The sequence below is a fragment of the Triplophysa dalaica genome, chromosome 17 (genome assembly GCF_015846415.1).
Source record: "Triplophysa dalaica isolate WHDGS20190420 chromosome 17, ASM1584641v1, whole genome shotgun sequence".
Taxonomy (NCBI): domain Eukaryota; kingdom Metazoa; phylum Chordata; class Actinopteri; order Cypriniformes; family Nemacheilidae; genus Triplophysa; species Triplophysa dalaica.
This window is the reverse complement of record NC_079558.1, coordinates 4,951,665-5,095,843: the sequence shown is the minus strand read 5'-3', so window position 1 is coordinate 5,095,843 and position 144,179 is coordinate 4,951,665. Positions and strand designations below refer to the sequence as shown.

The window sequence follows — 144,179 nt, the reverse complement described above, 5'->3', positions numbered from 1 at the left end:
CAAATCTTTTTTTGTTAGGAAATGAAAAAAACACAGTCATTTTTAAATGATTATTAATGCTTGTTAATCATTAAATACTGTGTTGTCGAAGTTGACAAGCAATTTTTAATACTCTTTATTGGTTAGATGTTTGCAAAACAAACATAAAGGGTGATTTATAATAATGTTTTTTGGCCAAAAAATAAAATCACGAAATATGAAGATACAAGGTTTCAGAAGGAAAGCGGCGATGCATTTGATGTGTGCTTGTCTGAGTTTATAACTTTTTAAAGAGAACATCAGCCCTTCATAATCATTGTAATTGAGATAAACAGATGCTGGCATGTTTGTTTTATAAATCAGTGGGATGGAGGACTAATCTAAAGACTGAGCTGGATCATGGCACTTGCCTGCTGGCAGGATTATATCTAAATCTGTGGACACATTCCCTAACAAATATTTCCATAAATCTGCCGCAGAAACTTTTTTTACAGAAATTTTATTTTTCTGTACCTCTCGTAATACAGTCTGGCCTTCACTGACATTTTAGATGTTCGGTAATGAGAAAGTATTAAGACACTACTGTGGCTGTTTTATGGGTTTCAGTTATTATTACATCCAGGTGTGGTTTCTAAATCATATTCAGTTTAAATGATGATATTGGATATCGATGGCCATTCATTGTCCACATTTCTGCCCATGTCATTCTTTTTTTTTTGTCATGAATACTTTTGCTTGTAAAGGAAGCATGTGCTTTCGTATGTTTTGCTTGTGTGTATACACGTTAATGCGATGCATGTGGTTGTGTAGATGTTTGTTGAATGTATGTGACTTCGCCTTTTGTTCAAATGGGTATCAGATGATTGCTCACAGTAAATTATTTCCAGATGATCCATTGTATGGGCCATTCTAGTAACGTGGGTTTTCTGGGTATTGTGTGGCTCTAGATGGAAATGTATGTTGTATGTTTTGAAAAGTTAAAGATGGATGACTTGAAAGGGGAAATTGTTCATCTGCAATGATATGAATAGACTGTTTCATGTTTGTGCTCATGGCATGGAACCAGTACAGCTAGGAAATACATCTAACCAATGAATCATTTACAAACAGTTGAAGAGAGAGAGAGAGAGAGTTGCGTTAAATTCGTTGGGTCCAATGGAACAGTTTTTTCACAGCAATGGAGCCTCTCAATAGTTCCCGGAAGTTACTAGTAACGCACGAAGCTGCAGCAAAACAGACCAATTTTAGCACATTTAAAGACGTAAAGTCATTTATTGAATAAAAATGAAAGTAATAAAGCTTTTAATGAGAAAATATTACTTCCTTGAACTATCTGAAGGCTCCATGAATCATGCGACACGCGAACATTTTGAACTTCCGTTGATGCTACTCTCTCTCAATGGCTCTGATTCAAATGCAGTGCTGCTCTGGCAGGCATCACTATATTTAAAGAGATAATTCCCCCAAAATGAAAATTCTTTCATCATTTACTCACCCTCATGTTATTCTGAACCTTTTATACTGTGGCTCTTCTGCACAACACAACATTTTATTTTTTTAAGAATTTTTTTAAAGGAAAGATTTGACCCCCATTGACTTCCATTAATTAGATATAAAACCAGTGAGACATTTCTCAAAATAACTTGTTATTTGTTTGTGTGTTTAACAGAAGAAAGAGTCATATACAAGTTTTCTCATTTAAGATGTTTGAAACTCGTTGACGACAACATAGATTCATATTGAATTCTATGTTTCACATACATCTGTCGGAAAGCTCTCTGCATTTACAGATACATGGCCGAATATTAATGCCAATGTTCTATGTAGTCTCATAGGTTTGGCTTACTTTTTAATCCGTTCTCTCATTTGGTGACAAAAGATTCAGTTGTCTTTTAATATCGTGGGCTTTATATTCCCCTCTTATTCAACACCTGCTGTCTGTGGCTGCCTCTCGCTCAAACCCTCTCTCTTTTTGTCTCGCACCCTTTATCTAAAATTAACCTTTAATAATTGTAACCCTTACACGTTCAAATCCAGACCTTTATCTCTGAGTCGTATATAAAATGAAAAGGAAACTGTATATACCTAACTTTAACTTAGAATTGAGAACACCAAGGCTTCTGGGTAATTTGTCAGAGCAGCCCCATTCTCTCAGCGCTCCGTTGCCCCTAGTGACGCCACTGCACCAGTGTGAATATTAATAACGCCTCTCATTAAACTCCCAAAATTCAATTGTCGGCCTCGTAATCCTATAATCTACTGCCATGACGTGTGGATAGTCCGTAATGAGACTCGCTTATCCCTAACTTCGTCTCGTTTCACATACCACGTCTGGAGTTTGTCGGGAAAGTCCAGTCCTGGTCGGATCAATGATAGTGAGTTATTTTCCTGCAAATTCCTCATTGTAATGTGGCACAGAGACATCACGCCGCAGTGAGAGGCTGAAGTAAACACAGCTAATCAGAGCATGTGATGAACAATGGTATAGACGGTGTTTGTGTAGGAGAGAGAGAGAGAGAGAGCAGGAAAGATTATAAATGTGCAGGATGTAAAATGTGCCACATGTCCCCTCCATTTCTGTTGAAAGAATTTAAGGTGGTGTCTAGGACTCGAGGATTATAGCTATGGAATCTGCATTTGTCACACAGCAGCTGCAACCTGGTTATTTCAGAACGACGAGGGCAGAGTCCACAAGCGCGCACACACACAGTATGCCTGTGTATGAGGAGGGGGGGGCTGCTTGAGACACGAAGACCAAGCCAGCAGTTGCTGAGCGGCTGCCTAGTTTGAGAGAGTGTCTGCCTGTTCTTCTGCTCTCGTCTCGCTTTTCTGTTGCCTCGCTCTCTCTCTCTCCTATCTCTCGCCGTACCCTCCTTACGTTTGGATCCAGCGGGGGAATAAAGCAGGGAAGGAAGGCAGGAAGAAGCTTCGCTCTCCCTGATCCTCCTCATCAGAGCACCGGCAGAGCAGTGAGGAACCAATGGTCATGGTGAAGGAGAAAGGTAGCGTGGATTCGCTTCTGGGTGGGGACCAGAGCTTACACGGGGAGAAAATCAGCGTGTGGGAGATTGTGTTCAGCGGTTTGTGAAATAGAATACTGTGGTTTTAAGAAACATAGTTGTGTTTGTGGTCGACCGATATATCGGCCAGGCTTATTGTTACGGATGACGTTTGATCATTTTAAGATTTGGCATTGACAGATAACTGATTATCAGAAGCAACTTGTGTCAGTTACGCAATCTCAATGGCATTGTTTGGAGTTTTAAATTAATGTTGTGTTCAAGTGTTAAACGTATCAACGTTGTGTATTTGCAGTTGGGAAAGTAGTAGCATAGGCCATCATGTTATTCTTGATGTCCGTGTTGGCATCACCTATTGCAAAATCAATAGTTGGTTGAACACTAAGTGGTACTTGTGGCACAGTGTTTTTCGTCTTTGTTTTGTGTTCTGTAGCTTGCGATTTATATAATTTAGATCATAAATTGTAATCGGTGTGTGTGTGTGTGTCTCTTTCAGTCTCTATGTAAGATTTCAGATAAGGATTATTTCACCACCCAGCATGTGGCTTTGACATTATGCTATACAATTGACAATTGCATACAATTCTATGTATGGTTGATGAAAAGTTTGTTTGAGGGTTCTTTTTTTCTGTGTGTGATTTTTCCATTAAAAATACAATTAATTCATTATTGACGTGTTTGTTTACACAAGTGCATCCAAATGCATGATATTTTTTTGTGTGAATATGCATCACTCTTTCATCTTTTTTTGTGGAGCACGAGTGTGTCTGTATGTTCTGAGTTCTTCAAAGATAGTAGGTATCGATAAAGTTTCAGTGTTATCTGATAAAGGAAGCTGCATTAGAACAAGAACATCTACTGAATCTTAAACACATCATTATCATCTTCACAGGCCTCAGGACCACAGCACCTGATTCAAACAATACTTGTTTTCACTGAACGACTCCTGATATCAATTTTGCTGTCATTGTTCCACAAAAAGAAACTGTCCCTCATACCGGCACAGTTTTGAGCAGAAATGTTGTGTAATACTATGCAGGAATTTAAAGAGCTAATGAATTATTGAAAAAAATGCGCACGGTGTGTTCCTGTCGAAGATGCGCTGTTTGGGAATCCTCTCAGGAAAGATGAATGTTTCTGGAAGAAGACTCTTGTCACAACTTGGAGGCATGTTACAGAGCACTGATATATGTGTGATTTGAAAAGTAGATAATGGTTTAGTAAAGGTAACAGTGGTCTGTTCAAAATGTGGTAGAGGCTGAGAGAGAAAGAGAGAGAGAATGAACTCAATAATGCTTTTATTGCTGTAGCCATGGCAACCGAGCGATGACTGGTCTGTTGCCGAGGCCGTATCCCATGTGAAACAGATCCCAGAAAACACTGCAGACCTCACACACATGTATTCACATGCGACACACATGTTAATGCTGTCATAAGTATGTGTGCTTCATTATTTAATTTATGTATATGTATAGTCTCTTCATCATTTATTCAACATTCAGAAGCATCATTGTAATACTTTACAATAAAGCTGTATGTAGTAATATTAATTAAAACGATAATTTAGCTGACTAATAATTTATAATGCTTTTACAGCATTTAGTCAACTAATTTACTTACTATAAAAGTGAGTTTGAGTAAATGATGACAGAATTTTCATCCTGTTTACTGTCGGAGCCCTACTATCGGAACACATAAAAACACATGTTGGAACTAAAATGGCGGTAACTCATGAATTCTTTGGAATACAGACTTACGTTTGGTCTCGTTTGAAAAAAGAAAAGTAGCTGATTATTGCAACAACAAAAAAAATCACACAAACATACAAAAAATATTTAAAGGTATGTTTTTAGGTTTATTGTAAAAAATAAATAAAAGACGTTTATGTTTTTCTTTGATTAAAAATACTTTAAAAAAATACGGGTCGCTCAAGGATAACAAAAAATCTAAGCACACTCTTTACAAAAAAGAATCATCTACTCTCCCTACTTCAATTATTTAAAAACACGCCAAAGAAAACTGTATTCTAGCGTCTTAGACCTTTCCAATGATATATAGTTTGTCATGATTCAGTTAGAAATTACATGCACAAGATTGACGCAAACTTAGGTGTCCAGTATACGGAACGGGTTACAGTTAACAGGCTACGTCAGCTAACATGAACTAACTAAACATTCACTGCATCTTAAATAGTTTATAATATTGCATATTGCTGAGGTTTGTCCTCATATGTTACAATGCACGACCAGTGGCCAGGTGTTATTTTAGCCCCTTCTGACCCAAATGTACAGATTTGCCATTTCATGCAAGCAGCAAGTATCTAAGCCTGACTTAGTAAGATACAGATACACGCATATGTACACACATACGGGATATCGACTCCACTCAACACTTGCTGGAACAGCTTCTGGTCTATTAGTGGTAAAATGGGAACACTCAGTTGGACATACAGTAACTCTGATAACCTTTTCCATAATGTGCAGTTTAGATGATCAGAATGGGATCACTGGTTTGGAAAACGAGAATGTGCTATTCTAAAAAAAAGTACTGTAGACTTATGGTTACTGAATGGATATACTGTAGGTCACAGTAGTCTATTTTATCATTTACATATCAAAAGACGTTAATGCAGTTGATCAAATGCATTTTATAGACACCAATTCAAAGATGACATTTTGGGATCAGCTGACCTGAAATGATGCTTTAAGGGCATTTTAATGTGAGGGTAAGTTCAGAAGGATCAAGCTCATAAAACAATCTGTCTGACACTCTCAATTGGAGATAGAAGTCTGTGCGTTTCATACCTGTGGATTCATGACATCAGTGATAGAGATATGCTTATCACATTTGTCCTTTGGCCACCTGGTGAGTTGGCTTAACGTAATGTGCACTTCACGGAGCATTTCTAACTTTACTTTTTAATAAAATCTGAAATGCTACGATTTTTTGCAGTGATTTTATAATATAGTTTCACTTTAAAACCTTGACTTTGTATCCACGCACATTATTTATTTAAATAAAAAACTATAATTTCTTTGCTAAGCTTTGAGGACAAAGTGCACACGCACTTTGGAATCTATTTCACGTTCATACTACACATGATGCTGTGATGAATTTATAGCAGTTGGGGCGTGGTTTTCATTAGGTGCTAACAATGTTTGGTTTTCTGTCATTCTGTTCACCACGGGCACTGTTTGTAAGGGCTGGACGTTGGCCAACAATGTGAATGTCGGTGTGACAATGTCTGGATCGGGGCCAGATAGTCCATCACAATACGAATACGATATAAATGTAATAAAAATGATAAAGCAGAGTGGGTATATTGCACCACACATCCTGATGTACAGTTCAGTCTCATTAAGTGTGTGACTAAAAAAGCCCTTCCATTTATGTACAACTGTCACTGTTCTTCCAAGACTTGGCCAGACCTTTGAGGTCAGTGGTAGTCAGGTATTTAGGTGAGAGGTGCACTAATTCTTAGATTAGTATAGGGGTTGTTCTGAGTTTAAACTCCTACTAAAAGCAGCAGAGGTGAAACAGTTGCTTAGAAGAAAAGAGGTTTAGACCTTTGTCGTTTGGCTTATAGTGGGATGTATCATTGAGTTTTTTGAAAGGTGATTTGTTTTAGTATGCCTGCTGGAGGAAGCTGTGAAGTGGAAAACATTGACTCATGATGTTCACACATGCACACGCTTACTTTGAGTCAGAATGCCAGTTTAACCCGTGAAATGTTTTTGCCTCAGGTTGTTTAAAGGTGCAATGTATGATATTAACCCCTTGTGTGGTGTTCAAATCTGTAGGACGTCAAGATAAAAACGATTTTTTAACCCATTTTCTTTTTACTCACAATTTTGTACTAATTTTTTTTACCACAAAATAAATAGTCCCTTTTTCCTAAATATGATTTAAAAAAATGTTTATATAAAAAACAAAGTTGCTTGTAATTGGGATAAAGTAAACATCTTTCATATTTACTATAATAGTATTTACTATAAATTATGCATAATAACATTTGACTAATCCTCAACCACACTCTTATCCTGACCCTAACTAAAGTAAGTACAGTACATAGTTAATTATTATTATTCAGTACTTTAATGTAAAATTACACTGTAACAAGGGCACCTTAAGATAAAGTGTTACCAAAATGAATAATGCCGCGGGTAGACCTGTGAACATTTACAGAGTAATAAAAACATGAAAACCATACAAGATGAAAATCGTTCATACTGCTGTGATGAATAGAAAATAAACACCACCATCTTTCACAAATTAAATTACACCCAGATTGACCTTATTGTCTATTTAAATAGAGTACCTGTAAAACTGTGACTTTATATAAAATGCCATAGCAATATTCAGGTGCATGTTAAACAGAATTGTGAATAGCTAGTAAATAACATGTGGGTACATTCAGACTTCTTCTCCACCCGCCCACCCTTCCTCACATTTGCATCACCCGTGACAGAGGTGGCGTCCTCCTCATCCATGCTGTTTGGCAGGACGCAGAGACCACATATCTCATAAATGGACAGAATGTTCAAGTGTGTATCTTTTGTGTGCCTGCTCAATATAGTTGCAGTGAAAGCTCATGTTTGAGTGACAGCATATCACGAGAATCTGCGCCAGTTCAGCTTCTGCGTATGATTGAAGCGGTAATTCTTCCTCTGTGTTGTCTATCAATTCTGCAGCCTCACTCTTGGGTTCCACCGCATGAGCTCCTGGTGTCACACTGTTGCCGCTCCGCTAGAGCTGGTTGCCATAGCAACAGCTGTCTCGGGTGGAGGGGGCTGGTTGGAGACTAAATCCTCTGCTTTGGTGGCAAGGGCCGGTAGGAACATTCCTGAACATGCAACTTCTGCCAAAATCTTATCATTGCTACCTAGTGGTACTTCAGTAACCTCTTTGAGAAAAATTCCTGTCGCCCACAACAATTCATCATACTGGACACTCAGAGATTAAGGGGCTGTGTCCATGAAGGCGTTTCTGCCGGCGTACGGCATCACGTTTTTTCAACTGTTTCCAATGGAAACGGCACGTTTTTTGAAAACACAAGCAGCTGGCTTTTTTTCCGTGCTCATGCGCTGGTGCTATGCGTTTTCCCACGATCAGCACCGCCGTTTGACCAGGCACCCAGAGTTGAAAAATGCTCAACTTTGGGCAGAACACTGCGCCTGCAGCGGGCGTTTTCATGCCGAGTAAAGCGCCTCGGTGGATACAGCCCCAAGACTTTAATGGGCTAAGAAGGTACTGAGATTGTGTGAACAGGAAACAGACCTAATATAAACTCTCTGAGATGTTTTGCTAGTGACATGCTCTTTGGTGGTAATATTATGAGAGAATGTGACCTGATAAGGACTCAAGAGTGATATGGGAGGAAGATATTTTCCTGTTAATCTCACGCAAACCTGTCAAGTGGCATGCGATTAGATTAAAGAGGCATGTATTAACCCTCCAATAGGAGGAGCGAGAGGTAGAGAGTGAAGAAGTGTCATTCTGAGATGAAGTCTCATGTTTATATGAGCGGGCAAGAGAGAGTGATAGTAAATGTTGAGAGGATGGGAAGGCCGAGGGTAAAAGGAGAGCCGAAAGGTTTGAAACTCATTGCGTTTGAATTAACTTTAGCCTCAGTGCCGCACAGTTTTGTGAGGTCATCTTGGCCTGGTGACCTATGGCACAAGACATGGCACAATAAAGCCTTAAAAAGTAAGTAACACATGATTTTTAGGGTCCTACTTTGTTTTATTTTTGTCCAACAACACATTTATGTACATAGAAGGTGTAAACACAGTATTGTGCCTCAATATTACTCAGTTATTCTTAACTTACTTCTTGACTGACTCTCAAATGATTCGTTCCGCGATTCATCCGTCTAATCCCCTCCTATCCGCTAGCCTAGTGTCATGTGATTGGTCAGATGGTGTAGTCTGCTGTGATTGGTTAAACGCATTTAGCATGTGCCGCAAACGGAACGCCCATCATCATTACGGGAGTCTGCTGTGATTGGTCAAACGCGTTCATAATGTGTCGCAAATGGAACACCTACCATGATTACTGGATTACGTATTACAAGTTATATATTATATACGGCGGGGATTTTACCTTACCAGTTTGAGCCCGAGTCTGACGAAGAAACATCCGAAGACGATAGTAGATAATAGATAGACGATAATAGATTGAACATTTAAATTAGCAGAGTTCATAGCTAGATTAACAAACTGTAATACCCCAGAAATAACGGTGAATGTTAACGTTAGCGTTATATGCATTAGCTAAACACAGACATGAGGAACACAAATATTTCTTGAAGTTGAGACAAAAATAAATAGTCACACTTACAGGTTGTGATTCGGTGGAGCTAAAAGGTCCAAATGAAGTTCGTATTGCCCCCTCTTTTAAGGATAGTTGTTTCACATATCCTGCAGTGAACGCGCCAAGATTATTGAAGCAATCTTCGGTGAAATGATGCGCGCACATAAAACCCTGGGGTTATACTCCTTTGGTGTCGTTTGAAAAAGGAATTGTATCCATTGTTTCCTCAGAAGTTCTTCCTTTGGTAGTTTAAATAAGACGGACTTAGTTTCACAACGTAGAATACAGGTTCTAGACATGATGCACACGCATCACGAACGAGCGACAGTGTTTGGGGGAGGAGAGTGAAGTTTTCGCGGCAGTCTTAGCAAAACGTAGGCGGGGACTATTTCTAGTGACATAGATACGCGGAAGTTAGAGACTCGGACTAGTTCACGTCTTGTTGGCGTGATTCAGAGTCGACTCCCCTTTTTACAAGCCAATAACTTTGTTATTCATTCACCATCGGACTTACAACGTGGCAGACTGCTTACTTTCAAACACGGCAACATAACATACTGCATGAAACGTCATTTTCATGATTTAAAGTTACTTACTCTTTCATAGCATGGGAACACACAGATGGAGAGATAGAGAATGAGAAACTGATTGAACACATTGTTTATAAAGCTATAGTGTGTGCTTACATTTTAGTGGGAGTGAAACTCTGAGGTGTGTTGCTTTAAAAGTTGGGATCAGTGATATATTCTTATGTTGATTTTCACTTATATTTGCAATTATTTATGTTTACATTTATTAATTAAACAGTCTCTTTTATTGAATGTGATTTAAAAATGAAAAAGCGTTTTGTCAAAATGTTGTTGCTGGTATAAGAATAAACTATGCAAAATATTGATTTTATATCAGTTGAAGAGCTTTTGAGAATTTGTCATGTTATTTTTCCCATATTTTTTTGACAAACAAACTGTTACATAAAACTTTGTTTGCTTTGATAACTGTGTACACTGCTTCTACATTTAAAGGGATGGTTTAGCCAAAAAGGAAAATTCTGTCATCATTTACACTCATTTCAAACCTGTATGACTTTTTTGTCTTTTGCAGAACACAAGAAAAGATATTTTGAAGAATGTTCACTACCATTGAAAGTCAATGGGTAATCCCGTTGTTTGGTTCGAACATTCTTCAGAATATCTTCTTTTGTGTTCAGAAGGAAAACAAGGGTGAAAAAATTATGACAGAGTTAAATTTTTGGGTGAACTATCCAGTACAACTAACATTACAAAAATGGATTAAATTTAACCTGCAATCGCCTCAACCAGTTTGAATTACGTTATGCTCTCAAGCAAGCAGAAAGTGCTCAGCAGGCCAACACCAGCGATTCAGGTGTTATCACACCCTGTGTGGGTGACAGAGAAGTGTTAGTAGGTGTTTAGAGTTTTTTTAGAGTGATATGTTGGACTAGCTTGTAGTCATGCTGTGGAGAGGTGCTCATGCTAGCTTCAGTCTTTGTTGTTTACGTTCTTTTATGTGCAGTTGCATAACAAAGGTCAATAAGATATTTCTGCTCAGCTCGGTTTTTGTACATGTAGCTTGCAGACTTGAGTGATATAGCTGCCAGAAATTATTTTAGTAATTTATTAGTTTTTAATGCAATAAAATGGCTCAGAATATAAACCATATATATAAACCACTTTAACTACTGTAGTCAAAATACTGCTGACAGAAATGCTAAATCACAAATGTGTAGATGCCAGTATGCATATTGCAATTGTTTCTCAACTGAATGACTTTAATATTCCAAAAGGTTGTTTAGTTAGTTTTAGGTGGATTTAGATAACAGAGACTGGTGAAATTAAGAGAGTGATGCTTTCGTTTCCCTGAAAGAATGTGAAACATGTATGCTGCTTATAAAATTCAAATTTTTTAAATATATTTTAATATAATGATTTTAAAACATAAAGGATCATCATACTGAGTATAATATTATTTAGCAAGTTATTGCAAAACACATTGCACTTTTCTTCAATATTGTGCAACACTAGAATTATTTTTATATAACTCCGCAATGAACTGCAATATTGTGTCATATACAGTATATGCCTCGAGGTGACTTGAGGTTGAGCCTAATATTTTTAAGTGATCATGCAACTAGATTTTTTAAATAAATATTAATTCATTTCTAATAATTGAAAATAAAAAATACACCTTCCAATGTTTGTTATATTTGAAAATCAAGAGACAAAACAAAACATTAGTTATTGAAATACATTTACGATATACATCACATCACATAATATATTAAAGATTGTTGTTTTATTGTATTAAAATTCAATAGCTACACAGGAGTTTATTTTATCATATAATTTATCACATATTTAAAGGAGTAGTTCACTTTCAAAATAAATGTTCATGATCATTTACTCACCCCCATGTCATCAAAGATGTTTATGTATTTGTTTCTTTAGTTAAAAAGAAATTAAGGTTTTTGATGAAAATATTCCAGGATCTTTCTATATATAGTTGACTTCAATGGACTCCAAATGGTTGAAGTACAGATTCAGTGCTGTAATTTTGACCCTTAAGCGTAATTTTACATCACACCATGAGTGTATATTTGTATTGTTTGTTGTTTGATTTTGGCACTCATTGAGCATTTGGACTCGGGCGTGATGGCATGTGAGGTCAGACGTAACAAGTGGAATATCTTTAATTGTGTAACAGCTGCTTTATCCAATTTGGATACTTTTTCTGATCCTTCATCTCTGTTGCTTCACAGTGGCCCATCCACAGGACCCTCACCACCCCCCCGGAAAACTGGTCATCGAGTGCTATAAGTGTGGGGAGCCATGCAAAGGAGAGGTTCTTCGGGTTCAATCCAAACACTTCATATAAAATGTTTCACATGCAAAGGTAAATTCTTTAAGCTTGCTTATTCCATTATTTGCTGTTTGTCTCAGGTCATGAATGAAAAACTTACTGAATGGAGAACCAGATTCCTAAGCAAAGTCTGAGCTTTGCGGAATGTAATTTAACTTAGTCGTGGCCTCTTTCATGTCAAAATTTTGACCTCAAGATAAGGGAACAAAGACGGCTCTGATAAACCAGGAATAAGGAATTCAGAACTTTATTACCTGGTGAATGAAGTCTTGGGCTAGACGAAAGCTGGATCACGCCCTTCTGCATTACCAGGTTAATTGAAGTAAAGGGTCCACTGTGTTCTGTTTTCTCTGGTGGTCTACATGAATCTATTTTGCTTGTAGCTTGTTTCATTTGATAAGAATTTATAGTGTCCTGAACTGGATATCTCGGTGAGTCCTCTAAAATTAAATTGGTTTTGAGAAGTAGATTAAATTTGTTGGTAGAAAATAGCTTCAGTTGATCATTTTGGTCTGTTGTGGTTATTTTGCATGAGCTTGTGACCTTCTTCTTTATTGGGTGTGTTTGATTTTGTGTCTTCAAGCTTATTTACTTCCTTTTTCAGTCTTTTTGCTCTGTATGGTTTGACCAGCCGAGCCCCCAAGTCCTAGAATAAAATATGAGATTTATGTGGTGGGCCGTTGCCAATCACTAAGAGCAGACAACTCATTTTCTTCTTGAAGCCAGCAAGAGCTTTCAATATTTCGGTGTGTCTCTGTACAAGTTCATTAAATCGTTTTGTAAATACTTAAGAAAAATCTCAAAGCGTTTTCCGATACATAGACGGTAAGCTAATGCATTTCTGATAAATGTGCATCACTTGGAATGGGAAACAGGCATTTAAATGTCATCGCCATGGTAACCATAATAGCATGTGACTGCATCTGGCTGTAATAACTGTGTATGAAAAGTCTAGACATTAAATGTCAGTGTGTCCATAAGCTTCTGTTCTCTTCCTTAAAACGCCATGTGAAGCTGAGGTCTCCTAGGTTTACCTTCTAAATCTCACCTGAGCTAATCCCAGATGCTAAATTACAGGTCGGAACGGGGTCAGAAATGAAAGTGCCCTGTCATTACTGTGATGCCTATAACCCATCACGGGTTGCTTTGATATTCTTCATACAATGTTGGTAAGTAATTCTTTGTTTTGGCTGCAATGTGGCCTGAAATTTTGCTGAAAGCTGTTTGTGACAACAGCCTGCATTTGGCCCCTTGACAATAAGACCACTTTGCGAGATATAAAGACTGGTCCAGAAGTTTTTTATATCACACATACTGTACAATTTAATCTTAACGATATTTGTTTCAGATTTGAATTCAGTTATAAATGTTCTGTTGGTTGTATTTTGTTAAATGTTTGTGTAGTTTTAAAAACACAGAGACAGGAAGTTCTTCTGGACTTTGTTTACTTCTTCCGAATTGTTTTTTTTGTTAATATTACATATGTGCTAAAACCGTAAATAATTCAGCGCTCATATACAATTTTTCCTTATGATCCACAATGAATACAAACAAGTATGATTCATTGGTTAAAAAAAAACACACACACAAAAAAAAGAAGATTTTGACCTAAACCATTATTTATTCTTTTTTTTAAAAACATAGATGCCGTGAAAGTATTGGTGTGAACAATTCTTTTGGTCAAGATCTGATATTGTAACAGCCCTAGTGATGACTTTAAAGTCCAGTGAAATAAAAAATGAAATTATTATTTTTTCATGAAATATTATTGCAGCGTCTATAGTAAATAGCTTATCAATGTGGGTCATTTTCTTTTTAAAATTCATGTACCCTTCTAATCTTCAGTTAAAATCTGAAAAAACAACTTCCTCGCTGAAATGACTATCAATCTCATTTTACACATCCAGTCAATTCGCAGGGAGAAAAACACAAGCCACGCCCACTAATTGTCTCCTAATTCCTTTTCACTCTGAAATGTGTCAGAATTCGGAAGTAAAAACGATCGCAACTTCCTGTTCACGGGGACTTTAACTAACCTGTATTTGGCCTATCCCACTATATGATGACCACACCCAATCGGTATTTGGCACCTCCTACTCTGTTATGACTACACTAAACCTGTATTGGCCCATCCCACTCTGAGATGGGCCGTAAATATAGGACCATGCCTAAAAATCTTATTTGGTCTGATCTGAAGCTTGTTAAACAAGAATTGTCCGAATGGACAAACTAGGATAATGAATTGCATTAACTTCATCCTATAGTGACCGATTTTAAATAGAAAGGTTCAGATTTACTATATTCATCTTTACCAGGACTATAGTCCTTTTACATTAGTCAGCCACGTGTGGTTCACTCAGAGTACAAGCTAATCCTATACATCCTATATGTCCAATCTATACGCTCTATTCCTGGAACACAGGATTCAGAATCTTACATAATGTTACTTCCTCTGTTAAAACCTGGCGAGAGTGCTTATGCTGTGGTCACCTGCCAATACCTGAACTGCAGGAGAATATGCAGCGCTCTACAGCTCACTTGTAAGCTAATGAGTCTTGATCTGCTCTGTTAGTTCCATTTGTTCACTTTAAACAGCCTCACTTAAAAAGCTATAGTAAACAAGTGTAGTCATCTACTGCGCCATCCTCGCCTTCTCTGTAGCGATCGCTTAATATTCCTGTCCATACCTCACCCTGTGTTTCTGCACATTCTCTCTCTCTTTATCTCTCTCTCTCTCTCTCTCTCTGTGTGTGTGAATGCTGTGTCAGTCAGAGAGGCTGTGTGCGCTATTTCAGGTGTAGTCTCTATGAGCTGTTAAAGCGCCGCAATGCTGGAAATAGCTCTGCTGATCCCCATTGGGAAAATAAGAAGGCAGAGGAGGGGTCCGCACACCTCTGCAGAGACCGCCAGTCTGTCTGTGAACACGTGTGCTCGCTTTGCTTGTGTGTTCAGACGGTAATTAAAGTTGTCCCCGCAGCTGTGGGTTTACATTAATGAGGAGCGGCAGAGGCTCTGGGGGTCAGGGGTCGAGTGCCTAAAGATGTCGTTTTAATATGTCATTCTCGCAGCCTTCTGCAGAGATGATGTCACAGGGTCAAGGCCACACAACTGATTCGATTTGCACATCTTTAATGTTTGGAGCATTCCAATGATTTGTGAAGATACTGTATGCTTTGATAAAAGTTATTTTGGTCTTTATTGCTCTCAGTTTAATCGTTTTTCTTTATGGTAACCATATGCACATAAAATGGATCGAATGAAATAGGATCAAATTTGACCACAATTCCATGACTGGAATTAAAGGAATGTTCAATGTTAAATGCAATTTTATTAATATTAGGGCTGAAACGATGTCTCGAGTTACAAAAAATTGTCTCGAAGCTTCATTTAATCCATTTAAGTACAGTACACAGCGTTTCCCAACGGACCATTATTACTCACGCCCGTTAAACTCTATTCATGTTACAGGGCTCGCTCGAATCTCACGCATTCACCGTGAGACACACGCATTTTAGTCTGTTCACACGTATTTTCATGCTGATAAATAAGTGATACTTATTAAGTAAACTGCTATTTTGCAGTCTATTTTGCAAGTGAAACAAGGTAGTTGTATATTTACTATTGCTCTTTAATAAAGGAAAATTACTCATTATCCGAATACTCAACTAACCAGTGGAAAATTTAAAGAATACTCGGTTACTAAAATAATCGATAGCTGCAGCCCTAATTAATATCATTTGTGATACTGTGTATGTGCGTATACTGTGAACTTATGTCATGCAAAAATGCTTCACACAAAAAATACTGTAAAACACCTTTTTAAAGCAACTATTCACAATAAAAGAGTAGCTTTCCATGTTTAACACTGGACCGGACACGACACGACAACAGACAATGGAACCCATTTGAACCCATTATAATTTAAGATTTTGTCCTCCATGGATGCGTTGCGTTGTGACACGCAAAACCCATTAAGAACAATCCGTTTGTCGTGTCGCTGGTCACATTTGGTGTAGACACGATATTAGATTAACATTTTCGCATTAAAGCTTCCTGCATAATTGGCTTTTGAAAGCATTGACAAGTTTTTATTTCTTAATTTAGAACTCAAACATTTAATATTAAAAATAGTATATGTTTTAGGTGTGTCAATCTGAAGCTATCAACATAAGCTATCAATATAAGAAGGAAGAGGAGATCTACTTTTTTTCTGCCTGTCATGGTGAGCTCATCCTTGGTTTAGTTAGCACCAACAAAATGATTATACGTTTATGCCGGGAACCCCACATACTTTTAAGAATTAAGCGTATAGTTGATCGTGAAGAATTCTTCTTTTTCAAGGCGCTCCGTTAAAGAACGCGACACGTCTACTAGAAATCCTGTGAAGTTCAACCAATCAGATGACGACGTCGAACGTGTTGAAGTGTTTCCAAAAAAGTGTGCCTTATGCATCAGACGTTCAGCCATCCGAATGTGGGCGTGACGTCTGAGGTTATGACTGTTCTTGGTTTAAACATTAAACCGAAAAGAGTTTGATGTGTGTGTGTGTGTGAGAGAGAGAGAGAGATTCTATGTTTAGAGGTTAAGGGAGTTATTACTAAAATAGCAGAGAGGATTTTTGGCACCTGTGTAAGAGACTTAACGTTATCAACAATCCAAACACACGCACACACACGCGTTTCACCCGGCCCATTAGCCTGCCAGTTGTCGCAACCATACACACACACCCCAACATCTTCGGTCAGATTTCCTTCACATTATTTTAGTGTCTATCTTAAAAGTGGACGCTCATAAACCCGTTACAAACTAAATCATTATGAAAGCAACAAACTATTTACTGCTCTCACCAAACATCAACATGTTGCTTGGATACAAAACATCACCTGTTCTGCTGTGATGGGTGCCTTGAAATATAGATACCGAAGGCTGTAATATTCTGGCTTCAGAGTCCAACCAGAGGTCAGTCTAAGAATGTTTGTGGGCTAAATATTTGCCTTTATCTTTAGAAGTCTTTTGCTCTGTTTGTGAATGATTGATTTCCCATAGCAGCTCCTCAAACAGAGCGAAAATAAAGTTTGATAAAATGAATGATTTGGATTAGTGACTAAAAACCGATTGATATGTCCTCATACATTTTATACATTACGTTATACCTGTATGTTTGCTGAAAACATTTTTGATCATTGACTGTAGCCATAAACAGTCACATTTCACAGATCAAGAGTGGATTGCACACAATTTTTGGCTAGGATCCACCACTTACAATACATAAAAAGAAAAAACATTATTCATGAAACCATTACATATGGGTTGGCAGTAGCCCAGTTAATGTTTTCCCGTTACACACATTGTGGCTATTTTTATAGTGTGTACTCAAGCAAACAAACAAACAAAAAGTATTATTATCTTTCCTCTGTTCTGCAGCTTTGGCAGCTCTTCCAGCACCTGTAAACACAGGCGCCATAAATAATTTTGATTTTCTCCCTTTGGCAATGCAACCCGTCGAGTCATGGTCTCCACTCAGGACTTCCCGGCAATATATACAATACACCATCTTGGTGCATGCATTGTTTCTCTCCACAAAGATGACCAGGGTATAACTCGCTCCCACATATCCGGCCTTAGGCAGTTCTAGTAATGAGGTCGGACAGATTTGGCGTACACATACGATAGTCTTGCTTTGTGTTTGTAGTTTCACATTGATAATAAATGATCCCATTGTCAGTTCCAAGAGGCCCCTCATTCCAGGGCTTTTGTTTGGGAATTATTTAATATGCTCCGTTGGCTCATCTCAAAGTCCATCATTCATTTAACCGAGTAAATGCATTTGATTTAACTCATTTGGAGTTCTTTTAAATGACTCGGTTTTGTTCTTGTAACTTTGTGTGCAGCGTTTTACATTCTTGGTACCGAAGTTGCAGAAATACCAAAGTTTTAGTTTCTGTTTTCTAAATTAAGCTTTTCTTTTAGGTGTTTTGTGTGAATGTATGTGTATTACTTCAGCAAGCCTAAAGGGACAGCTCACCCAATAAGGAAAATGATGTCCTCATTTGTTCAACCTCGAGTTGTTTCAAATCTCTATACATTTCTTTGCTCTGAATGATGAACACACAGAAAGATATTTGAAAGCTTATAACCAAACAGTTCTTGGCCATCATTGACTACCATAGTAGGACAAATTACAATGGAAGTCAAAAGTGCCTCCAAATAGTTTTCTTCCAAATATCTTCTGGTTGTTCAACAGAACAAAGAAATTTATGAAGCAATTTTCCTACTATGGTAGTCACATGTGGCCAAGAACTGTTTGTTTGCAGCATTCTTCCAAATATCTTTCTCTGTGTTCATCAGAACAAATAAATGTATACAGATTTGGAGTAAATCAAGACAGAATTTTCATTTTGGGGTGAACTGTTCCTGTACCCTGTTAACTGTCACACGTCCCGTATACCTACGTTTGTGTCAATATTGTGCATGTAAGTTCAATCATGACAAACTATATATCGTTGAAAAGGTCTAAGACTCTAGAATAAAGATTTATTTGGTGTTTTTTAAAACAATTTATGTAGGGAGAGTAATTGATTCTTTTTTATAAAGAGTGCTTCGATTTTTTGTTATCCTTTTGCGACTCGTATTTTTTAAATGTATTTTTTTATCAAAGAAAAACATAAACATTTTTTATTTATTTTTACAATAAACCTAACAAAAGGGCTCAAAGAGGCTCAAAAAGGGCTCTGACAGTTAAGTGCTCACCATATAGATACCCATTGTTTTTGTCACTGATGATCTCTTTTAACTAAATCATACAATAAAACATCTAAGTTACAAACTGATGATGTTGCTGTAGTAGATCTACTTTAAATCATGAGTATTGTGTAGTTACAATTTTTATTTTTTTAATTCTACAACACTGATCTCATGTGTCCGTCATATTTATATTACACACACATATTGCCACAGAGAAACCTGCAGCAGTCTCAAACAGAGCGGGAAAGGAAACCCATGCTGAAACCACACTATTCACAGAAGTGCAGGTATAAAGCTGCATGCTGAAAAGCTTATTGAAATATTGATGAAGCCTTTGTGAGCTTGTTTGATGTCTCCATACAATATACTGTTTGGTATAACCTGGGATTTATTCATTCCGGCACATTAAACATATAGCAAAATGTGTTTTTATTATGAGGTTCTTTGTATGTGAACTGAAGCAAAGTTGAATCTGAATTATGTAAGTATCTGAGCTGAATCAAATTGTATTGCTTTTCTGAAATCCTTCTGTTTGTTCCTATGAAACTTTTAATCCATTCAGACGGAGGCAGCCAAAGAAGAATGTTGGGATGGAGGGGGTTGGCTCACTCAATTACATTTATATAGCGCTTTTCTGTCTACTCAAAGCGCTTTACATCATAGTGGGGAGTCTCCGCAACCTCCACCAATGTGCATCATCCACCTTGATGATGCGACGGCAGCCATTTTGCATCAGAACGCCCACTACACACCAGCTTATTGGTGGAGAGGAGACCGAGTTATGAAGCCAATTAGTACATATGGGAATGAATAGGAGGCCATGACTCAATGAGAGTGTTTGAGTGTTTGTTCAGGATGCTTTGTCGAGGAGGGACTCGAGCATCATAACACTTGCGTCAATGGACACGCATACATGGAAGGTTCAATTGCAAGTCAATCCATCCCCTGTAATTACTGCTTGTCTTTTGATGTTAAGAACACATACAGACACCGCTTTCAGCATTCCTAACACTGAAGGTCATACGTTTAACTCCTAGGAATGCATGCATTCATACAATGTAAAGATTTAATGTTTGGATTAAAACATCTGTCCATCCAAACCTCCCAACCCTCCACTCATCTGCAACTTTTCAGTTGCTAGAACAGTTCTTTGACTACTAAGCAAAACACAAATTGGTTTCGACAATAAATAATTTCAGGAGTCCCATGACAGAGTGAAGGGAACTGCAGTTGTATCACCCCCTCGTGCCCCCCCCGCATTCTGTGGTTACATGAATGTGTGTGGCTCAACAGTAATGGCTATGACATTTTCCAAACAGGCAGGGTGGCATTCTGTACCCTGTCAGAGAAGGTTACCAAAATGCCACACACAGAGAGGACACAGGCAGCGTTTCTTACGCAACTGTCTCTTGTCACACGGCCACCTGCCTGTCACATTTGTCGGACTGAATGGAGTAAAATGGGCCTAATCTTCCAGAACACAAGTGGAAGGTTTAAAGGAAAATGGCAGTGTTGATAGCTGTGAAGTTACAAGTGTAAGGCATTGGATTTATGGCAATGTGAGATAAAAACTTTAAGCTATTTATATTGAGTTCAAGTTATGTGATTAAAAGTTATTTTTGGGCAGCGAACAATTTTTTCAGCGCACATATTTTGTTTTGTATGCAATGATTCTAAATGTCTATATGATGTGGTGTTCATGTGGAAAACAAGGGTATGAATCTGGTCTGCATTACGGCTATGTCCTGTTTCCCTGTCATCTTATAATGTTTCTGTCAATAGTTGAGTTACACTATTAAAGGGGTCATGTGGCGCTATGAGAGAAAGACAGATAGAGAGAGAGAGAGAGAGAGAGAGAGAGAAGGCATCATGTGACGCTAAACAAGCTGTTAAATATCAGTGCCGGCCTGCCAAGGAGCTTTCAAGCAGTTCTGGCATGTGTGATGGCGGGATTAGAGGCAGACACTTGCAAAGAGGACACCGACCCAACACACCTTTACACGCACTCATATATACAAATGTCTGAAGTTATGCCAAACTCTTAAAAGCATTCTCTAGCACAGGAAATCTTAAGTTAACCAAACTCTCTGGTTAAATGCTTTTGTGCATTAGCAGACACACTGGCCAAGACCAGCATAAGCTCCCTGACCTTGTGTTTGCTGGCAGCCAAATTGTGTAACTCCCCGTGAACTAGTGTAACACACATCTAATGAGTCGTGTTACAACACTCATGGAAAAGCAGACGGAAGTGTTTGTTTGACTCTTGTTGAGTGTTGTTTATTTTGAAGAAGGTGGCGTCTGGTGTAACACATGTTTCAAAATGTTTCCTCTCAAGGATATTGATCACAGATGGCTCTTTTTTAACTCATGAGACTTTAAAGGATAGTTCACCCAAAAAAATGAAAAATCTGGGATCATTTACTCACATTCTTGTCATTTCAGACATGAATGACTTTCTTCCTTCTGTATGGAACAAAAGAAAATATTTTGAGAATGTTGGTAACCAAACAACGACGGTACCCATTCACTTCTTTTGTACAGACACAAAACCAATGCAAGTCAATGGGTAATGGTGTTGTTCGGTTACCAACATTCTTCAAATTATCTTCTTTTGTTTTCTGCCGAAGAAAGAATGACATTCATGAGTTTTATTGTGCTTTTTATTAATAATTTGAATTAGGTAAAAAAAAGAACTATTATTTTTGGAAATTTTTAATTGAATCTTCATTTTGTTGGCTTTGCTATTCTAATTTTATATTTTAAGGTGCTCTATAATTTTAATTCACTTTTAATACATTTATTTTTTTTATTTACTTTTAGTTAGTCATTAAAGTGCTTCACCTTAAACTTATAACAGTTTTGCTGAGGGAACATTTCAAATTTTCTAATAATTTGATTTTAACATAAATTTCATTTTTTTAGACTATAATAACCTTGGTTCTCAGTTATGGATCAAAGTATCAGTGTTGTCTCCAATGTTTCTTATTAAAGTCCTTTAGAGACATTATAATTAAAAGATTCCTTAGAAATTCCTTAGAAATAGAGAGCAATATAAATCAGCTCGTATAGAACAGATCAAATGATAAGAAATGTTACGTCTGTAGTGAAATCTCTGACATATCGTATTTTATGAGATAGAGGAAACACCTGTGGGACTGCTAGGGTGGTTTTCTTGATTTATTGTCCATATAAACTCATTTTTTAAACAATTTGTGAATTTCAAATGCTATAACATTTATACATTAGACTATTTGCAAAAAAAGATTTCTTTGCATGTTTTTGTTCAGTGTGCGGTTGTGACCTGGCCCAAGGCGGGTTCTTCATGAAGAACGGGGAGTACCTGTGCACGTTAGACTACCAGAGGCTTCACGGCACTCGCTGCAATGGATGCGGAGACTTCGTGGAGGGAGAGGTGGTCACGGCTCTGGGGAAGACCTACCACCCTGCGTGCTTTGTCTGCACCATTTGCAAGTAAGCGTTCCTTATAAATCTGAGTCCTCTTCAGAAAGTTCTCCATGAAACACAAGGTTCAACACATCTCACGGCCTTTGGTTTTTAGTTAATTCAATTAGTGTAGTACTCTTAGAGCCTCATAACAACACCATTTATCATGTTCACATCTATAATGCAGAATACCACAGGCTTTTCTAAAATTAGCATAGAAAAAAAATAGTGGGCCTGATCATAGGTGCTTTTGCATAAGATCTCATACCTGATTAGTAATGTCCAGAATACCAAAACATTGTTTTTAACAGATTTTTGCTGTAGAAATAGACATTAAGGCTAAACAATGGTAACAGTAGAGACAGATAATCTGTGTTTTTGAACTAGCATTACAAATGTTTACTTAAAAAAGGATTTAAGGATAAATGTCTCCAATAACTGTTCTGTTGCCAGACGACCGTTTCCTGCTGGCGACCGAGTCACTTTTAATGGAAAAGACTGTCTGTGCCAGTGCTGTGTCCAGCCAACATCCCCAACCCCCAAAGACGTCAGCACCACTAGCAGTGAGTCACAGATGCTACTTGTTTTGCTTGGTTATGTTTTAGTGTCCTACTCAGATTACATCTGGGCAAAATCGTCCTCTTTTTATAGATGTGTCAGCTTGTTTAGTGTTGTGTGTGTTGACAGATCTTATACCGATCAGATCTCAAGGTCATTGCTGATTGAAAGCTCACCGAGTCTCCATCCTACCAGAACACCCTGCTGTGTTAGCAAAGCGGTGCGCTAAATCCCATTCTCCTATTTCGGACTACAGCTTTCACAGACTTGTGCGGTAGTTTCGAAAACTGAGGATGCAACACATCTTGTGATATCAAATCGATACGTTGACATTATAAACGTTATTTAATTGAATCGTAAGACTAGTGGGCATTCGCAACCCTTATATCGTATACCGTAATGTTGTCACGGTTGGGCCGTGTATATAAAGCGCACAACGAAAGTCGCTTATTAGGACTAGTTGTTATAATCCTACTATTTCAACATAGCCTTTTACAGGGGGAAGTAGTCAAAAATATGAATAGATGTCTGAGGTTTCACTGGGTCGTCGGGTAGGCATCCTCTGTGTTTAGGGGATAAATGATTATAGAAATACATAGCATACTTACCTTTCCTTGCCATTATCAGAGAGACATCTCATTAATTGTAATGTCCCAATTTCATCACATTTTCCTGAGTGAAAGATGCCTTTTGGTGAGGTGCTGCTGATATGCCCATGGTTCCCATCAATGTGACACATCGTCAGTTGTGCACCTCAGCCTCATTGGGTGTTTCGGCCCTTTATCAGCAAGACACACTCAGCCAAGGGAGGCCCACCGCAGGTTGATCAGACCTGTCCGTTAATGCAAGCTCAGTGCCCCGGTCCCTTATGGCATCACATTACGAAATATAACCAAAAATGTCAACGCAACCATACGCGTCAACCCGTTGGTTGATGCTGCGTTCAGAACAAACGTGAATGAAGCGTTAAACGCATGTGATTTACATGTTAAGTCAATGCAAAGACCAATTGACCTCCTTGCGGGGCGAATGAGTACGCATGAATATCGCGATATTGCGTTTGGTATGAACACACAGTAAGGCTGTTATAGCCGCACTGGCTAAGTTGATGCAAGGTCGTCCTTCCGTTTCAAAGAGTAGAAATGGGGAGAACAGAAACAGGTGTCAACTAATGAAAAAACATGGCAACAAATGATGGAACAGGGAACACAGGGAAATCAAACAAAACCAAAATAGAACTTACACGTTACAAATGTCAGAAATATATAGAAAATACACAGAATAACACCTTGTCCTAACCAAATGCGACGCCACGATAGGTAATCAAAGGTATCTTTATATTTTACAAACGGTTTCAATTTCTGCGGCAAGCATCACTCACATTTTCTTCATGAAAGTAAAAAAAACTTGTTTGAAATAAAGATTTTATACATTTTCTCATTATAAGACTCCACTCTTACATACGCTGAAAAAGCTGAAAACCTTAACCTTTACTCGGATCAATTCCTGCACTGTCAACCAGAGTAAAACTGAACTCTTTATAAATCTCCTTCCGTATTTCTCTCTCTTTCTCCGTCTCTCTTTTATCTCACTTTGAGGAAGTTCTTCATCCTCCTCCGGTAGATTAAGGCTGCTGTTGGCGTAATTTAAGACGCAGGGCCCCAGGAGTCAAACAGACAGGCAGAGAGGAAAAAAGAGGCTCAGAGCCAACACAAAGCTCCTCTTCCTTCACAGATCTTCTGTGCCTGCCGCCCGCCCCAATCTCGCTCACCTTGCGGTTTCTGACAGAGTTTACATTGATGTACGCCGACAGGTCAGGCCTTCATAGTGTGGAATGTGCGGTGAGATTTCTCCAAGATTTCCCAAGGCTAGGGGTAAAAGGCTTCAATGATTAGAATGGAGTTGTTTTAATGAGGGGAATTGTTATTGTTACATAACAACATCAGGTAATAAAGAATTAGATGAGAAATTTTGGATTGAACAACTGCTCTGTTTGATAAGGGAGAATTAGTTTAATTGTAAACGCAGTGCAGGGATTGCAGTGAGTCGGAAAGCATCGCTGTGTACTGTAAATGCTCTTTGTTTTAAATAATAGCTTTGAAACAAGGAGTCATTTATAATTTGTAATTTTTGGGGGGTTTCTTACATAAATTATATGTACATAAATAAATAAATATTATGTTATATTATATTATGTTATGTTATGTTATGTTATGTTATGTTATGTTATGTTATGTTATGTTATGTTATGTTATTATATTATATTATATTGAAATATAGGTCACACTTTATTTTACGGTCCAATTATAGCTATTAATATACCATTAGCTACGACTTTTGCCTCAGTAAACTCCTAATTTGTTGCTTATTAAGAGGTTTAGGTATTGGGTATAGGGAAGTAGAATATGGTCATGTAGAATATGTGCTTTATAAGTACAAATAAGGCCAATATGCTTATAATATGCATGATAATAAGTAACTAGTTATCTGTGTGAATTTGTCCCTATAATATAAAGACTTGCCAAACTATATACTGTATAAATACATACTGTAAAAATGTTCTTTTATTGTATGAATTTATAAATATTTTCTAACCCACTTACATTCTATTTATTTAACTTTACCCACATTATTTAGATTATTATATATTACATTTACATTATTGACCCATTTACAATACAATCTTTAAAGGAATAAACTATTTCAGTTTTTTTTACAGAATTGTTTTTCTTCGTTTTTTGTAAGTTTTCAAATTATTTTGTCAGTCAACAATTTTGCCACTAATCAAGCCTTATAAATAAGAAAAATAAAAAAGGTTAAATGTAAATATCAACAATAATTCCCAATTACTGATAATTGGTGTGTATTAAGAATATATAAATGCTTTAGGGCCACAAGTGCCTGTATTTGCACACACACACTCTCTCTTTCTCATTAAAGAGCACAACTGAATGTCTCTTTGTGTCATGCTTGGCTGCTTTGTCATTCATGAGCTGCAGGAAATGATCTGAGGCCTTTAGCTCAGATAAGCTTTGTTTTTGGAAGGTGATTGTACGAGACATGTCTGTAATGGCTTGGCCAGCTCTACAAAATTTAACGACACTTCTAAAAAAAACTACCCCTGAGTTTGAGAGTTTAGATAAACCTCATGACAGGTGGATAAATCCCAGGTCCCTGTGAAAGTTCTTTCTCTATTTTCACACAGGAAAATGTTATTAAGTGGTTATTTTATAGTTCAGGATTTGAAATGTTATAAGTAAATATCTTACATTTATTATATTTCTGTGTTTTTAAGTATCTCTCCATCTATACAGGAGATGTAAGCAAAAGACTCCATTGGCTCTCCATTAAACTCACTGCTGTTTGTGAGAAATAACAGCTCAAAAATCTTAATTATGAATATTCTTCCCTATCCAAGTCTTTCTCTCTCTATGCACACAAACTCTCTCTCTTGTTCTCGAACAGAAAACTCTGAAGGCTCTCTCGGTGCAGAGAGAGGTTGAAGCTTAAATGATGCATCAGAGGGCGAAATGCAGCGCAATGCATCACATCTTCTCCTCACTGTCAGTGGTTGCATTCGCGCCCCGAGCAACATCAGCAGTGTCTGGGACCTCCCCGGCACTACTCATCCATCCTTGCTTTTAATAAAAGCTTCGGGATCACAGCGAAAGAACATAAATAGAAGATGACAGCCCTGAGCTATTTTTAGCACTGAACCTTTTACACACATTACACATGTATAAACTAAACTCCTGCACGTTCCTTCAGGAGGAAGCTCCATCTCGCGGAGGAAGGATGCTCGGAAAAGTCCTCCAGTAGCGTATCGGCACTGACTCATGATGCTCTGATTCATGCACTGTAATGCTTATTTACTTTTGATTGTTCACTGATGGGTTTTACAGTTACAGAGTGCATGAATAAGATGGAGCTTTGTTTAAAAATCATTTATGGGAGGCTGTAGTTGAAAAATCGGTGGGTGTTCATCAATAGGCCTCTGGTAAATGTAAGGAAGGTTTTGTGTTGCTTCATACTTCCATCTAGTGGATGGAGTTGTTTGTGCACACCTATGATTGTGTATCAAGCAGAAATTCTTTGTTTGAAGGTGCCAGTAATTGCAAAATGGCAAATTCTATGAAATTTAATTTTTTTGTTATTCAATGCAGAACATACATTTTTAGATTTTATGTTAGCTTAGATAGCATTTATATGCAAGTGTACAAAATATAATCAAAGATATTTTGTTTCCATATTCAATAGAAGTGAACGGTTACTGCCATAGTTTGGTTACGAGCATTCTTCAAAATATCTTCTTTTGTATTCTGCAGAGAAAGCCTTACAGGTTTGTAACTGATAAAAGAGTTTTTATGGGGGGTGAACTGTCCCCTTAAGGCACACGCCCTATGAATTGACACTCTTCCACTTTCTAGTTTTAACAGGAAATTAAACGGAATAATTTATCGGTACCTCTAGTGTCCAAATACTTTATAAGTGTATCATCTGGCTGATCAGCGTGTGTTCTCTTCGCAGACTGTGCAGGATGTGGCAGGGATATAAAGAACGGTCAGGCTCTTTTGGCCTTGGATAGTCAATGGCATCTCGGCTGCTTCAAGTGCAAAGCCTGCGGAAAGGTGCTGAGTGGAGAGTACATCAGCAAGTGAGCTATGCCGTCATTATCTTTTATCTCTTACCGTCTCATCCCTCTATATATTTCACTTTCTCTGAGTGCCTTACGTGTCCTCTTTTCTAATAACATTCAATTTATGCTCTTATCCTTATTTTATTGAGGTGAAATGCAATTAAAACATAAATCTCTCTTTCTCTAAATCTATTTTTATGTAGGGATGGTGCTCCGTACTGTGAGAAAGATTACCAGATCCATTTTGGCGTCCAGTGCGAGGCCTGTCATCAGTATATCACAGGGAAAGTTTTGGAGGTGAGTAAAAAAGTTATTTGAGTCTGTTCGAGGGGATTTGTGTTAATGATGGGTGATCCAAAAGCTGTTGCAACTGGTTCTTGACTCGAGAATGAGAAGCGGTCTAGCAGTGGCATGAATGAAATTTATGTCATCGTTTACTAACCCTCTTGTCATTTCAAGGCTGTATGACTTTTTTTCTTTTTGCAGAACACAGAAGAAGATGCTTTGAAGAATTGTGTTAACAGCCCCCCATACACTTGCATTGGTTACAATAGAAGTGAATGGAGGGCTGCACTGTTCTGTTACCAACATTTTTCAAAATATCTTCTTTCGTGTTTTGCAAAAGAAAGAAAGTCGTACAGGTTTGAAATGACAGGAGTTGGTGTAAATGATGACAGGATTTTCATTTCGAAGGTATTAAGGTATTTTTATGAGACAAACTAATGGAGTGGTAAATCAATGTACAGATATTCTCAAATAAGCCATTTTGAATTTAGCATTGAATAGAATTAAGTATCAGTAAACATTACTTCTTTATTTAATATATCAAACGTTTTGATAGATTTACAGAAAGTCTACTATTGTGTCATGACAATCTGTAAAGAATTTGTACAAACTTCTTAGTCTCAATTTTCTCTCCAATAAATCTCGCTGTCATAGAGAAATATTTAAAATACGAAATCCCCAAGCTGGTCCCTTTGGGATTTTTATGTTCACTATTTTATAGCCGTGTCAGCTTGTGTCCAGATTGTTCCAGAGTCGTGCACTTCCGCTCACACTGAACATCTGTGGCCGGATCCCCTGTGAGGGTCTCAGCAGTTTGACTGCATATACACATGCACACAAGTCTCAACATCTCATGTCATGGCTGAACTTAAATCTTAAAGAGCTGCACGCATGCTTCATTCATCAAACACATGAGAACAGACTCTGTCCCGGTGGGAACAGAGCAGAGACCCAGAACCATCAGCGTTGGAGCCATTCCAAGGTCTCGCCCCAGCTATTGTGCATGGGACGGCCCCGTTCAGGCCGGTCCCCTCTAATAGGCTGAGAGAACAGTGAGGTGGGTTGGGAGGGTGAAATTTAAGAAAGTTCTCAAGAAAGTCAGAGGGGAAGATTGAAGGAATTAGAGAAATACTTTCGTAAGAGAAGGAGAGTGTAAATTAAAGTGAAAAGGAGGATTTGTAATACAAGGCCGCAGGTCTGGGGTGCCATACGAGCAGCCTGCCAAAGGTAAAGTTATTTCAGCTGACTTCATAGAAGTGATTAGAAACATTCTTATCAGACGTGATGTTGTTTGAAAGCATTTGACTAACACGTTTGCATGTTCTGCAAACGTGTTTGCATGTTCAGTTCTGTCATGATGTTTGTTTTGGGAATATGGTATATTCAACTGTGTGTGATTCTGCGTAAGCGTGTAGATGATGTTTATCAACGAAGAATTTCTTGCCTGTTTAGGTGATGATGGTCACTCTTTGTCAACATGATAACACTGACCTGTCAACCGTTTATTAGTTAGTTGTCATATTTCTGCACACACACAATCTCTGTCTACACTTATGCACTCCAGCATACTACTTGTATTTATGGGGCTGTGTGCAGTCGCAGATGGCGAAGGGAAGTGCATTGGAATCTTATGTATGTGTGACCGCAGGACATCAAAGCTACAGGCCTATCTATATTAATCCAAGCAGATACGTGTAGAATTTTGTTCTGATGTTTAAAGCAACAGATGCCCTGAGCTGCAGATGGAATCTCACTCGTGCCAAAAAAAGCCAATCAGATTTAATGGTGCGGGAATGGAGCTTATTAATGCTGCTATGGAATGCTGGGATTTTTAGATTTTAGGTTTTGACAAGAATCACGACTTCAGTTAGAAGTTAGCTATTAGGGAAGGAGAGCACATATAGCGATGCAATAGCAGACACGTAGACTTATATTTAAAGAGATAGTTCACGCAAAATTGTTTATGCACTTTCATGTCTTCCCAAACCTGTGTGACTTCCTTTTTCTGAGGAAAACACAAAAGAAGATATTTTGAGAAATGTCTCAAAATATGGGTTGTGTGTCCACTGTCCATACAATGGAAGTCAGTGGCGGCCAATGATGTTCGGTAACCAACGATCTTCAATATATATTGCTGTGAGTTCTGCAGAAGAAAGAAAGTCATGCAGTTTTGGTAAGACACGCAAGCAAATGAGGATTTTTTTATCAATTGTAACGAACACACTAACTGAGTGTGCAATGTGTGTATTCTGTCCTGTCAGCTTCTATATGTCAAGCGTGAAAAAGTTATTTAACAAAGCGGTATTTTCCCTCCCATTAAATCTCACTGATGAGGTTTATCCCAAAATTACAAGTCTGTCAGAACAGCTGGCCATGCACTATCTCTCCACACACGCTCACAGATGCAGAATGCGCTCTTTCTGTTTTTCTGCTGGCTGATTTTGTTCTAACAATGCCCAAATATCTTAGCAAAATGCACCTTGTCAGGTTGTCTGGTTCTTCCTGATTTGTAGAGTTTATTAGTTTTCAAAGAATTGTATATTGTTACTGACTGCTGTGCCTGGTTTGATATATTTAGACACACTTGTTACTGTAGCTTGTTTGACCAGTCGCCTAGAAACGTGACCCAATGAAACACCCGCCTTAATCTCACAAAGTTGTCATTTCCCCTTGCTTCCTTTAGCTGTGATTCCTGCACGCTGTTTTCTCTTTCCCCATCTCCCTGGCCCCGTCTTCTGTCCACACCCCTCCATCTGGGCTGACGCACAGACGCGGACTGTTCTTGGCCCCCGTTCCTCGCAGTTATCTGGTCGCCCTTTGTTTATAGTGTTGGCTTGTCTGATGCAATAAGAAATAAAACGATGGCTGTCTGCTTCAGACTGCTAAAGAGAACATGTTGTAACTGGGGTTTGTGTACTGGAAAAGTTTTGCAGGATCTTGTTGCCATGGGGAGGGGGCCACGGGAGCCGAGGGGTCACATCTGTGTGAAATCATGCGTTTCAGCAGCATTGCCTCATAGTTCAAGACAGCGGTACACTATGGGATGTTTCCCCTGCGGAGGAGCCAAACGGGCGACTCCCTCCTCAATGCTCAGAGCTCCAGCTGATAAAGGAACAGCCAAACAATTGAACTGTGTGTTTGTGTGAGGCTCCACCTGAAAAAAGATAAACAAACACTTCGGTTTCTTTGATTTTTTTATTTTAAGGTAATTTTTTTGTATCATTTTCATTGATATACGCTAATATAACTATATAACCACAGCATTTACAACAAATATTTTTCTTTTATTTAAAAAACTGAATCAATGTAATGATGCAATTTTTCATGCAATTCTGAACCTGTATGACGTTCTTTATATATTTTGAAGAATGTTGGTAACCAAGCAACATTAGCCTCCATTGATTTCCATCGTATGTACAAAAAACCACTGAGACATTTTTGGTTTTGAACAGAATTGTTATTATTGGGAGAACTTTAACACTTTTATCCCTTGAACGACTTTATCAGCATTATTGAAGCAAAGTGTAAATCAGAGACGCTATTTAAAAATCTGTCTTAACATTCTAATACGTTAAATTTGTGAGACAGGGAAGGGTCCCCGGACAAGTCTAGTAACGCAAATATTTGTGTATCTAAAGAAAAAGTGTGTTAATGTCACCATATTTATTATAAATATTGTCATTATTTGATACATCACCCCGCACTGACAGCTAATGTAAATTTAAGAGGAAAACATATCATATTTTGGGCAAAATTGTGTTTAAGAAGGGGAGTTCATAGAGAGAAGTGAAAGAGGAGATGAAAGATACAAATCGAATATGTTTATGGAAACGAATAAAAAAGCTACGAAGACAAAGCATTGCCTGAAGGAAACACTGTTTTAATGAGATTTTGAAGGATGTCATCAATACTCCCACAGCTAGCTGAAACCAGCAGAAGGATGATGAAATATCAGATCAGCTGTGTGCTACCTGCCCAAATGTGTTGATCTCACACATACAATACCATATGTATATCATGTAGGACGTACATTGGTTCGACCTGTTATATGAGCTATATGTGAGCAAAAGTTGATCCATCAACATTTAATTCTCAGATTAACGTTGTATTTTTCTGCTTGTGGGTATGAATGACATGTAAACAAATGCACAAATGTTTCCCAGACCTCTCATATCAACATTGCAGCTCAAAGACTAATACTTGAGAGCCTATGATGTCAGAGCTGCGGTGTAGTGGTTAGCAAGCTGTTGACAAAAATATTGGTAACACTCTTAAAAATAAAGATGCTGAAGGGTTCTTCACGGCGATGCCATAGAACCATTTGTGGTTCCACACAGAACCATTCAATCAAAGGCTCTTTAAACATCCATCTCTTTCTTACCTTTTTCATAACCTTTTGTGTCTTCGAATGGTCAAGGCTCCTTATGGAAACATTTGGACAAAAAGGTTCTTCTATGTCATCGTGAAGCACCTTTATTTTTAAGAATGTATGTTGAGTCACATGTTCAACATGGATCTTAAGGCAAAACCAGGTAAAAATGACTGTGTTCGTGTCTGTGTGTGTACCTTTGCGCATTGCAGTTGTATTGTTGTCATGACCTTGAAACATCCCAAGGTTCTGTGGCCAGGCAAGAGGATAGTGTGCACTGGGGATCTTATCTTTGGTAGAATTCATTCACTAAAACCATGAAGTGATGCAGAACAGAAGACAGAAAATAAGGGACAAAATGAAGGACAGAGATTTAAAAGTGAAACCACAGCTGTTCTATTCACCAACAAGCCATTATACTTTGTCATAGCTGTTAACACATTTTTTCGGTCCGTTTTAGCCTCTTTGTGCTCTCGCCTCTTTGAAATGTATTTCTTCCTGTTCTTAAATAACGCTTGACCTTTGCCCCTCACAGGCAGGAGATAAGCACTACCATCCCAGCTGTGCACGATGCAGCAGGTGCAATCAGATGTTCACGGAGGGAGAGGAGATGTACCTGCAGGGTGAGTGTATATCCAAGCCTCCTTGAATGGACAGTTTACCCAAATTTGTATAAACTTCTTTGTTCTGAAAAAAGATATTTGGAAGAATGCTCTAAACCAAACAGTTCTTGGCCACCAATGACTACCATAGTAGAGAAAATAACAATGGTAGTCAGAAGTGACCTAGAACTGAATCCGAAAATCTTCAAAGTACCTTCTTTTGTGTTCAAACTTATGAAGCAATTTTTTGCGAGGGTGGCAAAAATCTGTTTGGTTACAAGCGTTCTTACAAATATCTTTTTCTATGCTTATCAGATCAAATACATTTTACAACTTCTCCTCAAAGCTGAACTTCAGTTGATTCTCTATGCAACATGCACACAAATGTTTAAATGTGTTAATAAATTATTTGTAAGGGACATCATGGACATAACTAATGTACTGTAGGCAACCCACTCTGTTTGTCTGTTTTCAGGTTCTACGGTATGGCATCCAGACTGTAAGAACAGCAGTAGAGTGGAAGAGAAGTACAGAGTGAGTGTCCATTTATTTTAACACTTCCTGTCTGTTACGACTCACATAGTCATAATCTTAGAAATACAAAACTCTTCCTTCCAAGAAAACAATATCAGCCTATTATAAGAGAACAACAGACATCCCTGAGAGACATCTTGAAAAATGCTCACAATCCCTTGTTATGTTTGTTGTACCCAAACGCCCCTAATGATTCCAGATTTGTTCTCTGAAGTTTAAATTCACAAAGAGAGAGTGTGTGTGTTTGTCCATTCTGTTGTGATTCTCCTCCTTAGGCAGCTTGGCAGCGTCCTAAAGGGAAACCCAGTCCGTTTGATATCTTTTACCCACACTCTCAGATAAAGACCCGGGGCCCAGGTGGCTCTCGGCCGGGCCGGCGTCCCCTGAGCGGGCGTGAGGTTTGGAGTCTTCTGCTCTGCACTCCCTCCAGATTGCAAAGCTTCCAGCTAATTCAACTTCCACCGACTGTCTTGCTTTTCTTTAAAGCAAGACCACGCTGCTGCGTTTTGATCTTAATTTTAGTTCAGTGGTTCTCACAGCACTGCACATTTGTATGTGTCTCCTACTATTTGAATCAGGTTTGTTAAAGGGGTCGTTCACCCCAAAATAAAAAACTCTGTCATAATTCACCCTCATGTCATTTAAAGCTGTAGTATATGACTATATTTTGTTGAACACACAAAAAAAGATATTTTGAGAAATTACTGTGGTTCTGTGGCCACACAATGGAGGTCAATGGGGGTCAGTTTTGTTTTGTTAGAAACGTTCTTCAAAATATCTTCTTTTGAGTTCTACAGAATTATAACAACGTGTCTACACATGATACGGTGCCATGCGACAAAAGACAATAGAACATATTAGAACCCATTATATATAAAAATTGATGCGGAGCCGGCGCACCGGTCCCGTCCGGTATGGACACATTGTGAAGGTCATACAGGTTTGAAATGACATGAGGGTAAATAAATGATGAAAGAATTTCCATTTTTAGGTGACATATTCCTTTAAATAAGGAAGACATGGAAAACGTGTAGTGTGCAGTTGAAAACAACTTTGTGAACTGATTTTCCCCTTCCCAGCACGCATACACGATAAGAATACGCTTGCTCCTCCTGCAAGTTACTTGACTATTCTTATAGAGATGTTATAACCACTAGAAATCATAACGTCATGTGCTGAAAAATAAATAAATCAAAATCTGACACGTATGTATGGGTTATTGTGCAGATGACTTTAGATGTAGCAAACAGTAGAGTTAGTTGAGCACTGGCTGAGTTTTGCTACGGTATGATGTCACAGTGTTTCTTTGTGTGTGATGTCATATCCTGCCTTTTCCTCCGTTTACAGCCCCTCCCAATCTCAGTAACCTCTCTGCACCAATCAGAAAGGCAGGTACTGTATTCTGCTTCTGGCAGCAGAGCGGGAACGCTGAGTGTTTTGCAACTTGTGTACTTATAGTCACCCACCAGCAGAGGACGGACCGCTCAGGCCCTTCCTTCTCCAACGTCCTCATAACAGCCTGTGTGTCATTGCGCTTTTAAGACATGTGGCCTAAACCTCTCACTGCTCCATTCACCATAAAGGAATGACGGTTGGCTGACTCTACACGCAGAAAGAACTCAGATATGAGCTCTTGTTGTAGAATTTTACACCTTTCATACACAATATTGATCCTAGAAGGTGTCCAATTTAGGTGTACACTAAACCAAGGGTCATATCTGAGGGGTTGGCTGCGATGGCTGCATTGGTTGTCTGACTTGAAAACTGCATTGTGGGAAGGCTTGCATATATGTGGTTGCATTGGAGGTGGCAGCAGTCCATAGGCAAAGGATACCATTTGGGACCAGACCTATGAGTGTGCGTATTTGTGCTAGATTATTTCTAACACAGCTTCTCGTTCTCCCGCAGCCCACAGGGTCATCGTCTGAGAGTATCTGTTCCAGACCTGGTTCGAGCATCCCTGGATCTCCAGGTCACACAATCTATGTGAGTCCCACCTATCGGCGCCCTCAGTCGTTTCCTGAGTCTATCACATCTTACCACTCGATGCGCAATGGATTCTGAGGCCGATACGTTTCAGAATCACTCTAGAAACAAACACCTGGACATTCAGGGAGAGACAGGATGATGTGTCATCTTTCGTCTACTGTCTGCACAAACCTGTTCTTATTTCTCAAACATCTGCCTTGTATTTGACACGCATTCTGCACCCATCTGCTGCAGCATCTTTAGCATTGCAAACAGTCACAAAGAACTTAAGGAATAGTTCACACAAAAATAAAAATTTAAAATAAAATTGTTTACATCATATCGTTCAAAACCTGAATTTGACTCTTTCTTCCGTGGAACACAAGAAGATATTTTGAGAAATGTTTTGTGTATATATAATGGATATCATTGATATCAGTTTGGTTACCAACATTCTTAAAAATATTTTTTTTGTGATCTGCAGAATTGAAATAGTCATACAGGTTTGGAATGACATGAGAGTGCAAATGTTGAAAGAATTTTTTGGTTTGGGTGAAATGTTCCTTTGTATGTTGTGGGCTCTTTATCGACACCTGTGATTTCAACATAAAATTGCAAGAACCTATTAAGAACATTTTCTTTGTCTTTGCTTACTGGGTTTATTTTTTGTAAACAGAAACCTAAACTTTCCTTCTAAATTATTTATTGAATTATATTGAATTAATAAAAAATAAGAATTGTAAGATTAAAAATATTACACGGTTCTACTTCAAATGTAACATTTTCAATGAGAAGTTAAAGTACCAAAATTAAAGGGATAGTCCATTAAAAAAATCTGAAATACTCCAGTCGATCCAAATTTATATAAATTTCTTTGTTCTAATAAACACAGAGAAAGATATTTGGAAGAATGCTTGTAACCAAACAGTTCTTGGCCACCATTGACTACCATCGTCAGAAAAGTCAAAAGTGGTAGTCAAAAGTGCCCAGAACTGTCTGTTTTTTACTGGGGTTCTTCCGATACCGATCAGAAATGCTACAGATAACACATAAAATTCTGGTATCGGTAACAGCGAGTACTTGAATCCAATTTCTCAAACAGGACCTGATTATGTCTGCTAGCTTTGCTTTGCGACTTGAGAAAATTAAATAGCATTACTGTCAGATAATAAAAATACTCTAGTTTACTGTATTTATTTGTTCATGTTTTATTAAGGGATAAGTCTGAATCACATCATAAAATGATTATATCAATTCATACAGGGCTAATAGTACAGTATATACTGCTGTGTACAGATACACACGGAGGTATTGGATCAGTACTTGGTATCGGTCGATACCCTGAGCCCATGTATCGGAATCGGTATCTGGAAGGGAAAAAGGGTATCGCAAGATCTCTATTTTCTACATTCTTCAAAATATCTTCTAAAAAACAGAACAAAGAAATAAAAAAATGCACTCCAAGTATGTTCCTTTATGTTCATCAGTAGAAAGAAATCTATACATATTTGGAAAAAGTTAAAACGGACAGAATCAATTAATGCTCAATTAACAACCAAGTGTTGAGTTGGTTTGGTGCTTGGAAAGTGTTCATTTTGAACCCTCTAATAGCAACATCTATAAGATGTAGTTCATCTTTCCCTACTGTATGTTCCACCCTTGTGGTGACCTGTGTAATGGGCTGTGCCTCTGATTGGATGTGATGTGGATGACCTTTGACCTGTGCCGTGACCTCTTCCTCATCGTCACATTTTTTCCTTTTGTGTGTCCACCTGTGTTTCCCCTCCCTCCTCGTCCTCTCTTTCCTCCAGGCAAAAGTAGACAATGAGATTATTGATTACAAGGACCTAGCAGCCATCCCCAGAGTAAAGGCCATTTATGACATAGAGCGTCCAGACATGATTTCATATGAGACCCTCCATTCCACCACCTCTACCCTGGACAGACAAGGAAAGCACACCCCAGGAGAGGTAACCGTTACCCATATGTAGTTGCTATCTCATAAACAAAAAATTTGCTATCATGACATAAATTGGTAGCTATAATGACAGTTAAAAATATATTTTTAAGACACATGCAAAAATATGGTGATGCTATATATGTTCAGTTTCTCTTTTGTACTAGAGTTGTCAGAGCAAAGCGTCAACTAACATCAAATCTGAAAGTGCAGATAGTCTGTCTAAAAATTGTGTAAGCAGTCCATTCCTTCACAAAACAGTACATATATGTGACCCTGGATCACAAAACCAGTCTTAAGTAGCACAGGAACATTTTAAGTAAAAGTCAAAAATACATTGTATGAAAATACAAATTTTCTCTTATGCCAAAAATCATTAGGATATTAAGTAAAGATCATGTTCCATGAAGATATTTTGTAAATTTCCTACCTTACATATATAAAAACTTTGTTCTGTGAGTGGATGTCCTTCCACAGTGCCCCTATCAACAACTTCGGCAATTTTATTCATATTTAGATATTTTTGCACTCTCAGATTCTTGAGATTTAGGCGGTTGTATCTCAGCCAGATATTGTCATATTCTTTCAACTTTATTTAGCTTTCAGATTATTTAAAAATCTTAAATCAGAAAAATTAACCCATAAAACTGGTTTTGTTGCCCATGGTCACATATAGCTGTGGGAAAAAATGTGACCATTCAAAATTATATTCAGTTTTCTGAATTTACTGTTTATAGGTATGTGTTTAGGTAAACTATCATTTTTGTTTCGTCCTGTGAACTACTAACACAATTTCTTTGAAATTTCAAATAAAAATATTGTTTCTATTTGAATTTATGTGCAGAAAATGAAAACAGGTCAATATAACAGAAAAGATGCTCTGTATTTTTTCACACCTCAAATACTGCAAAGAAAACTTTTAGCCAATACAACAGTAATATTTGTACATGTATTTGTGAAAAGTGCAAAAAACAAAATGTTCACGTGTCTTGTCCTTCTGTTAGTCTTTCACATTGCTGTTGGATGACTTTATGTCAACCATGAAGTTTGATTTTGCTGAGATTAAACAGACCACATTACATATAGAAATGCTGATTAAATAATAATTTGGAATGGTCTCTTAATTTTTTCCGCGGCTACCTTACAATGGCCCAAAAGTATTAGAATACATTAGCTGTACATATATACACGACGAATTTCTGTGTATTTGTGTCAGTCATGATGCTTTTTCTGCTACAATTTAGCATCCAAATACCTTAATCATACAAATGTATTTTGCAATCTGTATTTACATAAAAGTATAAAATGATGCAGAATTACATATAGGAGAATTGTAACTTCCGAATAATACAGTCTTCTTAACTAAACCTGCATGTATGGCTTTTCCCTTTAAGTCGGGCCTACACTGTGCGATTATAGCTAAATTCTATTTGTTTATTTGCCTGTTATTGCATAACAACTGTCAATGTATGAGTCAATCCCGTACAATGTGAAGCTGAAGCTTATCCAGTCCGATCATTGAGCTGCAACTGCTTTAACCAAGCGAAACCTTCAGAATGGCGACCAAAATTTCTGTTCGAAAATCACTCAACTGTCCAACTGCCATTCACCAGATGTTAATCGCTTTTTATTTCCATGATACACTGTACGAGAAACGACCCACAATTACAAGGCTGAAATTTGTCCAAAAACAGTTTAAATTCAGACAAAATATTACACTGTGCATGCCCGACATTCTCTCTACCAAACAAACGTCCATCGTTCTGATGCCCCTCAGTAGCTCTTTGACCCCATTAGTGTTCCCCCATTGGTTGAGTTTCCAAGGCTGTCTACAGATCGCATGTGAGATCATATTTAAAAGTACAGTGTTCACATTGTATATTGCATGTATTTGTGTGCCCATGTGAGCTGTATGTCCATGCATGAAAAGAATGTTTGAAGATGTGTTTTATTGACTGTGAATGCTCTTTGGGTTCCCTCTGTTACATTAAACTTTGCTCTGTTGTACATCACAATGCCTAAAAGCCTTCTCTGTGTAGAGATAGCAGTGTAACAGCAACAATTAAAATCTCACCCAGACTGTGGCGCTGAAGTTGCACAGGATTTTAACTGTCGGACAAGATCGAGTAACTGAAATCCTTTCCTCCTCCACAGCTTGGCACAGCATCAGGTGGCAGCCCCCTAAGAGGCCGAGCCACAGTAAGACCACTGACACAAATCATTTGTTTGTGGATTACCTCCAAACAAACTAACATGAACAGACTAACATAAATTTATCTTAATCCAATACGTGCCAACATCGAACTCTCACGTCTAGTTTCTGTCATCTCATTGGCCGCTTGTACTCTCATCTGATTTGCCGCATTGTGCATTACTTCAATGTCTCTAGATTTCCCAAGTGACTATGAAATGAAAAGTAAACTAAACCCACTGAACGTATTAAGCCAATGCTTAACAATGACATTAGACAGCCTCTAACTCTGCAAGTGCTTCTGTCAGTCGTCTTTCACCACTGAATTCATTACTTTAAAAGCATTATGTGTGCATGTTTGCTCACAGAAAACCAACTGACATAAAATCATTTATTTTTAGTGATTAAGTTTTGTGTCCACATTCCCAGACCCTGCCACAAGACCCCTCCACACTGTCCACCGAAACAGTAAGTGTCAGAGATCATGAACCATGCTGGTGTCAGGATACAGGAAAGCATTCACAAGCTGTTTCTAAGAAGCACATTTGTTGTGAGAATGTATGATTGTGTTCCTCTCTCTGGGTGAATCTCACCAAGAACTGTCTGGGACACATTAGAAAATTCCTGGGTTGTGTGACTGTTCAAAAAATAAGCTTGTTGCAAAATATTTTTTGTTCGATTTGTTTCCCAATTCGATCATCAGTTCAGTTTTGCTTTATTCACACAATGTGCTTCATAAACTAAGCAGGGCATTTGCACGTATACATACTCTACTGGTAAAGTATTGTCCACAATTGAACATAATCCCATTCTGAATGACTTTATCGTGCACATTATCTGGAGATGGAGATGGTGGTCTAGTGGGTTAAACCACTGAACTGATAAATCAAAGGTTGCTGGTTCGATCCCAGCAGCCACCACCAGTGTGTCCTTAAGCAAGACACTTTACTCCATGTCGCTCCAGGGGGATTGTCCCTGTAATAAGTGCACTGTAAGTCGCTTTGGATAAAAGCGTCTGCCAAATGACTAAATGTAAATGTAAATGTAAATCTAGCACACCGATTCTGATGCATACTTACAGTACTTGCTCCTCTTCTCTTCCAGTCTCCGAGGACGCTGTCTCCCACCCCTTCTGCTGAGGTCAGAGACTGTTTTATGATGCTTATAATCTGTATTCGTGTTACAGGAATGTAGACTGGACTTTACATAAATCACAAATTAGCTATTCAATCCAAAATTCAAGTACTTCAAAGAAAAATTCAGTAAATTCAAAGAATTTGTGCATTAGCCAACATGAACTAACAATATGAACAATACTTCTACAGCATTATATGAGCAGTTCATGATAATTTGAACATTTACAAATATATTTTTAAAGTCCAATTTTGTAACTGTTAACATTAGTTAATGCACCAGGAGCTTAGAGAATTAATTTTACTGACATAAACTTCCAGTCAATATATGAAAATTAGCAGCATCTAGGTGTGAGGTTGCGAATTGCAACCAACGGCTCACTCCACCCCTCCCCTTCGATGCACTACGGTGGCTGACACAGAACAAAAATGTTATCACGTTTTTCGTTTCTTTGCAGAAGGACAATAACGTATTTACAAAACGCGCTTTGTAGAGCAGTTTGTCCGTTTAGGGTTACTGTAGAAACAACATGACGGATTCCATGTAAGGGGACCTGAAGCGTATGTAGATAGAAATAGGTCATTCTGAGGTAATAAAAACATAAAGCTTCATTATTTAATGTCTTTATACACCTCTGAAAACTTAGTAATGTATATTATATTTCATTTCTGTCAATATATCCTCCAAAAATGACACACTGGACCTTTAACATGAACAAGGATTAATACATGCTGAAGAATTGAATTGCTTATTGTTAGTTGATGTTAGTTATTGCATTAACTATTGTTAACAAATACAACCTTATTGTGAAACGTAACCAATAACAAAAAAAATTCTCATTACATCATTATTTACTGCTGATATGCTGATATTTTATTGCTGAACAATTTTGAAGAATCTTGCATCTATAAATCCATATTTGTATACAACAATTTGCTGAAACTTCCCACTTCGTGTGTTTGTATGCGACAGGGCTGCTATGACACGAGGGAACGCATCATTCAGCGATCCACCAGTCAGGGCTCTATCGGCTCTCCGGTCTATCACCGGCACAACTACATACCGCCCATATCCAAATCTCCACAGCACTTTCACAGACCAGGTGAGTCAAACAAAACGATTCATTGAAATTCTCCCCCTATAGGATTTCAGAGGATGTGGCCTTAACCCAGCTAAACATGTCAGCCCACCTCGCCTTGCCTTTCCTTGCATTCGGTTTCCCTTCCTCCCTCCTCTGCTGCTTTTCATCTTCTCTTTTCTCCTCTTTTTCCTTCTTCCTCACCTGTTCCTACTCCTCTTCCCTGAGCGGCCGGCAGGAATGCTGAAGCTCTGTTCTTCCTTACGCTCCAGCCACAGCGATACGCGCCCCACCTCCCCTTTCCGACATCACTTCCTCCCCCACAACAAAGGTAAGGCCCCACCGACCCCGTCGCCACACCTGTTCGGGTCATTCTCAGTGTCAATTTGTAAAACACAAGACCACCCTTCATTCGGGTCAGTGATTGAGTCTAAAGCTTGTAAGGCTGTGCCTTTTTTGTGGCGACACTGTCTGAGAAAGTTCTGGACTTGCTTGAGTGGCACCAGGATCTGTATGAAAACTTTGACATTGAAGGCTGTGTTTGGTCTGTAAATGCAACTGAAGCATATGTGGAATGCAAACGCACATGACATGTTCCTTGTATAATATCCCTTTCCTCTCCACAGATTCTTTCTGCATAGGTATGTCTTGGCTTTATGGCTGTTTTTGACTATTTGTGGCAGGTGCATGCTGGTTCCATTAAAACCCCTTCCTTCATGCTTTCATTCTGCCCATTCAGTGACATTTAACCAAGTTACTGTGACATTACTAATAAGCCACAAACTTAGTGAGCTGTCACAGAAGACCTGACTCAAAACAGATTTCAATAGATCCATTATACTGACCCAATGCTACTAGTATTTAATAATTGATTTTATGATAATTAATAATTTACACAATATTATTATTGTGGGCATTCAAAAAACAATGAATCAGAGTTATTATAGTTTCGTTTTCAGTTTTATTTTAGTTTTATAAATTGAATTATATTTTATTTGTATTATTTAATTTGTATTTATAGTTTAGTTGATTTATAGTTTTAAAAATATTTTTAGTTTTCGTTAATTTTAGTTAAATAGTTTTGTAATTATGTTTATATAAATCTTTATTTTATGTTTAGTTCAATTTTTAGTTATTCATTTTAGTGGCAATTTCAGTCCACTCCTGAGGCAGCATTTCCAATGAATGTGTAATATTTCAACCAATATTTTGTTTGATTTTAATGAACATAAATGTTTAGTTTTAGTTTAAGTTAACAGTAATAGCCTTGTTATGAATAATTCTAGATAAAATATTAGATTTTTTTTTACATTTCTCGACAATTAAAGTACCTTACACATTAATAACGTAAAACTTTAAGAAAAGCAATAAAGATTTAATCTAATAATAATAAAAAGATATCTATTGCTTTTATTATGTTGTTTATTATTATGCTTTTATCATGGAATTATGAATTATTACCACGTAGGCCTATTTCATATAATTAATCCCAAAATATTGAAGCTATATTGCATTAAATGTTGCTTATATGGGCAGGTTTTGAAATGAAATGCATAAGTTGCATGCTTATTTAGTATGTTTTCATCACAGGCAAATGAATCCTTATCCAAAACTATCCCTTCATTGGCTATTATGTCATAATACCACAAAAAAACACTTTACTAACAAGTGACTCTACTTTGTATTTTAAAGCTGAACCTTTGACCTTTTGAGTGCCCCTGTGTTCATAATTGTGAAGCGTCCGCATGTTGTCTCTTTCCACTCTATCATACCTGTTTCTCTTGTGGGGTCGACACACACGGTCCAATCTGTCCCACCCTCATCTCCCTTTTCTGTTCGGCCATCTTTCCATCAGTGAAGATATATTCCAGCATTATTCTCTCTTTCTTTCATTCTTTTGCTCTTTCATTTTGCTTTTTGATTTCTTTTTGTTTCTCCCGCTTATTCTCTTGTTCTTGTTTGGAGGCACTGAGCCGTCCAGTGGCCGGAGTTCTCCCCTTTCCTCTCGGCCGGCCACCCCGACCCTCTCTCTGACCCCTAAACATTTCCACATCCCAGGTAGGAGCTGGAGCGTCCATGAGTACATGTGTCCTTCCCGCTAATTCTGCCTCTAACAGTTGATTTCTATTCCTTTAATCATCTTTCACCCTCCTCCTCTTTTGTTGATTTATGCATTTGTGCTTTTTCATTGGTTTTAACAGTGGATTCTGTTTTGCTAAATACATGTATTAATGCGTGTAATTCACATAGAGTTCTGGTTCATGTTATATGCATCAGTTTTTCCTGAATCATGATCGACAGACAGTGAATGGATGATTGAAGCATATTATTTGTGACTGGGTTTGTATTAAAAGTATATTTATATATTTTCAATCCACAGACCAAGGCATTAACATGTATAGAAAACCACCAATCTACAAACAGCATGGTAATGTTGCTTAAAGTCCTTGAGCGAGAATTTCTGATTAACATTGTACAGTATATTGAAATATGCAGTATTGTATGTTGTGTATCTATAATCTATGTTTCTGATCTACGGTAGATATATACATGCATTTACATATACATACAGTATAATATATCATACATTGTATATCCATAAAACATATTAATAATACTTTTTTCAATATACTCGTGGAACACATAATACATTTTGTGCCATGTTTGTATATATGCATACAATCACTGACTATTTATTTGATTTATATATGTTTATGTGTGTTGACTCCATCCATCTATTAATGTGTGGTTATGATGATTGTCACGTCACATCTTATGTTTACATGTAAGTATCATTTGACGTCGTAATCCTCTCTCATCTCAAAATTTTGGAGTTTTTACTTTCTCTCCTATTTTTTCATGACTGACTCGCACACCAGAATAATCTGAAATTCCTTCTTCTTTAACAATCGCCGTTAAATTTTTATTCTGCCTTGTAACTGCATGAATTTATAGCTTGACAGATCCCATAACAATTTCACTGAATCCTCAGATGACTTATTTTAGTTACTTAGATTACTTTGTTTTAGTTTCTTGCTTACTCAGAACTTCTATACACAAACTGAACAGCACACTTGAACAATAAGTCTTTGACTGGTTACAAATACACTTTACATATCTACATTTTCTTCTTGCTTGATAATATACAGCACTATAAATGTGCAAACACTTGCATGTGTGCCCGAAAAAATAAAACATTTTAAATTGTCATGTATCAAACATAGTGGTGGCCATTGACATATCATAGCATTTGGCAATATATTTTAATAAAAAATTATGTTTAAAGTAAACAATATGTGGCTAAAATATTAAAGCTTGTACATTAATATTATAAATATCAAGCTTTATTGTATCGTATTAATATTATTGTAAAACATGTCATGTTGAATTGTCATCGGCCAGCACTGTACTTACTGTCCGCCTATGAGATCCGGTCACTGATAGTATAGTTCCCCCAAAATACCGATTCAGATTCAGCTGCCCTGGCAGCCCAAAGCAAGTCTGCCGATGACATCATCAAATCATCCAAGTTCCCTGCTGCCCACGCCCCTCGACCGGAAGAAACCCCAAAGATTGAGACGGACTACTGGCCGTGCCCTCCATCCATCGCTGCTTTAGGTATGCCTCCGCCTCTGGCGCCTCCAGGCCAAGACCTGCATTACCAAACAGATGGAAGCCATTCGTGAACACTGATGTTTGAGACGATTGGATTGAATTCAGAGTTATCTTCTGTTCTACCTCAAGTCCTTTACACACTAATGTCTAAAAATCTGGGAGATGCTTTACTGTAGGATGCTATAGGTGGCTCCACAGACACATAAATCAAATACAGCCACTTGTCCAATCAAAAATCATTTCACGAGTCTTTTATTTCTTTGTTTATTTATGTTACCATTTTGTTCCATTTGATTTCCTTGTGCATAACAGCATTCATCCTCAGGTGGTCCATTGCAGGTTGCCATGGATACAGTGACATGGCATCATTTCAATCAGCTTAATCTTTTTCTTTCTATCTTTCTTTCTTTATGGTCACATTCCACAATGTTTTACTGGTCCTGGACTGGCAGGTTCAGATGGCCGGAGTCGCTCACAAAACGAAGAGGAGGAGGAGCATTTGAAACGCAGGCAACTTCAGGAAGAACATCTCAGCAAGGTACAGGGTGTCTGTTACCTATGTTGATCATTTTAGCTTATTTTTATATTCAGAATCAGAACCAGAAGAGCTTTGACGCTCACTGAAACATCATGTGCTGGTTGATAAACTAGTCCCTATGGATGCATAATATCAATGTGATGTCATGTGACTGAACCCCATGTTTAAATTGCAGATTCAGTCTGGTCTTGGGAAGCTCATTCTGAAGGAAGAAATGGAGAGGGAATTGACCAGAGAGAAATACACACGCAGTGTTGCCGCCCAACGCTTTGATTCCCAATACGCAAACTGTATCACAGGTACATTGACATCAGTGTGCGAAAACAAGCATGCGTACTTTGACAGGTACTTTTGACAAGTGATAATTTACCCGAAAATAGAAATTCTGTCAACACCCTCCTGTTATTTCAAGCCTTTAAGACTTTGTTTCGTCCGCAGAACACAAAAGATATTTTGAAGAAAGTTGGTAACCGAACAGCTCGGGCCCCATTCACTTCTATTGTTTGGACACAAAACCAATGCAAGTGAATGGGGTCCACTTAACAACATTTTACAAAATATCTTCTTTTCTGTTCTGGTTTAAAATGAGTTTTAATTTTGGGGTAAACTATCACTTTGATATAATAATATTTACGTCTGTTGTTGTAGACTCACAAAGCTCCAAAACATCATCTCTACCGGGATATGGACGCAATGGCCTTTATCGAGTAAGTCTCTACCACTCACCTGTATTTTATTAAATAGTTCACTGCTATAGGAAAGAGGAGAATTAAATGTAATTTATTGTGATTTATTTCTTATCTCTGTTCTTACAGCCGCAATCTACCGAACTTTCGCAGTATAACAGTTATGGGGATGTGTGTGGAGGACGAAGAGGTAATACAATGCTTCTAATCAGGGACGGATTATGACTTCAAAGGCCCCGGGGCCAGTTACCTTCAAGGGCCCCCTCCCACAATTTTTCTCTCATCTCTTAGCTGCGCATTCACAGTTATGAAAAGTGAAAGTTAAGATGATAATGAATATTAAAACCGTGAAACACACGCCTTTAATAAACTGTCAAAGATACACATATTTAATGCAACACATAAATACAAAAAGATTTCTCGCCATAAAATGCCCCTGTGACACATGTCTGTTAACATCAAATAATCAAGCAGAAGAAGTGCTGTAGTTTAATTAATAAGTTCAATTTAATTGAATTAGTTATAGTAACACAAATTGTTGGGTTTTCTATACCAAACTAGATAGCACAACCTTGAAGCCCTGGGCCCCCTCGGGCTCATGATAGTCAAGGGGCCCTAGGCACTGGCCCCATTGGCCCGGTCAGTAATCCATCCCTGCTTCTTATCCTCAAAATACCTCTGATAACTGGTGTCATTAAGTTTTAAGTAATTGAAATGTTCTTTTTTTTCTCTTTTTACAGATTTTAAGGTATGTGAAACCCACTTTAAGCACTGAGCATGTGCATCAGCTCTCATGCATATATATATAAATGAAACCATGCTACATGTAGCCTAACCGGAATGGCACTCATGCCCTCATTGCTATGCTTGCGTCTGAGCATTGAGCACAGTCAAAGATGTTTAACTTTGAAAAATCACCATCTCTCAGCACCGACGCTACATTACAAATCACATGGATGGTTGAGCTTCCAGCCTGTCTGGATCCACCTCCCTAGAGAGTATCGCACACAGGGCTATAGCTGTGAGGTCTAGACTGTTTCCCAAGACTCTGAATTCTTCTGAACAGTTTTTGCTTTCTTTTCTCATCATCTGCATCACGTGTATATGTTCTTGTCTGTAGCCCACCCAAGATGCCCAAGATTCCATTACAAGAATGGACAGGGGAATGTCCTATGCCTAATATGTTGGAATTTAAAGCAAGTATCCCAAATATTTTCTTTCATGAAAACTCAGTTTTTCTTCTTTTTCTTCCTGTAATACTCCTCTTGTCATCAGTTGGGATTGTAATTTTGGCTCCGATCTTAGACAATGGTCAGTGGGAGGAACAAGAGAAGCATATCTTGCATATCTTCTTAGTAGCTATAAAATCATTTAATCACATGACTGGTAAAGAGGGTTAACAACAACACAATAATATTTTGTTAAAGTGGTTGCTATAGTCACCAGAAGCCTGATTCTCTAAGAGCAAAAGTAAGATTCAGGTGTGCGCCCCAACTGGTAAGATTTAATAGCTTAAGTTTAATAGGCCTTCCCAGCAGCATAAAAGAGAGGAAGTCACTTCATTTATTTTTGACACTTAACTGTCCTCAGGAGTGCTAGCATTAAAAGCGCTATAATTCTTTCCTATGGATAAAGTTGGCAAATAAGCCCCCCCCCCATCCATTGGGGAAAACTAATTCCTATTGTTACCCAATCATTTTCTCCAGAAACACACATCTGAACACGCAACAAACGTTGCTTTGCATGTTAAGTACAAGTTAAATGAACAGTAAATTCCATCTGATGGAATATACTCGGTTACCTCTTGCTCTATTGATTCATCTGCACTGAATTAAATTAAATATTAGTCATTAATCCACAGATCAATACACAAAGCCTAGAAAATATTAACATATTTAAGTAGATATCATTTTCTGACTATTTATTGATTCACTTTATATGAATAGTAATGTGCTCCATAAGGTCTGCTGCTGACATATGTTCATTTTCCGTATCTATTATTATTAAATTCACTGAAATGCAAAAAAAAACGAATTTATATATTATTCTGAAAATTACTAAATGTAAATCTAAATGCAATATAAGTCGCTTTGGATAAAATGCCAAATGCATAAATGTAAATGTGACCTAGATCTATTTTTCATTTCCCCAATACAAAGTAACTCAAGTGACCTGGATTTGTTTTCTCGAATGCACAAATTATGACACATTGCCATCTACTGTTTATCGAATTAAAACCACTACATACTTCTATACTGCAGACCTTTACACATACTTTCCTACATTTGAGACACACGATTCGCTGCATGCTCACATCTTTTGCTCTGCTTCCACATGCTTTAGTATTGTGTATTCATTGTTAGAATGTCATGTCTGTGTGCATCATACCCTCATCCAGCTTCCAGCAATTCATTGTGTTTGGCAAATACCTCGCATAGCATTCTTCATAACAACACAATCCCTCCTTTTATAAAGGTGTACCCATGTGAAATGCTCACTGTCGCCAACAGAGGGCGTACTAAGCTCCCGAAGGACGTGGACAGGACGAGATTGGAGGTAACCTGAAGGAAGCTGATCAGTCGTCAATGGAAATGTCATAGCATCTATGAATAATTCGCTCTTGTTCTATTTCTCTTCTTATTTATAGCGCCACTTGACTCCCGAGACGTTCTTTGACACCTTTGGAATGGAAATCCACGAGTTTGACAGACTTCCGCTTTGGAAGCGCAATGATATGAAGAAGAAAGCGAAACTCTTCTAGATAACTGTGCATGTTTTAATTTATCAGTCACTCATATGATGTATAAGAGCTCTGATTTCCTTGTTTTTATTCTTTGTTGTTTTTTTTCGTATGCATTCAACATGCACAACAATTCTGCTTCACTAAGCCCACTCCTTATTTTTCCCGAATCGACAGTTTGATATGAACGTGAGGTTTCATTGAGCCGATGGTGTCCTTTGCACTCATTAAACCCGCTTCCATAGATTCCTCCTCCATGCACCTCTTATAAAACAGGACTGTGACTTTTTAGATGAGGGACCGGGGGCTGTCAGCGGGGCTCTCCCTCTAAACAGGCTGTTAAGGTGGTGAAGTTGAAGGCATCCCTGGAGACCCCTGCTGCTACAGACCTAACCAGAGCTTTCATGTGCGTTAAACTGGGGAAATGAGTTCTACTGAAGATGTTTCCACCTGCGGAGTCAAAGCCCCAAGGCTCATCCGAGTCCCGGCTCTGGAAAGCATTAGAAAGTGTTGAAAGTGAGGTCGGCGTTCGTTCCCATCAGACCTCTGCCGCCTGAACACAGTCTACAAAAACTAAACGTAAAGTAGCTCGCATGTTCTCGCCAAAGTCTAAAACAGTACCTGAGATAGATAAGTTCTTTATATACAATTCTTTTGTCTGATGATGTCATAAGAGGTTGTGGTGAATATTATGAATATTTAGAAAATGAAGCGTAAATAATTCCTTTTTAAAATGGTTATTGACGTCTTTCACCGCTAGAGGCCAGGCTCGAGTCACACTCGGATTGGTCCTCTTCTGCACAGTCCTCAGACAGTCTGTTTATTTTGACCACAGTTGGGTCCTTTCTGCAATATTTAATAGCATATCGTTTTGAATAAAGTAAAAAAAAGCTTTTGAAATGACTTCCTAGGAGGTTCCAATACTGCCACTGTGTTGCCATTGGGATTGACGGAGATGTAGCCATAGCATCTGTGCCGGGTGTTTATTCATACTGCTGCCGAATAATGCCGTTCCCATGGACTCTGTCTCGACTTGCAGACGTGCTATGGAATGCCGTCAGGTATTATTCCCGACAGCTTCCTGTATTCCTAACAGGGTTAATGACAGAGAGCTAGGACATATTACAGCATTGTGCTTTTATAGTCACAAAACACACAAGTACAAGGAGTGTGGTTACTAGAATCAGCCGTGTATGTCTCTTTAGAGTTGGTTTTGATACCCCTACTGTGTACCTCACCTTTTCTGTCTTTTTTGAGGGAAGGATTGGGTGTTAAAAGCTCTGCTGAGTAATAAAACTCTGCCTCAGAACGTATTCGTGTTTTTCTTTGACTGACATAATCGTTGCGGTGTGGGGCATGAAATATATGTCTCAAGAAATGGTCTCTGTGTGGATCGAGGGGCCCGTCTCACAAGTGGGAGGTCCGCCTGTTGAGTCACTTGGAAATCCCTGGGTGCTTTCCTTCCTTTTCTCTACGCCTGATAAATGGACCCTGCCGAATGACCCCTTTCCCACAATGCTCTCCGCCCAGGCTTCACAGTCAGTTAGACTCAAAACAAGACATGGCATCTTGATACACTCGAGCGCTTTCACTGCTAATTGTAGAACAGACATATTTCAGCAAAGTCAAAATTTGTTCAGCAAAATTTGTTACTGTTTCTAGTCATTTGTACCAATGTCTCCTAAGCAAGAACATTTGCCAAGTTCGACAGACTGTGAAAGAACACTCTTAAAAACAAAGGTGCTTAAAATGTTCTTCACAGCGATACCATAGAAGAACCTTTTTGGTTTCACAAAGAACCATTCGGTCAAAAGCACTTTAACAAACATCTTTTTTTTACTTTTTATAATCTGTAGAGCCTTATTTCGCCACAAAGAACCTTTGATGCCATAGAAGAACCTTTTGGTTCCATACAGAACCTTTAACATCTGAAGAACCTCTCTGTTTCAAAAAAGGTTATTTAGAATGCCATAGAATAACCTTTTGCTTCCACAAAGAACCTTTTTGGTTTCACAAAGAACCATTCGGTCAAAAGCACTTTAACAAACATCTTTTTTTACTTTTTTATAATCTGTAGAGCCTTATTTCGCCACAAAGAACCTGTGATGCCATAGAAGTACTTTTTGGTTCCATACAGAACCTTTAACATCTGAAGAACCTTTCTGTTTCAAAAAAGGTTCTTTAGAATGCCATAGAATAACCTTTTGTTTCCACAGAGAACCTTTTTGGTTTCACAAAGAACCATTCGGTCAAAAGCACTTTAACAAACATCTTTTTTTACTTTTTTATAATCTGTAGAACCTTATTTTGCCACAAAGAACCTTTGATGCAATAGAAGGACCTTTTGGTTCCATACAGAACCTTTATCATCTGAAGAACCTACCTATTTAAAAAAAAGTGTGCCAAAAAAGGTTCTTCTTCTGATTATAAAACAAGATCCTTCGGATTATAAAAAGTAAGAAAGAGATGGTTCTTTAAAGAACCTTTGACTGAATGGTTCTTTGTGGCACCAAAAATGGTTCTTTTATGGCATCGCTGTGAAGAACCTTTTAAGCACCATTATTTTTAAGAGTTTTTACCAGATCACAAACAAATGAAGTTCAAGAAATTGTTCCAGGACATCATGTGAGCTCATTGAAATGCAGGTTTGGATTAGGTTTTGTTATTATTTCATATATTTCTGAAGAACTCTGCAGACTTCTCATGTCTTTCCTGTTTTGGGTTGTGACATCATCATCCGATGAACATTTCAGACCCCACAAGCTCAGGAGTCTGATGAAATCGGATGAAAACGTAATGAGGGGCTTTGCAATCACACGGCAAACCCGATGTCTCCCATGTGTTCTCGGAACGTCTTGACGGTTCTTTCTCACACCGCTTTGACCAGAAATGTATTTTTCCTTATGGGCTAGACTGAACCTCACTTAGCGAAGGAGTGGCAGAATAATATTGTTTGATGACATAACACTCTCCTCTTGGGAGTCCAGGGTAGCGGAGAACATAGTTTGATCAGGTGCATTTCTTTTCCTGACCGTGTGAAAAGCTGCACCGACTTGACAAGGTGGAAAAAAGATTGGGAGGAATTTGGGATTATGGTCAATGGTCAGCAAGATAACACAGTTGGTCAGTGACTCAGAAGAAGATACAGAGTATATGCAAACCAGTCCTGAAGATTTTATTTGTAGAGCTCAGTGGTTGATGTATATATCTCATAAAAACCTTGAATTATGTTTTATGTATCAACTTTCCCAATGATGTCTTTCAGAAAAATGAAATAAAATGCAATAAAAAAAACTATACATGTAAATTAATATTTCAATCGCTTTTATATTTTTTGAAAGTTTCATATTAAAACCTCTTAAGACATTCATTTGTGGACTTGATGTGTGAGCAATCCTGAGCACTTTTTAAAGATGTGAAAACCTTTCTACACTCTCTATTTTTTAACTTTTTTTATAATCCTACATAATCTAAAGAACATTCTGTGACAACATAACCTTGATATTTAACTGACTTGGTCATATATTGGTCAGACTTGGTCATATATTTGAACCTCTAAAAGAAGACACGCATGAGATTACCAGGACTCATCACTTTCTAGGAAAGAGTGACACATTAAGGAGATTTCTGCTGTTTATTACTCTATCCTATGGGAGGTATTCCATTTTACATACGATCCAGAAATCCCTTGTTGTTTATGTGTTCCTTTTATCCGCCTGCTGTTTCACTTGTTGTGTTCAATTGGAGAGCATCTCATCGCCCCCGTGCAGTCTTTAGTCTCGGCACTGACTGATGTATCCTGAGCACCTCTCTGTGTACAAAGACTGTTTTTGTGAGTGTATATCTGTGTGTGTAACATGGGAAAGGTCCTCGAATCAAAAGGCCCCAGTGGTGGGATGAGGCTGATTCAGTGACCCCTGATCTGTGAGTCACAGCTGTGGAATGTTCTTTGTGCTCCAACCAGTGGCAGCCAGGAGGATCTGCCAATGTCTGCACCCACCCGATCCAGCTGATACACAGCATCCAAACAATTCCCATAATGCATCAGGAACCTTTTCAAACTCTCAACAAATCTCAACAGTATTCCACATTTCTTAATAAATCTGTATGTTCTGAAAGCCTTTGATGAGTGAACGAAGGCCTTATAAATTTGATGTAAATCACAGCAATATGCGTGTACAATAATGTTTTCCTTTTGTTTCTGCTAGTGTGTAAATGGTCTTTACGCTCTATGAGCATGAACAATATGACTTCCCTCATTTTTTTCTACAGACGAACCTTTGGGAGCCAGACCACCCTCCGTCAGGCCCATCACCGCACACGTCTCGCAGACGGTTTCTCATTCACACATCCACCTCTAAAGCCGCAGGATCAGCTGAGCTTGAATACTGACTGGAAACCCGGTAGATTAACTGCAGGCAGTTTTAGGGGCCACCTTAGTTGGGGGGATTACCATGTCACTCTGAAATGAGTAACTCAACCACTGTCACTCTTGGATTGCATTTAATTATCAAGTAGGTTATTGAAAAAAGTGCTTCAATGAGACCACCAAGTAGGCTATTAAGAAAGCATTTATGGTGGGTTTTTCATCAATGAGAGATTCGAAAACATATTACTTAGAAGGCATCCTTTCACTTATGTTACAAAAAAATGTCCATCTCAATTTTGAGTCAGCCATCAATAGGTTGATCTCTCCAAGAAGCAAAAGACACTGTGACATTTTCAAAACACTGATCTGTTTACATGACTTTCTTTTGATGTCTTTCAACATAATTTATTAGAGATTAGAGATGTCTATAAATAACCATCAGCATTGCACGTGGGAAATTAATGTGTTGTGTATACATCACCGTATTTGGGAATTGCATTATATATGTACTACATACATGATGGGAAAAAACAAATGCTGCATATTATGAATTATGATTTTTACACATCTAATCCCCTAGTTCACCGAAAAGGCATTGACAGCAAAGACTGGAGACGGAAACTTTTGGAACCCTTTGGGGTTTGTTACAGGGGTCAACTACTCAGAGCATGTAACTCTCAATGACCCAGATGATAGTTATACAGGAAAAGGTTCTCACAAATACTGAACAACTGACAAAAATATGATACGAAGTTCCTGATTGAGTAATTCTCCTTATCTGGAGCAAACAGGTTGGACTAGGCTACAGGTTTATGTGTGCAAGAGAAACAATAGATTTTTTGTGGATTATATAATAGTACGACTATTTTTCCTCCATCCTTTTCCTCCCAGGTTGACGCCAGAGATCATTTCAATGAAATATGATTGATTTTTATTCACGCTTGTGGCTACACAAGACACATGTCAATTTTAGTTTAACCTTAAATAAACAGACTTGGATGATCTTGACACCGTTTTAATCTGAGTTAATATTTGATCCTTTTTTGTGCATGTGTGACATCCCTACTTGCATATTTATGAGATAAATGACACTGATTGGTTAAACACTCAGTTGCATATTAATGAGGTCACAGTGTTGACAAATACAGCGAGCTTCTGTCGAAATTAGCCTACTTGGTGTAGTTGGGGTAGTTACTCTGAAAAAGTAATTAATTACTAGTTACTCATTACATATTCAATAGTGTAATTAGATTACTGTCCAAATTACTCTGTCTAAAAAGTATTTAGTTACTCATTACTAATTACTTTCTATATCCTACATCAACCTTGATTAGATAAGTGATTGAAGGATAGACATGAAACGGCTTATTGAATTCATTCAAAAAATATTATTAACTGACCAAAGTATTACAAATGTGAGAATTATACATTAAAGCACAGATTTTAAAGTAAGACTTTGAATTTTGATGTCAATTACACTATTGCACACGCATATATTTCACAAAGTATTTAGTTTAATTACATCAAAAGTAACTGTAATTAAATTACAGAAAGCATATGAGTAATCCCTTACTTTAGTTTTTCAAGGGAAAAGTAATTAAAATACAGTAACTAATTACTTAGTAACTAGTTACACCCAACACTGGTCACCATGCACGCGCAAAAACAAAGAATATGCTTCTGGATACAGAAGATAGGGAGTTTGCACCCTACAAACAGACGTTTTTTTCTCGGACACTAATAATTGCCTACTTACCCAGCGCGTGAAAGTGTTTCTTCGTTGCGCGTGAAAGTTTTCGAAAGCTCATCTGGGGTCTCATGTAAAAAGACTTGCGTTGAATTCATACTAAAACATTGCGTACGGACAAAGCTGTAAATGCACATTCTCACGTTAATTTCACTGTTAGTACATCCGAAAGTGAGCGCGAAAGCTGCCGTACGCAACGTTTCGTGCGTACGCAGCGTTGATACACGAGTCGCTGTGACGTAAGCACTGAACAGTTCATGACTACATTTACGCATTGGGCAGACGCTTATATCCAAAGCGACTTATATTCCATTAACCTTATACTTAGGTATTTGCAGTCCCCTGGGATCGAACCCACAACCTTGCGTCATTAACGCAATGCTCTTACCACTGAGCTACAGGAAAGCTTAGGACTAGATTTCTGTTGTTAAAATAACATGCTGTAAAAAAGGTGTCATTTCACACTTTTAAGATTTCAATTCGAGGCTATATTCGACTTCTCAACCCGGGCATAAAACAGGCCTGGATCGGGTAGACTATTTAGCAACGAATTTAGATTCATTTAGCAAACCTAAATGGTATATGCTTATTTTCTAGAATCTATTTGAAACTAAATATGCAGTTGACGTATTGAATCTACTTAAGTGTTTAAACATCACGTGAAAGTATACATACTTTGAATAGTTCTAGCTTTCCTTGTAGAGTGCATGTGAAGTATATATTAAACTTTGAAGTATACATTACTCGGAAGTGTATAGAACTATATACATATTTTAATAAATGTCAAAGTTTAATTTAAGTGCATTAAATTACAGCTTATTTAAGTAAATACTGTGCTGCAAAGTGACTGTGAGCTCGTGATTTGACGTCCAGCACTGGACAATGACGCGGTCCAGAGGGGGCGCGGCAGTCGCGCGACAGTTCGAGCGAGGCGCATCTGAAAGAGTTGTAGAAGAGGAGAGGATAACAGCACACCACCAACATTCTAGTGATCCACGACTGTCCTGAATCTGTCTTTAAAGCTGACGCGAACTGGTCTGGACCGATCTGCTTCTTATAAAGAGACCTGGCACACGGGAAGACTGTTACACGCGTGAAGAATGGAGAAGCACAAAGGTAAATGAAATTGTTAGGTGAACTTATTCCTCTTGAGTCTGTTTTCTGCATGTATCGCTATATTGTTTGTTTGCATTGTTTAGGGTCACGTCAAGTTTAGGGTCAAGTTTTAGATGAATTAAAGTAGACTTCTTAAGTCTTCTCAAGCAGTTGCGACGTACACTGTTCTCTCTGTTTCCATACTATATAGGATATCGGATCGTGGGAATCTCTCTACAGAGGGATGTGAGGATAATGAGTTTTCAGTCAAAGTTTACTTTTCCTTGCACTGATTTTCTGTCCTTTGTATAAACTTCAGATCCTTCCTTAGTATAAATGTGAGTTCTGGATAGATAAATAAACAAACATTTATTAGAGACGCTCACAGGAGATTCTATCCAGTAGCAACAATTGGTCTTCCCAAATTCTTTGGATTCCTGTGGTTTAAGCTTTTATTTGCATAGGAATTCAGACCTTTAATAATTCATGACAAAACTGATAAGGCTCTACGTTATGGGAGGAACGGCAGCGTAATGTTTTTCTTCCTTCTGGAAATGACTTGCACAGATATGTTTGAAATGTTTTAAAAACCATCACAGTGGCCATTCATCATGTGTGGCGGTAAGTGTTGACCACATTGTGTTGTCAAACTTACTTAAAGAAGCAATGAACCAAAGTCCATAGAGACTGTAAAAACAGCAGTGTTGGGACAGTAAAAATCTCTGTACCACAAATGACAACGGTTTTCACTTCATAATTCCACTTCCTTTGCTGGAGGCTTGAGCCTGTTGTGTAGTTTTACTTTGAAGTCGGGTTTCTGTTTAACTCAAAACACTTATTACTCATTGGATCTTGGGATTTGCATAACAGGTTCACATCGACATTTCTGCATATTTTTGAATAACTGGTTTTGCCGCTTTACTATAATGTGGTCTGTGGCGTAATGATGAGATTAGTTGATATTTGCATTGTATACCATTCTAGACATGAATGGTTCCTATACCCCCTGTTTGATCCAATAAATATTCAGCATTCTTACAAATTGTACAATTGTCAGCTGAGGGAGCTTAGCATGTGCGGTGACAATTGCACTGTACATTCAATTCATTTTGTTCAATTCAAAGGTACATTGGTTTTATTTTTATGGTATGCCAAGTCTAACTCTTGGAAGTGTAAATGTTGACAGTGACAGTGCTGTGGTTGTTGTGGTTAGACGTCAATGGGCCTCTTGAAGAGTCTTTGTGAATTTTGTTTTTGTGAGATAAGAGAAAAAGGAGGGAAGGAAGATATAGGGAGGGAAATGGATGGTGAGGCATGTTGAGGAGTATTGCATAATTCCTCCCATGATAAAACACTGAGGGGGTGGCATACTGTCCCATATTTTCCAGGGTCGTAAGTTGCTTTGTTTGCATCTAGCATAGCTCTATAAGATCATATAATTGATATACTTCCTGTATAATTATACTGGTGTACTTGACACGTTAAATCCTATGACTTAATCTTGTACCTGTTTGTGATCGTGCAGATTATTGCATCTAACAACGCAGCACATGTCAACCCAAAATGATGTTGTCTTTGAATGGTCTTGTGGTGGGAATAGACTCAAGGACTCTTGTTATAATGTGAAAGGTTCTTGTAATTCTGGAGACCGTTTGTATTGGGGTTTTTGACACACTACAGAGCCTCCGAGTTCACCCTTGCGGACTATCATTGTTGATTCTGGCCTATTCAGTTTCACTTTTACATCAAAATGTGCCTTTTGTGTTGAATCTTTGGTTGATATTTGAGCCAGGGCTCAGTTCAAACTCTCGTTCCCTTTTAATAGCAGTAATTATACTTTACGATGAGATGGAATGGAAGGGTGTTAATTAGAAAAGAAAAAAGGAAAACTCACAAATTCTAGTGGTACCTGAAACAGTGCAAAAGTAGGTCAAGGCATCAAGCATCTGAATCTGGTACAGTGATGTTTGGCATTGGCCAAGAAGGGTATTTAAATCCTTGACATACTCGTCCCACCAGTTTCCTTCTCTACCGCCCCAGTTTGTCTCTTCAAAGGTTGCCTGTGGAACCAGATCTCACCCCTGAGGTTCAGTATGATACGAGCGTGTTTCCTGACCCACCCATGGGCCCCTCTGCCTGGGCCGGCGTTTGAACCGTGTCAGCTTTCCAGAATGTTGCTGGAGACAGAGGGACGTCTCGTGCATCTTGTGCCGGCTGGATGCTGGAGGCAGCTCCAAAGCTGTTTGAGAATGAGAGCTCAGCACTTTTTTTGCGCCTCGGTTTCTGAGTTCATGCCCTAGTTACACTCGCTTCTAAAGAGAAGCAACAGGGAGGCAGCGCGCTTATTAGTATCCGCACAGCACAGCGGAGCCAGGAATCAGCACTTTCCCTGGAGCAGGTTTACAGAGAAAAGATCATATAGTCTTCCCTTTAGGGCTCAACTGCTCCCACTAGTAATTCGGCCACTTTGGCTCTTATCCTGATCAGAGCAACGTGTAAAGCTGGCAGAGAGCGATGGATAATCTGCTCAATAATGTTATCGGCACGACTGTGTTTACCAGTGGTTCATTCAGGCGTGGAGGTTGTGAGTTTGCGATGGCTTGATAACTCTGTGCTTATCTCTTAGGAGTGTCAGTACTGATTTTTCCACGGTTAAGATTACAACCTGGCGTCTTTAGCTATGACTATGACTAACCAGACTATGTACTCGTGTTGGTTGTTACTGTCAATTACTGTCAGCGTGATGTCACGGCTCTTTCAGATCCTGTCTTGGTCATAGCTTCATGATTTGGGAGTTCAGAAGCAGGAAGAATGACCCATTTGTTGTGACTGTTTTGATTTGCCGTTCATGTTTTGACTGTTGAGTGGCACAACCGGATTCTTAAAATTGTGTCGTGCACATTTCGCCAGCGTTATATATAATTTACATTTGTGAGAAGAGCTAATCTCTTTAGAGATCTAAAGAGACGCCACTGTTTCTGGACTCTTGTTTTTTTACTTAGGGCTTGAGTTGAACATCCATATCAAAGTTAGTGTCACGTTGTGGTTTGGAACAGCATTTTAGTGGCAAAAATGTTAAGAATAAGCAGCCCTTTTTAATCTCCTTTACCATGTCCTATTAATTCTCTAAGGAACAGTTGAGGTCAGAAGCTGCACGGTTGATTAAAACAGAGGTGAGACAATAGATAAAAGAGTTAAGTCAGGATGTGAGCAGTCAGTGTGTCACCTGTTTGGGCCATTAAGTGGACATGTAGACTTTGTACCTGCAAGTAAATATACTTATTTTGAAGGCTTTTAAAAATAAAAGTGCAATTATTATGCTTTGACATTTACATATATGCAGTACAGGGGTGTGACAGTTTGACATGGTTTGGTACTTTCTATAAAACATAGTTCTCAAATTTGTTCCATCATGGAGTGTTGTTGCAATGCAGTTCAGACATCTTAATCCCAAATGGTCTACAACAGAGTAAGTTTGTCATTGCATCATAAACATATCTTAAGATAGATACTATACAAGGCTAGGTATCACAATGTACTGTATGACCATAAAATTTGCCAGACCAAATTCATCATTAAGGCCAAATACACAAGACAATTCAAAGCAAAAAAAGCTGTGTATAAACTGGGGCCTGGTTAGACACATGTCTGTAAGAGATGTGTACGTGTCAGAGAAGCTTTGTGATTTGTATCTCGCTGTGCTGAGTGACTCATTCACACAACTTAGTCCATTTTAAGATGAACTGGAACCGGATCCAAAACTGTCACTGGCTATCCAAAATAGTTATTCATTATTATCATCTGTGCAGCAAATGTTGGTCAAAGAGAAGATGCATCTATGTGACCCTGTGTGCACAATTCTATTGCATGTCTGCATATCAAATAAACTAGTCCCATAAAGTAGCACAGCAGAAGTGTGAGAAACCGTCAGTCCAGACCAGAGTCATGTTTGTGGAGAGAAAGGGGAACAAGGAGAGGTCAAATAAAACAGTTTTTTTTAGTTAACAGATCTCGCTTTGCAAATGTTTTAAACGATAACACAATTACTTTGTTTAAGTAGCCTTCGTATATTTATTGTGTGCATTAATCTGTTCAATACAACCTTTTGAACCTTTCTAAAGTTTTGAAACACAACCGTCACGTTTGTAATGAATTTATATTGCTGTATATTGGCAGATAGCTCTTTATCATGGATTATTTGGTCATGCTTGCCAGAAGATCTCAACCATAACTAGTTCTCTGTCCAAACTTGTGATTGTAAATGGCCCAGACAAAAGAAAACATTTTTCCTCCATTCGATAAGAAGTAATTGTAGGAAATGGGATTTGTATTGCAGTTTTTCTGTGCAATCTGATTTTCTAAGGTCCTGATTGCTCAACTTAAATAAACTGAAACTGTACTAAAAAGTCAAACCCAGTGGGACGGACCATAATGCAACATTCCAAGGTTAAGACTGATGTATGTCGTATATTAAGGCACGTGTAGTTACATTTTAACAAGTTGGCCAACAGATGTATGTTTAAGTGTGGGTGTGACAAGCTTTTAGACATTACGCTGAAACGTAATGAAGTATGTTTTAATTTACAGTTTGTTTAAACTCTTTCGTTCCTTCTTTTAAGGACAGCAGTTATATTTAATTGATGCATTTATGTTGCATAATGTCTGCTGGGTGTGTAGTACATAAAGACTTGTTTTGGTAAATATTATGTGTTGCTGTCAAGAAGAAAAGAAGCCAGACTATTAGACAGTTTACATGATGAAACCATGAAATAATAACCTTATTACTTGTGGTGCTTGTGTGGTTTTGTGTGGTGGCAGTTCTGATTATTTAGTCATTTAGATAAGTGTACTTCAGGGTTTATATATGCAGATTAAAAACGGGGACAAAAGAGCACATTTTTGTCAGTGTGGATCTTTTGGGGTCAGTAAAATGATCAAGAAACACAACTGGAGGCCTTCAATTTTAAGCATTTTTAGGATTTTATTATTTTATTTAGGTTCTGATCAGAAGTTGGTAGATGCTTTCTAATTTGTTACACAGGTTCTTTCATGTTTTTTCACGCTTGTCTTTCAAAACCTGTATATACCATAACAAAGATATTTGGGGAAATAACAATGAAGGTCAATGGGGGCCAATTTGTTTGGTTACCAACGTTTTACAAATCTTCTTTAGTGTTCTGCAGAAGAAAAAAGGTCATACAAGTTTGAAATGAGATGAGGGTAAGTAAATGATGACAGAATTTTCATTTTTGGGTGAACTATTAGACTAGGTTTTTACACAACTCAAACTCACAACAAACTATTCAACTTGTTGTGCACAACCCTACACAACAGGTAAGTGGTTTCAGACTGCTTTTCTGTGGTCTTCGGATAGTCAGTGTCATCTTGTTTGCTGTAAAGAAGACAAGAGAATGCTATGAAATACCAAAAAGCATTCCACCACTCTGCCCACATGCCTGACAGCCTGTCATTTCAGAGATCGAGGGTTTGCCTTTAAAATCAAATAAATTATGTACTATGACTTGTTGCTTTGAGCTGTGCTGACTTTATGAGCCACAACTGCATTTTAAGTGTCAAGCAGAAGCTGCCTTTAAAATAAAACCGTAAAAGACACCAAAGCATCCAAAAGAAATCCAGTCAGACCAGTCCGATTTAAGCTCATGTTTATTATCTCTGCTCTGATACAGTAAACAGTTTGCGGCTTTGATTCCTGGAAAAGTGAAACCTTGCAATTTACAGTGCGCATGTGTCTAAAATCAGTTCAGTTAATGCTAAAGAGGAAGACAAACAAATACAGCAACAATGTGCAAAATACGAGACCGGGTTTATTGAGATGTTCCTCATTCCATCAAACACCTCACTTCCACATCAGCTAAAGGTATCAGCCAAAGAATTTCTTTGTGCCTCTGCGAACCAAAAGTCCCAAAATAGAGGAGGGGTTATAAAACGTAACAAACACTTTATATTCAAACGTTTGCACTGGAAGAAGGAAGTGGGTGGTTAGTAAGAATTACCCTGCAATTTTGACAAGCCAGGTTTATGAGCATTCTTTCTCCATCCTTATTCTTTAATTCTCTAATGTAGTATTTTAAGCTTCCAATTGACAAAAGTGTGCAGTCCACGAGTCACTGACAAACCCAGGTTTTATTATGGTGAAGTATTGTGAGCTGTTATAGTCTTTACAGGAATGTAACATAGCAGTTCTCATGCGATGAATGGGCTCGGGGCCAACTGTAACCAATGAAAACTCAGGCCTCTTCAGGCTGGAGTCAGCTGACTTTATATTCCCAGGGTCTCTCCAGAGAAGGGCATCGAAGTCAATTTCTAAAAACACACGGCAGAGAAAATGTTTGAATAGAGAAAACAGGATGAAAGAAACATAAATGACGTGCAGAAATAATTTCAGGTAAAATACAGTATGTATGTCCTATGGTGTGAAAGCAGCGATTTAGAAAACAAACAGTTAATAATAATTGTTGAATATTATTTATATATAATAAAATCAAATATTTGTATTTATTTATTTATGTCTTATCTAATAATCTAATATATATATATATATATATATATATATATATGTATAATACAAAAAACATATGATGGATTAATCTTCATTGTTGTCACACCATAGGACACATGTATAGGGTTTATTGGTGAGCTAAGCAAATGCATTTTTTTTAACTAAAATGCCATATGTCAACTGTAATACAGTATATAGAAAATAAAATATATAAATATATTTGTAGTATTTGATTTTTGACACAGGCATCTCTTAAAGTGTAAGAAACCAAAACAAATGTCAAATAAAATAACATGCACATAAAACACCATAGAAAAAACTGCTGTGAGCTTCTGAAAATAACTACTACAATTTTTAATTCTTTTTATATATACATAAAGGGTGCGTTCATATTTATAGTCCTGGTCCGCTTAGCGCTCAGACCGGCATTCTAACAGCAAACCTAAAGATATCGAACCTAACAGCTTACGTGTAATGTGGCAAAGTGATTGGACTGCTTTTATGATTTATATTTTAAAACAGAACTTACAGGACATTAAGAACAATACTCTGCTCTGGGTTAACATGCTCAGTGTATGCCTTCACATATGAGGGTATTTTAATCAAGCCGGTTACTGGCTAAGACCTCGTGAAGTGTTCAAAGCAGTCAAAACGGCGCCAGGAATTCCTCCATAACATGCAAAAGCACAGATCTATAAACACACCTTTTCAAGTACCAAATCACTTGATTTTCGGCCCCTATATTGTAGTCACTTCCTGTTTTTGTTTCAGTTCGATGCCTTTGGTCCATGTTGCGTTCATATTTCAATCGAACCGTGGCAGAGTTCGTTTGAAAATAACTGAAACCCATCTTTTCAGCGGTCTCGGTCCACTTGTTTGCTACGCACCAGGGTTCAGGTGGCAGCATTCATACTTACACAAATAAATCCCACTAACAGACTAATCGCACCAGAATTAATTTTAATCGAACCAAACATGGCATATGTGAATACCCTTACATTAAAAACATATTGAAAAAGACACTTTTTTTGTGGGAAAGAAACAAGCTGTTGATTCCTGAAAAAAATATGTTTGCACTAAAGCCCCCAGATGTAAATGTGCACTCAGTAATTTTCCCTTGTGGGCTTTACATGTTTGCCGCAAACATTTCATCCCTGTCCTTGCTTAATCACGGATGACCAAACAAACAGTTTTTCAGGAAATGGGAGAAACACTTTCCTTTTTATATTATCAAATACTGCGTTGTCAAAGTTGACTGGCATTTGTATACTTTTTATTGGTTAGATATTTACAAATCCCAGTGACAAACATAAATGGTGACTAATAATAATGATTTATGGTAAAAAAATGTAAACACAAAATATTGAGATACAATGTTTCGGAAGGACAACAGCGATATAGTATATTGAATTTGCTAGGTGTCAGTACGAGTCCAATATGACTGTGTGTCAAATCTACTAGTGCAACATAAACAAAATGACTCCTTTATGCTGTAAATGCCATTGAATGATTCTATCAGTGAAATGGAACAAGTTGGCCTGTTTGTTTGTTAGTTTGGCAACTTTTTCAGGATAAGGAGTGAATCCCAGGAGCTTTTTGTGCATGAAGTGAATACATAGATGTTATCTGCCTGTGGAGGCGGCCAAGAATCTCTACAACAGAGACTGACTCCCTAAGTTATGCCTTCCTATTGTCTTGCATGCCTTCACTTTGACATGTCTCGAAGCACATCATAGTTTCACAGTTATCGCAGAGAGAAGATTAATATTTGGTTTATTAATACCCTGTACCTTTGCATCCATGCTTTAACTTGACATCATTTTGAAATGTTAAACATTACAAGAATCTTCTGATCGTAACTTCCATAAAGCTTATGGTCCTTGTTTTGCACAAATATTTATATAGTAGGAGAGTGAACCCAACCACCAGCACTCACTCATATGTCATTAATTTGCCGAAACGAACACAAATAGCACATTTCTGAAATTAGAGATTTAAACTGTGGCTGTAGGAAGTTGTTTTGACTGGATTAGCTTACATGCACAAGCTTTATTGCGCTGTGTGGAGTTCACATAATAAGGATCTTTTGTTTCGTTTCTGTTTTGAATGCTTGTGCAATGAGCTCTGTTGTGATGCTGCTTTATTCATGAAATGGTAAGAACAAAGTCAGGCCCTTGTAGTCAAGTCTGGGCCAATTAGCTGCTGACCCCGGAGGGTGTGTGGTTCACGTTCATGTGTAGTGTGACAATGCGTATTCATTCACAACTATAGCTTTAAACAGACACGCCACGACAGATATAGAAGTATGGATGTTCACAAAAATAGCGTTTAACAACAAGCTAAGAGGGAATTTCGCATCATGTGTTTTGGTGTGAAGCCTCTGCCTTACTGTGTTGAAATAATTAAAATGTGTTTGAATTAAAACACATGTGTAATTGAAAATGAGATAAGAAAACAACATTTGAGATGAACAAGCACATTGTTTTATCAGGTATTTCATCAAGTACTTACGGACTGATTACACTGAGCATATCAAGTGCATGAATACTTCCCTTACAATTGAAAAGTGCTTATTTTGTTTATTGCACATGTTAAAATAAAGCTTTAAAATATGGGTTTTAAAGGGACAGTTCTCTCAAAAATGAATTTTTTAAAATTAGGCCGATTAACAGGCAGGTGCATCTGTGAGCAGCTTTAAACATTGTAGTGGAACGGGCGATGCTGCCTCATGCGGCATAACACTGTGACATCCCCTTCTGCCTGCGAACTGTTTAAAAGGGGTTATTCAACGGAAATATGTGTTTTTGTTTGTCTTTGGTGTGTTATAAGTTGCCCTTCCATGTATAAGACACATAAAATTGCAAAAATTTAAGTGTCGGAACAAAAGATGTATTTTGTTCTAGAAGCGAATGGTCACCCAGACCTGCCTGGACCGCCTCGTGTAATCACACCCCGGCGAATCTGTCAGTTCGTAACATGATTTCACTAAGACCGCCCTAATGTATACGTAAGTACGGTGGGCGTACCTGTCAGTACAATTGCTTTAGAACCTGATGTTACAAAAATTGAAGAGGCCATATGCCGTATTCGACCAATCACGCACGAGTGAACTGGCCAATCAAAGCACACCTCGCTTTTCAGAGCGATGAGCTTTGTAAAATATCAGCGCGTTTCAGAGAGGCGGAGCAAAGAGTAGATACAAACATGCACGGTATGTGGAAAATACAGCATTTTTTAACCTCAAATCGTGTATACACATTGTATTACATCTTAAGCAAAAAATTATATTCGTTTTAGCCGCGACAAATTACCCCTTAAATACCTGATAAACTCACAAGAAAACGGCAAGATTTAAATTATTAAGTTATTAGCCTTGTATATTTCATTGATTAAATATGATGCTTCACGAGAATCAATTTCACTTTTTGGAACTCTATTGTTAGCGAACCTTCATTTATTATACATGTTTGTGGTTGAAGGCTCGCTAACAATATAGATGTAGTCTAAACAATGTGGTTGAAGGCTCGCTAACAATAGAGTTCCAAAAAGTTACTTTCATTCTGTGCACGATTAACAAAACCTGGTGACGAGCCTGGTGGATAAATTATTACAGTTGTCCGCATTGTATAGCTAGATCAACTCTGACATTATCAATGCTGTTTTTGCAGAGCTCCTCTGAGGCTTCCTGTGAGATGGAGGAACTCACCTTCTGCAGCCATGCCTTGTTAAAAGACGAAACTTCTGTCTAAAACGTGCACCTTAACTTTCCTGCTTAAATGTGTCCATGGGTTGGACTCTGTTTATACTTGGTATTAAGATACGTTTGGTTGATCTTTCAAATGGAAGAAATAAGTGCACACAATTTAAAATGATCGCGACCGGGACAAATAAACATATAAAGAGAAGCAGGTTTTTTTCTGCTCTGACAGCCGCGAGACACACTGAACACTGTAAGTGTGTGTTAGAAATCTAAAATGGAGAGAAAACATTCTGCTTGTTTGGTTTTTCGTCATGTTTATATATATACTAAATATATAATATTTTGGGGAATTTGTGTTCAACAGAACAAAGAAATTTATGAAGCCATTTTTCCTACTATGGTGATCAGGAACTGTTTGGTTACAAGCATTCTTTCAAATATATAGGAAGTTAAAGTGAACCACAATAGATCATTTACAGGTTGGTCAGAAACTGTGTTTTCTCATGAACATGTTGACCTAAGGAGGTACAGTAACCATAGCAATAGTACAGTATGCCGCTTACAGTTTTCATTTAGATCATTTTTGGACTCAAACATTGTCAAAACATACTAGTGTGGGAAACCAAATGCACATGATTCTTCTTAGCAGTAACTTTGTTTGTGTGTGTGTGTTTGAGCAGTGCTGGAGCAGCTGTTGGAGCAGCTTCAGAGGTTTCTAAAGATTCTGGACGGAGAGAAGCTGAGTGGAAATGCCACAGTACAAAAGGGCCTTCTGACAGAGCTGCTGCAATCTTACAAGTCCTCCTCCGGTACGTACAATGAAAAACACAAGTGCATAAACACTCGTCATGTGAACTTTACACACAGTTACATGACATCTTTTATTAGGAACTCTGCCCTTAAAGCAAGCACATTTCAAATATGTTTAATAATGATGCTCATGTGATTAAAAGGATGAAAATGACAATTCTGTCAACATCTACTCGCCTTCAGATTGTTGCAAACCTGTATACATTTCTTTGTTCCGATGAACACAGGGAGAGCTATTTGAGAATGTCAGTAACCAAACAGATCTCATCCCCCATTGACTCCAGTAGTGGATGACATTCTTCCAAATATCTTACAAAAATCTTTCTTTGTGTTAAGCAGAACAAATTTTTTTTACGGGTTTGGAACAACCTGAGGGTGAGTAAATGATGAGAGAATTTTCATTTTGGGGTGTACTATTCCTTTAATCCAAGTTTGGGTTTGCATTAAGAGGACTTTAAAGCACAATTGTCTATATACGATCTGTGTGTTTAATTCTGTGCTGTTTTAAAATCTGTGTTCTGGTTTATTAAAAAGCCCGTTATTTTGGTTAACGCATTTGACTCTGTCTTCACAAGCATGGCTGTAGGTTTTTCATGTTCTGGTGTTGAGCTTGTGCACTTCCTCCCCTGGCTTCAAACTGTATCATTTTCCAGAGCTGTTTTTATTCTCTTGGGACGCTCACTTCCTTTGAGTAGCAGCTTATAAATAACTTTCATTTCCATCCTCAAAATCCCAATCTGTTTTCACTGTACTCTCGTGGCTTCATTGCAGTGTGTTGTTCCCCTTCTCAAACCCATGAAAATGGAATGACATTTTGACATTTGGATAGCTTCGCTAACTGACGTTTACCACCTGTTTGCCATGTAATCTAATTGAAAGTAGTTCTGTATGTAATCCGAATTGTGAAAATCCAAAACATTGCAGGACTAAAATGTTTTCTGTTGCCAAATGCTATAAAAGAGTCTTAAGCGGGCCAGGACTAAATCAGCAGTTTTATTATGATAGAATATGACCTCTCTGCGTCTGCCTCTCTTTGATGTGTACAAAAGAAGGGACTCTCAAAGGACCCCTTTTTCTGAGGAAGAAAAGTGTAGCACAAAACTCTCTTTGTTCCTCATTATAACAAATCAAATGCATGTTCTGTAAAATCTACACAAGATTAGGAGGAAAAGCCTTGAAAGAAATTCTTACAAATTCCGATTTAATCCTTTAAAATGCAATGCATTGGACGCAAAACGCATTTGGACACTTGAATAAATGTTATTGCATGGAATACCGGGACAAAACGACATATGATTGCAAATCTTAATTTCTCCCCCCCCTTTTCCATTTAACCCACCACGGAGTCCATAACAATAACAATGAACATACCAAGTCTAACAGCCTAGAGACCAACCTCTTAATTTTCATTTTCTATGTGTAAGGATATCTTTTTTTATGTGAGGTTGTTACATAAACAAAGTTTAGATTTCCACTCCAGCCTTTAATTGTGTTTTAATTGTTTTTGCAGCAGGAGATGAGGAATACATTTACATGAACAAGGTCATAGTCACATGTCAAAGCCCAGACAAAACAGACAAAGGTGAGTGCAATCTCTTAACACCTTCAAGAGACTTCTTCTCCTGCTCTGACCGTATCTCACACATATCGTTGTGGTTTACCGTGCTCTTTAACAGCCTGACTGAGAATTCATATGTGTCATGTTCAGGGGGGTGAATGGGTTATGGCTGAAGTGTTGCACCCCCCACACTTCCTGTCTGTTTCTCAGTAACTCCCGATCTTTCTCTGTCTGTCTGCCAGAGCCCCAACTGAGGCCGAGCTGCTTTGTTTAGATTTCACAGAAGAATGAGAGTAACAATAAAACTAGACTTAACATTCGGTTTTGCGAACTAAAGACACATGCATGACGAAACCGCCGTGGCGTTCTGTGATCAGATTCACCACTTCCATCCCCGTGCATTGCGACTCTTCTTTAGATAAACAAAAGGTTATGAAGAAAAGGATAATCAGGAGAATCAACCTTTGAAGTGCACGACCATGAAAAGGGACTTTTCACTCCTAAACCGTTTTCATCACTTCCTGCCCATATGTGAACACTTCAGTCTTATTTGATTAGCGTCTGATAAATCCGTCATCAACATGAACTATGGATCCGCAGCCAGTGAAATCTTTATGAAAAGCAGCGCTTGATGGTGTCCTGACTCCTCAGTGACTCTTTGCTCTCGCTGTGTGGATTTGGTATTCGTCTCGTGTTCCTACGGCAACCCAGATGTTACCGTTTGGAGAGGAAGTTGAAGGAATGTCTGATGGAACTGAATGTGGCCATCAGCTCGACAGGACCGCCACAGCCTATGCAAAATTACCACAGCTTATGCAATTATTACGTTCGCATCGGACTAAGAAAAGTGTTTTTAGTAACAGACACTGTTTTATGTTGAACTTATTGTGTCCCGCAGACCACAGACTAGATGAAGCCAATGGAGAGCAGGGCAAACACATTCCCATATCTGTGAAGAATCCACCTGAGCCCCCTCCTCCTAGATCAGTAAGTGACCATCAACATCATTTACATCGTAAAGATGTAAACATAACAAACACGTTGCTCGTGACAATAAATAAGGTATGCATCATTCTTTCTATGCAACACATTGTGGTTCTGCTGTTATCAGCTGTTATCATGAATTATGCTTTAGCTTTTGCGCTGACTACAAATCTGTTCTGTATCTGTTTCTCACAATTCAAAAATGTTTGTTCTTCTTCAAGAACCACAAACAAGACAAACAACAAGCCCTGCATGTTTATAACCGATTCTTCCGTTGGAAACCACACTGCAACTTCTATAACTTATCAAGTGGTAGAAATGAAAGAGAAGTCATGCTATATGGTGTTAGTGTGTCAAAATGCTTTGCAGCTCCTGTATCAATCCCAGGGTGCATTGGGAGTCGTCAGACAGACAGCAGGATGGAGGGTATTAGAGCTCTCCAGTGAGAAGACTTTGAACTTCAGACCCTTCTGCAGGGTGCTGGGTTTGATTAACAGCAGCTGCTCAAGCGATCGGGGAGCTGTTTATAGAGGCCGGAGAACCGCGGTTTAGAGCAGGAACACGTGTGCGCGTGCACAAGCGTGTGTTAGAACGAGGCAAGACGTGTTCACACCTGATTATTTATTGTGTTCCTCTCATTTCCATGGTGAGGAAAGAGACGTCTAGTGGCGTTTCCTACCAAGGACATTAGATGAGTTTGCGCCTTTAATAATTTAATGAAATAGTTGACCCAAAATGAAAACGCTGTTATCAACTCATGTGAATTTCTTCTTTTAAACACATACAAAAATAATGTTGAAGAATCTAACGCATTTAATTGGGCTATTGGTATGAAGATACACTTGAAGATACTTGTAAATTAACTTATGCTGGGTTTTGTGGGTTTCATTTTTAGTCCCTTTTTGACCCAATGTTGGGTTGAAATGGTGTAGAGTGTATATTCTGTTGCTATTGGCATTTTGTGGGTAGTTGACAGATATAACGTAATTGTGTCCAATGGTGTGAGAGCAAAAATTTTGAAAACAAAAAATTATTATATTATATCATGTTATATTATTATTTTTATTATATAAAATAACAATAAAGCTAAATCTCTTTTATGCTAGTTTTTTACCCACTATAGGACACATTTACACCTTTTTTGTGTCAATTTACTATAGACGGCGATATGTAAATAAGTTGGCGTGGCTAACTCATGTAAGGCTGAGTAGGACTTTACATGTGTGCTTGATGAAGAAACAAGCCCTCGCCCTCCATTCAACTTCCATGCTTTATAGTGAAAATCATTATGAACAGTATTTCCGAAACTAAAGTATGCAAAAAAACATAAAGCGCCCCCCTTTTCTCTCCCACTTTGCTTCCTGTCCTCTGCCCCTCTGTACTATCTCCCGATCCTGCCCCCCTTCTCTCTCCCACCTTGCTCCTGTCATTCTAAATAAAGGCAAAAAACTGCAAAAAATAAAACTTTAAACAATAATCAAACGCATCATAAAAAAATCATTTTCCTCTCCTTTAAATTGCACATTCAATGATTTTTAGTGCGATATTTCTGGTGTGGACATGGTTAAGGTTTTTATATAACTATACCTTGAGAAATGAAACTACTCGTATACCGTGAAACATTTTGTTCTACCGCCCCCCTACTTTGCACTAAGGTGGATGCTTAGCATCTATAATTTCTTCCACTATTTCGCCATTAGCATCCATCTCCATTACCTCCTCAGCATCATCCTGCTGTCTATCTCTGCTTTTAGGCAGTCTGAGTAAACATGTCCAAAGTGAGCCACTTTTTGGAAATCCCGTCATCTGCCTCCGTGGCTTCCACTGATCACCGCAAATGTGATATTCCAGGGTCAAATTGCGGTTAACGGTGAAGGCAGAGTCCCCCCTCACAATAGCCGTGAAGAGGGCTCCCCTGCTGTTCACATAGTGTCCTGGCATGGCCGTCCATTGGCCTGTAGTGGTATTGTAGCAGTCCATGAGGCAGCGCAGGAAGTCATCACATGGGCCGTTCCTCATGACGTACAAATTGTCACCGTGAGCAGCCATGCAGTGACCGTAACTCTGCGGTTTGACCATAGTGGTGGTCAGCGTCCATTCATTTTTAACCGGTGTGTATTCATAGATATCTGTAGTGTCCGGAGGCTTCCAAAAGCACACAAATATTCTACGTCTAGCAACGGCGCTGGCAGCCGCAGCCACAGAACGAGGCGCGTGCTTGCAAGACGTCCATGCGCCTGTGGAAACGTCACAGACTTCTACTGAGGACATGATCCTTTTATCGTACTCGCCTCCGATGGCATACAGGTGTCCGCTGTGGCCCACCAGGGTAAAGTTATACCTGGACTGCTGAGGACCATGAAACTCACTCCAAGTGTTTGTTTCTGTGTCGTAACAGAAACTGCAGTCCACGGTCTCTTTGCTAACTCCACGAACGCCTCCGACTATATACAACCGATTGTCCACAACAGCCACGCCAGCCATAGACGTGCTGGCATCTATCGGTAGATCAGTCAGGTACTTCCAAGCCCCCGGTTTCTCATCAAGATAAAAAACAGTCCTGTAGGAGTCCTGAAGCATCCTCATAGAGGGGGAATGAGTTCCAAGAGCGACGAAGGATGCGGGCGAAAGAGACTCAACGTGGCGAATCATCTCTACTGGAAGCGCCTCAACTGCATCCTGCAGGTCAGAATATGCATCACAGATAAACACAGCAGCGCTGTGAAACAACTTCCACAAGCCGTACACACCGGCTGTATGATACAGAAGATGCAATTGTCAGTGTCAATGATTTCTATCAGGTGCTGCACTAACACGTCCACTTGAAGGAAGGCCGCACACTCGGCGGCTTCCACAATCTCATCCGGATCCTGGATAGCAGGACGCTCACCTCTAGAAATAGCCATAGCCATGAGAAAACCCCTCGCTTTTAGACCTCCTCGTATGTGGAACTCATTCTGCCAGCTGTCCCTCATCCCAGAGCGGAAGAGAGCGCGAAAATACTCGCAATTCTGCCACAGGACGGCCCTGTCTACGGTGAAAACAGTCTCTTCTACCCGCACTCTCAGAACTCCAGACTCTTCACCGTCTTCTGGAGAATCCACAAAGTGGGTCACGTTGTCTCTGCTCGGCCCCATAACACCTCTGTCCTGCCTTTGTTTGTGCAAAATGCTTGTCTCCAAATCATAAGGATAGACGGCGTTCAGATTGTCCAGTGTTTCTGTTTAGGTTTGACCTGTAAATGGTGCAAGCAGTGCAGTCGCGTCACAGTTTCGGGAGCGCTGAAAATAGCAGCATGCTAAAGATAGCATAGGGTGGTCATGGATATGAAATAGTGGTGGGAAATGAGGGTCTTGTATGTCACAATCATAACAGTCAGTGTTTAAGTAAATTGCAAATGATCATTGTAGTGCAGAATGAATCAAAATGAACTGTTGGGTTGTAAATGAACCTATGCCGGACTTAAAATGTTGTGTTGTTTTAATCTACTGTTGTGTCAAATATTGTATGGGTTCACTTAACTCAACGGCTGGATTTCTCTCTTTTTGATCCAACATTTAATTTGTTTTTAATTGTTTTAAGTGTTCTGTTTTAAGTGCTTTCATTGACTCGTCAAATGGCGATGACAGTAGTTCAGAACGTCTGTCTTGGTTTTAATGAGACTATAAAGATTATTTGTCTTCAGTACCCTCTCTACCTCAGCAGCGCTTTGGCTCGGGTGGGTTACATTTTTTCCACAGTGGATTTTTGGCTCTAGAACGAGGGATTTTCCATGTTCTGGGTGTTCATTTGGACTCTTGCCCACTTGCATTTTTTCTTTTTTCGCAAAGCCTGGTGCTTCATCGTTATTTGGACCTTACTCATACTCTTGATATACAGTACACTTGAGTTTTAAAAACACTTGAGTGAAATGTTTCGCATATCTTAAAAAGGTTTGGAGATGAGGATGTATGCTTAAATGTCAGAGACAGAATAAATTGTTGAAATATAAACTGTTTCTCATTACAAACAATTTTTTTATTTAACACAAATGTCTTTATAATGGAAGAATTTGAATAAATAATGAAAAATAGCAGTCAATAAGAGCACAGAATATATGGGAAATACTTAAATATTGTTTTAAAAGCATCCCAGGGTGAAACCCCAAGAAGCTGCTTGATAAAATGCCAACAGAACATGTCTGCAAATTCTAGGCAAAAGGTGACTACACTGAAGATTCTTAAATATAACAAGTTTTTGTTACCACAAAACTCTAATTATTACACGGCTCATTGGAATGCTTGATTCTGATTGGCCAGTCTCGACATTTGCAGGTTCAAGATAACAACCTCTCAAAACTAATAACACTCGGTAACCAGGATGCAGAAAATCATTTTGACAGTTTTTTGGACAAATTAAATATAAATATGTCTTTTAATAACATACTGTGTATGACATTATATTTACAAATGATTAAACCAAATTGCCTGTTCATGACATTCGTGACATGGACGTTGTTTCTTACCCTAAAACCGAAAGTAAACTGTTCTCGCAGAAGGTCTGCATTCAGTAAAAATTAGCTATTAAAATATTTCAAATTCACATTTCATGTCCAGTTTTTTCTCATGTGCAAGTAGGCGTGTAATAAAAACCCCTTCAGTGTGACACAACTGATCAAACTGTCCGGGCTTATTTCTGCGATAACAACCAGCTGCCTGTACATTATCTCTTACTAGTTCCCTATGTGTTATTGCCCAATTTTGAGCCCACTGTTTTTTCTAAAGTGTTCTTAAACTTTTGACCGGGAATGGATTTGCTAAGTAGACTGGATTAACATTATTTCATTTTAAAGGGACAGTTCACCCAAAAATAAATATTCTGTCATCATTTACTCGCCCTCCAGTTGTTCCAAATCTGTATCACTTTCTTTGTTCTGTTGAACACAGAGTAAGATATTTAGAAGAATGCTTGTAACCAAACAATACTGGGCCACCATTGACTATCATAGTAGGAAAAATGACAATGGTAGTCAATAGTGCCCCAGAACTGTTTGCTTTCCTACATTCTTCAAAATATCTTCTTTTTTGTTCAACAGAACAAAGAAGATAATAAAACAAACTGTCCTACAATGGTAGTCAATATTTGGTTACAAACATTCTCTCCAATATATATCAGAACAAAGAAATGCAGATTTGGAACAACTCGAGCGTGACTTACTGAGTACAGAATTAAAACTTTAAGCAGAAGATTTCATATTATAGTGTGATAACAAGGCTGAGGTGATTTCCAAACTTTGATCAGATATTAGAATTAGTCACAACCCTTTTGAAATACGTCCTATATACAGTAGACTAGAGTAGCATAATTTTCTTTCTATTTTTTTAGAGAGAGAAAAGTGGAGTTTGAAAGCAAGGGTGTGGTGATGTTCTACAGCAACATGTATCTAGCACTACCACTATACTGCCTTGCTTGCTTGATGATTTTTACATGTACTTCATCTTGCATACACAGTTCCTGAGATTGTCATGGAGATACTGTGACGTGCTCTGACTCACAGACCTCTGTCCTCGGCCAGCGAGGGAGCGAAACTGAGCATGAGAGGGAGGAGGCTGCCCTAAAATGCCTTTACTTTGTGTTTAATCATTGTCAGATGCCTGAGGTCTCTAGATCTGCTGTTCCTAGCAGCTTTCTTTTTGTTTCACAGATTTTATGTCAGTAGGGAAATGTGGGGGTTATACGTGTGATTTGGGGTCAACCTCTTCCCGGGCTTGTTTTCACTTTCCCACCAAAACCCTTGTTTTCGTGCTTCCTTTTCAGTCTAGATCACATAACTCCTAAGTGTGTATTTTACTCTTTCTTTGCATCACTTAATTCAGCAAAGCCTCTGGCAAGTTTTACTGTTCAACTTCCTGTGTCCTTGACGTCCGCTTGTTTATGTACATGCCTTCCTATCGTTCAGCCTGTCTGTTCACCCCAACAGTGCAAGAACATCGAGCCGAGCAGGAGGTTTCAATCAAACCACTTAGTTTAACAATGCAGCCGAAAGGCGATTCTCCCAGTGGTGTGACTCTAACCTTTCATCAGCATTTATCTTCGTGGTTCACAAGCTACTGCTCACATCCATCTTGCGTATGTGTGTAAGAGGATGTACAAGAGAGGTCCTCAGTGCATGGGTTTGCTCGAGGGCTGTCACCACTTTTGTGGGAAACAGGGGGAATTTAGTAATGATATGAAACGGCTGATTTGGGAAACCTCATAGTAGCTCCACGCCCTTTTAAAAGCATTACTCCTGCAGCCAAACACGTGTGGAATTCCTTGTTTTAGCCCAGCAGGGTTGAGGTCAGGGATAGTTTGGTTTCGGGGAAGAATCCCCGCCAGTCAGAAAGAGAAGAGCACATAAAAGACAGGTGCATGGATAGTATACTTCATCAGATAGAGATGTTCAGCTGAGCTGCAGTGTATCTATGTATCCGTGATTTGTATGTTTATTAAAGTAATAGTTCGACAAAAAATAAACACTTCGTCATTTATTCACCGTCATGTCATTTAAAATTGTATACGATTCTTTCTTCTGTGTTATTTTGAGAAATGTGATTTTGTGTCCACACAATGGAAGTAAATGGGGGCCAGAATTTTCACGGGTGAATGATTTCCTTCTGAAAAGACCAGCATGCATTACAAGTTTTAGCCTGATCTTTTCAGTTCTGCAAAAATAGCATCGTGATATATTATACTTACAAGAGCAATGACATGATGATCATATCTCTTGTTCTTTATCACTCAGAGCAACATCGGGAGGGAACCCTTTCCTCTTCCACCCACTCCTGCTCCAGCGTGTTTAGAAACCGAAGGCTACTATGAAGAAGCTCAACCCTATGACTCCACCATCAATGGTAGGTCATTTGCATTACATAATGAGGTCCTAATGTATCTTAATCAGCGTCTTAACAAGATAATTTACATGTAAAGTAAAGTAAAATCCACAATGAGTCAACTATTGTCCTATTTGCTAAGTTTCTGTTTTGGGCTGGTCACTCTCTCTGTAAACCCCGCCCAAATAGAAATTTCACTGGCTTGAGTTCAAATGATTTAAACATTAAATATGTTTTATCTGGGTTTTCTTGTTCAACTGGCATTAGTCATGACGAAGTGATGGATTTGATTTCAGGAGAACACCCAAGCTAAAGAAAATTTATATCTACATCGCATTGCAAGTCACTTTGAATATGCGTAACTAAATCTTTTATTATTTACACTTTGCCCAAAGTCAATACTTAACCATTTTATCCATACACATATGTTCGTCACTTGCAACTACAGAATGTGCAACTCTGCTATCAAAAGCAATGTTTATGCAGAAATGTCATCTTGATAGCCGCAAGCTGTTGTGACGTCTATGCATAAAAGGATAAAAACTACATGAAAGGATATTTCTAAAGACAAAGTTGCTGATTTGTCCATAGCCTAAGACCTTTTCTTGGTACTTTGTGGTTAGTGAGCAATCTGTTTTACTGTCGATCGTTTCAGCGTCAATGCTATAATAAAGTCATGTGGCCCAAACTTAACTTCCAATAGACCTCCGCAAAGAATCTATAATTGTTGAGTAGTTTTAATAACATTTTTAGTGCAATTAATATACAACACAATTGTAATATGAATGAATAAGCTGTTATATTAGAACCAAACACAGACAGGAAGTTAACTTCCTATGAAACTGTATAAAGCTCAGCCTCTATGCCACTGTAATCTGCCTCATACAACCGAGCACCACTATCTCTAAATTTGGGCCTCAGTTTTCGGACACCCCCACCCAGCTTTACTGTGGCACAGAACCCTGCAGGCAGAGAAAACAGAACAGTGATGCTCTTTGTTTAACACTAACCGGTCATCTGGCTCTGGACATACAGTGACGAAACATTGAGCTTGAGCCCAGGAAATGGGGCCAACTGTGATTGGGCATTTGGCTGGGGTTACAAAGTTCAGCCTAGTGAGAGGACAATCATTCACAATCATCTGCATCACATGACGCCTGTTTCTAGTCAAATCATACAGTGGCATTATCACACAGCTGTGATACGAAATAGTGACTGCACAAATGATGCACATAATAATATGAAGAAACCAATAAGCCACAAGTTTATATAGAATTCTGTCATGTGTCACATTACATTGGAACTCGAAACCTATATGCTCTGTTTCTTCACACCTTTATTTTTTTCTCTTCCTCCCCCTTTACAATTCCTCCCTTATTCTCCTCCTGTGTTTTTGTAGATTTTGGCTGCTTTGCCATCATCACAGGTGCCAGGAATCGTGTCGATGCTTCGAACAATGTGAACTATCCTGTGATTTTTAGGGGTATCTATCTCTCTTTTCTCTCTTTAGGAGAGAAAACTAACAAACATTAACTTTATTGCATGGCTCTGGAACACATTCATCAGAAACCTCAATGTTCAGCGTGTCCAAGCTTGAGATCACTACTTTGCATGCGCTTACTGCTTTATAAGCTTCACATATAAAATCACGATCTGTTCTTATTTTTCTATGGACCTCCTCTTGAACAGTTTTGTGTTTCCTCTTGTTTTTTTTCTTGCTTATTTTTAATCAAGCATGCAAAAACCTTCATGTAGACTAAACCCTTGTTTGAGAAGTCAGATGCTGTTTACTTAAAAATTTCTGAAAAGTCTATATTGCCCAACTAAAAAATGGTTCACCCAAAAATGAAGCGCTGTTCCTAACCAGTATTCTTTTTTTTCTAATTTAATGAATGAGTTTTTATTCTTCAAGCTTCTAATAGGACGCAAAGAACATACGTTTCATTAAAGTAGTCAAAGTAGTCAGGAAATAAACAGCTGCAGCTGCGGGAAAAATTAGCAGAGCATTCCAAATTTTCATTGTATCAGCATTTCTAGATGTATTGGGGTCATTGCAGTCCAGTGTCTGTTGAATTTCAGCAAACTCAAACCTCAGGAGTGACGAAAAGTCATCCAACAGCAATGTGAAAGACTGACAGCATGACAAGACAAATAAAAGCTGTGATTCAAATCAAGGTTATCAAATAATGTTATCAATTATGTAAATACACATACAAGTATTGCTGTGTTATCGCTAATGAACACGAACCTGTTATTTGTAGTATTTGAGGTGTGAAAAAAATAAAGAGCATCTTTTCTCCAGTTTTCATTTTATGCAAATAAATGAAAATAGAAACAATATTTTTATTTGAAATTTGGTAGAAATGTTGTAAGTAGTTCACAAAATGAAACAAAGGCATGGTTTTACGGTCCGTGTACTTTTGCGTCCATTCGTTTTTCTTTTTTTAACAACTATATAAAAAACAAAAAATGTGCTTTTCTTTATATTTGTTTTCAAGTTAATGGAGAGATTAACCACAAACAAAGTAAATTTTCTTATTTAAAGTTATTTTATAAATGAAAATCAAATTATTGGTATACAACTATTTTTTCAGTTTTACAAAAATGCAATTTTTGATTCTTGCATTTTATTTGAGTTGACCCGGAACATTTCTTGTACAGCTATCTCCAGCTGAGTGTCGGAAACCTCCCGTCTCACACCATGACTGGCACAAAATCTTCTAACAGTCCTCGCCGAACAACCTCGCCCAACACCAATTTGAGACAGATGCTCAGCAATGTCCTTGTGTGTGTGGTGTTTTAAAATCATGTCCAAAATCACTTCTCTGTACGGTTCCAGAGACATGGTGTTTCGCATTCAATGGTGCGGGAAAAAATATTTCCGGGTCAATAATTTGGCCTCAGAAAACTAGTACAATTCGCTTTTATTCGATATTAATTTGTGTATTTTATAAATGTAAAGTAAGGTGCAAAGTCATAAACAAAAATCTGAAAATAAGTCAATATACATTTTTTTCGTAGAATGTTCTGAATACAGTTCTAATTCAAAATTTTGAATGTAACTTTTTTTGCTTAAAATACAACAACCGTTTATATTTTATTTTTCTCGTCATGGTTAAAAAAAGAAAAACGAATGGACGCCAAAGTACACAGACCTTTTACCTAAACACCTCCCTATATATATATATTACATTCAGAAAATCTAAAAATAATTTTGAAATGGTCTTTCAATTTTTCCGCGGCTGTATACTCCAAGTCTTCGAAAGTCTTACAAAAACTCAAGAAACAGATTGAAATGATTTAAGTTATATACTGCATCTTGTCATTTTGTGTGGTTAAACACTATGATCATATCATTGAATCGCTAGTTTAAATCCATAGGCTCATAAGACTCAGAATGTAGTGCAGAAGTGATAGACCATTTATGACATAGTAATATTTATTGTTTGTTGCCAATTTAATCTTTGTGTCGAAAGAGGAAATGGTTGAACAGTTTCTTCTAAGTGTCCAATGTTGCAATGTTGAACTGAAAAGAAAAAGTCCAGATCTTAGAATCTGTGAATATTTTGGTGCTATCCAAAAGCACATGCAGTTCAACAAACAACGCTGATTATTTCTGACTCATTTCATGCAGAAGATATAGATGCAGTGAGCAGTTCATACGAATCGTACGATGAGGAGGAAGCGACGAAGGGAAAGTCCACAGCGCAGCACCAGTGGCCATCCACAGAGGCTTCCATCGAGCTAATGAAAGACGCCCGCATCTGTGCCTTCTCTGGAGAAAGAAGTGGCTCGGCCAGTGGGCCAAACAGCTGTGCGTCATTCGTGAACATCGTCTCCTGGTAAGTGACATCATTGCTTCATCATTGTGAGAGACACCCATTTCCCACCTCTGAAACAACAGCAAAAAATGTGTTTTGCTACTATGTGCAGTGCTACAAGAGCTCAAAGGATCAGATACCGCTGCTGGATATCAGTCTGCTGGGCTGCAGTGTCACCTACAAAGAGAAACAAACAAAGCGGAAAGAACACAAGTTAAAAATCACACCGCTGAGTGGAGAAGCCATCGTCCTGGGACTGCAAAGCAAAGATCAGGCCGAACAGTGGCTTAAGGTGAGAGCCATGAACCCATACAGATGTTATCAGTGCCTGGTTTCTGCAGTCAGACCGGCATTTACATCCTCATTCCGTTTTTATCAGGCGATTCAGGAAATCAGTCCTAAAAACACTGCGGGATCTGATGTGACTGACACCCCGACACTCATCTGCACTAAGGTTTGAAAAGTTTTTAATGAAGTGGATATAAATGCCTTAGCATCAGAGCTAAAAAGTGTCTTCTATCAGGGTGAACATAGTGAGAGGTTCTCGGTGGCATCGGAGAGCGGAAGCAGCACAGACAGTCACGCTGAGAACCTGGAGAACAAAGATGGTGAAACCACTCATTCATTTACATGAATATTGCCCTCAATTGTTTTATACACAACTATTCAAATGTACAATCGTGCCTTTAACGTTTCATCAACTAATACTTAGTTTTGTAAATGAATCCTTAGTTAAGAAGAAATATGGCAAGTTAAGTAACTTCATGAACATCGGGAAAAAGAAGGTTTCCTCTTTGGAGAGCCCGGATAAGGCACTGGATACATCAGGTAGTCAATAATTAGCATCTTTGCATTATCAAATGAATCATCAGTTGAAAAGAATATGTCTACATTAATCTCTCCGTCTCTGTTACAGGTTATCTTCATGTTCTGGTGAACCTGCAGTGGAAAAACCGATGGTGCTCAATACAGAACAGACAGCTTTGGATCTACAATGATAAGTACAAGACCAAAGTAGCCCAGCAGCCGGTGCCTCTGGAGGGGTGCATGGTGCTGCCGGACCCCAGCCCTGAGCATCTCTACTCATTCCGCATCCAGATGGACGGAGAAGAGCTCGCCACCCTTGAAGTGAGTAGGCGAATGGGACTTCCGGCATAAAATCTGATGTTTATATTTTGCTCAATTTTTTTTGTAAATTGGAAAGCGAAGGTATGAACATCCAAATGAATCATGAGGTACACTATGTAAACAGATAAACATACCATTTCCTATTTTCATTCTTTAGTTGTTTATCATCTGTTTTCAGTTCCAATATTTCTCAATACACAAAAGCCGTAGAAACAAAATGGTAACTTCTCAGAATGAATAGTCTAAGGGATGATTCAGTAGCCAGATAGAAACTTAGACATGACTGCCATCTACAGTCAAGAATACAGCATGATAATGGGACAAACTTTTTTGTTTGTGTTATTAAAAAAGTGAATCGTGTTTTAGCTCACTTAAGAAATATCACATCACTAGACCACAACATTTTTATAAATAAAACATTTGGTTACGTCTGATCTCACCAAAGGCACCCTGTGGGACAGGATCGCAGTTTTTTTCCCCTTATAAACAAGCACGACACTTCTAATTCTACGTAATTCTCTCTCCTCCCAGTGCAAATCTTCTGCCGATATGGGCCACTGGCTAGGGCTCATACTTTCTCAGACAGGCACCAAAACAGACCCGGAAGACCTCACATACGACTATGTGAACTCCGAGAGGGTATCCAGTATTGTCAATGCTGCCAGGACATCCATGTAGTACGTCACTTCCTGTTGATCTGAAATTGTACCCACTGTATAACGGCTTTATATAGTGTTCAAGATAGATTTAGCTTTCCTTATGGAGGTGTGTTTGTGCTTCTCAGTCTGATGCAGAGGAGGTACTCCGAGCCCAATACGTATACAGACAGCCCTCCATCAGACCCTCAAACCTGCGATGACATATACGATGACGTGGCATCCATAGATAATGAGCAAGAGGTGGGTAAAAAACGTCCCACCCTGCAAACAGCTGTGTTTATTCTGAGTCAGAGCCTTCACTTAAGCAATCTGCCAGAAATAATATAGGAACAGGAAGTCATTGGTATGAGAGTGTTGACTTTTGTAACCTTCAGTTTCTAATAATGTTTTCACTCTGTCCGGCCGCAGGAGGTTCAAGAGGATCAGGACAACTGCTATGAGCTTACGTTAAACACAGAGCAGAACGAGAAGGACAGAATATATCTGGATCTGATCCCGGTTCGTTCCTTCCTGCACACGAGCCCGGGCAGGGTGTCGCCCCAGACGGAGTCCAGCCCATCGGCTGTTCAACAGGAGGAGCATCCTCACCCTGCCAATGAGGTGCATATGAATTATGACTTGACAGTTAACACACTTCACATGAATTTAATTGCATAATAATTATTAACTAAGTTTTATCAGGCATTTTTGCAAAATTTGTTTTTGGATTTTAATGGCTGTATAAAGGTCTCAACTTTAAAACAGATTATTTTTCATGTAAAACAGCCTGAAGACAAAGACTCATCGCCAAGCAGCACAAAGCATCCTGATCCCCCATCGAAGTCTCCAATAGAACTCCCAGATGCCACCTCACCCCAAGTCTGCACGTCCAGGTTCAGAAAATCTGTCATGAAGGCCTGAAAAAGACCTCATCCTCCACACTGCCATCCCAGCCCCAAACATCTTCACACACGACCCAGTTTTCACCCAACCCCAGAAAAAGAGCAACCAGTGCAGACAGACTTCTAGACAAACTCAAATTCTCTGCAGCGGGTGAGGGCCGTCAGCTTCAAAACGTCCTAACGGATCCACAAAACTGTATTTATTCATAACGCTGTTGTTTGTGGCGTGGAAGTGGATCGTTATTTTAAGATCGTGCATATTTCCACTTGTTAAGCAGGCCCGGGATCAGTGGAGGGGAAGTTAGGGAAGAACAGGACAGAGGCTGATGTACGACTATACACGGACGAGAGGGACCGACTGGAGCGAGAGAGGGAGGATGTGAAAAACACTCTCGCTGCATTGAGGAAGGACAGACGGGAGGTGAAAGAGGAACTGAACTCCTGCCAAGGTACTGCAGCTCCCCTAGTGGCATTGTTGAACTGTACACGTAAAAACAGTTGTTGACAAATGTTTTTTGTAAAGCAAATAGTTGACTAATAAATAATGAAATGAACGATGTTAGGGCATCAGAATGTCACTTTTCATAAATGGTCCAAAAAAACATTATAGTGTTTAATACTACAATGCTCTTGTGCATGTGATATGCTGATACATTGTTTAAACTGTTGCTCACGCAGACTCCAACCGGCAAGCTTCTTTGGAGGCACGTCTGAAGCAAATGGAGGAGACGTGTCGTGAGGCGGAGCACCGGCGGGTGGAGGTTGAGCTTCGACTGATGGAAGTAAAGGAGAATTTGAGAAAAGTGGAAGCTGGACCCTTTACATTGGGCACCACTGTAGATAGCAGTCTAATGGAAACTCCAACAGTAAGTTAACAGAACACAGGTTTTTATAGACCCAAAGGAACAGTTCACCCAAAATTGAAAATGAATTTACTCACCCTCAAGTTGTTCCACATCTGTATAAATGTGTTTGTTATGATGAACACAGAGAAAGATATTTGGGAGAATGCTTGTAACCAAAGAGACCATCATGACCACCATTGAACTTAGTAGGAAAGTTTGCTTTATACATTTCTTTGTTCTGTTGAACGTATGAGAAGATATTTTGAAGAATGTAGGAAAGCAGACAGCTCTGAGGCACTTTTGACTACTTTTGTAATTTCTCCTACTATGGTAGTCAATGGTGACCAATAAATGTTTGGTTACATCATTCTTCCAAATATCTTTCTCTGTGTTCATCAGAACAAAGAAATGTATGCAGATTTGGAACAACTCCAGGGTGAGTAAATACATTTTATTTTTGGGTGAACTGTCCCTTTAAAAAGCAACTTCTCAGTTTAAGCCTACTAGTTTACACACTTAATAATAGGTTTTTGTTTCCAGTTAGTGTATGGTATCTGTATTCTGCATCAACTACACAAGCTAATTTGTGTTGTATATTATGTATTATAGCCTAAGACAGCACCTGTTTCCTCCCCTGCTCCGAATATCCCCATCAACAACGGAGATTCGCCTGTCAACTCTGCCACAGTGTTGAAGAACAGACCCATGTCCGTCAAGGCGTCCAGCAAAGGAAATGTTATGCAGAAAGCCAAGGTTAGAATTCACTTAAGAATCGATTGTCTCATCTCTAAATTTGAAGAAAAGCATTTGTCTTTAGATGTACCATGGTATTTTTTGTGGTATTTTTCGAAGATGCCTATGCAACACTGTAGCATGGTGTATTATAGTATAAAGCATAACCATCCGATAACATCACTGTCCCATAGTAGTATATTTCTTTACACGTTTTCACAATAGTTATATGATCTAAATACACAATTCTTTCATATTGTTTATTTGCAGGAATGGGAGAAAAAATCTACAACTTAGTGGATGGGAATAGAAAGACTAAAAGGACTTTTTATCCAAAGCTCAAAGGACTGCTAAGGCAAATGCTTGAGGGAAGGAGGAAGAGAGGGCGTGCCCAATAACCTGCAGGCTCCGCCTCTCTGAAGCCACACCTCCCCTTATATCTGTTTCTCAGAGGCTGAGATGGTACTGTGTGCTTGCAGGCAGCTGATCCAACAAATTTTTGTTGCTGACAATCCCTGACTATGTTACCCTGCCAGATAATGCCACTGGACAACTGTTTTTATTGAAGTCACTTTTATGTAAGAAACAGGAAGGGATGTATGGAAACATTTTGTATAATACATGGATTTGAAAATCACGACGTGTTTAAATCACCATGAAAACCTTAAAATAACCCATTTGGTACATCTGATACATGTGGTACATTCTAGCTTGGTTCATGTATGCTGGTAGCCAAGATGTGAATATATATTACATATCTGTTCAGTGTTGTTGTATCCTAGCTGAAACGTGCACTTTTTATGCAAATAAAAGTTTTTACTTACAAAAATTGTGCAACTAGACAAACCTTAAATCGTAAAAACATAACTGCAGTTTCTCCAATAGGTGGCACTAAAACAAAATTACTGGTAAGGAGGATTCACTATAAATTCAAGGTTTATAACAAAATAGTTTAACAGTAGGCTAAACCACTGAGAATAAGAAATAAATATGACAATTGAGCCTCTTAAAGAAGCTGTAACACAAAGCTTTTCAAAAACAGATCACAAACAGATAGAAAACATGTTCAGGATCTCCAATACTCCCTCAAACACAATCCTCTGATATTCTCACAAACTGTTACCACACCCTTAATGTTGTTTGCGTATATGTATAAAATAATCAATTTAAGGCACCAAATAATACAATTTATGCAATAACAGATACACTTTTTGTTTGGAGTGTTGTCTAGAGAGTTCACCACAGGTCAGTATGTGCTTAAGAAAAGTATGAGGGAATGTCATGAGAAGATGAAGTAACGGTTGGTTTAGAGAACGAACACTGTTAGTGTTGGAACTTCCTTAGCTGCAGTAATGTCTCCTGTTTGTCAAGCTATTGCTATTTTCATGGAGAAGATCTTGTTTTACTGAACTGTGGCTCTGTCTGGTTATATACATGATGTAGGACAGATACTTGTACGTTGATCTGTTTATGTTTTCTGTGTTCTGGATATGTGTCTCCTGCGATGCGCTCGATAGCGTTGCAGTTGCTCTTTCTCACTCTTGTGCAGACGACGCCTCAGAGCTGCAGGTTTGGGGAGATCTCCTCTGGACGGCTGCTCTCTGATTCCTGACAAAAAAAAATACATGTGTGATAAAATAAACATGCATATATAATATAATCTGGGTTACACTTTATTTTGATAGCCCAGGTTAAGGTTAGGAGAACAAGTTGACAAAGAATTGCAAAGTTTTTGAGATACTAGCCTAGGAAATTGTTATACGATATTAGATAGATAGTCTACTTATGCTTAACTGACTGGTAGTTGCCAAGAAGGTGCAAAGTGACTTATAAATTGTAAAATATGTCAAGTCGACTATCAATATAAGTGTTACCAAATATGTAAAATAAAAGAAATATGTTCGGACAACTTTGCTATCTGACAAACTTCAAATTATGAAATGAATAGGATTCACAAAGGAATAAACATATCACAGCATAAGCAAAGGCAAATATTTACGAAAATCCAGCACGATGAGTAGAAAATCTTTGTTTTCTACAAAAATATACTTTTAATTTATAGTTTCAGGGTAGTCTTCGAGTAAATTAAGTATATTTAAACAACGACGCAATTATAGACAAGCATAATTTCACCCATCTTTCAGAGAGAACAGTGTGAATATTGTAACTCAAACAAAATTGAAAAAAAAAAACTTGCCAAGCGGTTAGAAAATAATAATTTCTATAATAATAATTTAATAATAATAAAAATATCTTAAAACATATCCTGATGAACTTTAAAATATTTTTTTACTCAAAAACATAAAAAATATTCATGCAATGTTTTTACGGTTTATTTAATTTTTAATTTTGTTATGAGAAAATCAGCGGTGACCGCATTACTCGATATGATACACTATCATCATCTAAAAACATGTTTTTTTAACACTGTACTAAACTACAAAAGTTGTAAAAACGAAATCCTATATACACTTATCTGACCTTGTAGTGTACAAACATAATGTATTTACTTACCCTAAAATCAAAAACAAAATAATGCACTCGTTACTAGTTATAGATACTGACTTGTTTCACAGTGGGGGCCTTTCCATCCCTGGCATTCACAGCGATAGCTGCCGTTGGACAGTTCACACACACCGTCATTCATACAGGGGTTTGGACTGCACAGATTAACCGGTTTCTTTACATCTGTAGAGAAAAACAGAATTACACCAAACAATTACAATCTCATGTTTTTTGTCTATGTAAAATATTTGAGCTCATCCTGCCTCACCTGCGCACACCATCTGCACCAGCACATCCTCTGAATATTTTAAGTCATCGTATGAAGGCACAGAGATCATGTGATCTTCAGAGCCAGCGATGCGGAGGAGAACCTCCTGCTGTGTGTCCCCGATGCCAATCGTAAACACAGACACGCCCCGATCACGGATCTTCTGGGCGGGAACTGCAGCATCCTCCGCCCCCGTCCCGTCGGTCAACACCACCACGGCCTTGTTGACCCCTGGCCGTGCCCCCTTCCCCACCGTCAGGCTGCTGGAGTGGACATGAAGCAGGGCGGAGCCGGTCGATGCCTTCCCATCCAGATACGACGCATCTCCCACTGCCTTGAGCACAGCGGAGCCCGAATCATATTTGTCCAGGTCAAAGACTGTTACAGGTCTCCCTCCGTAGACCACCAGCCCAACTTGAGCCAAGTCCCGATTGATGTCAAACTGCACAGAGGTGCTTCGTACGAAGTCTTGAAGGTAAACGAAATTGTCTTTCCCAACACCGCTGGAGGCGTCCAGTACGAAGACAAGATCCAACGCTTGACCCAAACAACCTGTTATTAGACAATAGATTGAATATGACAACAGAAATGTCAAATTTAAGTCAAATTTCCTACAAACATCAGATATCTACCCTGGTTGTCCACGCTGCAAATTTTGGCTCGGAGTTCTGGGATCTTAGTGCTCAATCTATCCGGTGACTGATAAGTGATGGTGCGCTGGGGGTTACCGGTGATGTTGTTTATCTCAGTCCGCATCCCTTCTGGTGCCACGCCGATGATGAAGATCTCTCTGTCTCGGGCGTACTTTGCCGGCTCCACCACGGGGTCCACCGACGGCGTTCCCGCGAGCAGCACCACCACTCGCGGCAGGTCGTCCTGGACGTCGGCGAAGATGGGAGAGCTTTGAAAACCGTGGCGTGTGATGTGTCGAAGAGCATTTCCGGTCTTGGCTTGTCCACCTTGGTGCTGCATACCCTCGACCGCCTGAATCAGCTTCGCTGGGTCTCTGTGCTCTCCGATTTTAACCTCCATCTTCACGTCACTGCCGTACTGGGCCAAACCCATCTTCACTGGGGTGTCGGAACTCAGCACGGCCTGCATGAAACGCTTGAGGAAGGACTTGAACCGCAAGAAGCCCTCAAGTGTGAGAGCTGAGGAGCCCTCCACCAGGAAGAGAACGTCCACGGTGCAGTCGAAGCTCAGAACGGGAGCTGGAGGAGAAGATGCGGTTAAGAGCCGTGCTGATTGACATGTATGTGGGTAACAAAGGACATGCTAACATTGCATCTCTTGTTTCTTTTGAAGATCAAAGAAAGGATCATGTGATTCAAGAGATTACACTCCATATCTTCTTTATTCCCATTTACTCACATATTCAGAGACAAAAGTGCACCATAAACAAACAAAAAAGGTCTGTCTTCTACACTGGAGATAATTGAGGTCATCTGATGTAACCTCTTCCTGTGATGTTATTCACATTGAGTGATGGCAGGAGGATATTCCGATTGGCCAGTATTCAATGTCAGCGTTACAATGGACGTCAGGGGCACTGTTGACATCTATCATCCCTGAATCTTATTACACAACCCTGTTCGAAATGTATGTGTTACAGATTCAGGCTAAAAAATAAAGGAGCACTTGGCTTTGTAGGCTAACATTAAACGACCAAAAATAGCACCTTTAAAGGGACAGATCACCCAAAAATGAAAATTGTGTCATCATTTATCCACCCTCTTGTTATTTAAAGAGATATTTTGAAGAATGTTAGTAACCGAACAACAGCGGTATCCATTCACTTCCATTGGCTTTGTGGTTTAGTGAACGGTTATTGCCGTTGTTTCTTTACCACAATTCTTCAAAATATCTTCAATCAGGTTTGTAACAAGGTTATTTAAGTTTACTCAAATTAAAACTTTGAAAACGTCTCTGTTCATTAAAATCAAAAAAAGATACCGACCTATAAATTATGGGAACTTAACTAAAGGATAAATTGAAAGGTTGCCTCAAAATTAAATTGAAAAGTTTTAAGCACTGAAATCATAATAATAATAAACAAAAACTGAAATACAACTAAAACAGAATTATTAATGAATATTATATAGCAACATAAAAAATAAAAAAATGACAAAAGCATATGCCAAAATTGATAAAACTTTTAAAATAATAGATTTAATAAAGCGAATTTTAAATATATCAATAAAACTAAAATCAAAACTTTATTAACTCTGGTTTCTAATGACAAGAGGGTGAGTAAATTATAACAGATTAAACTTTTTTGGAACTATCCCTTTCAAGTAGATAAAAAATTTGGCATTGGTATTCACAACCATCGTAGTATTCATATTATGTTAGTACATATATGACAATATCATAAAACATTCAGTGCCAATATCTGAGTGACAATCCAACATAGTTTGCGACAGTTTTGTGAACATTTGTGACCCTGCCTGTGAAAACCCAACTAAAGTCATCTTTGTCGTTTATGTATTTTTTTCCCTCAATAAAATCATTTTACATAATGTAAAGAACATTCTGTGAAAATATAACTTTAGCACTCCTTAAAATTATAAAATGTGAGATGCCTATCGTTAAGAAACAATATAGTAAATTCTCAGGGAAAGACGTTAAACTGTTTGCTTAGCATTAACTCGCAGTCTCTGGATTCTGACCTAGGCATCATTCAAGGGCATTATAGCATGGTCTATAGATGGTGCCCAACTGACATCCGCAAAGAATCAATAACTGTCGAGTTGTTTTAATTTAAAATAATTAATATACAATAAAACATTAACATTAATCAATACTTATATTATTTATGAATAAATAATCATTTAAATATAAAAATTAAATTACTTTGCTACAGTACTAGATTACAGGATTGGTTGCATATCACTGCACACAAGGTTTCTTTCTGTTATTTCCTGTAAACAGGAAACAAGTGATTTTATTACCATAATGAAACTATCCATTGCATCAGAAGGACATAATACATCTGAGGGATTTAGGTTTGTTTCGGTCAACCATAGGCTGAAAGCTGAGCCACGATGTAATGTAAAACCACAAGCTGAATAAAACATCAGAGAAACACAATCCAGACACACAAATAGCGTAGTAAACTCGAGAAAGCAGTTTATTGGAACCTGGAAGTGTGGGAGGACAAGCAAATGAGTTTTAACTCACCACAGTTGGGGTCACTGCCGTAGCCCGCGGGGCATTCACAGCGGTATTTCTCAAGGCCCTCGGAAAAACACTTCCCTCCGTTCTGACATGGCTGTGAGTCGCAGGGGTCTAAAGAGAGACGAGATAATCAGTAATATTTATTATTTCAAGATATGAAATCACTGCAGTAATCTAATTAGATGTGACTTACCTGGACATATTGTTCTGTGACAGACCACAGGGTGCTGCTTGTAAACTCTACTATACCTGTAAACACACAAGTGAAAGAAACCAGTTTAATGTTAAACAAGATGTTTCTAGGCCATTCATACACGTTTTTAGAGTTAATGATACTGTAATTAACGAGTTATGGAAAATGTATGCGTTTAAACATTTTAACACACCCGCCCGCCCCAGACGTCATTTTAAATGTTATACAGTTTATTGGCAACAACTTACTTTGTGATATAAAATACAATACTGTCAGAAAGAGTCTTAAATGAAAGATTATACTGAATGAGCTCAAATTTCTCAAATTTATTTAGTTATGCAATCACACAAGCGCAATGTCATACAGTGCTATTTTTATCCAGAAACTTGTAATGTTGATTTTTATACAACAGTTAAATAAATAATACATATATGTTACGATAGGCCTATATTCTATAGTCTGTTTTCATACAGTTTGACGAAAACATGACCTAGAACGCCTCAGGAGTATTGCGCATCTGTGAGGATCCCACAGAACGGTTTTTTTTCTAAATGAATAGTTTGTTGAGTGAATAAACTGGCTGAATCAAAGTCATTTACTGCATTCTTGACGAGTTCAGTGAATCCAATGAACAAATGATATTTACTGCCACCTACTGGCAGTTTTTGATTCTTCAAAGAATTTGAACAGTACAAAAATAAAAAAAATCAATAATCATACTACTAATAAATTGGTGATACTGAAAAACAGAAATTCAGCTTATGTACATTTACCTACCCTCATGTCGAGTTTAAACCTGAATAATTCATTCTTTGGGGAAAATGAAGATATTTCTTCAGAATGTTGGTAACCAAACAGTTTTGGTCTTCACTTATATACCTATATACAAATAACAATTGTATAATTGTATTATATATATATAATATATTTATATATAATAATAAAGCTACTTTCTGTTTTTTTATATAATGGCTTTAAATTATATTTCGGGCCCAAATATGATGTGTGATTTGCATTTACCTGTAATGAGGGCAGAGGGAGGTATATGGTGAGTATCCTTTGGACCCTTTCCAGCACATGAAGTTCCCCTGAAGCTCTCTGACCGTTTCCAGGCTTTTCTGCACACATGGATATGACTCCACCTTACACCCTGCCGACACAGACATCGCAGCTCAGATTCATCTCACAGAAGCTGTAGATAGAACCTCAGGTGAGGGTTTTACCTGCAGGAACGGCTGTGCAGAATGATGAGGTGGTGAGGGCGGTGAGCAATCCGTTCACAGCGTCGCTAAAGTGCTCCGCAAAGAACACGTGAGCATCAGATGGACTACTGGCCACATCACGAAGCTCCTCCCACCTCAAGGTAAACATGATGAGAAGAGGAATATTAATGTTTGCACATTTACACACTTACAAACGGGCATATTTACCTTTATATTATACAACACACACCGCAGTACAATATTGTTGATATTCAGAGATACAAAAGCATGTGGTGCTGAAAGAGCACTAAGCTGCGTCATTCATCTAAATTAGATCCAAATCAGCAATGTGCACAAAATCCTAGAAAATACATTCCCAGCTGTGTTCATGGAGATGTTGTGTGTTACCTGGGGTAACGTATGCCCACCGCAAACAGAACCACCCCAGACTGCTTAAGCTCTGAGGCTGCCAGCTCCACGGCACCCTGGGACTTTCCGTCGGATAAAAGGATGGCGACGCGCGGCACTGTGGAATTACGTATGCTGGAAAATCCCTTCCTCACAACAAACTTGAGAGCCAGACCTGTCTGTGTGCTGCCACCTCTAAACAAGACAGAGACAGGGAATGATATAAACCAATTATATAGACAAAGATTCAGTTTTGTTTTTCAATGTGTTAGCATTATGTCATGGGTTCTATTCCTAGAAATCACACAAACAAGTTAAAATGTATACAGTACATTGAATGCATTCTTTAAGTAACTTTTGATAAACGTGTTAGAAAATGAACACGGACAGGATTCAAGGTTATTAAAGATTACAAGAACATTTCTGTTCAAATTAGAAATGGTGTCACAGCAACTGAAGTTTAAATTGAGGGAGTAAAATTAATAACTGAAAATAAAGTAAGAGTAAGAGTAAAACTAATAATCAAACCAAACCAAACAAAAATAAACATATATAAATATAAACTAAATATTAAAGGGGTCATTTGACTCGGCTAAAATGAATGGTATTGTTTGTTTTACATTTAATGCAACGTGTACTGTATACACGATTTAAGGTTAAAAAACGCTGTATTTTCCACATACCGTGCATGTTTGTATCTCCTCTTTGCCCCGCCTCTCTGAAATGTGCAGATTTTTTTAAACAAAGCTCATCACTCTGAAAAGTGAGGTGTGCTATGATTGGCCAGTTAACCAGTACGTTGTGATTGGTGGAATACTGCAAGCTTGTGATGGAAATGTAACGCCTCTTACCATATTTGGAACATCAGGTTCCAGAGCAATTGTACTGACAGGTTTGCCCACCTTACTTGCGTATACATTTGGGCGGTCTTAGTCAAATCATACCACAAACTGACGTAGATTTGTGTGGGTGTGGTGACATGAGGCTTTCTAGGTAGGTACATGTGGGCATTCGCTTTTAGATAGAACGCATTCTTTCATCCGACACGTAAAATTGCAAAAATTAAAGTGTCTAATACATGCATGGGCAACTTATAACACGCAAATGACACAGAAACAAACGTATTCACGCAATTTGACCCCTTTAAACAAATAAAAAATATAAAATTGACAAAATCAAAATAGCTAAAAAGCTAAAAATTTAATTAACATCAGAACTAAAAATATAAAAATGAAACTTTATTCAAAATATTTATAAAACTACAATAAAACTAAAAACTAAACTTTCAGCTCACCGACTCTGTCTAATCTTTTATTAATTGAGCTACTTCTTTAAGCAACAAATAAGTTTTCAGTTTCCTTACCTTCAATGTCTCCTCAATGCACCGCTTATGAAACATAAATGAATAATGTTTATACGAGACCTTTCTAATGCAATTTCTTTGTAGACAAAATGATTCCACAAATCTAATTTGAAGCATTTAAGCCATTAGACAAACGTTTCAAAGATCACAAGAAATTTAAATTCAATTTTTCCGTTAGACTGGTTAGACATTAGACTGGTAATGTAAACATTTTAAAGTAATGATATAGGCCTATTGTAAGACCCTGTCTACAATATTTCAAACTATGTGATTTTCTCACCTACAGATCAACATCTACATTCTTCATTGCCAGAGACTAACAAAGCGGCTTTATCTCCTGCAGAGATATGGCATGAGCACCAGTGGAGGAGAAAGCATGTGAACAGCTGAGCTCCTCTCCATCATTTACACTCCAAGTTGTTCGATCAAGACAGACAAGTTGTGAAGTTATGATCGGGTGGGAATCCACTCTTGTGGTATGTAAAATATAAAAACAGTCCAGTATGCCTCTCAAAGGAAGTGCTTATGCATAAACAGGCACACACCGTCGTGCTAATCTCTGTACCTATAGTGGATTTTCTTCATCCGCTTCTTCAGGTCTTCCTTGTTGTTGTAGGAGTCTAGACTGATTTCCAGTCTTGGTGTGGAGCCACACTGAACCACACCAACTCTCACCTGGCCAAAAACCCACAGGAAAAGGAAACAGTTTAATTGATCTACATTATAGTCATTCAAACATTAATAGGATAAATCCTCCAATAATGAGTTTAGTTTTGGATCAACAAAGGTTGAGTAAAATTTCTAAGGTCCAATGTATGAAATTTAGCAGCATCTTGTGGTGAGATTGTGAATTGCAACTAATGGCTCACTCCAACCCTCCCTTTCAAAGCACTACGGCGGCTGACAGAGGACAAAGATGTCATCACGTTTATGCTTCTTTGCCGAAGGAGATAACATTTTTACAAAACACGCTCTGTGGAGCAGTTTGTCCCTTTAGGGCTACTGTAGAAATAACATGGCGAATTGCATGAAAGGGGACCTGTGGTGTATGTAGATAGAAATAGTCAGGTAAAAAAAAACATAACCCTTTATCATGTAAGGTCTTTCTTTATACTCCTCTGAAGACATAGTTATCTATATTATGTTGCATTTCTGTCAATAGATCCTGTAAAAATGACACATTGGACCTTTAATATACATTCGAATAGGCCGGTCCTCACCTTATCTGTGTTGATGTCAAGTGCCTCGCACAGCTTTAACATGTAGTGCCGTGATCGTTCAAATCCTCCCTTCCCAACGCTGTATGAGCCATCTATCACAAAGAGAATATCCATGGCTGCGGAGCACTGCATCACTAACCACACACACACAAAAGAAAACACACAAGAGCTCAACATAATCTGAGTTCCAGCAATGGCCACTGATCGTACCATGGACACCGATGTTTTAGCACACAAAAGTCCTGCTTAATAGGATTAACTCAAAACAATGCACAAAACACAACACTGCAGTGAACTGAAAAACACAGGCCTGTATTTGACACACTTAAAGGCTTTTCATAGAGAGATCCTGTGAAAATACATGGAAAATGTGTCCAGGAATTTGTCCCGGGATCGTTCGATTTTGTACATTCACACTTGCAGGGATTTTCTGGAATCTTAAGGAGTTCAGTTGTCGCTTGTGGCATGTTCTAACAAAGACAAATACTCAAAAACATATTACACAAGTTTGTGCTAGTCAACCGGATAAATTGTAATCCATGTAGCTGTCATGTTACAACCCGCCGTCTGTCATAATGACAATGATTAGATACAGGCGGCACGCCACCGTCTGCAGAAGCACACACAAATAGACATCCCTGACACTTATGCAGACGTTGATCAATGATTCTACTCACAGATATAAACCATTTTACATCCTTTTTTGTACATCAACACAACAGTGCTGCTTTGTATTGGTCCTGTGAGAGTGACAATTTTATTCACAGAAACACAAAAATAATGCCTTTGCTCACTTTCTCCAGCAGCATTGATCTTCATAATGGTTTCATGATCTGTTTGAATCTCCAGCACAGCAAAACTAGACAAAACTGTAAAGAGAGAGAGAGAGAAAGCACTGGAAGAAGAATTCATACAACGATACAAAGACCTTCATAACTGCATATACACACATGCACAAAATAGAAAGACGAAAAATGCATTGTGCGAAAACACTGATGATGTCACTTTTAAAATACTGTAAGGACTAATAGGATTACACTGGACGATTTTTTTTACATTGTGGCATTATTTTATAATAAATAAACACGTCCTATTTTTCATTACTTTGACAAAAGAATGATCATATAATATCTATATATTTTTTAATATATTTATAGAATGACAACTCAAAATAAGAATTTTATGGTACTGTATTATATTTTATTATAATTTTTAAAGCTTAATTTTTAATGCAAAATTATAACTTTTTGGAGGGTATATGACCTGACCATGTTTTTGTGAGAGTGACCCTGCTGCTCCTTCAGGCACAGTCAATGTCAACAACAGGCTCCACAAATGAGTCATTTGAGCCCAGTTCTTAGATAACAGAGTTGACCCCCTGCCCCCAAGACACGGCTCCTTATGGAACCTGCTCCCTTTGACAGGCGGCTGGTGCTAAACATCCTTCGGAGGGGGATAATTCACAGCAATCTGCATTCCAGCAACGCCCACTAGACGTCAAGAGAAGAGTCGATCTGTCCCATAACGGGCTTGTGTTTCCCACTCGAGCGAGCAGGAGTCTGACCGACGTGCTATCTCACGCATACAATCGTTGATTGAGAGTCAGGGGCCATGTGAACAGCCCAGGGCAAGGAGGAAAGTACCCTCTTATGGAGAATCACACAGTTCATGTGCTTTTGTCTCCTCATGCATCATGAGCAGGGCCGCTCTCAGCACCTCGCCATGGTAACAGTCCCCGGCAAAAGAAACCTGTGGGCCCCTGGTGCGATGAGGGGCAGGGGTCTTTGAGACATTCACAGAAAAATTATAAGGGCAATAAATTGTTGGTTTCATTGATGGCGGAGTTCTGGTTAATCCAGAGTCACCAAAGTACAACACAATCTCACGGCAAAAAATAGTTTACGATGTGGCTAATTTTGGTTGATTTGCATGAATTATCATTTTAGTACGATTTGCTTTTGCATCAGTGATGTTGAGTTAGGGGTGGGGCTTCTATAGTGCTCTTTTCTTGTCACCTCAAAAAACAGCTGCAGACTCCTGTGAGATCAGGTTGAAAGGTCTCACAAGAATAAGCTAAATTTACTACAAAATCCTGTTTAAATAAAGTCATTTTAAACTAAATCCTAACAGAACAGTTTAATTTGTAAAATTCTAGTTCCTGTATAACATTTAACCCCTAAAACACTGTCTTACGTGCGTTTTAACAAATCTATGGTACTTCAACTTTAAACCTGTAAAACAGCAGGCAGGAGTGTGTCTCAGAGACATTTCGAACACGTGTGTACGTCCTGCAGTGAAATCTGAAAGAATTACAACTTAATTACAAGTCAAACACAAGCTGCGAATAGATTTATGAACCCATATATCGTCCAACTAAAAGGATGAGAAAATCAAACCAAACCCAATTTGACAGAAAACTGTTCTGTTTTGGTGACAATAAGGTTCCCACATACTTTAAAGCTATTGCACTGAACAACAAACTTTACGTAATTATGTACATAAGATTCTACTGTATATATTCAAAGAACTGGTAAATATTTAAAAAGATGATGTCAATGCTTGCAATTTTCATGTTCATAAATGCTTTAGTCTTCTATCTGCTTTTTTGGACTTGGCAACTCATATTGGGTAATGCCAAACTCTGCTATAATGGGCTCTGACAGGTTGTGCTTTGGAACAGGATATGTTTTACTGGACTGATTTAATCGGCCGAAAGACTAAATCCCTCCTCAGATTTATGGCACATGTCCAGTGTCTGCTGAGGAACGTAGTGGGAAAAATGCTTGAAGAACATACGAGTTAACCCTGTGTTGATGTTCAAGGGAGAACACATCTCAATTCAGTAAATCAATGCCTCTAGAAAAATTTCATTGAAGCCTGGTCTGAGCAAGCCAACAATGTAGAAATAATCAAATAATATAAATACCATTTAGAGAAAAATGTTAACTTTGCATCCTTTAGTGTGATGTGTGTAAGATTTCTGTAGTTCAGTGGTTAGCATGGCAATGGAAACGCCAAGGCCATGGGTTCGATCCCAGGGATTGCACACAGTCAGAAACAAATGTATAGTATAATGCAATGCAAGTTGCTTTGGATAAAAGGGTCTGCCAAATGCATAAATGTAAATGTGCGAAATTAGTAGAGTGCTATACTTGTTTTTTGTCCGGCTTAAAAAATTCCCACTTTCAAATTTTAATGTTAAATGGTTGAAAATGAAATACAGATTATAAATTACAAATATTCACAATAGTTTTTCATGATTATAACAATTTTTGTTTCAGGTGGTACCGTATCAACCAAATCTCCAACTATGACCTCTGTCTCAGGATTGAAATCTGGCCTCAGGTTTAAAGGTTCGCATCCCTTACCTTGAGCAAGCAGGAGCATAAAAATGCGATTCAGTCGTCTGCTGGAAGGCATCGTGGAGTCCTGAATTGTGAACAAAACGAGAATCTAAATCTTTCAAGAGAGCAATTGTAACAAACAAGGCTCATGAAGGTTAACAATGGAAAAGCATCTGTGAGAGATTATAAGGGAAACAATATTTTTTTTGGGAATTCACTTATATGAGGGTTGAGGTTAATAGGGCAGTAAAAACGCTGTTATTGACAATCAAGGTCATTGGTCAAACAAGCAACAGATGGGAAAGAGACAGGTTGACTTATAGGGCTATTTCAAGACCAAGGGGACTGAGGGACTGACCTGATCATTGAAGGAGCTTGATAAGTGAGAATATTGCCAGCCAGCCAGCAGGACATATTATACTTCCTACTACCTCTCTTTTTATTAAGCTTCCAGACAACAATCTGGTTGTTAAAATAGTGAGCAGAAAAAAAACATACATTTCACCAAATAAAAGTCCCCCAAAATCCACTCTTAAGGGAAAAGGTCACCCAAAAATGACAATTCTTTCATCAGTTTCTCACCCGCTTGTCTTTCCAAACATGAATGACTTTATTTCTTATTCAGAACACAAAAGAAGATATTTTGAACAATGTTTGTAATCAAAAGGCGGTACCCCATTCGCTTCAATAGTATCTACACAAAACCAATGCAAGTCAATGGGTACCACCATTGTTAGGTTATCAAAACATTCTTCAAGATATCTTCTCATTTACTTCACCGACAAGCACAAGTCATGTCATTACAGCTGACAAATCATTTACACATCTATGTTTTGAGAAAGATGTAGGCAGAGCTATAACCCAAGTAACTGCGAGAGTGGCACCCTGCAGCCATAATACTCCCTGCCACATTCTCAGAGTCCATGGTCAAAGATCACATCTTTAGGAGCCAATCTTTTATTAAATTAAGCACTTGTTGACAAATGCCAAGTATGCACACCAGACCGAGAGGAATTATTCACCGTCACGGGTCACAGAATTTAATTTCGGAGTCTACCTGCGAACCATGTAAACCTATGTTATAAGAGAGACTTGGCACAAGCTAAGACTAGTAGGATTACCAACATATTTCAATCCATTTAATGGATAGACATACCTGCCAGAGACGCATCCATTGTGCATTTACTATGCTTTTCTCAATAGGCCATGATAACAAACCTTTTGTGGAAACCTTTTTTAACGCGTGAGAGGATTTCAAAGTCCCATTGGTGCATATGTGTGTGTTATGTCTGCAAAATGGTATCTGATAAAGTGCAACGTGTTTATCAGCTTTGCAATTATATGAAGTGACTATTTAGGTAATTCTGACCCACGATGTCCTCAGAGAATGACTCTTTGATGATCTCACTCAAAGTTTGACTTGTAAAGATACCCACAGAGCCCCTCTCGAGAGAGGAAATGCTAGGAATGCCAGACTTTCTTGAATATAGAATATAGGAAAGAATGATCTTCAATCTATTGGGCTATATCTTGGACTCCCGACTTTAGAAAGACTCCGAGATTTAAGAAAGTTGAACTAAACTTGTAAAAAGAAATGTGATAACATCGTGTCTTGATAAGATGTGATAAAATGGGCAGGAAGCAGACAGAACTTTTTCCCATTATAGAAACTTCTTTGAGGTTGATAATCATCTTGCCGTATTTCAAAGCACCTCACATACCTTCCATTTGATAACATTGACTAACATGGTGACAAAAGTGGATGATCAGTGTGACATAAAAAGCATTTGCTCTCCCAATTTTTCCTTATTCTTAATTTAATGTATTCCTCATTTGTCTAATTTGATTAACACTTTCATTGCATCTATTTAAGATTGTTAACCAAAGATGCCCTATCTCTGTAATATTTGTGATAGCCAGTTGAACCTTGGAAACAACCAGCAAATGTACAACCTTATAAAACACATTTTGATCTACAATAGCCAAATCAATGTGTAGCCTACGAGCCATACAAGTTCTCACAATTTTGATATTTAAAACATTTGACACAAGCTAAAACAATGCTTATTATATAGAAAACAGGTGTATGCAGATGTTGCAAATGCTTGAGTAAAACTCTCTGTGGCTCTCTGTAATCACAGGATTGACAGAAACGTAACATGAAAAGACTTTGAGGATCAAAGCACAATTGAACTCTATGGGTGGCTCAGAAAGAATTCAAAAACGTAAACTTGAGACGTAACGAACGCAAACATGTGATACCGAAATAACGATTAAATGCATATCAATATCTTCTTTAAACATCAATTCCGCGTCAAACTGTTAAAATAAATCAGTTTAAATATGTCGTCGACGCATTGTTTAGACTGACTTTAATCGCGACATTAAGTGCACTTACAGCAATGAAGAAATAACTTTGAATTGATACAATGTGACAGACTTGATTACGTCTAGACAATCGCCTCTTGATTTTGTGATGCACCCGTTAAGTTCGACAACAGCAACATTTCGTTCAATTTCCCAATTAAATCGTAAAAGAAAAGTTTATACACTTTCAAATAATGTTGAATAACGTGATAGTCTTACCTAGGTAACATACAAGTCTTCCTCACCGCAGGTACAGAGCGTCAGTGTGCTTTAAACAGCAGATGGAAGTGCACAGGAGATGGTACTCTCTTGATTCTATTTCCGCACTAATTCCATCCTCACTTTAACTCATTACATATTCACACTAGACCAAGAGCTGCCACGCATGGATATATGTAGCCGTATTAGTGACGTTTCATTAACTCAAAAATTGTGTCAAAAGTTAAAGTTTCATTTGCAATCAAACTTGAATAAGAACTTTTTTCTTTAAACTTTAAAACCATTCCAATATAAAAATCGTTTAAATGTATTTAAATGCTAATTGTCTGTTATAATTGTTAAGAGTGCAAGACTCTTTTTCCTAGATTGCTTATTCAAAACCAGGACATATGATAGTGTATAAAGAACGACAAAGATTTTGAAAGAACTCAAGTTTTTTTCTTAAATCAAAGCAGCATGATACTGTCAAAATCTACATGTGAAGACACTGAACAAAACTGACCCCAGTTCAACAAAAAACTGACTGCGTGGAACAAGAAATCTGAGCAGGTTGCATTACTGAAGGTTAATAGTTAACTGCTATATAAAACTTTATAAAACACAGTAGAAATAAAAAAGGTAGGACGAACAACCATTTGTTTAGACAGATTTTAAACTAGACATTCTTGATAACAAATCTTGACTATTTGGCTCCGCCAACATTTTTTATGAGTAGGAGTATCAATTCTTCAATCCGGTCAATCTATAGAGAGGAAAAAGAGAAATGATAAATCACATTGTCAAAAATGCACATTGGCCATGTTCAATTTGCGGAAAACAACTGCCAACCTTTCGCTTTAGATCAAGACAGCAGCACGTGGGGGGGGCTGAAAGAGAAAAAAGCACAAAATAATTTTCATAACTAGAAGTGCATTTGTGGTTTAGACTATAAAACACACAATTTGTGCAAGACACATCCACTTTTTGAAATAGAAAATGACTGCCTTCTACTGTCAGCATTCCCAAGTGGCTCAATCCCTTGAAAGACAACATCTCAAAACGTCAATAACACCTACCAGTGCTCGCATTTGAGCTTGTAACATTGTCTGGTTTAGTGCATTCCACTGTAGTCATCGCCTCGCTTGCGTTTTCTGAAATCAAACACAAATGATAGTTCAAACTATTCTAGATATGATGACAAGGCTTTCAAATAACACCCTTGGGTTACAGCTAAAAATACCAGGTGGTGCTGCACCTGTGTACCTGAATTTCATAAGCAAAGACCCAGATAAATTCTTGTACTGCAAAACCACTAGTAGTACAATTTGTTAAAAATGAAAATCCCTCACCCGGTTCCTTTTTCTTATGGTAGCTGGCACTTTGTATCAGACTTGTGCCATCTTCCAGGTCATGTTTCTTAACATCTGCAGTTTTATTCGTGGTGACGGTCTGTGTCTGGTCTTTTTTCTCGTCGGCGGGTGGCTTTGTGTCTTTTTTCTTGTCGGCGGACAGCTTTGGGTCTTTTTTCTCTTCGGCGGGCAACTTTGAGTTGGTCTTGTTCTGTCCTCTTTCCAGAGCTCTGAGGATAACAGCGTTAATGTCTCTGTCATCTTGGCCTGATTGCTGGGTCAGAGTTAGCAAATTGGACGTCCCATTAAAGCGCTGAACAGATGCCACAACTCCCCCGCTCAACTGCATCCCAAAAAGTTCCATAACATCAGTGGGCCACACAGAAGGAAAATGCTCGTTACCTGTTAAAAACAGGTAACAATAATAGCAGAAATCACTTTAGGAATAAACTCAGATGGTCCATGATTAATGACCCTCTGCATAATCTGACCAAATTCAGGTGGTACTCTTACCTTCGAGTGCACACCTGACGATCTGGAATGGATGCTGGAGAAGCTCTTTGGTGATGGGAAGGATGTTAGAGACGGGGACTGTCTCCATGTTCCCATAATCTGCATAGATTACATTCGCGTGCTTGGTTGTCACCTCTAACACAACAGCTCTGTACCAATTTTTGTCACCTGAAAGGAAAGAACAACATTACTTCCTAAAAGATTTTTAATTACACATTCATAAAAACAACACACTTACAAAAAAGTATTATCTACCCATTGCATACATACCTTTGTAGTTTAAAAGCCATGAGCCAAGCGTGTCATTATTTTACAACAGACATGAAATTACTGGCTTGCACAGGAATTCCAATGAATCTCCACAATGGTCTCTTGCCAGTGCTTCCTTATTTTCAAGAATTATCAGGGATGTTTCAATACAAATGCTTAAACTTTTGATCAGCTGATGAAAAGCCTGTTTGAGTTTAAATTAAGTTAAATTGCCTGCTCTCTGTTTTTTGTCTCTTATTCCAGTTTCTTGTTTTGGCATTTTGAAGCAGTACTCACAACCTGGTTACGATTCACAAGCGAGAAATGCGAATACTTGTAATGTTTCCCCAGGTCATAAGATTTTGTTCAGGTGTGTATGTACCTAAGATTTAGCGTTTAATTACACTTTGTTGCTATTTTCACCGGTGTTGTTCACGATATGTTGTTTCTATCGTCTATAATAAGATTAATTACATTGTACTTGAACTTGTCTCAAGTAAATAGAAAAAGTCACATCATTTAGTTTAATGAAATGTATAGTTGAATTGTTTGTTGCCTTTCTGTAATAAAGTGAAAATAAGATAAGTAATTGTGAATAATAATGTTTTGAAACTAAGGCAAATGCACGCCTGGTGCAGTGTGCGTGTAGTTAGCTCCGTGCTGACAGTGTATACTCAAATATTTCTCGATTTGTGACAAATTGTCTGCACTATACGCAATGCATAATAAAATTTAAAACTATGAGTTGCATTTAAAATCAAAGCGATTAGAAAGCAGTAGCACATTGAGGAGAAAGAGTAACAGCCGTGCACTCCATGTGAAATATAAGTGATATAGCAAATATGTCTGCATATATCCGCTTTTTAATGTAGATGTATACGATGACAAGTTTATAAATCAGGATTTTAGCAGCAGTTAAAGTGACTGCTGGCTGTATTAAACATTATTGGGTCAGGACAGGTTACTATTTTTTAATCGTGTCATGTCTAACAAAAGAACAGAAAATTTGTGAGAATGGCATTCAGTTGAAGTATAAAGTGACAGATCAGAGTGTAAAAGAGAAACAGCGTGACGACGTCATAAATATGCCAATTAGTGTGTGACGTCATCAGCGCCACAAGTCTCAAGATCCTGTGGGAAACACTGAATGCTTGTGTATTATCTTTACATGAAGCTTAGAAAATTAAATGTGGTCTGAAGGTCAAACTGACCTGAAAACTGTGCGCAGCAAGCGGCACCGGGTAAGGGATTGCATTCTGTGGGGGATGACTGTCTGCTGCAAAACTTTGCCACATCAGTCATAACAGCCTTCAGACCCTCAGCATTCACTAGAACAGAACAGACAGAAATCAAATCCATTATTTTTCTATACTAATGGCCATGTGTGAATTATAATAGTTTTGGAGATTTAAGTTCATAGTTTTACCCAAATCTACTAAATGCACACCTTTCCCAGGGTTCATTATGTAGAAGAGACTTGGGCTGATCACTGCTGCCACCCGAGGCTGAAAGATCTCATTGCAGGGCAGCTCCAAAGTCTTCCAGTTCAAATGGAAGTAGGCACCTAGGTGACAATAATCATCACAAGAATGACCAGAAGTAAACGACACAATTCACTAATCCAACCATTACAAATGTTGAGAGACAAAAACAAAGCCACACAAAATAGAGCAATATTATCTGACTGCAATACCGGAGGCCGCAATTCCAGGATCGCTAAATTGCATAAAATATTAACACATCAAGTACATGATTTAACCTTTCCAATCACGAGATCAACCACATTTCAAGTGCAGAGTGAAGACACAAGGGTGCCACGGGGTAGATTTAAGATTGTGTATATATTATAAAATTAAAAATTAACAGTTGAACACACAAAGAAATAGTTCACATGAACCACATTCATGCACCACTTCATTAAATTCACCAACTTCATTGAATACACTATATTGAATATACGTTGACTCCTAAGAGAGATAAAAGCGTAAAGAGAAAGAGAGAGGAGTGAATGAAATAATGAACTTTCAGTTGAACATGTTCAACTCTCTAATTTTTATTTCATATTTAAAAGATCTTGATCAAGTACTTTGCTTCAGACTTACTGTTGACTGGTCACTAATTTATTTATTAACCTTTTGTCATTCTATTGCCTGCGCTGAGCTCTGTCCTTGAAATCACTTCATTTATACAGTACATGACAAAATCTAGCATGCGGTATTTTAACAAACAATTAATTTGATGTCAAATGTAAAAATGAATATTATAAAAATTATGTCAAAATGAAGAGACGTGCAATTAAAACATAAGATTAATTTAAAGAATTAGTAATGAAAGTTTCACAAAGTGCTACAGTTTATTGTGCTGGCTAGGCCTTTGGATTAATAATCATCCCATAGTCACTATATCAACATAAGGTTGCCAGTCGTACTGGTTTCGTTAAACAAATATACTTACAACTCGTTTTACAGAATTAGAAACTGATATTGTCTCACTCAACTCACTTCGCCAAAATTTAAAACAATTATGAAAAATTTAATGTTAAACGAAAAAAATAAGAGTCACATTTGATACTCACACTCCTATTGTCATCCATACTTCAGAAAAACAAGCAGATACACTCGTCGCATCCATTGTTGCTAAAAACCTAGGGTCCTAGAAATGCTGTCCTGAAAGTGCAGCCTCCGAGTTTGCAGGCAGATGCTACTCAAATAGACAGCAAAAACAATTACATACTTGATGTTGTTGACTGTGCTAGGCCATTTTCAGCCCCCCTGTTTTTCACTTTAGATGTCTCTTCAGCAGGTTGTTTCTGATCAATAGGTTTAAGTGTGGGCAAAGCCTCAATCTGATTGGAGGGTGTTGCTGGCTTTGGTGGAGGTTGTTTCTGTCCATAAAGCTTGGCCAGCTGCTCAGAGATGAGCAGAGCAGCAATGCTTTGTCCTCCGCTCTCAAGTTCCACCCCGTATCCTTTCTCAGTGATGGACAGCACTTTCCCGCTCAACGGCTGACTGACACAAAGGGCTTGAAACCTCTGAAGTGACTCTTTTCTCCACTGCGTCTCCACCGGCTCAACTCCTGCCGTACACATGTGTAATGTTGACAATGTATTTAAAGCCTTTTTAGATTTGGTTATTAATGAATCGAAAACAACTTGAACAACACAAACCTGCAAGCCAGCAGCGTATAGCTTGGTAGGGGAGTTTGAGCAGGAACTGGGAGATGGCCTTCAGCTGAGATGACTCCACCTCACAGGAGTTGCCATAATCCACAAAATAAACTCTAGCTTTATCCACTTCACAGACTTCCAGAACCATAGCCCGATACCACTGGCCATCACCTGCAAACATGTCAGTGATGTACCTTAAAGCAACAACAAGCTGTTTTTCAAATTTAAAATAATCTCTCAAAAATGATTTTAGTGGTAGGACAACTCTTAACAGGGCGACCTTTTACTGCCGCTGCTACCTAAGCAGCCCTCTATCGGCAGAGTGATCGGATATGAGCCCGAACACGACTATCTGACAGACTTATAGGGTTGGGCGATATATATCGCGGTTAACGCTAATTATACACGTCTAAATCGATTCTGAAACCGATTCGAAATTTATGCACAGCTCTTCCGTGAACTACGGCTCTTTGATCAGTAGGAGGTACAGCTCGATCTAAAATTAAACCGCGATTTAGTCGTTTATAATATACATTTGAAAAGTCAATACTCGTTAAACGTCATGACTATAAATATGATATAATGACTATAATAATTTGAAAAGGTTTGAAGAACAGCAATAAAATATGACCACTGGCATTTCCTGCAATGAAGTGTTCTTCTTCTGTTTCCCATATTCAGAATTTCGGCGTAAGACCGCCCTCTGGCTTTCGGATGTGGCGGCATTTAACAGCAAGTCATCGAGAAACAGAGCATAAGAATCGCACGATATATCGCCAAACCCTACAGACTTACACTCGGTGACGCGTTATCCTTCCTGTTACTGGATTTGAAAGTCTTAAATGTAAAAAATGTTCTTACAGTCCTTTACTTTTGAGCGTATTTGTAATTTGGCTGTGTTCAGGTTGTTTATTGGTGCACTAAGGTTACTGGTTCACAATTTATAACTGTGAGGAAGACTAGAGAGAATGTAATGTTGCCTAGAATCTAGTTTGAGCTATTAGTATAGTATAGCCCAGTAGTATACCCCGTGGGTGCCAAAAGAGTGCTTTAGTACATGCAGTTTATGAAATAACATAATGTAACAGCGGTTTCTGCTTCGTCAACAAATTCTCGTATGCGCTGCCCACTTGGAAGCTTTTATAGCAACAGTATTTACGACATTGATAAGATACAACTGCGCTTCTAAACCACAAGGGGGAACCATATACCAAAACGGCTTGTTTCTAAAATCTCAATCACACTGTATATTTTAAAACTCCTCACAAACAGTGAACAATTGTTTTCAGTAAACTTGACGTTACAATTGAAAAGAGTTACCTGGGAAGAGAGCACAGCAGGGCTCTCCCACAGTCGGGCTGAAGGAAGCTCGCTGTGACTCACAATGCTTCATGAGCTCACGGGTTAGATCAGTCAGGACGTGTACCTCTGCCGAACAAGTGAACAATAAACAGTCTGATGAAAAACTTGATGAATCACAGTCGAGAAGAAATAACACAGACACCAATCTCACCTCCTGCGCTGTAGTTATAACAGTAGAACTCATCAAGACTTTTCAGTGTACTGACAACCATCTCCACCTTCTGGCCATCAACGGGAAGTTCGGCACAAGTCCACTCCAGCTTCTCCGCAGCTGGGCCAGTGAGGGCTAAAGCAATAATTTAACACATCGTGAGGTCATGTTCTCAATTTTCTGAAAACTGGAAAAAATCTTTAGACTTACAGTGCATTTGAGGCTGTTCCTGCACAGCAGGTTCTTTGTTCTCTGTTGTCTGCACACTTTCTACGACAGCGTAACCCATTGTAACCAACAGCTCTCTCGCGTTGGTCTGGGGGTCACTGGATTCATCGTTCATGGTCACCAGAGCCTTCCCGTCCTTCTTACCCATTATGACAACTCGAATAAAGCGATTGCAAACAAGGCGTTTCACCATTAGAATGGCTTCCTCCGACCAGGTTCCAGTGGGTGGCATTATATCTAAAAAAACAAGATTAAAAATATTGTTTTCTTTTACAAGAGGCCTTATGTATGATCTACATCAACGCTTATACACACTGTAAACATTTTGACTGCACCTGCTAAACAACAGGGAATTGCTTGAGTTGGCAAAGCCAGCAGCTCCATGGTGATGGGTCGCAGACATTGCAACTGAACCTCCTCAGAGTTACCAAAGTCTATGTAACCGAGGCAAACGCGGTCCTCGGATGAATATGCCAGAACTTTCGCTCTGTACCACTGGTTGTCCTCTGTAATGCACAAAATGATATTAACAGTTTATAACTTACTGTTAACAGCCCGTAACAACACAAAATAATTTCCAGTGTGGTAAAATGAATATTATGCAATGTCTTTTGAGCAAGTTTGAGCAATCTTATGTGTGCACAACAACTTCATCAGCATTCTCAGGGTTTAAACACATGAGATGAATTTATAAATGGATAAAGAAATAAGTTTATGAAGACAAATGTCTCACCAGAGAAAAGCGAGCAGCACACAGTTCCCGGTGCAGGTCTGAAGTTCTCACTAGCTGGAGTGTTTAAGCAATGCTCCCTCAAACTCATCTGCAGCTGCTGGATTATACCTGCATACAGAAGAACGGATCAGACAGAACCAGACCATGTTACATATTAAACAGCATAAAAATAGTGGAAAAACCACTAATACACTACGTGAATTGTTTCTTGTTATTTAAAAAAACCTTTTGATTTGAAAGCGTATGCTAAAATGTCTGAGTTTAGTTTAGTACAAACTTGTTTTTTTCATGACGACACTAAAAATAAATAAAATTGACATGTGTGAAGCTCACTGGCATTTTCGAGCTTCTGGCAGAGGATCTCTGAAGGAGACTGGATGTGTGTGACGATAGCCGTGAAAGTGTCACCCACTCCCTGAGTCAAAGGCTCAGGAGGCCTGGCTTCAGAGTTCTCGTTCTTCCCACCGGACAAACGCTTGAAGTTCTCGAAGGAGGCTGTCAGGAGAGAATCTAAGTAAGGGATGTGAACAGATAAAGGCGAATCAAAACATCATCAATCTTTCAACTATCAGGATTGTAAATGAAGCATCAACTCACTGATGTCTTGTTCACTCTGCGGTTTGTCAGGAACAACCTTTACGGCATAGCCTTGGTCTATTAGAAAAGTGCTCAGGTATTTCCCTGTAACACAGATCCAGATCATACAACTTATTGATACTTTGGAAAGGTTTGTGTGAACGAGAAATTACACGATGAATTCCCTACCGATTGTGCTTAGAGGAACGTCCACCGCAAACAGAGTTCCGTCGTTCATGACATCCACCACAGTCCAAGTGAGACTCTTTCCAGCAAACATCTGTCGAACAGCAATAGTGCATTCGCCTTTCCAGGTTCCTGTCAGAGGTGTCACCCCAGCCACACAACACTCCAAAGCCTGTTAATAAGAAAAAATAGCTGAAGCAAAAGCACAACCTGGTAACTTTTGCTGGCACCACAATTCATCGGAAAAGTAACCCACGTTACAGAATTAAAGCAGAAAGGAACTCACAAAGGGTGGTGCAGTGTCGATGCTGGCAGAGAGAGGTCTTATGTTGTCAATAGTAACATCCTCCTCGTTGCCGAAGTCAATGTAAAATACACTAGCAGTCCGACGGGACACATCAACAGCCTGAACCTCAGCCCGATACCAGTTCTACATCAGTGTAAAGAGGCGAAACTAATTACAAGAAAAACTTTTGCAAAAAAACAGTTTCGAATCATAGACTAGCACACATTGATAAACATCTGATATAAAAAAAGTTCTGACCCGATCAAGAGGAAATTTAACAGCACAGAGTTCCCCAACTTCAGGCTTGTATGGGGCGGAAAATGATGTGCTGTAGGCTTTCTGGAGCTCACTGGTGATGTTCTTTAAGGACTCCATCATCTCCACTGACTGGAGGTTGATAAAGAACTTTCCAGGGTTCCTCAGTTCAACCACTGTTCCCTGTGAAGAAAACTTTACATGTAATGTGTGCATAAAGGGAAGAAAATGCAATGTCGTACAAACACACAGTACCTGTATCTCAGTTTCTTTGGAAATAGTGTTCTTGCGCAAATCGCGCAGATAAACTCTTTTCGCCTGTACATCAATGCATTTGTCCTGTGATAGAAATGATGTGGGTTATCATTTGGAATAGCTAAACTATTAACCGAGCTTTGCTGTGACAACAAGACATACCTTGCCTTGAAGGACACCAAGCCCATTACCACATGACACAGCTGTGGATTCCTCTGCTTTCTCGCTGATTGAAAAGACATTTTTATTCGTTTTTTATATTTTTTTTATGAAATACTTAAGCATTAAATTAAGAAGAGGCGGTACCTGGCAACTTCTGGGTTACTAGGTTTGCAAACATGTCGATGAGCTTTCCAATCCTCTGTCTGACAAGCTACAGAACAGTAGCAGGTCTTTTTACAACGGGTGCACCTGAAGTTACCTAAGACATAAAGCAAGAAAAGGTGAATGACAAAAGTGATTTACCTGTAATTCTACACGCCTCTCAATATGTGTGTGTGTTTTTGTTATTTTATATTTCACAAAAAAAGAATCCCATGATCAAAATCCAGACACAAAGATAGACATCGAAGTCTAGCAAGGGGAGATATCAACCTACCCTGGTGACTGCAGTAGTTACACAACTTCACCAGTGGGCCCAGCATGGTCCCTGCCATCTGTGGAAAACACAGGGAATCTCCACACTATTATATACATGTTAACGTGTTTATGTAATCTTGACATGACTTCAATCGAAGATTACATGAATAGAGAAATTTATTTTCGAGAAACGTCTAAACTTTGGTTTAGAAAGCCATCTGACATTTACTTTAACTGTATATATTCAACTAATGTGACTTCCACTGAAGTCTGTACTATGCTTAAAGCATCAATAGAGACACATCAAACATATTAGTGTAACAAATTATAATTAAAAAAGGTGCTGGTTTAAGTCAATTAAAATTCCAAAATGTAAACTTGCATCTGAAAATTTTAAAGTTGAAAAAAAGCTATTGTATACACACATCAGAATTGCTTTTTGCAAGGACCACGTTGTTCTCTTTTCGCGCGGCGTCACCTTTAGGACCTGAAGTACAAAAACACCATCAAAAACAAATCTGGATCAATGACATGCATGTCTACATCAAATGCATAAACTCTTACCCTCGAGAATGTCTTTTGCTAGAAGCTGTTCTTGATAGACTTCATGAACTAGTGGTACTGGACTTCTGGGTGAAAATAAACCTGGTCCAGTTGCAGGTCTCCTCAGGGGGAGATTGGGTCTCATCAAGTTCGGAGCGAAGGCCGGATTCATCCTGCCCACCTATTTTACTGCAAAGTGTAACATACCATTAGGCTGTGCAGTACTGACAAGTTTTTGTGTGTTTAATGCTAAAAGTTGATAATCCTACCCCTGGAGATCTACGTTCCTGCAGAGCTCAAACTCTAATAGACCCTGCCTGTTATTTTCAAGTGCACCAGAAGACTCGGATTAACGTTACCTGGTTCAGGTGTATATTGGATAAACTGCAATTAAGAAAATCTCCCTTTAAACTAGGTGTTCTTATCGTAGCATGTACAAATATTATATCGATAAATGAGTAACGTTACAGACGTTGTCATACAATACTCCACTTTCCTTGCAACTTAAGACAAAACGCAATTTGAGTAAACTGAAACTTTTGTTCATGAACTCGATAAAAAGTCGAATGTAATGCACTAAATCTAGACCAGTAAAACCAGCGATTACACGTGACATTCTCAGTTGATAGAAAAACTCGCCACGTGGCTGGACATGCTAGGTTTGATGGATATAGCTAATTTACTTTATATAGTAACCATACATAAACTTAGCAACATTCTATAATTTTAACTTAATAAATGTATTGTGAATTTGAGTAATTCATAATGGTAAATTACTTTACCAAATATATTGAAGATTTTGTGAACACCGTTGCACACATACAGACGTCCTCGCGCTGCAAGCAAACGCTCAATGTGCGCAACTGCGCATGCTCAATTGAGAGTCGAGAGACCCATGGGACAGGTAACCACGTGACTCTAGTTCTTCTGTATTGTTTTTATTTTTATATTCAAAGTTGATAGACAGTATGTTTGACCATTTGGAACATAGAAGAGTTTTTAAAAAAATCCCAAAAGTGTTGTGTGAATTGTGTAATTATTAAAGGCTGTATTTTTTACACAACTCATGGATGCTAAAATACGCATACACATTTAATGTGCTGGAACACAGAACAGTGAGAACTGAATACAAATATTGTATCACATTAAAAGTATATACATATTAATTGATTAATTTATATTAATAATCTATTATGTAACTATATTTAATTCTGTATTCATTTTGATTTCATTAAATGACAAACCTTGGTTGATTTACACAGCAAGATAACATTTGTACTCAGAATGCCTTAACCCAGCATTCAGCCAATCCGCTTTGGTTTTTGGAGATTGGCGGAAACGTGGGCAGGTTTTTGTTTAGCTGGAAAAACCAGCTGTGCCACAACGAGGCAGTGGTTGCAAAACAGCACATTTAAACGGCAGCAAATGGATGTTCCCATCATGTTCAGTCCTTCCTTTTAAAGTTTTTAAAGAGGTAAGATCAAATAGATTCAATGCACACTGACATTGGTCTTGTGTCTTTTTAAACATTAGTGTAATTTGTGCAGTATTTCACAGTATTACATGGCTGTAAATGTCAAATTGGTTAACAGGAAGCAGTTTCTTGTGTTTGGCAGTTAAGATTTTATCTGGGCATCAAGTAATGATCATGTCAAAAAGTCATGAAGCGTTTTTAATCAAAATTCTGTTCAAATTAAATGTATAAAGTCATGCCAGCTGCACATGTAAAAAGTGTAAATCTAACCTGACACTTTGAATGTTTTAGCTTACTGTAAGTGATCTCTAACACAGCTTGAGGTGAATCCAGTTACATCTTAAACAATGAAGCGTCTAAATAGAAAAGGAGCTGTCAACTTTGTAAAAGAGCTAGATGCTTTTCCTAAAGTCCCAGAGAGCTATGTTGTAACATCAGCTTTTGGAGGCACAGGTGAACGTTTATGTTTTCTGTTTATACATTGCAGTATATGTTTACTAGTTGCTATTGCATCAAACCTTTTTGGTTCTTCTGTACAGTGTCCCTGATTGTTTTCATCCTCATGGCACTTCTGACCATCTCTGAGTTTCTTGTGTACCGAGACACATGGATGAAATATGAGTATGAAGTTGACACAGATTTTACAAGGTGAACATTGCACTTTCATATCTATAAATATATTATAGATTAAAAAATTAACCATGACATCGTTTTGTCGTTTGTTTGATTGAATATTACAGTAAAATGAAAATAAAAATTGACATCACAGTTGCTATGAAATGCGAAAGTAAGTGAATTTATTATTTCAATGCGATTATAATATCATTTTAATGCTGGCTTTTCAATACACTCTTAAAAATAAAGGTGCTTCACTGTGCCATAGAATAACCTTTTTTGTGTAAATGGTAAAGAACCTTTAACATCCGAAGAACCTTTCTGTTTCACAAAAGGTTCAGATTATAAAAAGGTGAGGAAGACATGGTTCTTTTAAGAACCTTTGTGGAACAAAAAAATGTTTTTATGGCGTTGCTGTGAAGAACCTTTTGAGCACCATTATTTTTAAGAGTGTGCGTTTTATGCCAAGTCTGATTTAAAGGTGAATTATTTGGATTAAATGTGAGTTTTTCGTTTTCCTATTGTCAAGGGATAGGCGCAGATGTGTTAGATATTGCTGAAGATGTGGTTGCAGCAAAGGAGCTGACATATGAACCAGTAAGTAGCTTCTAACAAATTGTGTTTCTGAACAGTTTTCCAGAAAATAGAAACATTTCTAAATGTTTTACTTTTTAGGTCAACTTTGAACCCTCTGAACAACAGAAACTGTGGCATCAGTAAGTGAGATGCTACTGTTTTTAAAAAGTAACATTTTGTGGCATAATGAAATATTTATCATGATAATGTATATACAATCTCTGTCTCTTAAACAAGGGTATTACAGCAGATTCAAGGCAGACTGAGGGAGGAGCATTCACTTCAAGATGTACTCTTTAAGTCTGCACTGAAAGGATACTTATCTGTCCCGCTTCCATGGTGGGTGTGTTAAAACAACCAATCATAGTAATTAGCCTATTAATCTAAACTTATTTTTTTTATTATTAATATTGAATTAATATTCTGATTGATTCTGCATTTGTAGGAATGATTCTGCATCTTTATCCAACAACAATTCCTGCAGAATACACGGAGAAATCTATGTCAATAAAGTTGCAGGAAACTTCCATATCACGCTAGGAAAGTAAGTGAATATATACAGTATACTTAACATTATATACTACATGGTTATATTCATATTCAGATATGAATTGCAATGTATCTGGTAAGAAAACATTCTTAAAGTCTTTGTTTTGCACCTTTTTCATTTAAAGTATGCTTTTTCCCAAAATTGTCTTCCATTTAGACCTATCACTTATCTCATGGGTCATGCACATTTTGCACCTATAATCAAAGAAGAAGGTGAGTTTTTCTCACAGAATTGCTAATGATATGAAGAGCTACGTCACTACATTTCTTTGGAATAATTGCATGGAATTGTAATTAAAACAGACCCTTGTGTTTACAACACCAAACATTTTGCAAGTGTAATTTTCCAAATATCCACTAGATAACCCTCACTTTAATTTATGCATTTAAATGGCGCTCTCATTCAAAGTTAAACATTTTATTTGCCCTCTCTGTCAGCGTTGCCAGCGTTATACTCATTTGAGCTACAGCAAATTCATGTATCGATATAAAAATATATACAACAAAACTATTTATGTTTTTCCCCCCACATCATTTTAAGGCTATATATAAATAAACAAAACCTTAAGGTTTAAAGTGAACTTTTTTTACTTTTAAGAATGGCAAACATGCACCTCTAATTCTCTCCCATTGCTTACTTCCCCAACAGTTCATAACTTCTCACATCGAATAGATTGTCTGTCTTTTGGAAACGAAGTTCCTGGACACATCAATCCCCTTGATGGCACAGAGAAAATAACATTAGAGCGTAGGTTAAAGTTTAACTCTTCATTAAAATGTCCAAACAATTTGTCCAACGCAAATTGTTGTGTGTCCACAGCAACACAACACACAAAGCTTTCACTGTGATAAGATCGCTCCGAGTATGCATGCAAATAAATGGAAATGCATTCAAATGGAAATGTACATAAACAGAGAATCATTCACAGCTTTGAATAACCCTGGATTTGATGAACATTTGTGTTCTTATTTTGTTTTCAGACAATCAGAATTTTCAGTATTTTATCACAGTTGTGCCCACCAAGCTTCACACATCTGATGTATCAGTGAACATGCATCAGTTTTCTGTCACAGAAAGGGTATGTTATCTGTGTGCATTGGTACATCTATTTGTGTGTGCTGCTGATAGTGGTTTTGCTCTTTCATGCAGGACCGGGTTATAAACCATGAAGCAGGCAGCCATGGTGCGTCTGGCATTTTTATTAAGTATAAACTGAGTCCGCTGATGGTGAAGGTGAGTGAGGAGCATATGCCTCTCTCTGTGTTTCTTGTGAGGCTGTGTGGCATCATTGGAGGAATCTTCTCTACCTCAGGTAACTGACATATTATACAAGGTAAAAAAAATGAAACGTGGTATTTAACAGGGTCTTCTCATAATACATTTGATCAAAATCATTATCAGTGACATTTGCTTTTCATCCCATATGCTATACCAACTGACATAGTTGTATTATATTGAACTTTTCCACACAGACCTGCTCCACAGATTAATTGGGTATTTTGTTGACATTATCTGCTGTCGCTTTAAACTTGGACCAAATTATTCCAGGGAGGTGAGTCTATTAGGAGCCACAGTGATATAGGCTACTCTTAAAACATAAAGCATGCCACACAATAACAGTATATTTTATAATGATATATTCTGACTAATATGATTTTCTTTTTCAAGGTCCTCCCTGATTCGCAAGGCACACTGGAGACATCAGTCGTGGAAGCATAAACCAAAACAGACAATTTGTCATGCCTCTATTGTTAACAGTCTTGTGGGTGATTACCAAATTGTGCGTTTAAGAAGGAGAGAAAATAAAAAATATATCAAAATGATGCCTAATTAATGTGAAACAAAGCTATGAACAGATTTAGTATTAATTTAAAATAAGTTATTTTGTGATTATATTCAATCATCATTGTAGGCTACATGATAAGTCAATATTTGATATAGCCTACTCGGAAGAGCTCAATTTCAGGGCGGCTTAAATATTTGTGTTATTTATTGGTCCTCAATATACAATACAACCAAAACACAAAAATGCAAAGAAAAACTAGCTGTTGAATGTCCTGACCACTCATTAAATCACCGTTTGCTAGCATAAATAGCCTAGCCAAATTACATAGCCTAATTACATAGCCTTTTAAACCAGTAGGCCTACATTTTTGTTTTATTGCGATTTTAAACATTTCCAACGTCAAATAAAGGAGAATAAAGTGTAAATGGTTTAACTGATAATACGTAATACGTGATTTGGGCCGCTTGGCCCTCCCTATTGGCTGCATTTGATCCTGCATCTCAAATAAGCGACTTCAGTCTTGGGTGTTTGTTTCGCCGCTATCGGACGGGGCCATATTGTTGATGTGTCACCTCAGAGTGACTTAAGATATCACAAATACAAAGTTGACACTCACTATAGCATACGGAAGCTAGTTTATCGCATTTTAAATGGATTTAACATAACGGGTAAGTGAACTTTTTAAACCAAGATGTTCATAGTATGTTCCTGTATTTAAATAGCCTTCAAGCTAGGTAAATGCAGTCTGGGTGAACTTAAAGGCAGATGGCTGATAAAAATGTAGTATTATTGTCATATACTGTTAGTATAATTTAAAATATATTAAACGTACTCTCATACCGTCAAAACAAGTTAAATTTACTGTCGTAAACAACGTTGGCTTGTAAAATTTAGCAGATTAGCCTGAGTTAACCACTGGATCACCACATAGGTCTTTTGTGATTATTTGTGTGTCATTATACATTTAAATAATATACGTTTGTGTAATTGCTTATGTTAACAATGTAGGAGTTTGAACTCAAGTGGACAAAGCTGATATTTTTTCGCAAACACGTAAATTCTGATAGATGTGGACAGGTTAGCCGGTGTGCTAAAGCTAACTGCACCTGTGTGGGTGCAGCAGTATCTGTCACTGAGATTATTACTGTAAGGTTAACAGTTTATTGACCATTACAGCTTTCGTTTGACAACGACACTCTTTGATTTTAGTTTAAATAACTGTTTTGTGCATTTGATCTTAGAAAATATGTCGTTCAATGGTTGTTATTGTGGGCTAAAAACCTTCCCCCTCCCTCCCGAAGAACGTAGACTGGCGTACATGTAGATGTGATTGTGTGTGAGACTTTTAAGTAAAACAGAGATAAGAAAGACAGAAGGAAATGAATCTAACTTCGAAGGGAAATTGCTTCACTCTTGTCTTTTGTGTACCTTTTTATATAAGCAGGTGCCCAAACAAGTGTGAAAGGGTGTTATAAGTATTTCACTGAATGGCAGTGAGTAAACTATTTTATGTGCCAGTTTGATGCTAAATGTCAGAACGTCTGCTTTGAGAGAGGAACAGGAATGTTTTGACCTTGAAGTTTGAGGTATTGGGCAGACTCGCTTCCTTTCCTACTCCAACAGTTTTGTTCCGTCAACAGTAGGCCTACTGCTTTCATTTCCTTTGAAGAGAATGTTATTACGTATATACAAATAATGGTTGCTTTAAGTATTGGATATGGTATCTGGTTGTCAACAAATGTGTTTTTCCATTGCTAATAACTATAGAGCATGGTGGCAAGATGACCAGTAAATATACAGTAATACAATATAACGTGATTTTTACATGCACTGAATATAAACAGAAATATCCTATTTATCAAGAAGGTTTAAGGAGAAGATCGATTTTGAAATTGACATATGGTTCATAATCTGTACTGCAATCTCAAAATTGCCCATTAATAAATCGATTATAGTTATTCCTCTTCATTTCCTTAAGACATACGGTAATACAGATCAGTCTTATCTTTGAAGGTGCTTGGGCCAAAGTTCATTGCTTTCTCTCTCAAACTCTCTCACATTCTCGGCCTCATTTAAATGAACATTCTTCCCTATAGTATTTGTATTTGTAACATACGCTTGAATATCCTGCTGGATGGGATTCTGCTCCAGTTTCACTTAAACACAGTGAATCACACTATCTGTGTCCTTTCCTGAATATCGAGTAGTATTTCCTATTGTGAATCTAAAGCATGGCCTGTATCATCTATGAGTATTTAGGTGGGAATGCAGTAAGCTACTGAATCCTGATACAATGACGTATCAAACACATTCTTTGGGTGTGAAAAGGGCGGGCCACCTTAGTTTCACAATAACTGGTAACACAGCACTGCCTCTTAATGCAAGGATAGCTGTGTCCTGGTTGTGGGATGGAGTACCACACCATGAAAATACGTGTGTGCTAACTGTTACAGTCCCATAAGGAAATTTTACCCTGTATAACACTGTACGGTATTTTGAGTCCAAGTTGCATGTGACCTACCTCCTAAATTGTTGTATGTTGTTTTTAGGCCAGTACTGACCTGAAGGAGAGCATGGAGCCATCAGACTGTCAACGAGAAGAGAACCCTGACTCTAACCCCACCCAAAGTCCAGAGGTCACCGAGGTTCCAAAAGGTTCCTCTGATATCATCGGCAAAGGAGGTGAACCTGTTTTAAAAGAACTGGAAGAGGATGGTGAGCTGGACAGTCTTGAGCTGGATGCTACTCTGTCATCAGAAAGTGTCGACAAAGACCATCAGTTACCTGACGTGCACTTGAACATCCAGCAAACTGCATTTGGAGATGATGCACATGGAGATGGGAACACTAGCTGTGATAGTGGAACAGCCTCTATTGATGATTCCAGGACACCCCCAGCTCTCTACGACAGTGTTGCAGGGTCGTTGCAACGTTCTGGACCAGAGAAGCCAGCAGCAGATACAGTAATGGAGGATGTGGCCCATAATGAGGTCAGCGAATCCTCTCCTTCTGTTCTGAATGACTCAAAAGATTTTCCACCCACCTGTTTGGTTACAGTAGCAGCAGATTCTTCAGTTCAGAGTCATACTTCCAATGGGCCAACAGAATCTCAAGACACAAATCACAGAACTCATTTGACTCCGACACAGGATCCCATAGCTCTGCAGGAGGAGAAGCCTCCCGTTATTGCCAATGTGGTGTCCAAAAAGTCATTACCTCAAAACTCTCACTCGGATATAAACCCATACGACACGGACTGCAGTCGGAAACTAATGTCTGAGATCCAGAGATCTCTGTCGCAGGAGTCTTTACTGGATGAGTTGGAGGATGAACTCTTCAGTCCACCCAACGGCCTGCCTAAGGACCAGAACTCCAAGGGTTTATTTGAGAAGTGTGTGCAATACAAATACTCCCAACAGGAGAAAGCCATCAAGAGGTAGGTTGTTGATAAATGGATATGGAAAACAGCGCTGAGGTTATAGTCCATTGATGCTAGTCGGACATGGTCAATCATTATATACAGTATATATTTATTTACAATAACAGTTTATTTTCATAACCAGTCTGCGGAACATAAAATGAGTCTTTTTGCCCTTTTGGACTTTAAATAAGAATTTATTATTTATTTTTTATTTATTTGATATTGTCAGTCTCATGGGTGAAGATCTTATTCATCCACTGACTCATATAGTGTCAAACTAGTTTTTATCAATTGTGTAGTTAATTATATCTTCCATTACCCAAGCAGACTTGCATTTCACACTCAAGTCTATCTAAGTCTTGCTACTGTCAAATCTCCTGCTGTTCTGGCTTTATTAATTTTTACAAGGGCATCTGGTTGGCTTACATATGAACCCTTTTTCCATTGCCCATCTCAGATGGTTCCTACTAAATTATGACATGTATTGATGCCTGATGCTTTATTGGAAAGCATTACACTTGTTGTTACAGATGGACAAAACAGAAGGATTTTCTGACAGTATAACACGTGTGTAATAGTTACTGTATAATAGTGCTGTGCAATTTGTAGTGACTGTTAGTGGTTACTGTTATTGTCAGGTTGCTTGATGAAAATAAGAAACATCAGGAGCTGATTCTGGGCATCTGCTCGGAGAAAGACAACATGAGGGACGAGCTCAAGAAGAGGATGGAGACAGAGAAACAACAAATCGGCACCATTAAAAAGGTTTGTTCCGGTCCTTAAAGATATGGTTCTACCTGAAAATAAACGATACGAGTAAAGAGTACATTTCAACAATTAATTTAGTTTGAGCTATCTCATATTGTCCAATAGTAATGCGCAGATGTATACACACGTCGTAGCCTGATGTTACCATGGCACTTAAAAAAATTCTCTGTTTGACATTTGGAGCTGTATCCAGATTTGGAGCTGTTTCGCTAAATTACATTATTTGTCATTTAAATGACTTTCGCAGGATCTGAATGGGCATCTCTGTGGCCAGTGCACTGATTTAAAAGCACTTGTTTGTCTCACAGCTGATACTAGAAAAGCAGGTTTGTTTGCTAGCGCCCCAGGCCGAGCAAAAATGAGCCCCTGCTCATAAAGAGAAAGAGCACAGATCAAACAGAGCTGCCAATAAATACCGTAATATGCATCCATTGTGTGTGATTTGTCGTCTCGGTTTCCTGTCAGAAGTCAGAAGTCACACACAGAAAGGCTTTCTTTAGAATCAAACCTTGCAAGCCTGGCGATGAGCTTTAGATTCATTCAGTAGCAGCACTGTGAAGGAAACGTAACACACAGTTTCTACACATCGGTGCTAGAAGCAGAGCTGTCAAAAAAAAAACAGTCTGAATGGAGTCTTTGTTGCTTAAGAAGAACATAATATAACCATCAGCTTACTCTGAATTCATTTTATGTAACTTGAAGGGATAGTTCACCCAAAAATAAACATTTTGTCATCATTTACTCACCCTCATGTTGTTGCAAACCAGTGTAAATGTTGTTGTTCTGCTAAACACAATGAAAGATATTTAGAAAAATGTTTGTAACCAAACAGTTCTGGTTGTAGAACAACATAAGGGTGAGTAAATTTTGACAAACATTTTCATTTTTCGGTAACCTATCCCTTCAAGATTATATGAAGATGAAGTATTAAACAGCTTATTGTTTTTATAGTGCACTTGCTTGGCGTGCAAACACTTGTTTGTCTTTGATCAGCTGCTGTATTTCAGATTTGCTCCTGCTGTCATGTTAACGGCTACCACAGATGTGACAATTAAGCACAAAGATGTTAGCGTGTTTAACCGATCGCCTGTCTTGTTTAACCAGTTTGAAAGCCGTGTGGAGGAACTCGCGAAGGAACTGAGAGATGCCAAGGACAAACTGGTTCACCAGGATCAGGCTGCTAAAAATGCAATCCAGCAGATGCAGAGAGACATGGCCTGTCGACTTGAACAGGTGAGAGGTCATCACTGTGGAAACAGTCCCCCCTGCTTCTAAACAAAGCTCTGTATGAGTGGTGGGTGAATTTCCTTTAGACAGGTATTAGTCTAATACCTCTTAAATGAAATCACATGCTGTGATGCAAAAAATGTAGGAGGGAGTTGGCGACTGCTTTCATCCATCATTTGTGTTTTGGATCCTGTGGACCCATTCATCTTTGTCATGTTTTGTACCACACAAATGGAAGTGGTATTAGATTTAAGATATAGAGGACTGATGTCATGAGGGATTTGAACAATATGTAAAAAGAGGGCTGTGTTAAGATTGGCGTGACTTGTTCAAACAGCCCCATGCTCTCATGTAGCCATCTCAGTTAATTTGGAGGGCTTCACTTTCCCTCTTTTTCCATAGAATAATCTAGACTTAGGTTTATATGTTTAGACCTTGCATGGGGCGATCCATAAACATTATCTCCATGCAATATTTCTAACTTACACAAGATGTGTGCAGGGTCTTTCGATCACATGGGTAAGAAGTAAGAAGAAATAGCCGCTTACAAACAGGTTCTCTGATCTTCACAGGTCAATAAGAAATGCGAGGAGGCACGGCAGGAGAAGGAGACGATGGTGATGAAGTATGTTCGTGGAGAGAAGGAGGCGCTGGACCTGCGCAGGGAGAAGGAACAGCTGGAGAAGAAGCTTCGTGAGGCCACAACCGAAGTAGACAAACAGGCGCGACGGGGAAACACACTGGCCCAGGAGAAAGGAAGGCTACAGCAGCTTTATGATGCCAAGGTCACACATATAATACAATCTACATTGAAATTTCATTATAGAGCCATCCTAACACCAGACTGATTATACAGTATGCATAGATTTTAAATTCTTTTTTATTTTCCTCAATCGTTCCTGTAGGAGAACGAGGTGGCAAGATTGTCTCGTGAACTTGAGAAAGTGAAGGAAGAAATCAACTCTCATGTCATTAAAGTAAAGTGGGCCCAGAACAAACTGAAGAGCGAAACAGATGCTCATAAGGTAAAGCGGAAAACATTGTGAATTACACAAAGTCTGTTTATTGTAAATAGGACTTGTTATAAATAGGAAAGAAGAAGTTAATTTCCATAGAAACGGAACAAAGTTCACGCAGCCTATGAATGGCACAACATCAGTTACACAGTTAAATGAAAACATTAAAATAACAGTTTTTTTTTTTGAGATATTGAAAGTGTTGACGTCAGCTACTTATTAAAATTCTGTATTTCCAATAACAGGATACAAAAGACAAGCTGAGGGAAACAACCGCCAAGCTGACTCAAGCGAAGGAGGAGACTGAACAGATTCGCAAAAACTGCCAGGACATGATCCGAACATACCAGGTGCTGTTTATTTGAAATAAGATGTGACAATAATGTCCACTAGAGGGCAGCATATGTAAAGGATTTGTATTGCTTTTCGAAAGCAAAAGTTATTATGTTGTCAAGAGCTGGAGCAACTATGAATCATAAATGTTAAAAGTGGTGCATTTTGTAATATGTTAAGATTTTTGCTGGACATCTTTCTTAAATTATAGGCTAATGTTGTGTTTGTGAGTTTGGTCAACACTTTTATTATTCTTTTCTGCAACATGCTGTGTTTGCTACAGGAATCCGAGGAGATTAAATCAAATGAGTTGGACACAAAACTGCGGGAGACCAAAGGAGAGCTGGAGAAGCAAAAACAGGAGCAGACTGACCAGCTAGAGGTGCAGTTACACTTCTTTAATCGTTCTTAATATGGCACGAAAATAATTATTAGGTCAAAGTGCAATTTATGTCTGTAAGTCTTACAGAAAAGTAGAACTTTGACATCTCTGAGTAAGGCATACGCATAAGAGACAAATGTGTATGCAGGCATTATGGTTTGAATTTCATTTCAGACCATTTTGTCATTTGGATTGGGTTCGTAAAATTTCAGTTGTTTATGCTGGTTTAAGTATGTGCCACACATCTGATTACAGTTTTTGACCCGTATCCCCCTAAGGAGATTATATTTAAAGTCTATTTTAAAAACACAAAATATTAGAACAATATTCAAAACAGCCCGACGGCATCAGTTCACCATTAATTTTTCAGTAATGGGTCTCTGCCACAAACAGTCGATTTTACAGATTTCGGGGTGCTGATGTTTGTTTGTTACACATCATACATCTTCGTTTCAAGCTTCTATGAGGCCAGTCTGCCTCTGCTGCTCCGTGATACGCCGTTGGCCTTGGAGTTTGTCGTGTGTGGCACTTGGCCATCCCTTTAGAAATTATTTATGAGCAAACGAGCCTCCATTCTCCGAGCGTCATTAGTACCCGAGGCCGACAATGAGAGAACACGCTCCCCTATCAATGAGTCATCGCCGTGCAAGAAACAGCGTTATTAGCATTTGGTTTCTCATTAGCATTATTAACGCAGTGTTGCCTGGCAGGCTTCCTCTTCTGATTGCAATGACAGAATAAATAATGTGTATTTGGGAACAAGTGGTTTTGATCGTGCTGCGGTTTGATTGGCAGATGCACAAAGAGAAGATTAAGGAGTTAGAGGATCTGAAGAGGACTTTTAAAGAAGGCATGGATGAACTCACCACGCTGCGAACCAAGGTGAGAACGGTTTCTATAAATAACCGTGAAATGGTTTTTGTGCGTGTACAAAATTCAGATTTTAACTCTGGCTTTCAGGTTAAGTGTCTGGAGGACGAAAGGCCTCGCTGGGAAGACGAACTTTGTAAATACAGAGAGATCATTAACAGACAGAAGACTGAGATCCAGAACCAAAGAGAAAAACTTGCCGCCATCACTAAACTAGAGGAGCAGCACCTGAGGTGGGAACGGCAGCTTATCTCTTAACCATATTTTCACTTTATTCATCCAACTACATCAACTAAATGTTGTACTGTATTTCTAGTTTGAAGTAAGACACTATATTTTTATTTACAATAAACAATATGTCCAGGGCCCTATGAATTTTTTCCCCCAGCGATTGCTCCGTCCCAATTTTTTGTCCTTTGACATTCACAAAAGGACACCAGCTTAAAGTTAGACTCCAAGCTACACAACTCAAGTGTACTTTTGTCCTTTTTTTGTTCGCATCCGTTTAAATATGCTGTCTCCTTTGATTAAGGTCGATTATAACCCAGACAACACTACACACCTCGTTTGCATGACATGTCCTGAATTCCTCACTGAGACTATCCACCCCTTTGACAGTTTGTGTGGCCGTGGATCAGTGCTTCTGCTGAACATGGATGAGCGTCAATAAAAGCTGCATGACCTTGAGTGATCTCACAACGGTCTGTGAACCCTGCTGATGCTGGATCAGCAGGTGGCTGCGAATCCACAGCAGCATGATCACACAACCTCCTACAGCGCTGACAGAATAATTCATATCTCTGCGCTCGTCTCATAGGGACTGCTCTGATTTCATTTCGGGTGGCCACATAAACGTGTCAGTCAGCCACGTTCTCTCATTCTTATTATAAAACCTGGTCCTCTGGAATACATGATTCTGATTGGACAGGCCGTGGCATTGGGTGGTCAGAAAACACTGAATAATTGTAGTTTATGGCAGTGCTGTAAAATGATCCATTCATCCTGGCGACGGTCCTCTCTGTATCAGGGTCCTCATCTCCTTGGGGGGGTTTATGAAAGGGACAGTTCACCCAAAAATTAAAATGCTGTCATCATTTACTCACCTTCGAGTTGTTCCAGATCATTATAAAATTCTTTGTTTTGATGAACACAGAAAAAGATTTTTGGAAGAATTGACTACCATAGAAGAATTTTTTTGTTCTGTTGGACACAAAAAAAGATATCACTAGATTCATTAAAGCGGAGGTAACACACACAGTTTCTGCCAGTCTCATATTAATCTTGAGTACCTATAGTATTGCATACTTCATATCTTCAAAGAGTATTTCGTTTGATCACATTAATAAAAGATGGAGAACTGGGCGGAACTAAAGCACACAACACATCATCGTATTATCCCTGCAAAACTGTTTTAATTCGCTATAAGTTTGGTTTGTTTGCATTATGCAGAGATTTTCTGAAACCTATATGAACCCTGGCGGAGTGTATTGAGCACAGAAATACGTTAAGCATGAGAAGCCAGGACGTTTAACATTGTAAAGAAGTCAGAATGCATGAAATGGCATGTTTCCCTCGCTTTAAAAATGCTCAAATTTACAAGATTCATTCATTCATTCATTCAAATCGGACGTTGTCTGATTAACTTTCGAATAACAAGAGTATTTCCTCTTATTTTTGACATCTATATGTCTTTTTCAGGGATGAGGAGGAGATCACGTCCATTCGGGAGGAGCTGGAGAACATTAACTTTCAGATCACTGACCTGCAGAGGGACATCGAGGGCAGCAGAATGAGAGAGGCAGAGCTTTTGGGCTTCACTGAAAAGCTGACCAGTAAAAATGCTCAGCTGCAGTCAGAGAACAACAGCTTACAGGCTCAGCTGGACAGACTAACCAACAGCATCAGAGAACTGAAGAGCAAATTAGAGGACACGGAGAGGTCCCTCGCAGAGATGGTAAGATGACTTTGTGTGTAACATTGACAAAGTACTCCAATTCATAGTTAAACGGTAGTCAACCAATTCTATGGGCAATTCATATGTAATGCTTTTCAATGGTTTTAAATGAGTTCCTGTGTATGCTGGTCCAATTCATTTACTATTAAAAAAACACAACACAAGTTTTGAAAGGTACCAGGCACAAAACTAATGTGAAGTATTGCGTGCATGTTTTTAGACAGACAAACTGAAGAAGGAGGAGCAGCAGAGGCAGGAGGAGGTGCACTTGCTGCAGACAGAGAGAACATCGCTGCAGGCCGAGACGTCGCAACTGAAGACGCGTGTGGAGGAGCTGCGAGACGACCTAGTCACACAGAAGAGAAAACAGGCAGCCAACATCAAAGACCTTACTAAGCACCTGACGCAGGGTCAGTACTTATATTCACAGCATCATAAATACCCTCTCTCCAGAACATGAAGTTGATATTTTTATATTTGTTTTAATAAAAACAAATTTTACAAAACATATTTTAGGTGCTTGTTTATAGAAAAAGATGCAACAAGATCTTAGATCCAGTTTTTCTGCAGTCTCTTCTGGTTTTTGGACCCACACTTTACATGGTCCAATAATAAGAATGTATCATTCAAGAAAACTGAATTTAATTTCAAGTCTAATATTTGTTGATTTTTCACATATTAGAGAAGAAATGTTTCGACCCAAAATATGGTTGCTTATTTTTATACGGCTGAATAGAGAAATGGGCCGTTTTCTAAATGCGTCAACAGCAGAAATGTGAGTTGGCCATAAACCTATTGAAAGCAGTGCGAGTCATATTTTATCTCACGTCATTTGTTTATGTCTCTGAAGGGGTAGTGCATGTCACACAACCTGTCCACGTTGGCATCTATCTAACATAGCGTGCTCCTACCAAGTGACACGTGAATTTGTGCCAGAGTGCTGATGAGTTTGAGCCGAATTTGGCTTATGAAATCATCAACAAAAAATCTAGATTGAATATTTTCCTTTTTTTCTAAAGCTTGAAAAATCATTAACAATTCACTACATTATTTGCATTTAGAATAATTGTTCCCCTGCTGTCATAACAGACCCACCAGTTGAAAACCATTGACGTAAATCTTTTCAAAGCAGAATGAAGACAGAAAAGGGAACAAACCGTAAGGCCATGACAATTCTGAAAAGCTGTCTTGTATCACTTTTTAACATCAGTGTGTACATCTTAACTAGAATTCGATTTGTTATTTTAAAAGGATCCCGGTGAGTTACTTCGCCACGCTCCCCGGAGCCCACAGGCACTGTTAGTAATTATCAAGCCATATTGACGCTCTCAGTGGGGCAGATTGACGTTCAGCACAGACAGATTGAGTTTATGTATCTGTGCCTGCCTGTTGCCGCAGGAGATGCTAGGTTAGGGCACGCCAGGCTGTTATACAGCTTCTCTTTGAGAGGAGAGAGAGAAGGGAGAAGTGCGGGAGACAGAACATGAGCCATGGGACTCTCTTTAGTGTCAGGAGGCGTGTACAGTATGTGAAGGTATTTTTAAACGTCTATTTTTCTTCGTCCCTTTTGGGTCACCGTGATCTTCAACGTTTTTTCAAGGTCCACACTTAAACGTAAACCTTCCTAATCGTGCACGTCTGACAAACAGTGCAGATGTGTCCGCTGGGTGGGCGTTTCATTGAGGGTCAGATGCCCCCCAGCAGGGGCAGCGTTAAATGAGGCTTTGAGTGATGCAAGCACTCAGACATTGGCTCATCCGACGCTAAGGTGTCTGTTGATGCCAGGTGTGTGTGTGTGTGTGTGTGTGTGTGTCTAATGAGCTCATTGTGTGTTTGTGTCCATGTGTAGCTCGTAAGAAGCTGGAGCAGGTGGAGAATGGAGGTTGTGATCGAGAAGGCAGCAGTATGGGCAGTCGCTCTAGTTCCTCAGGTACATCTGTTTAACAGCTTATCAAAGATGCCGAAAGTGACTCTCTCGCTTTCAGCTTCACCTCCCTACTGTATATAGACTATTTTGGTAATATTGTAAATGAAGTCTCCAAATCTTATAACTTACACATAGGTTAACCATAATGCCCAACATTAAACTTCAAACTTATAACTGTCATTATATTGTTTTAAATGTATCTAACATAATATTTAATTCAATATCTTTATCATAATGCAATAACACACAACATGATGTAATTTAGTGCTGTGTGTTCCTTAAAAGACCAACTATAAGGTTTATTTGTGTATTATAGTAATAAATAACTGAAGAACCTTTGTAAAGCATTATATATAAATATATGTGGTATTCATAAATTTATATATATTTTATTTCTGCATTTTTTGATTTCAGTTTTTGAATGAATGCTTTTGTTTTTGTATGAATTAACTTATATTAACAGTGTTTGTGGTACAGTCACGATTACCAGAAGAAAAACGAATTGACCCACTAAGTTTGCAAGGCACCGTTACACAGTTTTTACCAAACAACTTTTACTTTATATGACCTTTAACACAGCAATTACATTTCTGTTTTAATTCTTTATTAATGTTTTAATCACAATTTCTGCTATTAAAAATGGGATACATCACACTTATTTGTGGTTACCGAAATGTCTTATTTGTCAAGAATCCAAAAGTTTTTTTTTAAATCCTACTTCTTTATTTTTCCTAAGTCTCACTGCATCTTTGTGTATTTATGTGTCTGATAGTAGGTGATATTCTCCTGATTGTTGGGCTGTCTTCATTGTGTGACCTGCACAATGGTTTAAATCTCTCCCTCTTTCTCTTTTAGGCTCTCTGAATGCACGCGGCAGCAGTATGGATGATCGGTCTCCAGAGAATCAGTCCGGTTCATCTGTGGTGGTGGTGGACAGCTTCCCTGAGGTGGACAAAGCTGTGCTGGTGGAACGCATTGTGCGGCTACAGAAAGCACACGCACGCAAGAACGAAAAGATTGAATTCATGGAGGATCACATTAAACAGCTGGTGGACGAGATCAGGAAAAAGACAAAGTGAGTGAATGAGAAAAAAACTGAAATGCGAAGGACCCTTTTGGACCAGCAAAAAAAAGCTTTAAGTTGCATAAGTGATGATATATATATAAATATAAATATAATATGACTAAGGACACAAAATAGATGTCATGTGGTAAAATTAATAATAATGTACATGACTTGATTGTCCAAGAGTGTCTAAAAACTTTATGGGGTCATAGTTAAGTAGCACTAAGCTCATGGTTGTGTACATTTCTCCTTGCTCTCTTTCCCCTCTGACTCATCCAACGCAGTGTGATTGGTTCAGTTTGGCAGGTCGTTGTACCTCCCTTAAATTCTCCTTTGCCTTGTTTTGTTATTTTTTTCCATTTATTTGACTTCCTGTCCTACAGTTTTACCTTGTGCGTCTGACTTTCATTCTGCGATCTGGCAGATGTTTATCTGTCTCTTTCACACGCGCTGGGCTAACCTATGCTTCCGACAGCAAGGTGATGGCAGTGATATTTATAGCTGCCAGTTTGTACAGGATTGATGCGTCACCTAGGTTGCTAATGATGTCTGATCCATATTCATACGCACCTCCATAGACGCAGAATCGAGCCGGTGGTGCACGTTTCTGAAGCCGGAAAAACGAAACAAAGCAAATGGAGGAAAAGTGCATTGTGATTGTAAATCTGATCAATAATTTATGTTGGGATCCTGCCACAACTCAGGACATAATCGCTGGTTCTGTCTCAGTCCCTTCACTTTTGATTAATGATAGGCCTTGAATCGATCCACCTGCACTAACCCACATTCATTAGTTCTAATCAAAGACACATCCCACTGAAGACAGGCTTAATTTAGCCAGCTTAGATAATCTTTAGCCATTACGCACAAATGAGCTTCTTCAGCAAGTCCAAATCTGTCAGTTTTTCGACAGCGGGATGCTTCCTTGCGTCTGTTGGTTTGCATGGGTTTTATTTGTATTTATTTTGCGGTCACATTACATTAGAGCACATATCAAGGTTAGATCAGCCCGGTGTATATTTCACATTTATTACAGCATGAACCCGAGTTTGATTTAATAGTGTTACCTTGATATAATGATATTTTCTTCATGAATGCAGTCAGTGCACCTAGCTAAGCTTTACCGCAGTTTTCAACAGAGATTAATGTAATACACACTCCTCAAGGGCAGTTAGCGGCAAACGTACTGTAATGTTAATAAATTGATAGAAGGCATCATTAGATTTGCGTTTGATTGTTTTTATTGGATAGTAGTGATGCATAAATGATTGATATTGTTAGTGGGCTGTAGGGTTGGGTTGTAGCCCTGCGGCTTGATAGTGAATGTGAAGCTGATATCACACGCTATGTTGCAGTGGCGCCGCCATCTTGGTAGGATCATATTCCACTTCTATTATCGTTTTAATATGCACGATTACTGGTTTTGTTTGATATGGAGAAATCGAAAGTGAAAGAACCAGGGGATTTCCTGAATGACTCTGCGTAATGCTTTTGCAGTTTTTAACACGGCAAGACTGACCTACCATAGTTATCTTTCCTAATCAAACAAGAAAAACAACAACTGCGGAAACTGCGCGTCCTCTTTATACAGCGCAAGCTTGATACTATATGATGCTTGCTTGACTTGTTGAGATCTACTTTTCATTTCTAAGCAAACTGACTATTTATAAATGTGATGGACGTAGTTTGATAGAATGTTTATGCTCTGTTCAGACTGGACTTTATTTGGACACTTTACAGAGGCGCTGTGTGTGGCTGAGGTTATGTTGATAGGATCATAAAGACAAACTAAATCATGAAACATTGGCAGGCATTGTATTGTGACGGACAGTTTTGTAAGGGCAAATGCCACTTACATTTTTCCCAGAGAATGTTAAAATCTATCCTGGGTGGAATAACAGCCAAGTATATTTTGGGCCGTTTTATGTCTCTATCAACATTTACGCACCTTGAATGAAACGTGGAAATACTGTCTAGATTTGTCTTTGATACAGGCTGATTCAAAGGTAAAACTGCCTCAAACTTGCCCGCGGCTCTGTTGTAAAGATTTTAGAAATCCACAATCCTTATGAAATAAACATTGCACTCACATTTTGTCTTGTGACAGACAGAGTCTTTTAGAACCGACACAAACACAAACAGAATGTCAGTCAGACTTCCAGTGGGTTCTTGACACCTCGCTGTCTGTTTCTCACACTATCTGCTCTTGATGTTGTCAGTGAGAATCGTGCTACGCTCAAACTAACATTCATTCATACAAAACGTATGATGATTATCATTCCGCCGTTCTCACAATTAGCATAGCAGCCGAAGTAAATTGGTACAATCGAATGAATTGCATTGGGGTTTATTGCGCATCCGAACAACTTGGAAAGCATTTAGGAAGTCTTTGGATTTTACCAGATTATCACTGGAAAACAGAGGCCGGCTTTGTTTAATCTTATTATCTTCTTGTGTGCACGGCAGCGTGCATGCAGAGTTTTCAGCGTTTTAATTTATTTTACTTTCGTTTTGTTAAATACTACCATTATGGAGTTGGGGTCTACTTTGACCCCCAAACTTAGTAAAAGGTAAGTTGATTGTTTTTTTGGTTGTCTGTTGTGTGTCTATGTGCACTGGTATGTGTACATTTGTGTATTTTTGTCGTTGGAATAGCATCAGCCCATTACAGAGTAGCCTTTGTTATATTATCCCAGTTTCCCTGATCAGTAAGCACTTGTAGACATTTCCAGTCATCACGAAAGAAAAAAAGTCCCATCTTTAAAAGTGTGTATCACTGTGTCCCACATGACATACTATAAACTATGCACTTAAACAATGGACTATGCACTCAACCATCTAGTGTATGAATTTCAGAAGAGTAGTATCATCCCAAATGAAATGGAGGGTATGCATTGACATCTCTTTCCCACGTGAACACGCTCCATGGAGTGGTAAAACTAAGGCAAAATGGCTGCATTCAATGGGAGGAACAAAAAACCGGGACTAAAACACGCAATTATTTGCTGAAACTACAAGCAGCTGGACTCAACTGAAATCCCTACGACTACCTTATGACTTTGAGACACTCAAATGTTGTTCGGAATTGCGTTTCCAGATATTGTAAACATTCATTTTGCCCAGTCTTTTACCACTCAAGAATGCGTGTTCCGGCGGGCTCATGTGAAACATTACGACACATGCCAGGGGTGTCCAGTGTCGGTCCTGGAGGGCCACAGTCCTGCAGAGTTTAGCTCCAACTTGGCTCAACACACCTGTTTTGGAAGTTTCTGCTTTGTGGGACCTTGGCTAGCAGTTCAGGTGTGTTTGATTAGGGTTGAAGCTAAACTTTGCAGGACACAGGCCCTCCAGGACTGACTTTGGACACCCCTGCTCTGTACCAAACCGTTCTTTTACTAACCGGAAGTATATCGCTTTCCCAGACGAGCTCAAATGACGTCAATCGCACGGCACAGTGCATGTGAATAAAAATCCATTTGTGCAATGTACATTTACTGAAGTTTTTATTTTGCCAAGCATTTAGTCATCATCAGACGGAGAGTTTTGCGTCTGATAGCCACGCCTCCCTTCTACTACGTAGGCGAAAATGCAATCGTTGAGTGCATGGTGTCCACTGCGCCAAACTTCATATTTTCGTTTGAAATGTGCATCATCCGAGTGCTTAAAGTGCACTTTTTGATCATTTGATCTACTCTCCTGCAGTATTTATACTACAAAATGGCGTTGAATAGTGCATAAATGAGCGATTTGGGATGGACCTTATGTGTCTGTTACAAATATAGGAATGAAATAAAAGTGGATTCATTCTTTCAGAAAGCCCTTATCTAGAGTTGTTATGCTGTCAGACGGAGACCTTCATTCTCATGTCCTCTAATGTTTGTCTCGAGCCGCAGTCTGAAGAAACCATTAGAATCGAATTCTGCCGTTATTCGGCCGTGCGTCACTGAAAGGAATATAGATTTGAAATAGCGCTGACTGAGATCGAAAGATAAAAGCTCATCACTACTATCATCCTTTGTAGAAGACCACACAAGGTATTTTTTCTTTCCCATTTTCTGTTCCTGTAGTGCATATTAAATGGACAGCAATTCCATTTAAATTTCCATCTGTCTGCCGCAGTGGATCAAATGGAAACAATTTAAGCTGAATTATGCTTTTGTGACGTGAATTTTCTTAAGAGTTTCCAAATGACTTTATTAAAACTTTCTGTGAGGTTTGTCTGACAGATCTCTATCTGGTTAAAGATACAAAATAAGACCGAGACTAGATTAAACCAGTTAGGTCTGTAATGCAGTCCATCGTTGTGATTATCTTTGACGAATAAAGATTGTTTTTTTAAGGCTAGCAAACATAATTAAATTCCTACATTGATATGAAAGTGAATCTTTTTTTATCCAAGATAGTTGATCTTAGTCTACTTGTCATGGACACTTTAAATTCTTGGTGTAATGCACAGTGATTGGAATTATGCACTCGATCTTATATTTATTTTATATAAGCCGATAATCAAGCCTGTTCTGTTTCTCATGGCATTACTCATTATATTCATCAACTATTAAAAAGCCAATTATCAGTTAATTACGTTTTTGCAATCGTAACAATGGTGCTTTTTCTCACAATTTGTGTCGAAAAGGAAACCTGTGAGACAGGCAGTCTGAGATTTTAGTGTGTGAAAACTCCCAACCTGTGCCAATGTGCAGCGTAATTATAATCGAGAGAGAAATGGAAGAAATGGAAATGGAGACATTGATGACGCCGTCAATTAATGCTCTCTGTGTGTCCTTTGTAGGATTATTCAAAGTTATGTGCTGAGAGAAGAGACTGGAGCCCTGTCTTCCGAAGCCTCGGACTTCAACAAAGCCAACCTCAGCCGGAGAGGAGGCATCATGGCTTCGCTATACACCTCCCATCCTGCCGACAGCGGCCTCACCTTCGACCTTTCGCTGGAAATTAACCGCAAACTGCAGGCGGTGCTGGAGGACACGCTGCTCAAGAACATCACGCTGAAGGTACGTCTGAGTCACCATGAACCGTAAGGACCCAGAGGTTTTAGCATGCATTTGTTTTTTAAACTGAAGCAATACGTTTCAGGTTTCATTTACTGGCAAAAAAGAATGAATTAGTTTTTCTTGTGTACAGGAAACAACAGACTACATGAAATCTGCATCATTTTTGTTACTCTTACATCTTAGCCTAACACATTCCATGTGTCTGAGGCCACCAGCCGTGCTTTGTTTACGTATGTCGACTCTAAACTTTATCCTAAATATAGAAGCAATTGAAGCGCAACCTTATTGATGATTCACGTGAATGTGATCTTGTGTGACCATATATAGCCAGACTGCTTGTTGATGTGTCTAAGTCGAATTGAAAACAAGCATTTGCGTGAGATTTAGGGTGATGGCTATCGAAAGAAAAGCAGTTTTAGTGATGATGGATGACCTCTGTGTTAGTGGGCAAATTCCCACGCTGGCATTGGCCAGCGCTCGGCTGGAGAACTGGATTCAGGTCAGAGCAGGGACAGAAGTTTTCTCCCTCTACGATGGAGCACATCCGCAGGGAGATCAGAGGAATTATTAAAGTATGTTTTGAGGACAGGTCGCAACGGGAAGGCGGACAGCTCATTTCAAAGCACAATGGCAGGATTATAGCCTTAGCCCGAGACGAGCAGGAAATCTGACCGTTTCAAAGCAAAACAGCTTGAAATTGCGTGATTATCCTAGCTTACTTGCTTGTTCTATAAGATATATCTCTGTTTACAGCTTTTACACTGTCTGTCCCAGAATAAACTGCGTCGGGGTGAAAAATGACTTTGCACAGGGTGAAAAATAAATAATATGATTTGTCTCTTGATACAGGAGAATCTCCAGACGCTGGGCTCAGAAATCGAACGACTTATTAATCAACAAAGGGTGCCAGGGGAACCTGGGAGGAAGTGATGTCACTGATGGGAAGGTTATTAACGTAAATAAGACGTCCAGAGGGACGAGCCGGTTCTGAATCAGAACTGAGTTCGGTCTGATCTATACACTGGAGGCACGGCCCTTAGGACTCAACTGAGCCACACACCGAGAACTATTACAGCAAATGAATGGAATCGGAAAAGAATAACGTCATGTTTCTTCTCAACGTGCCCAACATCCAGGCTTCCTTCATTTTCCTTACTGATGTTTGATTCTCTCTTAGCATTTTCTCCTTTGGAGCTCTGTGCAATGTAGCCACCTCATTTGTGCACACCAAGCTCTATCCAAAACAGCACAATCCTAAATCCAACACCGAAGTATATAAAGTTGGGTTGGTGAATGAAGGTTATTATAAATGTGGCTCCTTTTGATTAACAATATGTGCTGGACTAATGGAGATCTGCTAAACTCATTGAAATCTGCATCTCTTTCAAAGGACAAAATGCATCTTTGTTTCTATTCACCGCACCCCAGGTTAATGGCCATTGCTCGCCGCTCTCTCTTATCCGTCATAAGAACGTGCCAATTAATGAATGTATTATGTAACGAGAAGGATCCAAGCGTGTAGTGCCACAGGTTTCTTACCCAGGAGTGTGGGCACCATTTCCCATTTGCACCGCTGCTAGGTTACGGCTGTACCCAGATAACATTATTTCTGCACCGGCCTTGCAAAGCACTTAAGAAGAGCCGTGCCAAGAAATACAACTTTCCCTCCGTCCCATATTATATGTCATGAAGCTGAACACGTTCTATAGAATGCATATAGAACCACATCTTGGGAATGTCATGATGTCTAGGGCTGGTCTTAAGTACGCTTTGTGGTTTTATTTTTTTTCTATCTGGATTAAGTTGCAGTTAAATATTTTATTTTGTTCATTTCTCCTCTGCTTATCCACTTCTACCTCTGCTTATTTGCTTTTTCGCAGGAACAAGCTTTTGATTATTTTTAGCCTTCCTTTTTTATTGATGTGTATGAAGTTTTGATGCCGCTTTCAAAGAGGTTGTTGCTTGTTTTGTTGCTCCCCATAGAGATGAGTTTAACAACCCGGGGAAATGAAGAAGAGATTGTAAATACTTAAGGGCAAAAGTGCAATTTTACCGCCCTATTTTTTTTATTTGAGCATTACAAAGCTGCCGCTCTCCCCGTCGAACTCCCACCCAAATGTTCCCAGTTAACATTCAGTTCCTCGGTGATGTAACTATACGGTACACTGAATCCATTGAATTGTGCCCGAAGCATCAGCGCTCTGGTTATCCCTCCATTCCGCCCTGCGAGGGTTCAAGATGAAGAATCGTCTCATTGGATGCCTCTGGTGGATTTTCCTCGCTCACCTTAAATTTGTAACAAGCTTGTTGAAGGCAGCAGTGCAAATGATTGGCAGATTTCACTCGGCTTGCAAACATTGCAGTGCTGTTCTCTGGTCTTCTGGGCTTTCTCCTTTCCTTGTTGAAAGTAAAGTCATAGCCATTCACTGTGATAAAGAGTTATTAACTTGGCATACTTAAGTCAGCAAAATAGCTTGTCAAGGTCATATCAGCTGTTTCGACCTTCAGAGACTCCCAGTTCCCAAACACGTTGCAGACATTCCGTCATGAAAGAAATTATGGAGTGCTTAGAGAAAAAGTAAGCATTTACCTTGATATCAAAATGAAGACTCTAATCTGTTGATAATTTATCAATGTTGTATACATAATTTATTAAATGTCATGATTTATGATAAGATGTCTTGAAGTATGTATGTCTGTTTGTATGTGTACGGTGAATTTAAACTGGTGAGAAAAAAACGATACTGTTTCTGTTTTCTTATCCGTGCTCTGCTTGACTGTATAGTGAGTGAAACAGTGATTATGAAATTGTAGATATACTGTAAAATGGTCCAATGTTTTTAAAACTATGAATCTTGATTCTGCTGTATATACTGTATGGCATTTCAGTGGGATTAAAATGGAAATACTACAATCACTGAAGTCCTTTTGTTTGGGTTTCAGTACAAGATTGGTTTCCTCTGTGCCCGTGTAGGGCGACCAAGGGTCTTTCGTTGGTATACCTCTTTTAAATTCACATTTCTGAATGCGCTTTGCATCTGACCCAAGCAACTGATAGTTTGAGGCGTGCTGCCGCAGGACATGAAGTTCTGGAAACTCACTTTTGAAAAGTAATTTAGGTGGTGCATTTCCTGTTGGCTACATTCAACACTATTAATAGACGTATTTACACAAATGGCTGAATATGTTTATAAAACAGAAGCTTTGTCTACAAAGGAAATGCATCCAAGTCAAGGAATTCCCTTACACGTAAAACAAATCATTTTCCAAATTATGTCAAGACATGTGCACGTCTAAAATTCTCCTCACAAAGTTTGGAGAGGTGTAAATCTGATGATAATCTCTTTAATGCATTTCTCTTTTTGTTATAGATTGAAAAGTTAAACACTGCTTGCTTTAAATTCATCTCACCTGTGTGGCATTTAGAGTCTGCCGGAGGAGTTGAGAGACAGCAGTTTTAAAACCCCCTGTTCATGGCAAAGAGCCATTGCGTAAACTCGGATCGCTGCCTATTTTTAGCACACCAGGGAGATAACATGCTCCGACACTCATATCAACAGTGTAGACCCCCAGAGAATTCATAAACCTAACTTAAAGCCTCCAAGTAACTGGCTTCGCGATAGGAATGTTTGGGAGATTATCATATTTCCAAATGTCTTCCGATCCAGGTGAAAAAAAGTGCACTTCAATAAAGTACTTAAAGTGATCTATTTTCACACACTAATGTGGTACTTAATATACTAAAAATTTACCTTTAATACTTCTTAAAATAATCTTAAATCCATCTAAGTTTACTCACCTGTGCTATTTTGAGACACCAAGAAAATGAACAAAAATATACTTTTAACATACTATCACTGTATTTAAAAAAGTATTCAGTTACCACTTGAACCCATCTTTCATATAATAGTGTGTTCAAGTTTATTTCAAGTACAACAAATAAATAAATGGGATAGGATGTTAAAAGCATATTTTTGTTCATTTTCATAGAGTGGAGTAAACTTAGATGGCTTTAAGATCATTTTTAGTATATTAAGTACCACATTAGTGTGTGAAAAAAGATCACTTTACGTACATTATGGAAGTCCACTTTTTTTTCACCTACAGAACAACTTGATGCTCATTGGTGCAGCATTTTGACATCATATATGTTTGCGTAATGACTGTTTAAGTGTATATTTAAGCTATAGTATATTGTCTCAAAAGTCTCATTCACATTACCAAAAAATTTTAGATTAATATGTTATGCCCATTTATTGACTTAATCAGGAAGCACACATAGAAAAATTGCTCACAGGTTACACGTTTATTGCTAATAAGTTCTCTACATATTCTCAGGTTTCCCTTATGTTATAAAAATAGAAAAAATGAGACAAATGTTCAAATGCATTTAGAGTTTTGATCTGTAAAAGTAATGTAGGTGGTATAGGTAAAATTATGATTGAAGTAAATCTGCTGAAAAATAGTTGAGATAATCTAGAAACATTCAATATTTTTTAATTGCAGGCTTATCAAATTTGAACTGTTTGTGACATTGTGGAAATCTCCTTAACAATCTGTGATTGAGACATTTGTGAGATTTCTACAGTAGGTATTTTTCTTAAGAGAAATATCTGAGATGTGGGAGACAAACATGTCCATTTGCTATCTATTTAGTCTCATTGATGTCTAATAGTAAAAATTTAGATATATCAAAAATGTTTCTTAAGTGTAGCCACGTAACAAGCAGAATATGAAAATGTGAAGCTACGTCACGCAGTGTTGGATATTGTGCTATCCTGGGAGGATCGCTGCTAGCACTTTCAATGCAGGTGTTGTGATTAGATAATGCAATGGTAGGTCGATCTTGCTGTGTTAAAAACTGCAATAGCATTACAGTCTCCCACAATGGTGGTGCCAGTGCAACATAGGTGGCCTGACCTCAGCTTCACATTCTCTCTATCTGCGCAGTCATCATCATAGAATAAGTTGATGATGATCATTATGCACTGGCAGTAGTAACCAATTCACAGTACATGATTCACTATTATTTATAAGTAGTCATATTGTATTACATTTAAATATTTGAAACATTGAATAAACTTGGTTGGTAACCGTAATGAGGGTTTTTCAAACTGGGGTCAGGGGACCCCAGGGGGGCTCCATAAGGTTGCAAGGGGTCCCCCAGAAAAATGATCAAAGTCCACCGTGTTTATCTAGTGAGTTTTTCTCACTTTAGTTTTTTTTAGACTCCGAGTGTAATCGTTGCAGACTATTTAGGTTTAGAAACACTGTGTTTTTATAATATCATTTTTACTATTTATCTAGCAAAATATAAATGTTTCTTAACCTTTATTTCTATTAAAATAAAAAATATAGATTGATATATATTTTGGAAGAGGAGGTCATATTTGGGGGTCCTTGGCATCATAAAGTTAAAAAAAAACCTTGCCTAGATCACACTGTTCACATGTATATGTGCACAAGTGTTGATAGGGCTTGGAAATGACAACACTGGAATGCATGGAAGCAAGCCAGGTCAGCACAGGTAGTCTATATAAAGTGGATGCTATTCTCTCAACACCTCTTAAGGCAGTTATGCATGAGTAGTGAAGGCTTAAACTGTTAACAAACTTCATAGAGAAACATGAGCGCGTTTTATCTCACTGGTGGTGTGCTAATGGTGGTCATTGGCTTACATTACGTGTTTCAAGAGTGTTCCTCACCAAGTTTGTCGTATACGTCAACAACAGACGTCTGTTGGAGGTCAAAGCTCTGCAAACTTTCTGAACACCACCAACTCACTAAACTACAAAGTATCCACTTTAAACTACCAAAATGTACCATTTACAGAGCTTATCTTTTCTACAAAGCTCCATCGGGATTTCAATGTGATTTCCTGATTTATTTGATTCACATGCTCATGAGCATCGGGTCATTGCATTAGAGACATCGAATAAACGATCACGAACTAAAAATAAGCATTCCGATTATTGAAACCGATACATTGCTGATAAACAAACCCAATGCAATCACGCACAGCGCTTGTTTCCACATAAAAGCCCCATCTTGTCACGTCTGTGGTTTGGCGTCTGCTGTGCTCCGGTACAACAAGTTCCTGCCAAGCGAGGGTGGTTAATAACACGTGTAATCATGCATCCAAGAGCACATACGTGATGTGGGCGGGGCTGCAATTTTAAAACGCAGATATGGCGGATCAGTGCATGTAATCGCATTTAAATAAGGCGCATTAGCGGAAGCGGCTTGAACATATTGCATCCAGCAACCCTGCAGCAGATTTAAATGCAAGGGGACTCGGGGGACAGCTCAGAGCAGTAATGCATTTTGAAGCTTGCATCCAGGACCCTCGTAATTAATAGCACACAGATGTGGATCGAAATGAAATGTAATCTCTGCAAGCTTTCCTCGTAGACCTTTGATTATATCTCGATTTTTGAACGATAAACTGAACGAGCTGTAAAAGAAAGTCCAATAAACAAACGTTTGATTGTTTTATGGAGGCAGTTTTGAGTGTCTCTATCAAGTCCCCAAATCCTTTGCTGACACTCCACTAGTGCAGAAAATTACACAATTAGAAGAATTTCCAAACGCTTTGCGTTCACATTGCGGTTTGAATCTCAATCACATCAACACTCTGTTTAGTGCAGTGGCACGACACTTGTGTAACTTTAACAGTCATATCCTCTGGGATGGTAGAAAAGCCAATACTGATGCAATTGCAGCAATCAGATCAAACTGAACGAGGCCAGCGCGCATTAATATTTAAGACGGACTCTAATGGGGTCCTTTGGTAGACATTAATGAGAAGCGTATTTAGCTTCAGTCAGCTGCAGGCGGATATTGAGATGTACATCTCAACCTGAGCAGATACATTTAAGGACAACCTGTGAGGATGTTTCATAAAAATATACCATACTCGTGATAAAATTGTTGCAGAAGAAACGTGCCTTTTCACAATTACATTTATTGCACACTAGCCATTTGACGTCCACATCGATCTTGAATAATACTTCACAGGAGTCACAGTACATACATTATTTCGGTAAAAACTTGAACTTGGGGACAATATATATTTATAACAAAACGCTCCCCAAAAATACGCATGTCTTATTTACAGATAAACCAATAAGGGAGTACGTAAATGTTGACAAATGAATACTCCGAGATGCCTATTTCTCTAAAGGCAGCTCGCATTTGACAAAAATAGGTGCACTCAAATTACATATATTTTACGTTGTTTTTGGAATCACTTTACTTATATGCTGTACAATGCATCAAATAAATAGTGTACATTGTAAAAAATTGTTTAATATAAACAACTTTGTCCTTGTACAATTTGCACATCATACAGGTATGAGGTAAAATAAGAGGAATATATTACACTTTTTTGAAAACTATTAAAAACTATGTAGCCTAGGCTACAAATGGTTTTACTCTAACCACAGTTTAACTATGGTATAGTAAAATCATGGTAACAACATATTACCATTGTTTCACTATACCCTTTATTTATAATTAACCATGGTATTAAAAGTGTTATGAAATGTTGATTACCATGTATGTTTTACTACAATTTTCATGGCGCCTATAGTGAGAAATGTGTGATCAAGTCACTAATGCAATAGTTAAATTATGGCTATAAACCTTGGTTAAATTTCGTAAGGGTAGAAACCACAGTTTTATTATGGAATTTGATGATAAACTGTGGTGATAAATAAGGAAGTCGATCCAGCAAAAACGCTTGAATTATTACGCGTTCACGCAAACCATGGTTATTTTATCTAAAGGGATGTCTTAAAATCTCAATTTCAGAGTAGTTAGATTTACGTTTTCACGTTAAAAAAGTTATTTGGCTCATTTCCGTTGAAAACAATTCGTTTTACAACTTTGACTCCAGATCGGACAGTTTGGCGTTGCGCTCCAGGCTGCAATCGCTGCTGTCCGCGCCGTTGCACTCGGACCATGTGCCCAACATGCTCTGCTCCATCGAGTTCCCAAATCCTCCGGTGCAGCGCGACAGGTCACACGAGCTCACATGCAGCCTGCGGTCCGCCTGTCTCGGACAACACAACAGCCGTTTGAAGGCTTTCCTGAAGTCCGGACTCCGGCAGTATATGATCGGGTTAAACGCGGAGTTTACGTACCCGAGCCAGTTCAAAAACACGAAGAGCTCCTTATCCACCACCTGTGCGCAAAACACCCGCATCACGTTAACGATGAAGAACGGCAGCCAGCACAGTGTGAACGTTCCCATGATTATTCCCAGAGTTTTCAGCGCCTTCTGTTCTTTTAAAGCCAAGATCTTTGTTGTCTTTTTCCTGTTGGGTTTGCAATTATTCACACCGTTGTTGTAAAACCTTCCTTCGCATTTGTTGATTTTGTTCACTTGCTGCTTTGCTTCTCTGTACACTCTGGCGTAAACGAATATCATAACTACTAAAGGGATGTAAAACGATATGATGGACGAGGAAATGGCATATGCGCGGTTGGTAATGAAGTCACAACATTTCGGATTGTCGTAGCAGGACGTCTCCTCGCTGTCCCGGGACCAGTGCATGAGGATGGGTGGAAATGAGACGAGGGCTGAGATAGCCCAAACTCCACATACCAGCCCCTTGGCCCTTGCTTTTGTTAAAAGGCTTTGATAACGGAATGGAGAGATTATGGCGATGTACCTGTCTATTGCGATTACGCACAGCGTCTCGATGCTTGCCGTGACGCAAAGCACATCTAGGGATATCCAAAATTCACAGAAGAATGATCCAAACATCCAGACTCCTTTGATCTCCAGGGCTGCGCCAAAAGGCACCACGAGTAAACCCATGATGAGGTCCGCGCACGCCAGGGAGACGATGAAAACGTTGGTGAGCGTCTGAAGTCTCTGATTCCGGGCTATGGCCACTATAACCAGTATATTTCCCACAACAATAACAAATACTATCATACCCATGATTATTCCCATGCCAGCGACCCACTGTTCTGAAATGTCCGGAGACGTAAGATCCACTGAGGCGCGTTTAGAGTCATTGCTGTAGTTAAAGGACGGTAAACCGTCTCCCATGATGTGAAGAAATGAAACGCATTCATTCAGACTGGTATCCGAACTACCGGTCCCGCGTGGAGCGCACCAGCACCAAGCGCTTCCATTTGGGCTCTGCTCTCCAGCCTAGCGCCTACCCGCGCTTACTGAAAGAATAAACAGCGCGACAGATATAACGATGACATCACAGACTTTACGGCCAATGGCACGGCTTGTGTAAATTATGGGTCCTTTACTATCATGGCACAATGTTCCTTCCAAAAAATGTGCCGCTTTTACGCACAGTGTTCTTGACAAATTACACATATAAATTGGGTTCCAGGAGTCTGAGATTGTCTTCACATAACAGCTTGTAAAAAACAGAGTTCTAGAACATTTAAAACAAAAACAAAAGTACCTAGAAGAAATATTTACTATGAAAAGAACCAAATATTTTTGGAACATTCATCAATCAAGTTTTTCACAAATAAAAAATACACAATCGTTTTATTTTAAATGCTGTGCCATCCAAAAGGATTACCA

At 38.5% G+C, this 144,179-nt stretch overlaps 8 protein-coding genes across 13 annotated transcripts; 4 read left to right on the top strand and 4 right to left on the bottom strand.

The window, feature by feature from the left end:
- The first annotated feature begins 2,580 nt into the window (after positions 1-2,580).
- ablim1b (actin binding LIM protein 1b) lies at positions 2,581-50,580 on the top strand. Its single transcript, XM_056772111.1, is given in 29 exon segments — positions 2,581-2,981; positions 12,088-12,192; positions 12,195-12,221; positions 22,220-22,403; positions 22,830-22,939; positions 27,462-27,588; positions 27,774-27,867; positions 32,760-32,847; positions 33,302-33,360; positions 35,269-35,346; positions 37,140-37,298; positions 37,453-37,518; positions 39,440-39,484; positions 39,906-39,944; positions 40,581-40,616; positions 41,583-41,712; positions 41,927-42,019; positions 43,654-43,746; positions 44,069-44,116; positions 45,160-45,306; positions 45,756-45,841; positions 46,017-46,140; positions 46,490-46,548; positions 46,657-46,717; positions 47,268-47,275; positions 47,648-47,698; positions 47,700-47,723; positions 49,003-49,083; positions 49,175-50,580. Coding segments are annotated over 29 exon segments (2,358 nt in total). The 5' UTR covers positions 2,581-2,959; the 3' UTR covers positions 49,289-50,580.
- A 5,744-nt stretch (positions 50,581-56,324) lies between these two features.
- afap1l2 (actin filament associated protein 1-like 2) lies at positions 56,325-86,397 on the top strand. The gene is given in 21 exon segments (XM_056771044.1): positions 56,325-56,499; positions 67,379-67,507; positions 69,019-69,090; positions 69,965-70,053; positions 76,814-76,922; positions 80,536-80,673; positions 80,676-80,743; positions 80,835-81,014; positions 81,102-81,176; positions 81,246-81,330; positions 81,455-81,550; positions 81,639-81,850; positions 82,382-82,527; positions 82,635-82,749; positions 82,918-83,109; positions 83,254-83,356; positions 83,359-83,541; positions 83,666-83,839; positions 84,069-84,256; positions 84,845-84,988; positions 85,238-86,397. Coding segments are annotated over 21 exon segments (2,541 nt in total). The 5' UTR covers positions 56,325-56,483; the 3' UTR covers positions 85,265-86,397.
- LOC130438842 (kelch repeat and BTB domain-containing protein 13) lies at positions 71,211-73,219 on the bottom strand. The gene is given in 2 exon segments (XM_056771043.1): positions 71,211-72,818; positions 72,821-73,219. Coding segments are annotated over 2 exon segments (1,485 nt in total). The 5' UTR covers positions 73,188-73,219; the 3' UTR covers positions 71,211-71,700.
- A 22-nt stretch (positions 86,398-86,419) lies between the features above and the next one.
- On the bottom strand, positions 86,420-101,325 carry vwa2 (von Willebrand factor A domain containing 2). 2 transcript variants are annotated; one of them, XM_056771041.1, is made up of 14 exons: positions 101,234-101,325; positions 98,672-98,732; positions 96,098-96,172; positions 95,304-95,437; positions 94,649-94,758; positions 92,721-92,915; positions 92,334-92,467; positions 92,131-92,260; positions 91,111-91,166; positions 90,921-91,028; positions 88,373-88,951; positions 87,741-88,292; positions 87,533-87,655; positions 86,420-86,575 (listed from the first exon to the last, which is right to left on the bottom strand). In XM_056771041.1, the coding sequence occupies exons 2-14, from the start codon at positions 98,721-98,723 to the stop codon at positions 86,436-86,438; spliced, it is 2,388 nt and encodes a 795-aa protein (XP_056627019.1). In that variant the 5' UTR covers positions 98,724-98,732; positions 101,234-101,325; the 3' UTR covers positions 86,420-86,435. The 2 variants fall into 2 exon arrangements, with proteins under 2 accessions (XP_056627019.1, XP_056627020.1); XM_056771042.1 differs by having other exon boundaries at positions 95,304-95,395.
- Positions 101,326-101,637: 312 nt separating this feature from the next.
- Positions 101,638-112,510, bottom strand: tdrd1 (tudor domain containing 1). Of its 4 annotated transcripts, none has more exons than XM_056770485.1 (26): positions 112,426-112,510; positions 111,665-111,832; positions 111,526-111,587; positions 111,120-111,177; positions 110,828-110,942; positions 110,684-110,747; positions 110,522-110,605; positions 110,270-110,449; positions 110,012-110,155; positions 109,729-109,897; positions 109,561-109,644; positions 109,297-109,473; positions 108,964-109,071; positions 108,566-108,736; positions 108,213-108,467; positions 108,003-108,137; positions 107,810-107,917; positions 106,490-106,660; positions 106,057-106,398; positions 104,750-104,887; positions 104,535-104,651; positions 103,075-103,242; positions 102,562-102,963; positions 102,289-102,363; positions 102,062-102,099; positions 101,638-101,975 (listed from the first exon to the last, which is right to left on the bottom strand). In XM_056770485.1, the coding sequence occupies exons 2-26, from the start codon at positions 111,813-111,815 to the stop codon at positions 101,916-101,918; spliced, it is 3,576 nt and encodes a 1,191-aa protein (XP_056626463.1). In that variant the 5' UTR covers positions 111,816-111,832; positions 112,426-112,510; the 3' UTR covers positions 101,638-101,915. The 4 variants fall into 4 exon arrangements, with proteins under 4 accessions (XP_056626463.1, XP_056626464.1, XP_056626462.1 ...); XM_056770486.1 differs by having other exon boundaries at positions 109,297-109,458; XM_056770487.1 differs by having other exon boundaries at positions 101,639-101,975; positions 104,771-104,887.
- Positions 112,511-113,020: 510 nt separating this feature from the next.
- si:ch211-225b10.3 (endoplasmic reticulum-Golgi intermediate compartment protein 2) lies at positions 113,021-116,672 on the top strand. 2 transcript variants are annotated; one of them, XM_056771580.1, is made up of 14 exons: positions 113,021-113,117; positions 113,409-113,570; positions 113,657-113,765; positions 113,858-113,904; positions 114,262-114,329; positions 114,408-114,448; positions 114,546-114,647; positions 114,754-114,852; positions 115,015-115,070; positions 115,507-115,605; positions 115,839-115,936; positions 116,008-116,170; positions 116,331-116,410; positions 116,527-116,672. In XM_056771580.1, exons 2-14 carry the CDS (start codon positions 113,465-113,467, stop codon positions 116,575-116,577), a joined length of 1,119 nt encoding a protein of 372 aa, XP_056627558.1. In that variant the 5' UTR covers positions 113,021-113,117; positions 113,409-113,464; the 3' UTR covers positions 116,578-116,672. The 2 variants fall into 2 exon arrangements, with proteins under 2 accessions (XP_056627558.1, XP_056627557.1); XM_056771579.1 differs by having other exon boundaries at positions 113,032-113,117; positions 113,435-113,570.
- A 482-nt stretch (positions 116,673-117,154) lies between these two features.
- On the top strand, positions 117,155-137,524 carry ccdc186 (coiled-coil domain-containing protein 186). The gene is made up of 16 exons (XM_056771459.1): positions 117,155-117,312; positions 119,194-120,080; positions 120,704-120,830; positions 121,938-122,066; positions 122,633-122,845; positions 122,966-123,085; positions 123,322-123,426; positions 123,693-123,791; positions 124,587-124,673; positions 124,752-124,894; positions 126,360-126,615; positions 126,836-127,025; positions 128,465-128,545; positions 129,398-129,617; positions 134,398-134,617; positions 135,467-137,524. Exons 2-16 carry the CDS (start codon positions 119,218-119,220, stop codon positions 135,545-135,547), a joined length of 2,934 nt encoding a protein of 977 aa, XP_056627437.1. The 5' UTR covers positions 117,155-117,312; positions 119,194-119,217; the 3' UTR covers positions 135,548-137,524.
- A 4,037-nt stretch (positions 137,525-141,561) lies between these two features.
- On the bottom strand, positions 141,562-143,801 carry adrb1 (adrenoceptor beta 1). The gene has a single exon (XM_056771407.1). The coding sequence runs from the start codon at positions 143,676-143,678 to the stop codon at positions 142,497-142,499; it is 1,182 nt and encodes a 393-aa protein (XP_056627385.1). The 5' UTR covers positions 143,679-143,801; the 3' UTR covers positions 141,562-142,496.
- Between the last annotated feature and the right edge of the window lie 378 nt (positions 143,802-144,179).

Excerpts from the sequence above, each read along its gene's own strand:
- vwa2 (XM_056771041.1), bottom strand. The coding sequence starts at position 98,723 with ATGCCTTCCAGCAGACGACTGAATCGCATTTTTATGCTCCTGCTTGCT. Across the intron at positions 87,656-87,740 it reads GGTGCAGATGGTGTGCGCAG|ATGTAAAGAAACCGGTTAAT; the intron begins GTGAGGCAGGAT and ends TTTTCTCTACAG. Across the intron at positions 86,576-87,532 it reads AGGCCCCCACTGTGAAACAA|GAATCAGAGAGCAGCCGTCC; the intron begins GTCAGTATCTAT and ends TTTTTTTGTCAG.
- tdrd1 (XM_056770484.1), bottom strand. The coding sequence starts at position 111,815 with ATGAATCCGGCCTTCGCTCCGAACTTGATGAGACCCAATCTCCCCCTG. Across the intron at positions 111,178-111,525 it reads TTGCAAAAAGCAATTCTGAT|ATGGCAGGGACCATGCTGGG; the intron begins GTGTGTATACAA and ends TGTTTTCCACAG. Across the intron at positions 109,898-110,011 it reads TCGACACTGCACCACCCTTT|GCTTTGGAGTGTTGTGTGGC; the intron begins GTGAGTTCCTTT and ends TCTTATTAACAG.
- si:ch211-225b10.3 (XM_056771580.1), top strand. The coding sequence starts at position 113,465 with ATGAAGCGTCTAAATAGAAAAGGAGCTGTCAACTTTGTAAAAGAGCTA. Across the intron at positions 116,171-116,330 it reads AGGAATCTTCTCTACCTCAG|ACCTGCTCCACAGATTAATT; the intron begins GTAACTGACATA and ends TTTTCCACACAG. Across the intron at positions 116,411-116,526 it reads GACCAAATTATTCCAGGGAG|GTCCTCCCTGATTCGCAAGG; the intron begins GTGAGTCTATTA and ends TTCTTTTTCAAG.
- ccdc186 (XM_056771459.1), top strand. The coding sequence starts at position 119,218 with ATGGAGCCATCAGACTGTCAACGAGAAGAGAACCCTGACTCTAACCCC. Across the intron at positions 122,067-122,632 it reads TGGCCTGTCGACTTGAACAG|GTCAATAAGAAATGCGAGGA; the intron begins GTGAGAGGTCAT and ends TGATCTTCACAG. Across the intron at positions 134,618-135,466 it reads TCAAGAACATCACGCTGAAG|GAGAATCTCCAGACGCTGGG; the intron begins GTACGTCTGAGT and ends CTCTTGATACAG.
- adrb1 (XM_056771407.1), bottom strand. The coding sequence starts at position 143,678 with ATGGGAGACGGTTTACCGTCCTTTAACTACAGCAATGACTCTAAACGC.